The sequence below is a fragment of the Sarcophilus harrisii genome, chromosome 1, assembly GCF_902635505.1.
Source record: "Sarcophilus harrisii chromosome 1, mSarHar1.11, whole genome shotgun sequence".
NCBI classification, from domain to species: domain Eukaryota; kingdom Metazoa; phylum Chordata; class Mammalia; order Dasyuromorphia; family Dasyuridae; genus Sarcophilus; species Sarcophilus harrisii.
The window spans coordinates 429390342-429534520 of record NC_045426.1 but is presented as its reverse complement, the minus strand read 5'-3'; the positions used below and the strand labels follow the sequence as shown (position 1 = coordinate 429534520).

Genomic DNA, 144179 nt, shown 5'->3' with positions numbered 1-144179 from the left:
AGGTTTTATATATATATATATATATATATATATATATATATATATATATATATATATATATATATATATGCCTACCTAGCAAAGATGACAAAAAAGGAACAATTGGTAGACAGGCTGATGAAATTTAAAAAAAAACAAAAAACAAAAACAGACACACTGATAAATTCCTGGTGGAGTTGTGAATTATTCCTGGAATTTTAAGTCATTAAAGTCACTAAATCTTGCATATCCTTTGTTCCAGCAATAGCACTATTAGACATATGCTCCAAAGAGTTCAAAGACATATGGAAAGGATCCACATATACAAAAATATAAACTACCTCTTTATATTTATAGCAGCAAAGAACAGGAAACAAATAGGATGTCCATAAATTAGGGAATGCTTGAATAAATTTAGATATATAAATATACTGGATATTATTATGACATAAGAAACAACAGTTTCAGAGAAATTGGCAAGACTTGTATGAACTGATGTAAGGTGAAGTAAAAGAAAAATTTATGGAATGAGTACAACATTGCAAAGCTAAACAACTTTAAAAGGCTTAGGAATTCTAATCAATGCAATTAGCCATAACTAAGAGGATAAAGATGAAGCACACTGCCCATTTCTGACAGAGAGATGATGGACTTAAGGGTACAGAATGAGACACACATTTTTAGATATGATAATAAATGTGGGAATTTGTTTTGCTTGATTATGCTTGTCACTAAAAACAAAACAAACCTTAAAGCATGTATAATTATTAGCTGTTTGCCTTATTATATGTGTGGTACCAAAGCATCTCAAACCAAACCTTTTTTAAGTTCTAAGCTGGCCTAACCTAGGACTTTACAAAAAATTCAGACTTTTGACAACCACCTGACTCCAGACTTGGTCTCTGCAGTGCCTCCATGATAAGGGATAACCTAGAGGCTGTTTTGTACAATAGGTCCCTCTGCCAAAATCAAGACTAGCCACTAGTATCAATGTAACCTCCATAAAGTTCAAGAGTAATTGTTCCAACCTCCAAAACAACTTAGTTAAACCATTATTTTGTCACAACCTGGATGTGAATCTCTTTCCACAGTTTTCAGTTTGCAAAATGCCTATGCAGCTGTTAAAGATAAAGACAAAACATAACAACTAAGCCAGATTGCAAACTGTTGAAACTACTCTAGCCAGATCTCAAATTATGCATGAATTTCCACCCTTTTTGTTTTAACTGTTATCCTTTTCCTAGAATGCTCAATTTCTAGTAATTGCAGAGTTCAAAATATTTCTAATATTTGTACACACAACTTTTATAAATTTGGGAGATTTTATATGAGAAGGGAAATTATATTTTCCCATAATAGCCAATCTATTTACCCAATCACTCACTACCTTGGCTGAATGAGTTGGCCAGATGGCATCCTACTAAGATTCACTTCCCAGCTGCAGTTATACTGTCCACATCTGGTTCCTCCTTAAGTTTTCCTAGCATTACCTTGTTGAGTAGAATACTGTGATTCTTTGGTTTGGCCACACGATGGAGTAATTCCTTCATGAAACAGCATCAAGAACATCAAATTGACCACCTACTTTTAGAAATTTGATTGTTATTTTTTTTTGAGACTAGATTATTTGTAGTTTAGTTTTGACTAATTAACCAAACTGAATCATATTTAGAAGGATCTTTTTCTGAAATTATACCTATACTAAATATTGCCAAAGAACTGAAAAAACTAACAAATGAAAAAAGGATATCACAATATGAAATGTTCACATCTGAATATCATGTCCTCTAATCTGGTTGTTAAAATTCTCAGCACTGGAACTGACTTTTCAGATTCCTATACACTGAATAATGGCATTCCAAATTTTACTAGAAAAATATTCAGAAACAGGAATTGAATTTTCCTTTGAATATATAAGACTAAAAATCAGAAGACTTTTGGGTTCCTTCAATTAGTCGATCAACAAGTATTTATTAAGCCCCTACTATGTGCCAGACTTGAACCTTAGTTTCTCCATTTTTTAAAAAAGGGACAATAATCTTCCACTATACCCCTAACTCACAGGGATTTTGTGAAAGGACTACTTTATAACATGTTAAGAGATATTAATAATTAGTGTCCAGCCATTCTGGAAGGCAATTTGTGAGCTCTGCCCAAAAAGTTACCAAACATTGTATATATCTCTGACCCAGTTATACCACTACTAAGTCTAATCCCAAACAAATAAAAGAGGGAAGAGAATTAAATGCGTAAAAATATTTATGGCAATTCTTGCTATTAGCCCGAAACTGGAAACTAAGAGTGTATCTTCCTATTAGTGAATGGCTAAATAAATTGTTGTATATGAATGTAATGGAATATCATAGGGTCATAAGAAATTATTAAATGGACAATTTCAAAAGACCTCGGGAAGATTTTTATGAACTAGTACAGAATGAAGCAAATAGAACCAGAAGGATAATTTATATAGGGATAACAGCATTTTAGATAAAAGAAACTTGAAAGACTTTAAAATTCTAATCAATGCAATGATAAATGACAAATAAAACAAATAAAGATGAAAAATGTGACGTACCTCCTGACAGAAGTGAGGAATTTACAATTCAGAAAGAAGTATACCTTTTTCTACATGGTTAATATGTGAAATTCTTTTTCTGGGACATGTAAATATGTATTGAGAATTTTTTTTTAATTTGCTTAAGGTAAGGGGAAGACATTTTGACTTTTTTACTTTTTTAAAACTTGGAAAAAATAAAAAACAAAAATATAAAATAATATAAACTTATATCCATAATTTTTTGTTTCATTTTTCAAATTTTTTTCCATTTTTAAACTGTGAAATGTTTGCCCCAATCTTATATGAATATATTTCTATACTTATATAGAATATACTTCTATTTGGAAAAATACTTTTTCCAAAACCATTTATTCTCAAATTATTTTTTGTGTGCAATTTTTCCAACAAACAAGGATGAATTAATTATTTTGGAGTTGTCCCATTGATTTCTCCCGGGTGATGAGTTTCATACATGAGAATACCCCTAAAATGGACTGATAATTTTTAACTCCTCAAAAGACAGGGTCTTGTTTCAGGAGTTCCTATTTTACTTGCCTATTAAATCAATTAATCAATTAATATGCATTTATTAAATGCTAATTGTGTGCACTAGTACATCTACTAAGTACAGGGATACAAAGACAAAATTAAACAGTGCCTGCTCTCAATAAGTTTACATTTTATCAAATAAATCTTTATCCAGGATTGAGATACTTTTTTCAATGTGATCCCAGAATCAAGCCTCTTAGAGAAAGAAAAGAATCTAGTTTTTAAAAAAAGAAAGAGGTTTCTTGAGCAGCATCAGCCCCATGATTATAATGCAAGTAATCCTAAATTCAAGAATTCACAAATCCAACCTTCTATGTAAAGAATGGGAATTTCCTGACCAACATACTTATTAGAAAAATAAGACAAAAATTATAATAAGAAATAAGGAGCAGCTGGGTGACACAGTCAAAATACATTCATTATGGGAGAGTCCAAAACATAGGGTGACATGCATTTATGTAAAGATGAGAGCCACAAGATTGGAAGAATTGGGCAATTGCTACTATTACTCATTTATATGTTTTCTACATTTTTCAGCTCATCTGATTCCATTATATTTTATACTTTTCTATGGAATGAAATTACCTATCTTTTATCCAATAGTTGTATATATTACTTTAGGTATTTTTATGGGATATTTATACTTTAGATAATTTTATAGATATACCTTTAAACCACTGTTGTGGAAACTTAGACATAAAACATATTCCAAAATTCCCTAAAATAAATTCTGGTCAAGGCCAAAAGTGATCTTTTAAAATTGTCCTCAGGACACATAAGCCCAAGGCCAAAGGTTACATATAAATGTAGAAACTGAGTCTATGAGAATTTAAGTGATTTAACCATAGCCACAAAGCCAGTAAGTGTTAGAGCTAGCTCTATAGAGCAATAGAGTCCTATTCTCTTTTCATTGGCTATATTAAGGAATATTGACCAGTTAGTTGATAAGTGCTGAACACATAAGAAATAACATCATGCTGACTTCTCATGCGGTAAATGTATATGTTTGATGCCTTCCTATTCCATTTCTGAGGTGAATAATGCTGATAGTGGAAGATAGTGGGTGGCTTATGAGTCTTAAATAAGATTTCTAGAGAAATATAAATTGTCTTCTTTTTCTCCAAATAAATTTTTCTTTAGCAAGCAAAAATATTACTAATCATTTCACTATTTTTTTTGAAATAGGCATTTGCAGCATCTTACGTATGTAAATACACAGATATACACACCCACACCCACATTGTCCTAGAACTTGGGAAACCTTACTTGCTCTGAACCTCAGTTTCCTAATCTTTAACTGAATGCAACTCAGCAACATTTATTAAGGCCATATTAAAAAACAAACAAACAAAAAAAAAAAAACACTTCTAAGCATGATTCCTTTGCTCTCAGGAAATTTACAATTTAATGTGAGATATAAGACATGAGTGAATATTTGTAGCTACCAGAAAGGGACAGACTCAACGCTGGACAGCTTCAGAGAAGGGACTAAGAAGAAGGGACCTAAGGAGAAGAAGGAATTGGAGAAAGAAGATAATCTGAGCTGGACCTTAAAGCTAGAATAATATTTCAATAAACAGAAAAGAATAGTGCAAATAAGGAAAGACATTGAAAAGTGATAGCAGAGCTTCAGACTGGGTTACAGTCCACTGTGGTTAGAACATGGAGTAAAGACAAGGAAATACTTGGGGCAGGGAAGGAGGGGAGGAAAGGATTGACCCATTTTATGGAAGTACTTTAAGTCTTTGTTGAGGACTTTGAAACTGGAAAGCAGTGTGACATAGCAGATAGAAAGCTGGCCTCAAAGCCAGAAAGAACTCAGGTTCAAGTCTCACTTCTGATACAGTTTGGCTGTGAGACCTTAGACAAGTCACTTAAGTCAGTATCTCAGACAAAAACCTATAAGAGGTAGAGAAGACAACTTGCCTTGGTAGAGGAAGTTTCCTCACTTGGGAATTCCTTATACCAATGAGATCAGTGATCTAATCTCTTATCTCCTATTCTTGTAAACAGTATAGAATCTAAAAAGTTTCTGAGCATATATTCTTGATCTAAGGTACTTTTGTTATGCCAAGTTCCCTTTTAATATGGTGACCCAGTTTCTCCAATTGTCCTATTTAGTTATTCTGCCTCAGGTTATAACCTTTCCCTCTTAATGTTTGAGCTAAAGGTTTTTATAGACATTCCTTCTTAATGTTTGACAAGATAAAGGATTATCCATTTTAGATGTCATTAGAATATCAGTAACCTCCCTCCTTTAGGTTATCCCCACCGAGATTCGGTGCTAAACTCTTTGAGATGATAGTCTTGTCTAGCCCTGGGATCAGCCATGGATCCATTTTCTCTCCATTTAAAAAACTATTGAATTGGTCTCTAATCTCTGCCTTGCTCAGTTTCTTTGGCATTACACTTTTTCCTTTCATTTCTTTCCAAATATAAAAATTCCATATTCATTTGTGAGGACTTAAAAAATAGGAATATTTTTATTTTTTGTTTAATTTTGTTTGTATTTTTTTTCCTCCCATTTACCTAATATCGATGGCGGTATATGAAGGAGGAAAAAAGTCATAAAAGGACATCCCAAGTATCCTTCCATCTCAAGGAAAAAGCTTCTTCAGAAAGAGAAACCAAGATGGAGGGCAGAAGCTCATAGATTTGGGTGCAATGTCTATGACAGAAGAATCTAATATTGCAATTTATCATCAGATCTCATTCCATATTGGTGAAAGGTACATGACAAAGAAGAAGTATCAGGACTTCAATTCTCATGATCCTTAAGGCCCAGAAAGCATCACTCAGTGGAAGAAAATCCCTGGACTACATTTCCCAGAAGGTTGTCACAGAGTGGTGATGTCTCCAGGTGAGTACTCAGGTGGGAATGTCTATTAGGAAGCAGGAAGTAAGGAGGGGGAGGCGGAGGAAAGAAGCAATATAGAAAGTATTCCTTGGGAGCAGATGTTGTAAATTGTGTCCCAGGCTGCAGCCAAAGACTAACAGAATGGGAAAGGGAGGGCTACCATGTCACCCTTGAGCCTAAAAATACCAGTCGAACCCTTATAATTCCTCAGCTGAGCAAAAAAGCTTCTTTTGCAGCTCTTCTGCACGTTCCAAGAGGCTTCTGACAATCCCTTTGAGATATCTGGAGAAGACTTGAACTCTTAAGTTTCCATTACCAGGCTGTGAATTCAGAAGTGACTGCAACTTCCCTTAATATGCTGGGTAACTGAGAATGTCGGGATGGTGTAATAGGAGGGGAGATTATGTAATAACCTCTGTGGAGCTTATAAGGGCCTTAAGAATTTTGATTTGGATCTAAAAGATGTCATCTAAACCAGAAAGGTCCAACAGACTGACCTGAAACACTTTCAAGTGAGGACCCAAATGGAATAAAACATAATTAAGACATATTAACAAAATACATAAAAATGGGATAAAATATAAATAATGATAATATGCAGTTTTCTAAGTCAATATGCTATCCACAGGGATCTTTAGATATGGCTTGCGGGGGAGGGGGTTTGACTTTTAAGTCAATTCCCTCGTTTTACAAATAAGAAAACATACCCAGATAGGTTGCCCAATTTCACATGAATATTAAATGGTAGAGACAATATTCAAACCCAGATCCTCCTATTTCAAATCTATTTTTCTTTCTAGTGTGCCACGGTTCTACTACTTGATTCTCACTTGAAATTTCACTTCTTTTTTTTTTTTTTTAAAATAATAGTAGCTTTTTATTTTTCAAAATACATGCAAAAAATAGTTTTCAATATCCACCCTTGCAAAACCTTGTGTTCCAATTTTTTCTCCTTCCCCCCACCTTTGTCTTCTTTCCCTAGAGAGCAAGTAATTGATTATAGGTTAAACACATGCAATCCTTCTAAATGTAATTCCATATTCATCATGCTGTGCAAGAAAAATTATATCAAAAGGGGAAAAAAACATGAGAAAGAGAAAAAAAACAATCAAACAACAACAACAAAGGTGAAAATATTATGTTCTGATCCACATTCAGTCTCCAGTTTTCTCTTTGGATGCAAATAGTTCTTTGTTGAAAAGACCCAAATTCATCACAGCTGATCATCATGTAATCTTTTTGTTGTGTACCATGTTCTCTTGATTCTACTCACTTCACTCAGTATCAGTTCATTTAAGTCTTTCCAGGCTTTTCTGAAATCAGCTTCTTCATTGTTTCTTATAAAATAATAACTTTCTATTACATTTATATACCATAACTTTTTCAGCCATTCCCAACTAATGGAAATCCACTCAATTTTCAGTTCCTTGCCACTACAAAAAGAGCTGCTATAACCATTTTTTGCAAGATTATTATCTTTTTTGGGATATATAGATCCAGTAGACATGGTTCAATCAGAGGGTATGCACAGTTTGATAGCCCTTAGGGTATAGTTCCAAATTGCTCTCCAGAATGATTGGATCCATTCACAACTTTACCAACAATGTATTGATTTTCTTACATCCCCTCTAATATTTATCATTATCTTTTCTTGTCATCTTAGCCAATCTGAGAAGTATGAAGTAGTGCCTCAGAGTTGTTTTAATTTGCATTTCTCTAATCAATAGTGATTTCCAGCATTTTTTCATTTAATATATGGCTTTAATTTCTTCATGTGAAAATTGTCTATTCATATCCTTTGACCATTTATCTATTGGGGAATGGCTTGTATTCTTATAAATTTTAGTCAATTCTGTATGTATTTTAGAAATGAGGTCTTTTCAGAATCCTTGAATATAAAATTTTTTCCCCAGTTTTCTGCTTCCCTTCTAATTTTGGCTGCATTGGGTTTGTTTGTGCAAAAAAAAATTTTGATATAATCAAAACTATCCACTTTACATTTCATAATGTTCTCTAGTTCTTCTTTGGCCATAAATTCCTTCCTTTTCCACAGATCTGAGAGGTAGACTATTCTTTGTTCTCCTAATTTGCTTATAGTATCATCTTTTATGTCTAAATCATGAACCCATTTCAACCTTATCTTGGTATATGATGGTAGGTGTTGGTCAGTGCCTAGTTTCTGCCATACTATTTTCCAGTTTTCCCAGCAATTTTTGTCAAATAATGAGGAGTCTTTGGGTTTATCAAAAATTATATTTTGGGTTTATTCTAGTCAATAACTATTGTCTTGTGAACCTAACCTATTCCATTGATCCACTACTCTATTTTTTACCCAGTACCAAATGATCTTGATGACTGCTGCTTTAAAATGTAATTTTAGGCCTGGTACAGCTAGGCCACGTTCTTTTGTATTTTTTCCATTAATTTCTTAGAAATTCTTGACCTTTTGTTCTTCCAAATTAATTTTATTATGTTTTCTAACTCTATAAAGTAATTTCTTAGTAGTTTGATTGGTATGGCAACTGAATAGGTATATTCATTTAGGTAGAATTGTCATTTTTATTACTTGGCCTATCCATGAGTACTTGATATTCTTCCAATTGTTTGGATCTTACTGTATTTGTGTGAAAAGTATTTTGTAACTGTGTTCATATAATTCCTAGCTTTGTCTTGGCAGGTAGGCTCTTAAATATTTTAGATTATCTACAGTTATTTTAAATAGGATCCTCTTTCTATCTCTTACTGCTGGATTTTGTTGGTAATATATGGAAATGCCAATGATTTATGTGGATTTATTTTATATTCTGCAACTTGGCCAAAGTTGTTAAATGTTTCTGATAATTTTTAGGGGATTCACCACTTCTTCTATTAAAAGTAATTATTTTTCCTAATGAAATTATGGGGTTTTATTTATCAAGTGTTATACAGATGTCAGCTTAAATCATGACTTGCATAATTTATTACCCCAAACAGTACATCTTCAACCTGTCTCTCAAGTCATTCTCTCATCTCTCATACCTAGTCCTAAAAAGTATTTTCATACTGCCAAGGTCCACATCTTGCTCCCAAGCTTGATTTGAAGCCACCATAGACATATACCTGAGGCTATTTCCAGATGTTCTTAAACATCCCCTCACTCCAATGCATGCCCCACTTCCTGCCCCAGAATTCCAATCTCTTGCTTCCCCTTTCAACCATATTTTCAATTAAAAGAAAGAAAAAATCTTCTGTTGCAACATCTGTGTCTTTCTTCCTTTCTCAGCCCACAGTGCCTCAAATTTCTGACACAGGAGTATATGTGAAAGTAACAAAAGGTGCAGACTCATAGCTAATTTTAGTTTAAGGCTGTGGTTTTTATGGGTCAATTTTGGACAATAGTCTTGAGATCTTTTTTTTTTTTTTTTTTCACATCAGCTAAAAGAACTACTTCTTTTCCACCAAATGGCCACTTGCTGAGCAGTTACTCTCACTAGAAAAAGTATCTAGAGGTCTGAGGAAGTAGGGTTATACTTATAAATGAGAGTACAGAACCCCCAAATTTAACATAACATTTGTTACAATAGGAAAGAAAAAACCTAACAAATATTGCTTATTAACTGGTCACTATGATTATGTCACCATCAAAAAGCATTGAAGAGATCCAGTTCCCCAGAGATGTATTTCCAATATGGGGGTGCAAAACAGCTCAGTGAAAAGAATGCCAGGTAAAAATGTATTTGCACTTAAACATACTTTCCATGGCATCTAATAAATACCATTTTCTATAGTATTTTACTTCCCTTACATAGAATTGCTATGTGAATACTCATGTGGTACCTTTTCTACAATTTGCTGATTTACTAGTCCTGCTACTTTAAGTCACTTAATATTACTATGGCTCAGTTAATATCACTCCTACTCATCACTCACTCAATTCCACCTCATCTATAAAATGGTAATAATATACAATCTATCTCATGTTCTTCTCATATCCAGTACTTTCCAACTCTTTATGACTCCACTTGTTTATTGTAATTCTGGGCAAGTCACTTAATCCTTTTTGACTTAGTTTCTTCAGATGAGCTGGAGAAGGAAATGGCAAATCACTCCAGTATCTTTGCCAAGAAAATCCCAAAAGGGATCACAAAAAGTTAGATAACACTAACTAACAACTTCTGCATCCAAATTCAGTGTTCTTTTCCTCTATAATACATGATTCCTGAGATTTTTCATTAAAAAGCTTTTCATTGAAGGCTGAAGTTTACCCACTGTGAAAGTCTAAGACTGAAGTATAATCTGTAATGCAAGAATTTCAGACAAGAAAACATTTGAAATGGCTACCCAAAGCACTCTGAAAGTAAAAACTGAGAATACATGAACAATTGAACAATCTTACTAAATAGTTTCTATTTGGGGCTATCAGTATTGTAATGCTAAATTCTGAGTAGGTAGAATTATTCTAAAAAATGCATAATCCCTACTTTCTACTGGATTTCCCTTTTTTTTTAAAGCAAATTTTCTCAGTGTCTTTCTTTTACGTGAGTCTTATTGAGTGCTTATTGAAAACACTTTTTACTTATTTAATTTAATTATTAACTTGTATCATTCCTGCTCTATTGCCGTTTCTGGACTACATGAAAGGAAAGCAAAAGCAAAATTCACATTCCAGCACCAACTCACACCCTGATAAGGATTTTAAAACTGAGCCAAACCTTCAGGGATGTACTCCTAAGATAAATTTTCCCATTGTCTTACAGTGTTTTCTAGAGTAAGGATAGGTTTGTTTCTATGAAAGCTAAATGTGGCAGGAATTATATAATATAGGTTTATTTAAAGATAGGCAGTGGAGCTGTTCTTTCTATAACTATGACTTTATACATAGCTAGACCTATTTTGTGAGTGCATTGGATTCTGACTTAGTATAACTTCTGGCATTGAACTTGATAATGGGACATCATGATTCATTTCCAGACCTCTCTTGGAGTCCTAGAATCTGATTAGTACCAGAGCTCTGCAATCTATTACCGTACTAATCAGAAACATATGTAGGTATAAATAATCAAGGGGCAGCCCAATGGCTGGATAGATTGCCAGATCTGGAATCAAGAAGACATCTTCCTGAGTTCAAATCTGACCTCAGACTAGCTGTGAGATCTTGGGACAAATCACTTAACCCTCTTTGCCTCAGTTTCCTCATCTATAAAATGTCTGAAAAAGGAAATGGTCAACCACTCTAGTATCTTTGAAAATCCCAAATGAGGTCACAAAGAATTGGACATGACAAAAATCACGCTCAGAAAATCACAAATGTGTTGTGTTCTAAAAGCTCATTTGAAACAAATCTTCCCACAGAAACAATTTTTTAAGTGATGGTGTTAAATATCAAGGCTAGTCAGAGTTGAAAATTTCAGAATTGAAAAGGACCTTACTAATTATCTAGTCCAACCCTTTTCATTTTAACATAGAATACTGGGACCCAAAGATTGACACTAACTTGTTCAAGATCATGCAGCTAGTAAGTGACAAAGCAGTGACTTGAAATAATAGAGAGTTGCAATTGGAATTTACCTAATTGCAACTCTCTATTATGTATACTGCACTGCATCCTCACAAGTCTATTTAATGAATAGCTAAAATAGTAAATATTTTCAATAAAAAACCATAATTTGCAATATTATCAATTAAAACAAAAACAGTGAATAAAATAGTAAATAGGTTGTTTCAATTGATCTTGAATGCTTTTTCTTGAAGGAATATTGGCTTACTTAAAAGGATAAAGAGAGTCTTCTGTAGAAATTCTGAAAGGAATTTCTAAGCATTTTCAAAGGTTTTATAGATTAATAATACTAGTATTTTATTATGCCTATTTCTACATAAAGATGAAATCAACTATTTTTAAATAGCAATAAAACTCAGGACCATTCAACCTTCAATTTTTAATAATTAAAGTGAAAGTATATATCATTTCTGTTGTTGTCGTTGTTGATCCTCCTTTCCTTCTGGAAGAGGACCAATGACATCAGGAAGGTGATGTCTTGACTTGAAAGTGAATTGTATTTATGAGAGACAGAGCGGTACAAAATTATCAGCCTTACGCTTTCCTCCAAAGTCATCAGAGTTCAGTGATAAGACATAGAGCAAGATCACATTCTTTCTGCTAACAAATTGTAAACCACAAAAATGGAAATAAACATATTACCAGTCACAATTCATATAATACTTGTTTTTTCCTAATTTTTTTTTATGACAAAGCTTTAGTTTGGAAATGATGTGAGCATCAAAACAAATATATCAATAGAAAAAACATTGTTTTGAATTGGGATGGAAGTCTAGAATAAAAGGAGGGTGTACCTTAAATTCTCCTTCCTCCCTCCCATTTAATCACAAAAGTCAGCTGGAAGGTAGCAGTAGCTCAGCCTTGCCTGGATTCGTGCCTTAATGGTTCCAGATTAAGTATTAATCTATGGCTCGCAATTGGATTAGAGGGTTTCCATTTTTACCAGAGAAAAAAGTGAAGATATGTTCCTTTCCCTGTTTCCAGTCAAAGAGTATGATTCTGTAGACCACATATTGTCTTAAAACATTATCTATGCCTTACTGTATTTTTATTTATTTGGCTAAACATTTCCCAATTACAGTTTTACTGACTTGAGCGCAATGGAGAGTATTATAGCTTTCAAAGTATTTGACACTTCTGGCCTATACAAGCTCTTAGGTCTTTTCTAGTTCTAAATCTATGATCCTTTTATCTCCTACCTGCATAATTCAAGTAAACTGACTCTACCCCATGCCCCAAACCTAGATCACACTCTTTTCTCAACTGACTTTCAGATTCCTTATTTTCCTTCAAATCTTACCTCAAGTGCTGCTTCCTTTATGTAGCTTTCCCTGAGTCTTTCAGCTGTTAATTCTCCTGCTCAAAAATTCCTAAAACATTTAATATTCCTTTCTCTTCCTTTATCCCACCTCCTTATGTTATATTCATTCAGGCAGCTAAAAGTGGCAAAAGGAATAGTGTCAAGCTTGGAGTCAGGGAATCCTTAGTTCAAATGTGATCTCAGGTGCTTACTAGCTAGGTGACTTTAGGCAAGTCTTTTAACCTGTATTTGCCTTAGTTTTCTCATTTGTAAAAGGAATATAATAAAAGTACCTTACTCTCAGAGTTGTGATAAGAAACAAATGAGATAATAATTATAAAATGCTCAGCAACAGTATCTGGCACATAGTAAGAGCTATATAAATGTTAACTAGCTTCATCATTATTATATTCAGATGGGTAAGCATCAGCCCCCTCGTAGAACTCTAAGCGTCCTGACAGCAGAGTATATTTCATTTGACTGTGTCCACAGCACATAGCATAATATATGCACATAGTAAATGTTTGCTGAATTAAGACACAGGAATGGAGAGTGAAGGGTTACCTATCCCTCACTTCCCACACCTTAATAGCAACTCCAGTACAAAACTTGTCTTTCCTCCTTGTTAGAGCTAATTTCTCTTGGAATTTAACCTACCAGTCAATGGTATACTCTCACCTCATGGTGTCTTCCTTCTTGTTATAGCTAACTCTTTTTAGGGTGCAAAATTTCTGTTAAGGTTGACTTGTCAGTCAACGGTGTAATCCTCACTAACTCCTTTCTGGAATTAATCTTCTTGTGGATTTAGCAGACTAATAAATCTTTGCCCTGTGATTTGAAAACATAAAAATAAAATGAGTTACTTAAAACAGAATTAGGATCATAGGATTTAAGAACCAAGAGGCACATGTGCAAAAATATTTGCGTCAGTTCTTTTTTGTAGTAGCAAGGAATTGGAAATTGAATGGATGTCCATCCCCATCTGTTGGACAATGGCTAAATAAGTTAAGGTATATGGAGGTAATAGAATATTATTGTTCTGTAAGAAATGCAGCACAGGCTGATTTCTGAAAAGCCGGAAAGATTTACATGAACTGATGGTGAGTGAAATGAGCAGAACCAGGAGAACATAATAATACAGTAACAAGATTATGTGAAGATCAACAGTGATGGATTTAGTTCTTCTCAACAATGTGATGATCCAGAAGGATTACAATAGATTTGGAATGGAAAATTCCAGTCACACCCAGAGAGAGAACTATAGAGACTGAATGTGGATCAAAACATAGTATATTCACCTTGTTTGTTTGTTTGTTTTTCTTTCCTGTGTTTTTTTTTTTTCTTTTAGTCTGATCTGTCTCATGCAACACAACAAAAATGGAAATATGTTTAAAGCATGTAGTACTTTCTTTACAATGACAAACTACAGCTTGCATATGGATTAATATGAACAAAATTATCAGATGGGAACAAGCAAAACTGGGTTGTTGGATAATTCTGCAGATTCTTATAGAGGAATGTTGCCAGTGAGAAACAAACAAGTTTTTCTTTTGAGAACTTGTGAGTCACTTTCTTTTTATGAGTAGCACGGCCAGGCTGTTAAGATTCCTTACCCTTGGCTCTAGGTCTTTGCTTACCAAAGATCTGATCATTGGGTCATTTGTGTGTGTTCAGGTAAAAATATCTCTACTCTTTTTACAAGTTTTTCTAGTCTCTAACCTTTTGCACTCTTTTCATTCAGTAACAACAAAAGCTCATTAAAAAGATATTTTTCAACAGTTTTGGTTGGTTGGTTTTTGCTGTATTGATGTGTTAATGATCAGTTTTGCTGACTTTCTCTTTCTTTTATCTCTTTTTTAAAAATCTTTGTTATAAATAATGGCTCTCTCCCTGGGACACTCCCAACAGAATTAGAGATTGCTTTATATTTAATCCAGTGAACAAGACACTCCTTGCCATCCAGTGAATAAGACATTCCATGGTTTAGGACATTTTCTCTCACCATCCCCCATGCCTAAAATGTTGTCCTCATCTTTGCTTCTGTGGCTTCCTTTAGATCACAACTAATATCAAACTTTCTACATAAAGCCTTTCCCTATTGTTTTTATTTGTGCCTTCTGATTATTATTTCCTATTTATCCTGTATATAGAATATATATGTTAGTCTGTTTTTTCCCATAAAACTATAAGCTCCTTGAGAATAGAGGACTGTCTTGTCTTTCTTTGTATCCCTAGGGCTTAACATAGTACCTGGCATATAATATGTAATCAATAAAAGCTAATTGACTAACTGACATGGTCATTATAGCAAGATCTCATCCTGGTAAATCTAATTTATAATGTCAGACTTCTGGTTGCTTCTTTTATTTTAGCGCCTAAAAAGCTATTTCAAATATGGGCTTTTAAAAAATGGATACTTTGGGTCTTCAAGAGCTCCTGGGTTCCCTCATTTGGAGCTGGTAACACTGTGGAAGATGCTCCTTGTAGCTTATTATTCAGTCGTTTCAGTCATATCCAACCCTTCATGACCGGCATTTGGGATTTTCTTGGCAAGTATAGTGGAGTGGTTTGCCATTTCCTTCTCTGGCTCATTTCACAGATGTGGAATGAGGCAAATAGGGTTAAAAGACTCACTCAGGGTCACACAATAGTAAGTGAATAAAGCCACATTTGATCTCAGGAAGAGAAATCTTCCTGACTTGAAGCTATTAACATGCTTTTAAGAGAACCTAGGAGAATAAAATACAATCTCTGACCTACCTTAACAGAAATTATGGACTTTGACAGAGATATTCAGATAGTGTAGAACTGAAGTGAAGGACTAGGTGCTTCATGCTTTAAGGATCAGTTTCATAGTAGTAGTTATAAGTAGTTATTTTATGTTTAAACCTTTATCAATGCATATTTGTGAATCTTTCACATTTGAAGCATTTCTTTGGTATGAAGGAAATAAATAATTGCCCTGTACCTGATCTACACTGTACATTGAGTACTTTTCTAGTTCCTTTTGGGGGACAGCAGAGATATGATGCAAACCCAAATTTTAAGTAACTTTTCTTGGGGCTCATGTAGGAGTACAGGGTGAAAACAAAGATCCTTACCTGCTGGTGTGCTGGAGCCACTTCATACTGGCTAAAGAAATGACTGTTAAATTTTCAACATGAGCTTCCACATTTCAGAAACCAGCAAATGCCAAAAATCAAAGTGTAATTTATTGTTTTGTTGATTGTATAGGTTTAATATAATTATAGAAAAATGTTAATAATTCAGATTAAATTTAAAGGAGGGTCATGCATACATTTTTTCCAGAGAACCAATTATTAAATATGAACCAGCACACCCTTGTAATGTTCCTCTTTGGAGAGAATCAAATATTTGTAAAGCACTTAGCAACGTCTAGAACATTGTAAGAATTTATAAAATGTGTAGTTCTCTTTTCCTCCCTTTAGTGGCCACCCTTTAGACTAAACTGTTTAATTATACAGACATCTTGATATGTGAGAAGAGTTTCAATCCAGTAAGAAGCCCTGGATTAAATTCCAGATCTTTTACTTACTATCTATATAGATTCAAGGAAATCACTTAATGTCTCTGAGCCTTTTATCTCATCTATAAAATGAGAGAATTTAGATAGATGGTTGATTTTTAGGTCCCTTGCAACTAACTGCTATGAATCTATGAATGGAATTTCAAAGCATCTTCACAATATGTCAGAGTCATCTTTTTATCTTTATTCAGTCAGCTCCTACCCTGGTTCAGGATTAATCCTCTCCTAACTAAAAGTCACCCATTTGGTCTCTCAGTTTCCAATGCCTTTTCCCTCCAATCTATCTTCTATGTTGCTTCCAAATTAAAATTCCTAAAAAAAAATTCCGTGATTAAAAATCTTTTGTGGCCTCAAGGTTAAAGTACAAATTTCTCTGTCTGGATTCCTCCAGAAAGTACAAATTCTTCCAGAAACTGATTCTCATCTATCTTTCCAGACTTGTTAATTATTATTTACTTCACACATTCCATATTTTAGCCAAATTAGTATTAACTGTTTCTTGAACTCCATAATCTCTCTTCAAGTTTTTGTGCAGATTATCAAATGCCTGGAATACACTTCCTCCATATCTCTGTTCCTTAAAATCCCAAGATTTTTTTCCAAGGTTCAATTCAGATGCTTCCTCCTATTTGAAATCTTTCTTGAAGTGCTTCCTTTCCAAGTGTTGATTTATTTCTCTACAGGAAGAGAAGCTAAAGTAATGAATAAAATTTTGCCACTTGGGGTCCGTGGATAGATCTCAGAATATCAATTTTCCCAATGAATGGGAAAAATTATTTTCACTAACTTCTAATTGAAATTTAGTGTTTTCTTTGGTTATGAATACAGTCAATAAAACATTGAGAATGGGTCCATAGGTTTCATCAGACTGTCAAAGGGGTCTCTGATACACAAAATGTCATGATCCCCTGCACAAGAAGAATGACTCTCTTTACTCCAAATTATTAAAGAAAATTAAGTCATTCTTAAAGAAATGGCAATGGGGATTCAATGATTAAGGAAAAGTGGAATTGAGGTAGAGGAGAACAGATTTGACACTTGTCAGGAATCTGGAGAATGGAAGACTGTCATACAGAGTAGTAAGAGAAGAAAAGGACAGTTATTACAACAATAATGACATCAGTAAAAGGAGAGATAGCTACTTGGAACTTAAAAAAAGAACGGCTCTTTCTGAAGAGAACAAATCTGGATGTTCTGAGGAAGACTAGCTCTTGTGAAGCAATGTGGTAGAGTGGAAAGGACCCTGAGCTCTGGATTTAGAAGCCATAAAAGAAAAGTTGAGTTCAAATCCTTGCTCTGCTACTTATGGCCTCTGTGATTTTGGTTAAATTATTTAATTCTCTTGGCCTCATCTATAAAATGAGGAGGTTTAACAAGGCAACTTCTTTTTTTAAAAAAATTTTTTATTATAGCTTTTTATTTACAAGATATATGCATGAGTAATTTTTTCAGCATTGACAGTTGCAAATTCTTTTGTTCCAACTTTTTCCCTCCTTCCCCCTATCTCTTCCTCCAGATGGCAGGTTGACCAATACATGTTAAATATGTTAAAGTATAAGTTAAATACAATATATGTATACATGTCCCAATAGTTATTTTGCTGTACAAAAAGAATCGGACTTTGAAATAGTGTACAATTAGCCTGTGAAGGAAATCAAAAATGCAGGTGGACAAAAATAGAGGGATCGGGAATTCTATGTAGTGGTTCAAAGTCATCTCCCAGAGTTCTTTCCCTGGGTGTAGCTGGTTCAGTTTATTACTGCTCTATTAAAACTGATTTGGTTCATCTCATTGTTGAAGAGGGCCTCGTCCATCAGAATTGATCATCATATAGTATTGTTGTTGAAGTATATAATGATCTCTTGACCCTGCTCGTTTCACTCAGCATCAGTTCGTGTAAGTCTCTCCAGGCCTTTCTGAAATCATCCTGTTGGTCATTTCTTACAGAACAATAATATTCCATAATATTCATATACCACAATTTATTCAGCCGTTCCCCAATTGATGGGCATCCACGCAGTTTCCAGTTTCTGGCTACTACAAAGAGGGCTGCCACAAACATTCGTGCACATACAGGTCCCTTTCCCTTCTTTAAAATCTCTTTGGGATGTAAGCCCAGTAGTAACAAGGCAACTTCTAAAGTCCCTCCAGTTCAAAATCTATGATCTCACAAAGAATAAACCTCCTTTATCAATGAGAGAGTTATTGCTATCATATGAAAAAACCTCCAATACAATTAGAGAAAGAACAGATAAGCATTGATGATTAGTGATTCCATGCTCAGCTGTGCTCAGCACATGCTCTGTATCTATTGAGATAATCATATGATTTTTGTTAGTTTGTTTACTGATATAGTCAATTATGCTAATAGTTTTCCTAACATTGAATCAACCCTGCATTCCTGGTATAAATCCTACTTGGTCATAGTGTATTATCTTGGGGATGACTTTCTGTAAACTCTTGGCGAATATTTTATTTAAAATTTTTGCATCAGTATTCATTAGGGAAATTGGTCTATAACTTTCTTTCTCTGTTTTCATCCTACCTGGTTTAGGTATCAGTACCATGTGTCATAAAAGGAATTTGGTAGGAATCCTTCTTTCCTTATTTTTTCCAATAGTTTATATAATATTGGAGTTAATTGTTCTTTAAATGTTTGGTAGAATTCACATGTAAATCCATCTGGCCCTGGAAAGTTTTTCTTAGTTGATTACTAGCTTGTTCTATTTCTTTTTCTAAAATGGGACTATTCAAATAATTTATTTCCTCTTCTGTTAACCTAGGCAATCTATACTTTTGTAGATATACTTCCATTTCTCTTAGATTATCAAATTTATTGACATATAATTGGGCAAAATAACTCATAATTATTGCTCTAATTTCTTCTTTACTGGTTCTCCTTTTTCATTTTTGAGATTAACAATTTGATTTTCTTCTTTCCTTTTTCTAATCAAATTAACTAAAGGTTTTTGGTTTTTTCACAAAACCAACTCTTAGTTTTATTTATTACTTCAATAGTTTTCTTACTTTCAATTTTTTTAATCCCCCCTTTTATTTTCAGAATTTCAAATTTGGTATTTAATTGAGGGTTTTTAATTTGTTCTTTTTGTCACTCCAAAACCTCTTTAGAGGCTTAAGCTGCTGTTGGTTTGAGAGAGGTCACAGAAAGCCGGTTCTGCTCTCCACCATCTTGGCTCCACCTTTAATTTATTTTCTAGCATTCTTGAAGCATACTGGAAATCATCTGCCAGAAAAAAATGCAAATTTTGTTTCTCTTTTACATATGCTTATTCTCTTCTTTGTCTTGACCTATTGCTATTTACATCAAAGAGAATTAATGTCATTGTGTATCTTTGTCTCATCCCTGATTTTACTTAAGATTACAGCTTATCTCCATTATAGATAATAATATAGTTCTTGGTTTTAGATATATACTTTTTATCATTTAAGGAAAGGTTCATTTATTCTCATGTTTTCTAGTGATTTTTTTTTCTTTTATAATAGAAGTAGGTATTGCATTTTGTCATAAATCTTTTCTGCACATATTAATATAATCATATTTTTGTTGTTTTTGTTATTAATATAGTTAATTAAGGTTATGGCCTTCCTAATATTAAACTAGATTTGAATTCCTGGTATAAACCCAGGCTAGTCATAATGTATAATCTTTATGATTTAGGATACCTTCTTTTGCTATATTTGCAAATAATTTATATAATATTGGAATTAATTTTTCCTTAAATGTTTGATAGAATTCCTTTGTGAATCTATCTGATCCTGAAGTTATTTTTTATTTCATTTCTGGTTTATTCAATTTATTTTCCTAAAATTGTGTTCTTTAAATTTTCTAATTTTTGTTCTATTGTTCTATTTGTTCTATTTAAGCTGGCATTTAATTGGGCAAAATATTTTCCAATAAGTATCTTATTCATTTGTTGAAAGTTATTCATAAATTTTTAAGTTTATAATTTGGCTTTTCTCTTTTTAAAATCAAATTAACTAACGATTTGTTTTATTGGTTTATTTTTATAAATCCTTTTAATAATTTAACTTTTATTATCTTAAACTTTGTTAATCTTTCAGGATTTTTATTTGTTTAATTGGATTTAAATTTTTTCTGATTTTCTAGTATTTTTGTTGCCCTGTTTTCTTTTTGTGTTACTTACAAGTATGTAGAGATGTAAATTTTCCTGTAAGGACTGCTTTGGCAATAATGAAAAACTTTTGCTACGTTGTCTCATTGTTGACATCTTTTTTTTATCTTATTTTTTTAATAATAGTTTTTTATTCTCAAAATACATGCAAAGATAGTTTTCAATATCCACCCTTCCAAAGCCTTGTGTACCAAATATTTATCTTTCCCATCCCTCACCCCACCTTCCATAGATAGCAAGTAATCCAATATAAGTTAAATATGCAATTCTTCTAGACATATTTCCAAAAATTATAGTGCTGCATAAGAAAAATCAGATCAAAATTGGGGGAAAACAAACAGGTAAAAATAAGATTCTTTGGGAATTCCAAGGAGAAGGGTACTCTAAGCAAAAGGTTCAGAATGAACAAATGCAAATAGTTAGAAAAGTGAGAGGCAGGTCCGAGAATGTTTAATACTCTAATGTAGCTGAGATTTTCTAGTTTCTATAAAGACTTTCCTACATTAAGCTTTTCCTTATTTTCTTAATTTCTAATGCTTCTTCTAAAGTTGCACTATATATTGTTTGAGAATAGAATACACTTTTATTTGTGCTTGTAGTCTACTCTGTTAAGATGTAAATTTTTTGGGGAAAGGCTAATGGTTTGTTTCTATCTTTTTATCCCTTCACACAGCTGATAATTAAATGTTTGTTGATTGTTTGACTAATCTAGCGGCTATATACAGAACAGATCATAGAAGAAAATGACTGGAAATAGGGAGATATTAGAAAATTATTTAAACAGACAAGTCAGAATTAGTGAGAACTAATCATACAGTGAGTATGGAAAGAGAGCTATAGAAGTGAGAGAGATTTCTGAAACATAATGGACAATTCTCATCCATTGATTGGAAATAGGAGGTGAGGTTGAAGAGATTCTGAATATATATATTTATATTATAATAAATAGAGAGGTTGGGTTTTTAAGAGGAAAATGCCAAACTGAACTTGGAATACTTGCTACAGTTAAGGACAAATTAGGGCTATGTCTATAAAGATCTGTGGTATAAATTCCTATGTTTCTTTGTGAAGTAACTCTCATGTGTTAATAAGCCAGTGCTATTCTCCAACCTTTCATCCTCAAGGAAAAAAAAATGTAGAGAGCTTTTTGTTGATAGACTGATAAACATAGATATTTTCCCAGATAATCTGACTCATCCAACCACAGATTTGGTCATTCAACATATATTTATTGAATATGTATATATGAACATAGTAGATTCAAGATACTCTCCAAGGCTCTATGAGGGATAGATAAAAACCATATCTCTTTCTTCAAGGATCCCCAATCTACCAAGGGAGATAAAAAATAATTATAGTATTAGACAATACTAATCAGACAATAATTATAGTATTATAGACAATTAGACAATAGTAATAGTATTAGACAATTATTTGACTATAATAGATAATATTAGACAATTATACTTTAGATAATAATTAGACAATTACTATAGAATAGACAATAATAATAGTATGAGATTAGAAATGTCCCATGATTAGAAAAAATGGGGAAAGTCAAGATAACAAATTTAGATTTGAGTGTCATCTATGTAGAGTCTTAAGTGAAGCTTTAGTGAATCTGAACTAAGGTGGTAGTTGCATGAGTATAGAAAAAGGAATTGGATACAAAAGATGTTATATAAAGAAACATTTAAGAACAATAAGCATCTGGTAAGATATATGGAGTCAGGGAGAATAAGGAGTTAAAATGACATTAAGTTTGCAAACTAGAAATCTAGAAGATGGTGCTGGCTTTTACACAAATTGGAAAGTTTGGGTAAATGGTGTGGTAGGAAAGAAGAATAGTACTTTGCATATGTTTAGTTTGAAGTATCTCCGGACATCAAGTTTGAATTCTTTTATAAGCAGTTGTTAAAGGGACCAAAACTCAGGGGATATAAGATACTGGGGCTAGATATTTAAATCTAGGAGCAATGGAGCAGATAAGCATTAGGACTATGGTAGAAAACACCAGTGTGATGTCATAGAAATCAAGCTCCAAGGGGCACAACAAAAAAAGTTAAGGAGGTTAAGACAGGAGAAAAGACTAAAGATTTGATGACTTAAAAGTCACTGATGAATTGTGAAAGATTCCAAGGTATTAGAAGGTAGAATTACAGAATAGTCTTTTGAGCATCTGAGCTATGAAAGAAAAACATTCAAAAGAATAACAAAAACCAAAAGCCTTACCAGTGATTTCTTGCATTGCTTTGTAAAAGGCAGTGAATTTCTTTGAACATGAGTTTTCTCATCTATTAAAAAGGGATTCAAATGAATGCAATGTAACCAGCATTCATTAAGCATATTTCATATACCAGTGCTCTCCTAAGGGACTAGGGATAACAGAGGTGGGGGAAAAACAGTCTGCTCTCTTATGGCAAAGGGCCCTGATATCCTTCTCTCACACCAGCAGCTGCCAACTAGTTAATTACTTTTAATGGGCAACTAAACTTAAGAGCCCTGGCACATGCAATGCTCCCCCCCCTCCCCCCCCCCATACCATCAGCCCTGATTTAAGCTTGGCTCCCAGTCATCATCCCAATTCTTATGGAAATGAGCCTCTCAAAGGCAACTGTCTTTGAGATTGCTTAAGTATCTCCTGAAAAGGACACAGAAAAGACATTTCTTATCACAAGAGTTCCTGGATTGTCAAATACTTCAGCCACAAAAAGAGATGGTGTTTTATGAGTGGAAATGACACTATTTTAATCTGCATTGCAGCTGAAGAACTGCTGCGTCTTTCCACCTGACCTGCAATTGAATTTTTCTATGTGGTTTCTCCCCTTAGAATATAAACTTCATAAGATCAGGGACTCTTAGTTTTTCCAGCACTTAGAAGTTCATTCATTGTATGTAGTAAGCTCAATGTTTTTTCATTCATTCATTAACTCATAGAATTTACATTGTACTGAAAAGAGCTCAAATGATTGTGAAATCTGAATAACTAACATTTATATAATGCTTTAAAGATCAAAAAAGATTTTATATAAACTATATAATTTGATCCTCACAACAACCCTGTAAAGTCCTATAACTATTAGTATTCCTATTTAAAAGATGAAACTTGAGAATATTAAGTTACTATTTCTAGTCATATGAAAAGATGCTCCAAGTCATTATTATTCAGAGAAATGCAAATTAAGACAACTCTAAGATACCACTACACACCTGTCAGATTGGCTAAGATGACAGGAAAAAATAATGATGATTGTTGGAGGGGATGCGGGAAAACTGGGACATTGATGCATTGTTGATGGAGTTGTGAACGAATCCCACCATTCTGGAGAGTAGTTTGGAACTATGCTCAAAAAGTTATCAAACTGTGCATACCCTTTGATCCAGCAGTGTTACTACTGGGCTTATATCCCAAAGAGATTATAAAGAAGGGAAAGGGACCTGTATGTGCATGAATGTTTGTGGCAGCCCTTTTTGTAGTGGCTAAAAACTGGAAACTGAATGGATGTCCATCAGTTGGAGAATGGCTGAATAAATTGTGGTATATGAATATTATGGAATATTATTGTTTTGTAAGAAATGAGCAGCAGGATGATTTCAGAAAGGCCTGGAGAGACTTACTGAACTGATGCTGAGTGAAATGAGCAGGACCAGGAGATCATTATATACTTCAACAACAGTACTATATGATGATCAATTCTGATGGGCCTGGCCATCCTCAGCAACGAGATCAACCAAATCATTTCTAATGGAGCAGTAATGAACTGAACCAGCTATGCCCAGAAAAAGAACTCTGGGAGATGACTAAAAACCATTACATTGAATTCCCAGTCCCTATATTTATGCCCACCTGCATTTTTGATTTCCTTCATAAGCTAATTGTACAATATTTCAGAGTCTGATTCTTTTTGTACAGCAAAATAACGTTTTGGTCATGTATACTTATTGTGTATCTAATTTATATTTTAATGTATTTAACATCTACTGGTCATCCTGCCATCTGGGGGAGGGGGTGGGGGGGGTAAGAGGTGAAAAATTGGAACAAGAGGTTTGGCAATTGTTAATGCTGTAAAGTTACCCATGCATATATCCTGTAAATCAAAGGCTATTAAATAAAAATAAAAAAGAGAATATTAAGTTACTTACCCATAGTGCTACAACTAATACAAAGCAGGTTTTAAATCGAGATCCCTTATGACTCTAGGTAGAGCAGTCTTTTAATTATGCTAAATTGGTATTAGACACATTCAAAGTATTATAATCTTCTTTACTCTCGGGACACCTCATGTTCATTCTTGTCAGTTTTATCACGTGAGTAATGATTTTTTATCAGTGAGTAATGATTATTTTGGTTAATAGTGACTTCTAGAAGCACAAATATTGATTCTTGTAACTGATGAAAATTAAAGGAAAATAAGAAATCTAACTACCCCAAACACTATTATTTGGACCTAAGAGGCAGTATAGTATAATGGGGAACAGTCAGAAAGAACTGGGTTCAAATCCTGCCTCTGACAACATACTAGCAATAAACAAAATTGCTACTTTAAGACAATAGGAATGAAATCACAGGCAATGACAAAACCCCAAAACTCCTCTGCGGGTACACTCATCCTAGTACCTCCAGCTTTCTACGTGTCACGCCCTTCTCTCCAAGGCTGTGACTCCGTAATAAGCAGCTTAAATGACTCAGGTACGATAAGCTGTCAGATAAAAATAACCACAATTGTTTCTGCGTCCAGGGAAAAATGAACCCTAATCGAAATCCTATGCAAAGAGCCATTTTATTCTACTTTTGAAAACGTACTAAGCGCCAACAAGCGTGCATTCATTAAGTACCTACTGAGTACAGTAGGCAAAATACTCAGGAGGGAGAGAGTAAAGAAGGAGGAGCCGAGGAGCCGGGGACCCGGGGGCCGGCTCCTCCCTCCCGCTAGTCATCTGAGCGCGCGTGCGCTCTCGCCCCGCCCCTACCGGACCTAAGAGAGAACCAGACTCAGCCCCGCCTCCTGAACCGGGCCAGGCATTCCCATGCTGGCGTGGGTTGTTAACGTCACGACGCACTGCGGGTGACGTAGAAGGAAGTGCCTCTTGAATGGGGCGGGACAGTAACTCTATTGGGAAGGGAGTTGAGTTTGAGGAAGTAGTAAGGAAGGTTGGGGGGAGGGGTCCCGTGGGACCCTTGGAAGCAGCCGGAGAAGGACCGGAAGACGTACCGTCTTCCCGGGAGCTGAGAGCCACTGTCCGGCCTCTGCACCGCTGCAACCCGAGCCTGCCACACCTGACGTCGTTGTGGCTTCTCGCCTTCCACCCTTCTCCCCTGGCCGTGGGCTCCTCCCGCCGCCATGACATCTGCCAATCTCCAGGTACTGAGACCATCACCCCCGCCGCCTCGGCCCTCAGGGGGCGCGAGGTCACGAGGTCACGAGGCAGGGTGGGGGAGGGCAGAAGGGAACCGGGGAAGACTGGAAAGGGGCCGGGCATTTGCCTGGAATCGGGGCTGGGAGGGGCAAAAGGGATTGGCTAGGGCGGTTGTTGGGGCTCTGCGGGGAAGCCTCTCTTCCCGCACCTGCTGTCATTGTGCGAGGCGCCCGGGGCTCTCTGCTGCCCCGACCCTTGTAGGCCAGAAAGTCACCTAAGCTCCGGGGCCTGAGCTAAGCCCAAGAATACACCGGAAGGATAATAATAATAGCAATAATAAAACCTACTTCTTCCCTCAGGGAGTTTATAATCTAGTATGCTTAAAGGAGCCCGGTCCTCCTTTGGGACTGGGGGTGGGTCAGGCCGTCAGCCACTGGGGACTTTGTTTTTCCGATGGAAACTAAGGCCGATAGTTGTGACTCTCCCAAAGCCCCACAACTGAGATTGCAAAGGCAAGATCAAAAGACACGTCCTTCGACTCCCCAGCCGTGTGAGGGTTCCTTCCACCCCAACCCCGCCCTCCCTTGGATGCTGCTAACCGGAACTGCCCCAGATGTTGGGGATGAAAGGAAGGAGCAGACGGGGGGAGGGGAGAGAAACTTCTCAGGTTTGATCCTGATAGCAGAAGGTCCGGTATGAAAAAGCGTTGTCAATTTGGGGTCTGGTGTGGGCAGATAAATGTCACTGGCTTTTGACCCTTCCTCTTCAAGTAGACTAGCCCCCCTCAGGTGATTTAGATCCAGTTTCCCTAGGACTCTTACCAGGACTGACTTTTGGCGTCTTATGGATACATGTGACATAGCCTGGTTTATTGTGATGTGTGTATATAACTGGACAGGAACCAGACAGACCTTTTAGAGTAGAGAATCATTCTTGCCATTACCTCTTCATCCCCTGCAATTCCATTCTTTAGCTTATATTTACCTGCATAAATGCAAAGGTTTATTAGTGTTACTAGTACTGGACTCTTGTCTGGCCTATATTTATGGTATTCCCAAAGAAGAAAATGAGAAATGAGAAAAAATAGAAATTTCATTCAAGCACAAGGAAGTTTGCATAAGTTTGACTAAAGCATCTGCAGTTTTTTCCTTTGGACTGCTGCTTGATTTTGAGTTGTTTGAAAACCAATTTTTTTTTTTTTTTTAATTTAATAGCCTTTTATTTACAGGATATATACATGGGTAACTTTACAGCATTAACAATTGCCAAACCTCTTGTTCCAATTTTTCACCTCTTACCCCCCCACCCCCTCCCCTAAATGGCAGGATGACCAGTAGATGTTAAATATATTAAAATATAACTTAGATACACAATAAGTATACATGACCAAAACATTATTTTGCTGTACAAAAAGAATCAGACTCTGAATTATTGTACAATTAGCTTGTGAAGGAAATCAAAAATGCAGGTGTGCATAAATATAGGGATTGGGAATTCAATGTAATGGGAAAACCAATTTTAACAGTATCACACACTGTGTCTAACATTTAGCCTAAAAAATCTTTTAAGTATTCTACATAAATATGAGTCTACATAAAGTTTCTGGTCCACATTAGGTTTTTTTGTTTGTTTAGTTTGTTTTTATTATTAACACTGGAAACAATTTTGTATAGAGTGTTGGAGTCGGAGAGATGTAAGATCACATCTCACTTCTGATATTATTTAGGCATGTCTCATTTCTCTAAGCCTCTAAGACATGTTTCATTATTTAAAATGAAGGAAATAAAATCTTATAAATAACTTTCCTGACAGTGAAAAGAACCTTGAAGTGGGATTTATGGAGACCTGGATCTGAGTGTTTCTGATGCAATTCATTTCCTATGTAATTCCAGACAAATCGGTTCACCTGTCAAGGTCTGAGTCTGGGTATTTGTGAAATGAAAAGATTGGACCAGATGATCTATAAGATCCTGTCCATCTTTGAAATTCTCTGATTCTGCTATAATGTATCGCAGAAAATGTTTGGATTTTTATGGATATTCTAAGAGGTCATGGAAAAATTGGTATTTCAGACCTCAAAAAAAGTCTGGTTTGATCCCTTCATTTCACAAATATCCAGACTTAGGCCCAGAGAGTGATGTCACATAACTACTAATTAGTTATTCTGAATATTTACAGTTATTGAGGGAATAGGATCTAGTTTCGTTAACAGTAAAGAAAATAAAACAGAAGAATATTATTCAATCACAGATGGTGGTTATTGAAGTGTTCATTTAGGTTTTTTACAGTAGGTATGAAAATGCTGTGGGTTTTTTTTTCCTATTTATCTTATTTTTTTCTTTCTCACAATATTTGAATTCATACTGTTTTTATGGAGTTTGGTTTTATTACATTAATTCTTGGTTGTTGTACTTTACATTGAACAGTATTTTTTTTTTTTTTTTTTTGTATTTTTTTGGAACTTTTCTTTTTCTGTTGAAATTTAAGATACTGGGTGATTTTAAATAGAATCCAAGATTTGTTTATTGAATTAAACGTGTGTGTCTGTGTGTGTATGCGTGTATTTGTGTATGTCTGTATAAATTTCTGATAGATGTGAGATAATTATTATATTGGGATGGTATTTGTGGGAATTTGTTACAAATTTTGTTTGACTGTATTAAAACAGATTTTAGAAAATATGAATGAAATTTTGTTTTAAGATTATTTTCCCTTTTTATGGAAGATTTTCCAAATTAATTTGTTTAAATTGTTTACATTATAATCACCCTACTTTGTTTTTCATTGCATTGTTGTATGTGTCTTCTTGCAGAAAGCAATAGACCTTGCTAACAAAGCAGCACAAGAAGATAAAGCAGGGAACTATGAAGAAGCCCTCCATCTATATCAAAATGCTGTACAGTATTTTATCCATGTAGTTAAATGTAAGATTTCACCAGTTAATCGTTTTTCTTCTTTAATTTTTCTTAAAAACAAAAAAAGATAATTTTTCAGGGATCCTCTATTTCATCATTATAATATTCTCTCCATACATATCACTTTCCCTCTTTGCTTTTATAGATAAAATTCAGGCATTGCTATACCCAGATTATTCATGTTTTGTCATTCTTTTTACTTAGAAATCTTCACTAACTCTTGCCTATTAGGTAAGGTTTAAATTTCTCTGCCTGGCATCAGCAGGGTTCCATTCCAACATTACTCTACCTTTTCAGACTTATCTCTTCTTCCAGTTAAATGACTACTCATTGGCTTTGCCCTGTAATATTAATTTTAGCTTACATAAAGCAATTTAAAGTTGGTAAAGAAACTCTTCAGCATAAATTATCTTAATTTATTCTAATAGTAATCTTGAAAATACATATTCTGTAGTTAGTGTTTTCTTTATTTTACAGATAAGGAAATTGATGAAGTAATTTACTTATAATCATGTGGCTCTTAATTGTTAGGATTGGTCTTTGGACCCAGGCCATTCTTGATTTTTACCTCATAGCCCTCAATTTACCCAGTGCATACCTTTGTTTGTACCGGTTCTCATGCTTGGATTCTTCCCTACCCTTTTTTTGTTCCTCATTTTATTCCTATCCAGATATAACACTTTGTTTTTTATATGCAATTCTATATTACAGTTGTTTTTATTTTGAAGTATGTTGTCATATCCCTCTTTCATGCAAGTAGGGATTGTATTTTATCTAAACTTTGAATATCTTCAAGCCCAGTTTAATGCTCTGTATGTTTTATAATTGAATAGAAAATTTTATCACTTGAGCCAATATTGAGTACTCAAATAGCTAACAAATGCATTAAAATATATTTGATGTGTAAATGGTAGTGCTTTTAAATTTAATGGAACAGGTGTATATAATTTTTGAAAATTAAGCTGCTAACTCAGATGAGTTTTTTATATGAATTTTAAAAATTTTTCAAAGAATATTTGGAAATATGGCATGTATATATTAAGAAGAAATATCCTTCAAAAACAGGTGAAAGAATAATTTTGGAAATTAAGAATTACTGGTAAATTCCAATTATTTGTAAATCCAACAAATGAGCATTTGTATTATATAAACTTTTTAAATCCAGTTTTATTTTTTTTTTTGGGGGGGGGGGCTTGCTGAGGCAGTTGGGATTAAGTGACTTGCCGAGGGTCACACAGTCAGGAAGTGTTAAGTGTCTGAGATCAGATTTAAACTCGGGTCCTCCTGACTTCATGGGTGGCATTCTTAACTCCAGTTTTGAGTTTGAGTTACAAAATTGATATATATGAAAGATTAATTTTAATGTGTACTATTTTTTCAGGAAATTTTATTTCTGTCCAGTTTAATGTACAATATTTCTATCATTCATATTTCAGAATTATACTGATACTTTTTTGTAAAGATGATAGGTGTGAGATTTATATTTTATGCTTATGAAGTAATTGTTTGCTATAGTTAATATTTCTTAATTTCCATTTTTCTTATGGTTTTATTGGGAACAGGAAACTCTTGATCATCTGCTCTAAATGGAGAAAAGGTGTATCTTAAATAGACACTAGATAATTAAACTTAGACTCTTAGTTTTTATATACATATTTGTATGTATTCATACACAAACTCACAAGGAATTAAATACTACATTATTGTCCTGTTCTCATTATTTTTTTAAGGGAAAAGACTTTAGTATGATTTTTTTTTTCATCAACTGAGGAAGAGATAATCTCTCATCCCCAAAATATTATTTTTGTAATTTAAAAATCACCAATTGTTTGGGTAGCTTGGATACAATGTTATCTCCAATGTACTAAAATAAAAGGTCTTTGTCACATTGGGCAGATCCTTATGGAAAATCATGAACAAAAATCACAAAGTGGAAAAAAATATTTACAAGGATTGACATGGAGAATATATCCACACCATTGAAATCCAGGATTCTTCAAAATGTTAGAGCAGTAAAACACAGCTAAATGTTCAATTAATCTGCTACTTAAGTAATTAATGAGGAATCTCTCTCTTTCTCTCTCTCTCTCTCTCTCTCTCTCTCTCTCTTTTTAATTAGATGAAGCACAAGGTGACAAAGCAAAGCAAAGTATCAGGGCAAAGTGTACAGAATATCTTGATAGAGCCGAGAAACTAAAAGAATACCTGAAAAAGAAAGAGAAAGCCCCCCAGAAGCCAGTGAAAGAGGGACAATCCAGCCCAACTGATGAGAAGGGGTATGTTTTAAGTGCAGCATTGAAATCTTCTGAATTCAGTGTTCAAGATAAAAATTATTTGTTTAAAGGCATGAAAATCTTAGATGATGATATATTAAAATCTTCCCTAAATTAACTGGAGGAAAGGAATGGTGTCTCCTACAAAACAGTCTCTTGGTTGTCATGTTTAATAGTAGTTGTCCTGGGACCAGTTTTCTCTATTATTCATCATTAGAGGATTTTTAAAAGACTAAGTTCACTGTGAGAAAATTATCTCTGTCCTTTATCTTTTAGTTGTTAAGTTCTAATTTAAAAGATCAGTATTAATACCTTTAGCCCATATTTCATTATTTCTTTTCATTAGTATGGTTATTACATATCAACTTTCAACAAAATTGTAGATCATGGCATTATTATGCTGAGTGGTGTATATTACATTACTTATATTTGAACTCTTAAATTGTAAATAAATAAATTGCTGCCAGACCCATCGTCACAATTTTAAGGAGGGGAAAGAATTCATAGAATTTTAAAATTTGTATGCTTACTAGATTTTAAGCTTTGGATTATGAACTCCTTGAGAATACTGATTTTTCTTTCTTTAAAAAAAAATTATTCATTTTACAAGCATTTCCATTACATAGTAGAATAAAATAAAAAAAAAAAGATTTGCACATGAATCTGTTAATCTACTATGTATAACTTTCTATTCCTTCTAAATATATAATAAAGTTGTTATGTAACTTTTTTTCCTCTACTTCCCCTACTGTAGAGAAAGCTACCATTACACACACACACACACACACACATGTTACATCTTTTCTCTGGATACAGATATATACTATCATTTTTCATCATTATTTTATCCCTTGAATATATCATTATGCTTTTTACAGTTGGAGTTTTTAATTGAATTTTTAAAAACTGATTTTTCTATTAGTTTCAAATTTTGCATTATATAAATGTAAAAAGCCTTTTTTTTTTATAAAGTGGTTTATAGCATATATAAATTTCTTGTTGTAAAAGTTAAAAATCTTTAAAAGTTTTAAAGTCTTAAAAGTGTGTTGTTAAATAAATTGGAGTTCGCAAACAACTACAAAAAAACACAAGAAGAAACATATTATTCTGGTTTCTTTGCCCTCTTAAATAAAAAAGAAATTAGGCATCTTTTATGAACTAAGAATTAACCATTATTCTTTATATTTAAGCTATAAAAGTCAAACAACAGTATTTTTAAATCCTTGAAACATTTTCAGAGATTGTCTTTGGTCTGAAAGATATTACCAAATGACCATCCTTTTATTAATAATATGCTGACCTTATTAATAAAATTTAAATTACCCCCAAAATCCAAAACAAACAAGAAACATTTTCAGAGAAATGATTAAAGACTTTCCTGATATTTTCCAACTGTAAAATAAATTATATTCTTGTTTTAATATGTTTTGATAACTTTATAAAAAACAAAATTATTTTCTGAGTCCATACTGAATTAGTGAAGTTAAGGTAAAAAGGACAACAAAGTTTGTTGTCTAATAAGTCATATGTGAAAAACAATTAACTAGAATTTGAAGCACTAGATTATGGTTTCTTATGTCTTTTTTTCCCCCCCATTCAAGACACATCATTTGATACATGCAATGGTTTTGATATTTTGATTCTTATTATTCTTATCTATTAACCCAAATGACAAACTCTTACCAACATTTAATGAATAGCATATTTTAAAATTTGTAAATATCTGAAGTTTGAGTTTTCATCCTTATTATTCATATTTATCTTATTTTATATTCAGAGTGTCAGTGGATGATCATTTTAATATATTTAATTCTTTTTATTAGAAATGACAGTGATGGGGATGGAGAATCAGATGACCCAGAAAAAAAGAAACTACAGAATCAACTTCAAGGTTGCTTTAGAATTCCCCTTAAATTTGTTGTTTTAAAAATAAATTGGTAGTTAACTTGCAAATTTAAATGATATATATTTGAATAAGATTCAAGAACCAAAGCTCCTTAAATATTAATGAAATTGATGTTAAGTAATCTGCAGTTGTTTTGATTTAGAACATTTAAAAAGGAGCATTTCTCTCTGACAAATGTTGATAGAGATTTTCACATAACAGTAATTGCTTTTTTGTTTCCCCATTAAATGATAAGTTTTCAGTAGTTTTCTTTATTTTCTGCCTTGATTCTGTGTTAGCTAAACTGAAAATCATCCGAGATCTGTAACTGTGAATGATGCAAAACTCAGTCAGGTAGATTAGCTATACATATACATGTATCTGTATATATGTATATGTATATACACACACACACGTTAAATATATTACTGCTGTATGACTGTTGTATACCTAATAATTATAAATGAAAGATTATGAGTCTTATTATTTTAGCAGACCACTAAAAGGAATAGATAAATTAATTGGGCAAAATGAACAAGAAACTCTTAAGTGCTTTTTACATATGCTCTATTTTTACATATTTTTATTACATAATATTACATATTTTTACATATGCCCTATGCTCTGAGGATACAAGTTAAAAAACCAAACATAGTCTTTGCTCTCAAAGATCTTACATTCTCACAGATATAGGCAATACATATAGGCGATTTCTGCCTTAAGTCAGGTGGGAAAGTGCAATGGTAGAACAAATTAGAAATAACTTTATTCTGATTATTTCCATAGCTTCTTTTGTTGCAGCCTTATTTTTAACCTCTACCTGCTTACCTCCATATAATTTGCAAGTGGTTTATCACTTTATAAAGTACCCACAAATATTTTTGTCATTAACCCATTTCATCTTACCCTCTACTTACATAAAAATCTTGACATTTGACAAATCTTTTCAAAAAGATTAAGTGATTTTATGAGTCACACAGCTAGTTACTTGCAGAACCAGGACTCAAATGTAGGTCTCCTGATTCTGAGTCCATTGTTTTACTAATTTTTTTTTTTTTTTTTTAGTAATAAAACATTTTCCATTTCTTTGTTTTATGATAATTATTTTCCATGCAGTAGACATCTACAAAAACTTGATGTCTTTACTTTAGGAAGAAATGAAACTCCATTTTCTTTTTTATTTTTTTTTTTAATACCTTACTAATTAATATATTCTAGTTTAATTTTAAATTAAACAAGATCTTCTTAATTTGATTTGTAACGTTATTCCTATTTTAGGTGCCATTGTTATAGAACGACCAAACGTAAAATGGAGTGATGTTGCTGGGCTTGAAGGAGCCAAAGAAGCTCTTAAAGAAGCTGTGATATTGCCCATTAAGTTTCCACATCTTTTTACAGGTGAGTTCACTGGCCCATTTGTGTGAATCAAATAAATGGTAGCATGTTGTCCATTAAAGATCAGCCTAGTGAGTCTTTGTGCTACAAAACTATTTGAGGGGTGTCTGGTTAGCTTAAGAAATTCCCTTTAGGAATTTCTTCTTCTTAGGAATAGATTTCATCCTTAACGGTGATGCATCTATTTAGGGTGAGAAACAGGAGAATATTTTTGCAGATCATAATATAATATATGGCTCTTAGTAACAAACTAAGAGTAACAAACAAACTTAGTAAAACAAGTGATTTATTTTTCCAATAGTAATAATGAGTTTTCAAATAACTCCATTCCAATAATGACCAAAAACATTGATTTGCAAGTCTAAAAGTGAAAGAGTTGTTCTATGTGCTTAGCTAATTATTTTGTGTAGGAACCAAATCGATGACTTTGACAACACTAATTGACTGAACTTAAAATGCTGACATGATGCTGCTCCTATATAAAAAATGAGCATTCAGTGGATGCTGTCACTAATAGGAAGACCATATGCTAGCATGGCACTGATTTTCTTTCATTGATGTTTGTAAGAATATTTAGTATTTTGTAAAACATGAGAAAACTTCTCATAGAAATGCTTGGGGGGGGCGGGTAGACTTATATGAACATTGTATTAGAATAATTTTTAGGACTTGAAAATATAATTCGTTTTTATATTTACTCATCTTGTGACTAATGTGAATTAGTGAAGCATTAATTAGGTATTTTAAAAATAATATTACTTTCAGGTGCTATACAAACATTAACAAACTAATGGCTAATAAAGTGTTGTTAAGAAGGAATCCTACCAGGACTATTTCAGTAAAAAGAAATAACTTAAAATTTTGAATTTTATTCTTTGAATTTTTGGAAGGGATACTACTTATTATAGAAACAGTTGTCTGCTAAATAGATCAAGGTTTTCAGTCCTTCCTTTGATTATTTTACACCCTTAATTTGTTCAGCAAATCCTTTTACTTTTTTCTTTCTTTTTTAAATTATAAATTTTTAAAACTAAAGAAATATTAAAAAAAAAAATGGAGATTTCCAATTCCAATCCTAAAATCCAAGCTCTATATTTAAATGAGGAAAATAGTTTAGACGTGTTAACATAATAAAAGAATATATATTTTGCTGCCAAAGCATAGGATTTAGGGTTGGAAGAAATTATATAGGATTCTCTTTTCTAGTCTTCTCATGTTATAGCTTAAGAAATAACTTGAGTCTTTTGACTTCAAATTCAACATTCTTTTTACTATTTTTTTACTCTCTTTTGGAAATTTATAAAGTCCTCTTGTGTTAGCTGGTTTAAAAAAATTGATGATAATTGCTTTATATTGTTTTCTATATCTTTATATTTGACATTTTTTACAGCATAATATTACCTCTCTATACATTATAATTTAACCATTCCTTGGTTATTGGGAATGTTTTCTAGTTTTTTTTAAACATTAAAGATTAAGCAGTAATAAATATTGTTGTGCAAACAGTTCTTCTTTTCCTTTTATTGATATCTTAAGCACATAATCCCAGAAAAAAGATTACTTTGTCAAAAGATATGATCAATATTCTAATTTATTGCATATTTCCAAATTATTTTCTGAAAGATTGCCAGTCCTACCAACCATGCAAAGGGGCCTTACATATCCCTGTTAAAATGTCACTTTATCGGTTTTTTTCTATTTTTGCTTCTTGGTAGCTATAAAGTAGTATCTTAAAATATTTTTATCATTAATTATTACTGAAAATAAACAATTTTCATGGAGTTAATAATTTTTTTTTTCATTCTTTAAAAATGTTGGTGTCTTTTGACAATTTCTCATTTGAGAAGTTATTGATGAAAGAATATTTCTCTCGTGTTTTGTATACCTATATTCATGCAAATAAGCACATACAAACATTTAAATATATTTATACATAGACATATTTATTTTAAAATTTAATCTTTGTTTTCATACTCTTTATCAGATTTATTTACCACAAATATTTCCCCATTTTTTCTTATATTTTAAAAACTTTTATCTTTTTCATATAAGATCTTTTTGATCTTTATACAATTATACATGTTATTTGTAATAATTACTTAATTTATTTGAGAATTTTCCCTTTTCCACAACTGAGATAAATTCTTTTAATTTTCATGATTTTAGCATAGTTAGTTAATTGATCCAGTTACTGCAGTGTATTATATGTGTCTCTGAACCCATTTTTTGCTATATAGCTTTCCAGCTTTCCTCATTTTTGCAAATCTTTTACATAAATAATCATTATTGAAGCTTTGATCTTTATTATTTGTGTTTTAAATACTCCTTTAACTCAGAAAAGCAAATTGATAATCTCATAAATTGACAGTTTTCACTTAAGTAATGAAGCAGACATGAACAAAAAATTAATTTGATAGCTTTTCCACTGAGTGGTTAATCTCAGTTTAAAGTCTACTTCTTAATTTTCCCTTTCCCTCAAAATGATATTTACTATAATTTTGTATTAAATAATAAACCTACCTCTAGCTATACATATAGCCTTCTTAAAAACCAGAGTTAATCAGAACCACTTGGAATTGAGACCATAGAAATATATTTTTCATCCAAATATTTTTCCCTTAGAAGGGATATCTCCCTATGACACGTTAGGAAAATGTGTTACATTTGATATTTGGTCAGAAAGTGATTCACTAAAAAATTTAAAGTCAGAATAATATCCATCTATAGAATGGTGATAAAAGGAATAAAAAAGTGTCCACCATATAGTTCAAAATCCTATCTATGTAAGACTGGTATGACTCAAAAGTGGTTTTTTGTTGTTGTTTTTTTTAGTATGAAAATGAATCCCATAGGCATAAACTGTCAGAATTTACATGTAGGATAATAAATCTGGTTTTAAACCTGAATCAAAATTAGTCATTTGGAAATTCCCATTTTTAACTTCTTTTCTACTCTAAACTTTAGGTAAAAGAACCCCTTGGAGGGGCATCCTTCTTTTTGGGCCACCTGGAACAGGGAAATCCTACTTGGCCAAAGCAGTTGCTACGGAAGCCAACAACTCAACATTTTTTTCCATATCTTCTTCTGATCTTGTCTCCAAGTGGCTAGGTGAAAGTGAAAAGTAAGTTATCAATTAGAGTTTATTTATCAAGACATATTCCTTCTTAAGTGTCAAGGATTATCTAATAACAATCATTGTTATGAAATGACATTCCTACAAGTGTTCAAAAGTTAAGTCATGGTTTTGCTAATTGCTTTTTGGAATATTTACTTGTATTATGTTTAGTAAATAAGATAATTAGTAATGGTTGTAGAAGCACAAACCTTTGAAAGGGAGAACATTTAGGTAATAAGTTTATTTAAGTTCCATGCGCTCACTAATAAGGACCTGTCTACAGAGAAGTAGAACAACCTAATAGTACCCAGTCTTAGGTGGTTCTTCTAAACTCCAACTTCTTGGCAGAAAACAAACTAGGAGTAGAATACTGCTTTATTTAATATAAATGCTAGCTACATATTATTAGTGCTATGATAATTATTCATATTAATGAAAGTGCTTGATGAAAGCCAAATACAGTCAATCGTACCCTACATAACATTACCTTGATTAATGCCATTAATCTATTATAGGTAAAATGTAATTGTAGTGACACAAAACCCACTGTAAAATGATTCATTTGATCAGCCATTTATAACTTTGTCCTTATAAACATGTATTCTCTAATGCTTCCCTCAACATCATCTTTTAATGAAACTAGTTAACAGTATCAGCTAGGCTTTAGATGGACATGGATTGAGCAGTTTTTCATCTTCTCCAGATTGTGGTTACCTCTTTGAGAAGACTTTCCAACCTGTTACCTTCCTTCACTGGTTTCAAAGAGGAATATCTGTTCACAATTTTGAATCGTCTAGATTTGGTAGCATCTGAGGATTAGTTGGAGGAACTGGGTTTGTTTCATCTGAAGAAAAAATGATTCAAAGAAAACAGTGCTCAGTGCATTACCTGACATAATACTAGGCACATTACCCAGTAAATTCATATTAAGATAGTTTTCTTCATGTATTCAAGGGACTGTCATGTGAAAGAAGAATTAGATGTGTTCTCTTGGCCCCAGCAGGAAGAACCAGGAAATATCTAAGATTGCAATGTAGACTTGGTATCAGAACTGGACAAACATATGGGTATATTATAGGAGGGATTCCTTTTTTTGCATGGGTTGAATTAAATATTTACTAAGGTCCCTTCCAATTCCCAAATTATGTGATAGTAAAGTCGATACACTACTAGAGGAACTGAATCATATCGTTACATTTTTGCAATGGCTAGATTAGCATTTATTATTAGGATATTTATTAACTAAATTAGTATTTATTAAATTAAACTAAATTGTTACCATAATAGATTAGATAGCATTGATTAAGTGCTTATAATATGACAGGCTTAGTGCTAAGTGCTACAAGCAAACAAAATAGTACCTTTCTTTGTAAAGCAGAATAGGTGGGACAGATATGCCTGGTAAGACTGATGTTAGGGAGGAGAAAAGAAAGTTAGGAGAATGGCATCAAGATTGCAGGGGAGCATTGCTGGGGCCCACCTGAGATAATAGTTCACTAGAAAATGGAGCCTCAGGACATAGATTTTTCCAGGGTGGCAAAATAACCACCAAAGAGGAAGGGAAAAGGGCTAGAGCATAGAAATCTGGAATAAAACCAGAAATGAAACAAGAAGACAAAAAGGAAGTTGCAGCTAAATGGTCCACAGATTCTTTTTGGAAAATTCATGAAAGAGATTGTTTTTATCCTCTGTTTTTTATATCATCCTCTATAGCTATTCTCCATCATGCTGCCTCTTCTATGTGATAGCCCTTTAACGCAACCCCCCCTAAATTAAAGCTATATGTTGAACCACCCATATTGAAATGAGCAAGCAACCTGAAGAAAAAAACAGCAGAATTGAAACAGAACCAAAAAAAAGGAAAAGAAAAGCAGTGAAAACTTGGCGGCAGCAAAAAGAGCAAAAGAACTAGAAGAAGCAAAGGGGGGAAAAGTAGTTCCCTGATAACTAACTGTATGATCCTTGTCTTTTCTCCTCCATGCTTTGCCCTAAGAAAACCTCCACTTTTTTACCTGAGCACTGCATAAGGGAAGGAAGTAGATTTGAGATGTGCTTCCAGCCCTCTATATAAGGGAGTAACGCATGCTATCCCCACTCCTGAAACAGATATTATAATGGCTAAATCTGCTTCTTTGAAACTTTTATTTAGTCAATCTATGTCTGTTCTCTAGAGCCAGGGAGAGACTTGATAGCTAGTACTTGATAGTTTGATATTTGATAGTTATCATGTGCTCATTACATTTCTGCTTCAGGCTAAACATCCCCAGTTCTTTGTACAGTCATCTTACTACACTAGCATGAGGCCCTTCTCCATTTTTTGTTGTTATCCTCTAACCATTTTGCAACCTATTGGTCTAAAAAAAATGGAGTACCCAGAACCAAACACATGTTCCAGATATGGTATGATCAGAACAAATGCAATAAGACAATCTTGCATTGTTCTGAATCTTCTACCTCTCTTTTACTGGAAGCTGAAATTGCAGTAGTTAATTTGGCTCCCTGTCTGTATGGAGATTGGCTCTTTTTGGTTACAGTTTTAAGCAGTAGATTTAGAGGCGTCACTTCCTTGTTACTGTGAGTTTTTACTTTTATTTAACTCTTATTTAAGCAGAGAATTATGATATTTTAATTGATACTGATATAATACCTTGTTCTTAGCCTTGTGAAATTGAACTTTTATTCTCATATCTAGAATTTTAGTTAATCCTTTTGAATTGCATCCTATTAAATCCAGTCCAAGATTCTAGTCTGTGAAAATATTTTTGGATTCTGTAATCTATCATGTTATATGTCCTTTCCAACTTAGTGTCATCTGTACACTTGATAAGCTTGTACCTTTGTTCAAATCATTGATAAAAATGTCAAACAGCACAAGACCAAGGATACTTGAGTACTCTGCTGAAATTGATTCATTAATAAAATAGTTAGGGGTGAGATCACTTAATCAATTCTGAGTTCATGAATCCAAATCTACTCAAGCCAAATATATTAGTATAATATAACTCTCTTTACTATTCCAAAAACAGTATTCTAAGTATTTATGATGATATTTTTGAGACACTAATATATGTCCTCAAGTGCCTTCTGAATAATCTAAGATTAAATTATAGTTTTTAATATTAAAGATATTCTATTCTAATTTTTTTTTGAATTAGCAGTTCATATATGCCATGTATATATAGAATCCCACAGTTAGAGAGGACTTCAGAAGTTATTTAAGATCCATAGTTAGAGGGCTTTAGAGAAGTTGAAATTTGAAAGAAAGATACTTTCTTTTATACCTGAAAAGAAAGTTTTTTTATTTCATGCTTCATCCTTGAAGATCTTTAGTAATGGGGAAATTACTATTTCCTGGGATAGCCCATTCCAGTGTTAGGTATTACTAACTGTTAGAAGATTTTTTTCCCCCATATATTGAACCAGTATGGTGTCAGTGAGCTAAACAGAACACCCTGTTTCCCCATCTGCATAAATGGAAATTGGCTACTTTGGGTTGTGAACTTAAACAGTAGATTTAGAAATCTGTCATCTGCTTGTTACTGTCGTTTTCCACTCTTATTTAACTCATTTAACTAGAGAATTATGAAATGTCAATTGTTGCTGATTTAATACCCAGAAAGATATTCCTGGATAGTTTAAGACCAAACTTATTTTGTAAAATCTATAAAGTTCAAGTGAAACCATATTTATAGGTGTGAGATTTATTAGAAATTATAGCATTTGTTACTCCTAATAGTACTTACTGTAATAGGTCCTTTCTTTTGGTGCTGTTAGTTATTTCTCTGTATCCTCAAAATTTTTAATATTCCATAAGATAGAACAGAAAGAAGCTGTGTGGAAAATGTGAGGCTTATTATTTCAGTTTAGTAAATGTAGAAACTTAGGCCATCTACAAGAAAGCTCCCTTCCTCTGCCTATTTTTTTTTTTTTTTTTAATAAATGTTGTTCTCTGTTCTATCGATATTTTGCCTTTTGCTTCTCCAAACCTGTAGATAGTCCCTGCATATAGACATTGGAATAAGGCCTAAAATGATGATCTAATTCATTTCCTCACCTTTTTGGTGAGGAATATCCTTCATCCAATTCAGGTTGGCAACTTCTGTGCAGTTTTTAGCATTAGTATCTTTTCACACTAAGAAGTTCATTGACTTGCCCAAGATCATGCAGCCAGTGTGTGTTAGGTGGAACTTGAATCTGTGTCTTCCTTACTCGATGTTGGCTTTCTGTCCAACACAGCACTCTGCACAGAAGGGGCACCCAAACTGTTTTCAAATGGCTAAATGAATGTCATTGGGAATGCTATGGAAGGTTGATCCAACTTTTTGTAAGAGCAGAACATTTTGCCAGCTATGATGAGTAGACATCTGCAGTCTCTGCTAATGGAGAGGCTGAGGCTGCTGAATAACTTGAGGTATTAAATATGAAAGTGACATTAGATTTGCTTAGTCAAGGCAATAAGTAAATATTTGCTGTGTGCCAGACATTGTAGAGAATACAAATATATACAAAGAAACACATAAAAAGAAACTGGAAAGTAGAGGTGCGGGTATGCAGCACGATCTGAAGAGGAGTGAAGACAGAAGTATTTCCAATGCTACTATGCTTTAAAAATACTTAAATATATTTTCTAGTCAGACAGGCAAACTTATCAGACATTTAATACTTTGACATGAGCAAAACCTGTTTTGATTTCTGTAGACTTTAAAAAGTCATAGTGGAAAAAGAACTTAGGCTATATGCTGCAGATATCTTGCTATAATAAAATATTCAAAAAGTCTAAAATTGTAAAACAAGTTAGAGGCTAATTCTTTACAAGGTAATCTGCTCAGCATTTCTTACAAATCCTGTGCAGCTTATTAGAAGCATTGCAATACAAAAACTTAACATTAGGTTAAACTTAAAACTACCATAACTCAAAATTCAATCAAAGTAAACAATAAAATGTCTTTGTTATTATATAAACCAATGATGAAGTGTGATCTGATTTACACAAAATTTTCTGAGAAAATATTTGTGTAAAGTAAGATGCTTTTTATTTTTTTCTGTGAGTATATGTATGTCTGTATACTCAAATACTGTAATTTAAAAGCCTTTTCTTTGCTATGTAGATTACTAAATTGGTATAAGAAAAATGGCTATTCCTCTCCTTTAATTTCCCTAGGTCCTATTCCTCTTGTTTACAAAAAAGAAAGAAAGAAAAAAGAAAAACAAGCCTTTGGCATAGAGATTTTGCCCAAGATGATTTTTATAACATTTGTAAACAATATATTCTTATGGTTTTAAAAGCAATTTGTAATAAATGAAAGAAAAAAAATAATAAATGAGAACCTGAGTTGCACTTTAGCCTGCCATAAAAATAGATTAACTTTTATTTGCAGATAATTAGTTTAATTTTGTCTTTAGGGAGCTTTTTGAAGATTAGGTGAAATTTAGCCATCATCCCCATCTCTGTTATTTAAAATGTAGATGAAAATAGTCCCAAGGAACATTGCATATACTGTCAGACTTGGCAGGTGTGTGAGTTTTGCTTAACTTTTTTTTTCTTTCTTTCATTGTACACTTAAGAGATGGTTAACTGAGGAAAGAATATATTGAGAAAAAGTTAGATGAGATGAAAAAATATCAACAAAGATAAATTAACAAATCACCCTGGCTTATTTTAGGTTTTAAAATGCAAAGTATAACTAGATTGAATCATTTAACAAACATGCCAGAACTTATCTATAGAAGTAAACAAGTATTGTCCTCACCACAGTATTCACTTCGGGAAAGTATATATTTAATCTAAAAATGCTACTATGAATCAAAATTTTTTTCAAACTTTCTAAGACTATGAATTAGATATGAATTGCTAGTCTACATTGTTGGGAGGAAGTTTGCCCCCTCAAATTCCCTATGGCCAGTGAACTTGCATTTCAAGACCCATCCACTTTCACCTTAAAAAATAAAGTCAGATATGAGGGGATAAGTACTTCATTTTTGATTAGCAATAGAAATTCAAAGCAGTGAATTAATGGGGATATTTTCTTGTTCCTTTTCTTGAAAAAGGATTGTAAACTAAAAATAATTTCTCTTTAAAATAAAGAGTTCCATTTACCATTATTATATGTTTTTTAAATATTACTCCCGTTAACATAAAATTGAATTGAAAATATTTGTTTATTTTCAGGTTAGTTAAGAATTTATTTCAGCTTGCTAGAGAAAACAAGCCTTCCATCATCTTCATTGATGAAGTTGATTCTTTGTGTGGCTCTAGAAGTGAAAATGAAAGTGAAGCTGCCCGGCGAATTAAAACAGAATTCCTAGTTCAAATGCAAGGTAGGATTACTCATCTAAATAATGCAGTAGTAAGATTATTAATTGGTTTGTGATATACTGTGAACATAGTAAAAGATGAGATCTTTCAAAATATGTAGTATTTTATTATAAATATATGTTATAAATATTAAATTGCCCACAGCTTTCTGAAAGATGGAAAGATTCAAGTTAAGGACTATTTGCACTACCATTTTAGTAATGGCATGTTCTAGTAAAAATAATTTCGTTAATGATCCAGCCATTCTGGAAAGCAATCTGGAACTATGCCCAAAAGGTTATAAAGATGCATATACTCTTTGACCCAGCAGTACCATTATTGGGTCTGTATCCCAAGGAAATTATAAAGGACAGAAAAGAACCCACATGTGCAATAATGTTTGTAGTGGCTCTTTTTATGATAGCAAAGAGTTGGAAAATGAGTAGATGCCCATCTATTGGGGAATGGCTGAACAGGTTGTGGTATATGAAGGTAATGGAATATTTTTGTTCTATTAAAAAATTGATGAACAGGCTGATTTTAGAAAAGCCTGGGAAGATTTATATGAACTGATTGATGCTGAATGAAACAGGCAGAACCAAGAATTCATTGTACACAATAACAGCTGCTTATGTGATATCAACTGTGAAATATTCAGTTCTTTGTGATCCAAAGTAATCCCAATAGACTTTGGACAGAAAATACCTTCTGCAATCAGAAAAAGAACTTAGGACACTGAATGTAAATCAATACATGCTATACTCACTTCTTTTTTCTGTTTTTTTTTTTTTTTTTAATCTCTCCCATGGTTTTTCCCTTTTGTTCTGATTTTTCTCTCCCAATATGATTCATAAAGTAATGTGTATTAAAAATAAATAAATTTACTAGAAGAAAAATAATTTCATTTCAGCAATTAAACTAATCAGAGAAGTTATATGGAAAAGAAAGTTGACATAAGAGCCTTATAAATCATCTACACAATACTGTTTTCTTGGCATAACATTTGCTTACATAGAGGTATGATTTAGGGGAATAGTAAGATAAGAAGTTACTGAATGTAGTCTTTATTTTGGTGCAGGGGTTGGTGTGGATAATGATGGAATTTTGGTACTGGGAGCTACAAATATACCCTGGGTTCTGGATTCTGCTATCAGGCGAAGGTACTGTAATCATCCTACTTTTTCACTAAAGATGCAGCCACTGTATAATAATATCCCTTTCTTTGTAATGAGAAACTGAATATTAAATTAATATATATTGAAGGGCTATAGTTCTTGCATGCTCATTTGAGTTTTCATTTATTGGAAATTTTCATTGCTTAATATATTACTAGTATTAAAATTAATTATTAATTGTTTATTAAAAGTGTTTTTGCCTCACTTTGAATCTCTAGTGCTTAGCACAATGTCTGACATGTAGTACATGTTTGTTAACTGATTGACAAGTCACACATATCATAATAGTTTTACAAATTCACCTAAATTGGCATTTTGGTTTTTGTCATGTGCTTTTCTAGAATTGTCTTTTCTTATATTTTTTACAAGAACAGTAGGAGGCAACTTTGTTAGTTTCCAAATTGGAAAAAAAAAGTTATTTCTTTATCTTTTAAATTGGACCACGAGTCTAAAGGCTTGGGAGGAAAATATATAATGTCACTTTCTCTTTCACTTGATAATATTTCTGCCTTTGTATTCCATTGCCCAGTGTAGATCTACATTTTCTTTGCATTCATCTCATTCATTAAGCAGGAAACCCAGCAAAAGTAGATAAATATAAGGTATATTTGAAAAGCACAATTTAATTCTCAATATTCATTTAAGATCAATGGAATGATTTTGAACTTCACAAGTTTTTTTTTTTTTTTAATAGGATTTTATTTTTCCAAATATGTGCAAAGATAGTTTTCAACATTCACCTTTGCAAAATCTTGTGTTCCAAAATTTTCTCCCTCCTTTTCCCTTCTCCAAGACAATAAACAATCCAATATAGGCTAAACATGTTCAGTTCTTCTAAACATATTTCCACAATTTTCAGATGATGATATTAAAATCATATATTGTCATATGAAAAATGCTCTAAATCATTATTGATCAAAGAAGTGCAAATTAAAATAACGCTAAGGTACCACCTCACACCTCTAAGACTGACTAAGATGACAGGACAAGATAATGATAAATGTTGGAGGGAATGTAGGAAAACTGAAGCACTAATACATTGTTGATAGAGTTGTGAAATGATTCAACCATTCTGGATAGCAATCTGGAACTATGTCCAAAGGGCTATAAAACTGTGCATATCCTTTGACCCAGTAGTGCCATTACTGGGTCTGTTTCCCAAGGAAATTATAAAGGACAGAAAAGGATCCACGTGCAAAAATGTTTGTAGAGCTCTTTTTGTGGTAGCAAAGAATTGGAAATTGAGTGGATGCCCATCCATTAGGGAGTGGCTGAACAAGTTGTGGTATATGAAAATAATGGAATATTATTATTCTATAAAAAATGATGATGAACAAGCTGATTTTAGAAAGGCCAGGAAAGACTTACATGAACAATCATGTTGAATGAAACAAGCAGAACCAGGAATTCATTGTATACAATAACAACTGTTTATGCAATGATCAACTGTGAAAGGCCCAGTTCTTAGTGATTCAGTGATCCAAAGCAATCCCTGTAGACTTTGCACAGAAAATACCTTCTGCAATCAGAAAAAGAACTTAGGAGATTGAATGTAAATCAACACATGCTATGTTCACTTATTTTTTCTGTTTTGTTTTGTTTTTTGATCTCTCCCATGGTTTTTCCCTTTTGCTCTGATTTTTCTCTCCCAACATGATTCATAAAGTAATATGTATAAAAAATAAATTTACTAGAAAAAAATTTTTAAAAATAAACTTCAGTGCTCAGTCAAAAAAAATAAACATTTCCATATTCTTCATGCTGTACAAGAAAAATCAGATGGGGGAGGGGGTGTTGGCACGAATAGGAAATGAGAGAAAAAAAATCAAACAAACCACAATGAAAAACTGGTGAAAAATACTATACTTGATCCACATTGAAAAGAGCCAAGTCCATCTCAATTGATCATCACACAATCTTGTGTTACTGTGTACTTTGTGCTCACTTCACTTAATAATAGTTCATATCTATCTGTTCAGATTTGGAATTTGTTTTTACTATTTTGAATGGTAGTTTGAATTTGCTCTTTTGACATGTAGTATGACTTCTTTGTTGATATGTAGGTGGCCAAGGAGGGAATTACATATAATTATAATATATATTACATATATTTATAATTCATATAATTATATGTATGTAGTCATAATTCAAAGGAGAGAAGGTAAACTGTTTTATGACACATCATGGTGAAAACAGAGGACATTTTAGTCATCAGATGATTAATTATTCTTTTTTAAAGATTGTTTCATTGACATATTCTGCAAAGAAAAATGAAAGATTCCAATAAAAAGACCTAACTACCAGATTCAGCATATTTAAAAGTTTATTTAGACAAACCTTGTTTATGTAATTAAGATTATCACTTGCCTAGCTTTTTATTCCTGTTTTGTAAATAAGTATATTTTGTGTTCCTTCTCATATTTTCCAGATTTGAGAAACGTATTTATATTCCTTTACCTGAAGATCATGCCAGGACAGCAATGTTTAAATTACATTTGGGGACTACACACAACAGCCTATCAGAAGCAGACTTCCGAGAACTGGGGAAAAAGACAGATGGCTATTCAGGAGCTGACATCAGTATCATTGTACGAGATGCACTGATGCAACCTGTGAGGAAAGTTCAGTCAGCTACTCATTTCAAAAGAGTGAGTCAATTAGAGCACTCTAAATATTATATAATGTTATTATTGTTTTTCTCATTTTTTCCTTCTTTTTTCTTAATATTGCATTTTAAGTTCCAAACTGCTTCCCTCCCCACCCTGCACTAGAGAAGACCATCATTTCTCTCTCTCTCTCAACACACACAGCTTCTTTCCTGAAGCTGAATAGCCTCTTCCTTCATAGGTCCTTTGTAGTTGATTTGCATGTATATATAATGCCCAATAGCTTAATCATTCCTAGTTATTTAAGCAATATTACTATTTATACAATATTCTCTACTCAGTTTTTTAAATGAGTAGAGATTTTTTTCTAAAATCAACCTACTTAACATTTCTTACAATACAATAATATTCTATCACAATCATATACCACAGTTTATTCAGCTATTTCCCAATTAATGGGCATCCTCTCACTTTGCCACCATAAAGAGAGCTACTGTAAATATTTTAGAACCTATTGGTTGTTTTCCTTTTTTTTCTGATCATATTTAGTTAACAGACTTAATAGTTGTATTGCTGGGTCAAAGGCATAAACAATTTTATAACTCTTTGGGCGTAATTTCAGATTGCTTTCCAAAATGATTGGGCTGGTCGCAGTTCTACCAACAATGTATTGGTGTCCAATTTTTCCACATCTCCCCAACATTGGTCATTTTTCTCTTCTATCATTTTAATCAATTTGACAAGTATGAGATTGTATTTCAGATGTTTTATTTTGCATTTCTTTAATCAGTAATGACTTAGAGCATTTTTTTCATAACTATATATAACTTTGATTCCTTCTTCCAAAAACTGCCTGTTCATATCTTTTGATCATTTATCAATTGGAGAATGATTTATTACATAAACTTGACAAAGATCTCTGTGTATTTTTGATGAGACCTTTATCTGAAAATGTGTCGAAAATTTTTTCCCATTTTTCTGCTTTCCTTCTAATATTGGCTACATGGGTTTTATTTTATAAAAACTCTAATTTCATGTAGTCAAAATTAGCCATTTTATATCTCTCTGTTCTCTGTTTCTTGTTTATTCATAAATTCTTCTATTCATAAGTCTGATAAATAACAAGTTCCATGTTCTTATAATTTATTTCTCTTTCTTTATATCTAGATCATGTTTCCATTTTTACCTTATCTTGATAAATGGTATAAAATATTGATTTTTGCAACATTTCTGCCAGGCTGCTTTCCAGTTTTTCCAACAATTTTTACTAGATAATAAATTATCCCCAAAGCATAAATTTTTAGATTTTTGGAACACAGAGTTATTATAGTTATTTATTATGCACATCTATCTTATTCCACTGCTTTACTATTACTATTTTTGTTAGCCAGTACCAGGTAGTTTTGGTAATTATTGCCTTATAATACACTTCACAATTTGGTACTGTTAAACCTCCTTTCTTTACATTTTTTTTCCATTAATTCCTTTAATATTCTTGCCCCATTTTTTGCTAATTATTTTTTCCAACCTCAAAATAATTTTTGATAATTTAATTGTAATGACAGTGAATAAATAGTTAGATAGAATTGTCATTTTTATTATATTGTCTTGGCCCACCTATAAACAATTAATATTTCTCCAATTATTTAAATCTGGTTTTGTTTGCATAAAAAGTGTTTTATAATTATATATTTCATATAGTTTCTGGATTTCTCTTGGCAGGTATATTCCTATTTATTTTATGCTGACATGGTTTCAACTTATTTCACAGATTGGTATCTGTGTGTCATTTTTATATGATAGTATTGTGAACTTTTCCCTGAGCTGGTTTTTTCCCCCATTTTGGATTAAATTGCAATTTCCAATGCAAATAATTTTCACACTCTTAGAAAATAAGTTTTCCAATGGTCAGTAAACATTTGTTGCTAGCCCATCCACCATGTGCCAGGCACTATGCTAAATGCTTGGAGAAAGAAAAGTTAAAGATAGTCTGCTCTCAAAGAGCTCATGGTTTAATGGGAAACAACATGCAAAATACATGTACAAACAAGTTGTATAGAAGATAAAAAACACATAGTAGAAGTAGAGGGAACTGGGAAAAGCTTCCTATAGAAAGTGAGATTTTTAGCTGGGAGCAGAGGAAAGTCAGGAAATGAAAATGAAGAAGAAGAGCCTTCCAGGCTTTAGGAACAACTAGGAATAGAGGGTGTTATTTAAGGAACAACCTGTGAGGCCACTGTCATTGGATGGGTAGAGTATATGGAAAAATGTGTGAGATATAAGAAAGACAGGAGAGAAGTAGGGAATGGAGGAACTAAATTATGAAGGATTTTGAAAGCCAAATACAGGATATTTGGTCTTAGAGATGAAAGGGAGCCATTGGAATTTATTGAGTAGGGGACATGGCATGGTCAAATCTATACTTTATTTAAGATAATTTTTGATAGTTTTAACTAGGAATTTTTAAAAATGGTTACATATTTCTAAAAATTATTTTCATTTTCTGAAATTACTTTTTAAATAATTGCAATGTTTGTAATTATAATTTACACTGATAGATTTTTCTAAGTTAAAACTTAGTAAAATCATCTGTATAAATGAAGTGCAAAAAGTATAAAGTGTTTCTAGTTTAAATTATCAGTTATTTTTAAATCCTAATAATTTCTTTTAAACTGATAGCGTAGTATTAAAACTGTTACTAGTTTTTCCTTTAGCCTTGTTATTTAAAACAAGACCAAAACTCAAGAATTGCTTGGGCACATGGGCCATGGTAGGATGAGACCTTGCTTGTGCTGGACTTTATGGGTTATCAAGGTTTTTCCTCTGTGCTAGCACTTTATATTTGATGCTGACTACTCCCTTAAAATGCCTGACTTTGGGAAAGCCACTTGCCCTCTCTGGTTCTCACTTTTCTCACCTATAAAAGGAAAACTGGTGAATAAGATGATCTTTTGTAAACTTCTTTTAGCCCTAAGTCTTATGAGTCAATGTAATTTCAAGTTCAATGCTACCCTTCCCTTGAACCTGACCTCCACATTAGTGTTGGAACTAGTAGGATGTAATACCAACTTGATCCTGGTCAGAATTTGTAATGGAGCAAATCCAGAGGAGAATTTATACTCTTTTTATGTAAGCAGGGCTTCTTTAACTTTTTGGGCCCCTTTTTACCTGAGAATTTTTTACATGATCATGGATATACTCTATGTATACAAAATTAAGTGTACAAATCAAACATTTACTGACAATAAATCATAATATCATAATAACAACTTGCTAAAGCAACTGCAGGCATTGATGAGCTGAAAGCAAAGTATAGCAACCTCTCACTGTTTGAGTTCTAAAAGTTGTCCTGTGAATGATATTATAAATATACAAATGGCACTTGACAGAAAAAAAGCTTCCCTGCCCATGCCCTATGCAGGGGTCCTCAAACTATGGCCCGCGGGCCAGTTGCAGTAGCTGAGGAAGTTTATTCCCCTCACCCAGGGCTATGAAGTTTCTTTATTTAAAGGCCCACAAAACAAAGTTTTTGTTTTTACTATAGTCCGGCCCTCCAACGGTCTGAGGGACAGTGAACTGGCCCCCTATTTAAAAAGTTTGAGGATCCCTGCCCTATGGAGTCATGACCCAGAGTTTAAGAAACTAGGCTCTAGAGTGTGAGACAGTTTATGTACCATAGCAATACCGTTTTTTATAATAGTGGACAGTCTAAATAACACTAAAGAAACTTGTGGTGGCTATGAATAGATTGTGGCAAATTACCATTGATGACTTGTTTGCAAAAAGTGGTGTGAAAAAAGTCCCAAATGTATGATCAGAAAAGGAAATCAACTAGTCATGAGAAAGTAACAAGTGAACATTCTGAGTGTTAACCTGATTCTCTCAATGCTAAAGGGCCCAGGGGAAGAATTACAATTGAATAGGACTGCTATGAAGGATGTACCAGGTAACTTCGACAAGAATCACTGAGGATGAGAAGGGTAGATGTGTTGTCATCTGTACTGTTGAAGAGTTGCATCAATGAACCCAGGATTTATTGATGCAAAAAAAAAAAAAAAAAATCATAGAAGGCAAATAGTTCATAAGGATGAATTTTACTTATTTTTCACAGACAAAAGATTTTCTTCATTTTCTTAACATATTTTGTAGCTATAATCTGAAATGTCATTTATTTCTCATTTCACTAAACTTGTTATCTTTTTTAAGATTAGAGGTCCTTCGCCCACTAATCCTAATGTCATAGTAGAAGATTTACTTACTCCATGCTCTCCGGGTGATCCTGGTGCCATTGAAATGACATGGATGGATGTCTCTGGAGATAAACTTTTGGAGCCAGCTGTTTCCATGGTTTGAATTTTTTTTTTTAAGTTTGGTTATTTATATTCATAAATTTGGGAATCGTTTTAAATATTTTGCAAGTAATATTTCAGAATTAGAGGTAACACAATGTAACAGAATACAGGACTGGGAGTCAGAAAGACAGCTTCTTTTACATCCTGCTATAACTATTAGTTATACTGATTGAGGATACCTATATTAACCAAAGCACTTTATGTTACTGAGCTTCTGTTTGCTGATCTATTAAATAAAGGAGGGTCATAATTTAGATAGATGAAATCTAAAGTGTCTTCCAACTCTAAATCTTTGATCCTGTGATGATCATAGGATTGATAAAACAAGGAATAATTATTAAATTAACAAAAGTCGTATATATCACTGTTTTAAATTGTATTTCTTAATTTAAGTAAAACTAATATTTATTAGGAATTAATATTCTGAATATAATCTACACATGATAGTTCATTCATATGTTTATGGAGATATATATCTACTTCCATTTATATATGTTTGGATAAAGCATTAGAAGAAATCTGAATAAGATTTTTTTTAAAGATAAGTTTTTTTTTTTAATTTCAGTCACATTTTATTTTTTCAATTACATGTGAAGATAGTTTCAGCAGTAATTTTTATAAGATTTTGAGTTCAAATTTTTTTTCTTCCTCTCTTGCCCCTCCCCCGATAGCAAACAATCTGATAGTGTTTATACATGTACAATCATCTTAAACATATTCCCATATTAGTTATGTTGTGAAAGAAAAATCAGAACAAAGGGGGAAAACCACAAGAGAAAAAAATAAGCCCAAATAAAATGTGAAAATAGTATGCTTCAAACCACATTCAATCTCCCTATTTCTCTTTCTGGATGAGAATGGCATTTTCTATCCTATGCGTATTATAATTGTCTTAAATCACTGTATCACTGAAAAGAGCTAAGTCTATCAGAGTTGATCAATCCATAGTCTTGTTATTACATATACAATGTTCTCCTACTTTCGTTCCCTTCACTCAATATGAGTTCATGTTAAGTCTTTCTAGGCTTTTCTGAAATCAGCCTGCTAATCATTTCTTATAAAACAATATTCCATTACATCCGAACTTGAGTTCTTAGTTTTATAGACTTAAGATATACAGGAGATTTGTCTAGAATATAAAGTTATAATGACTTCAGATAATATCCTAGGAGATTTTTTTTTTAATGTAATGTTTTCTTATTTGGTATTTTCTTCTCAAAGAGAAGTTCATCCTTTGAAGTATATTGGTTTTTTCATTCAAGTATATAACATTATTGAGTAAATCAAAATTTTGACTCCTAAATTTTTAGTAAATTACTTGGTTAATAAAAATGCCTGTGGTTCATCTTATATAGCTCAGTGATGGTTTTTTTCCTCTTTTTTTTTTTCTCTCAACAGCCTGACATGTTACGGTCATTAGCTAGCACAAAGCCAACTGTTAATGAGCATGACTTGCTGAAATTAAAGAAGTTTACGGAAGATTTTGGTCAAGAAGGCTAATCCAAAGACAAACAGAAAAAAATTGACCATACTTTTTTTCTTTTATAGGCATTCTTGCCTCTTTGGGGATGGCATTTAAATATCTGTGGACTTTAAAAAATGTTGTTTTTTTTTTTTTAATTCCTTCTCCACAAGAGAATGAAGATCTCTTTTGAAAGTTCCTTTAGTTTTATGTTCTTTTTCTTCCAATTTGTATTATCTCCTGTTTAACCAAAAAAAAAAAAAAAAAAGTAAGATGGTGTATGGGGAAATTAGTGGCGTACTGAGTGGTAAATAGCTCTTACATTACATTTTTTTCTATACCTGCCATAAAATACTGTCACATAGACTTGAAGTTAAATGAACTGTGACATGTGCTTTGGAGAAGAGATCTTCTTAAACATCATTTTTATTATCTAAGTCAATTGATTTTCCTACAAAAATTATTTTAAAAAATTAAAATTTTGTGGAAAGAAAGATCACTGCAAAAAGCAAGGAACATTGTAATCTGGTTTTAAAGATTTTTAATTATGTGATAACCAGTACTCATATTGAACACTGACAGGTTTTGTACTGGTTTTTTCCTCCATGTTTATTTAAATATTGCCTTAAAAAAGCAGTAAGCTTTTGTTTTTAACTTTACTAGTTGATAGGAACCTTTCACTGTGCAATCTTGGAAAACTTAAGAGACTTGACATCATCTTACTCTGGAGAAGAAACTTCTCTATCTCAGTGTCCTTTTTTATAGCAAGAATTGACCAAAACAGATTTTCAATATATTTGTAATTTTGGAATACCATGTCATGAAATACTGTTATGGAAAGTTTTAAAGTAATGGAATGATCAGGCTTTCATTTGTGAGTGATGACATCCATAAATACACATACACACTGCCTCCATATGTGTGTGTTGTATTTGTATATGTATATGCACATATAAAAATTATATATACATGTGTGTATAATTTTCTTTCCAGTGATTAGAGTGGTAGAATTCTGGTCACTTAGGTTTGTGAGTAATTTGCCCTAGCCATACTCCCCATTTTATACATATCAGTGTGATACTTTATCAAAGTTTTGGAAGTGGGCTGATGTTATCAGATTATTAAATATAAAAGTAACATTTGGTTATTTCTAATAACCATTGAAGTATGGATTTTAAGACCATAAGATAAAACACTAGCATCAGCATTAAGTGTGCCTTCTAAGTTTCTTTGGCTGTGATTTTTTTAAAAGATTGAATTATCTAGAACGCATTACATTCCATAATTATTACAAAATTCTACCTTAGAAATGCTTTAGAACAATTTAAAAATATTTGCACATTTCAAATATGCATTGTGGTTGTCTTTTGGGTTTTTCTTTTATGTACAGATTTTTGTGTGCTTTTTAGAAATCCTAGATTTGATGAAATATGCTGTTCTTACATGAAGTCATATGATACACTATCAGCTGTATTCTTTGTCTATTTTGGAGCTTCCAAGAAAATGAACCCAAATCCTTTACAATAAGGAATTCTATAAAAATTATTCATTAAAGTGATGTACATATAAACAATTTAAACAAATTTTTTTTTTAATCGTTGCTTTTGTACTGTGATTGGGAGTTGTCTTAGCAGATAGCCTAAAACTGGGATGGGGAGAGAGAGAGACAATTGTGCATAAGATACATATTTTTAATGCTCACAGTCTCAAACTATGGCATATTACTACAATTACATAGTTAACAGAAAATTTTTACTGTAATTAGAATTTGTGATAATTTGCTTTGAATATGAGTGCCCCAAATTGATACCATATAAGTATACTGACAAAAATAAGTGTGGGGCTTACTATTGTACTTCTAAGGGCCTTACTTTCAAGCCTCACCTGCTTCATTATAAAGATTTATGATTCTAACAATTATCCTAAAATCATATTAGTGTCATGACTATTGTGGAAAAATAGACCAGCAAATATAATAGACCAACGTTTCCATGACAAAATTTTAAAAGGGAATGTGACTTAACCGACAACCTGAATGAATACTTTACAGGTTGGAATTTAGCCCAAGTTGCTGTTGGCACAAAACATGGGGAAAGTCTATATTCCAGTAATAGGCTATATTGGCTCAGGAATCAGATGGACTTGGTTTATAATTTCTGCTCTAACACAATTTCAGTCTTTCCAACTCTGTAAAATGGAGGGAGTGAATAAAAAGGTTTCCAAAGTCCTTTCCCGGTCTAATCATCTTTGGACCTGAGATCTAGTTTCCATTTAACTGCTTTCAGTGATCCATTCTTTATGACCTTGGATAAGTGATATAGGCCTCTTGTAAAGCCTCCATAAAAGAAGGGAGGAATAGGTTTTTGTTCCAGTGTTCTCAAAGTAATTTATTTTCTTTAAGGATGTCACTTCACCCTAGCCCTCAGTAATTAGACTTCTTAAATGACAATTGTAAAGCCCACTTCCACTTAATTAAATGTTTTAACTAAAATATTGCAGGAAAGAGAGTGCTAAGCCTGAAGTCAGAAAGATTCTTCTCTGAATTCCTATCTGACCTCAAGGACTAACAGTGACCCTTGGCAAGTCACTTAATTCTGTTTGCCTCAGTTTCCTATCTAAAATGAGCAGGAGAAAGAAATGGCAAACACTCCAGTATCTTTGCCAAGTAAACCCCAAATGAGTTCACAAGGAATCGGACTGAGAACCATAAGATTAATTAGGAAACTACCAAATTATGCAAATTGGGGGAGGAGGGGAAATTTTCAATCAGTAGCTTGGAGTTTTTGTTTCCTCTTCATCATTTAGTTGTATCTGCTTTATCCCCCAAAGCTTTGGATGCCTTAACATTATTGTCTGCCTTGGGCATGGTTTTTGTTATTTGCTGTAGGTATAAAAATTCTTACGGCTAGAGAAGAACTAAAGCAACAGGAAAAAAGCTAGAATATGGGCTTTTACTGAGGCAAATAAGCATTTGTCAAGAAGCTACATGTACTCATTGGAGTAATGATGGAGGACTAGATGTTTTCTTTAATTCCTATGACCTCTCAAAACTCTCCAAAACAAATTATGCACCAAAGGTAAAGCACCTAAAGTTGTCTTCATGTCCTAGGATGCCCAGAATATAAAAGATTTGGTTTGGTTTGGTTTTTAAAGCAAACAAACCACAAATTGATACTCACATATCCTGAACTCAACATCCTTTTCCTAACTCCCATGCTGCTAGCAACAAGGCTGTATGAAGAGAACCAAAGACCTGACACAGGCTTTTATCAAAACCAGCCCTCCACTCCAGGCCACACGCTTCCTTCTACAGAAGTTTGCTCTGAGACAACCAATGTTCAACAGTGACAATAACAAAAGCCTGAACCTGTAAGGGCCACAACAGCCAGTGTGTCAGCCGACCTCCTGGGAGTACCAGTGGCTGCTCTGAACTGCTGGTGCCAGCTTGCTGGATACTGAGGACTGGGGACAGAGGAGCAGGGATCATTCTGTGCATTGATTCACTGACCCTGAAAGAATGTGCCCAGCAACCAGCTGAGGCCATTTTGGTCCAGCAGTGTCACTTGGGACAGAACAGGCCACTGAACTATGAATTGCCCAATGTGGAAAGAGACATTTTGAGATTCATTGTCCAAAGAATTTCCAGTCAAAGGAGGAAAAGGAAATTAGAGTAAAAAAGTAAGGAGCTAAAGAGACCAATTAACTTAAGATTTCAGGAAGAAAAAATCCCAAAAGTTCTTGAATATAAGTAGATAAATCAACAGGGAAGACAACAGAAGGACAATGAAGTCTCTAGCTCAAACTCAGACTCTTAATAAATACTGCAAATAAAGTACCCCATGGAATTTGAGGAGAATATGCAACTTCAAATAGTTCAGAAGAAATTATGAGCCTGCATAGCAAAATAGAAAAAAAAAAATGAATCTGCAATGGCAAATCTTATCAAAGAAACAAAAGAACAATGGAAGTAAAGAACAACCTAGAAGAAAAGTAAAAAGCTAACCAAAACAAAATATACTCACTACACATGCAAAAGATACTGATCTTGAAGACAGGATGATTGACGTAACCTAAAAATCATAGGTCTCCCAAAGAACATGACGAAAAACCATAGTCCAAGAGATTAGACATCACAGTGCAAGAAAGAATGTGAGAACTACCCAGAAATTCTAAAAGCAGAAAATTCAGTATTAATAGAATTCATAGGTGCTGTAATTTATAGGACATATGGTGGTTAAATTTAATAATTCATTTCAGAAAACAAGTTCTTTTTTTAAGAAAAAAAGAAATTGAGATAGCATGACTGTTCTTCACCCACCAGAAAATGCTGAAGGGAATGGAATAATGTGTTCTAAAAAGCACTGGGCTCAAAATATGGCCCAGGGTGACCTACCCTTGCAAATCTGATTTTTATCCATGAATGGGGAAAAAAAAAAAATTCAATAAAGACATTTGAAACATTGTTAGAAAGTCAGAATTGAAGAGAATATTTTCTGAACACTTCAGGCAACAGAAGTGCAGGATAAGTGAATAAATGCAACAATCAAGACAGTAACAGGGAGAGCAGAGAGACTAGTAAAAGACTTGGTATTCTTGTACACAAGGAGACGAGTGAAGGCAGAAGAATAGTGGAGATCAGTGAAGAGATGGACCTGGGGCATTAGGAAGAATCTGGAGATATCCTGCTTGCAGGTAAATCAAGGGTTTTTGTGGAATTACAATACAAAATAGGAGGATACATGAAAAGGAAGAAAGGGAGCAGAGGAATAAAAAAGAACACCTGTGTCCAGCTGAAAACAAAGGATAACAACAAGAAAACTTTATCAGCAAGAGTAGAGCCTTCAGGGGAATGAGTGACAAAGGGAGAAAGGCTTGAAAGGATGGAGGCCTTGCTTTGTGGTAGGAAAGCATTCATTCCACTAATAAAAGGTCCTACAGATGAAGATGTATTCTATATAGGGAGATGAGAACCTGGCATAGGGTGAGCTCTGGTGTGCTTGAAAAGTCTACTTTTCTTCCCTTGAGACAAGGAAGGTTAGAACTCCTGAGAGAAACTACCACCTAGAGTGGAAGGACCTGGACCCACAGAGAAGATTTTGAAGTCAGTCAGTAAAGAGGGGAAAAGCAACCAGGAGAAGCTATTATTAGTGGTGGGTTGCATATTCAGTGATGTGAGGAAGTGGGGAGTTATCATGAGTTATTTCTTTCTGACACCTGTAATAATTGGTATTATTCTGGGAGTGAGGAACGATGGAAAAGTGGGGCAAGCGGTAGGCAGAAACTGCCTAGAATGGAGAAACACTTCAAAAGTTGTGATTGCATAAAAAATACAAAGGAAAGACCAGATAATTATAGAGACCATAAATATGTAGAATAAGGATATAGAGTAGACAGAAAAGATAGAGAATTGAAAAGAATGCAAGAAATCATTTCTGGAAAAAGGTGTCCAAAAAAAAAATTTTTTTTTTAAACTAATAAATAGGATTAGTTTTATGGGAAGAGGGGAAGGAAGAATCCAATTGGCTAAGGGAAGAACAAGGTGGGGAAGAATTCTATAATCAGATGAATGCCAGAAAGAAAAAGGAACTGATAAAACCCCAAAGGAAAGGGGTAACAAAATGAAGGGAGCAGGAGTTCAGAGGAAGAGAGCCAATTTTAATAAAAACCATCAGGGGAAAAAAAAGGTAAAGGAAGAAACAGTGTTAAATTTATAGCAGAAGAAGCAGAAAATAATTTAAAAACTTATTAGAGATAAGTGAAGAAAAATATAAATCTTATTCACAATTTTAAAGTGAATGGATTAAATTATCCAACAAAATGAAAAAGTCATAGATTAGAAAAGGTAACAAAATTCTACTATGCTTTCAAGAAACATATACATAACAAAGACACCCAAAACAATAAAAACTAGGGATGAGAAAGTTTACTATGAATCAAGTAAATAAAAAAATCATTCTATATAATAAAGTAAAAACAAGCATTCAAAAAATAAACTGGGTTAAACTAGGGAACTGTATTATGGAAGGAACTGTAGACAATAAATCAATACCAGTAAGAAGTGTATATGTTTCAAATGGCCTGGTATTCAAATTAATACAGGAAATAACTAAGCTTCATGAAGACATAGTAACAATAGTGACAGAAACTTCAATATTCCTCATTCAGTATTAGATTAGTCCAATAGGAAGATAAAAGGGAAATGAACTGAACAAATTGCTGGAAACAAGTGTAGAGACGGCATTCTCTAAATGGAATGGCAAGAGAATATATACATATATATCAACACCATATGGAAGTTTGACAAAAATTAACTATTAGAACACATAATAATGTAAAAAGGCAAAAAAGATCTAATACATCCTTTACAAACCATAATGCATCAAGACAGTAACTGATTGTGAGTCCACCAAAAAAAAAAAAAGACTCAAATGGAGACAACAATTAAATCTCAAATAATGAATGGATCAGAGGTCAAATTGTAAAAACTAACTATGTAAAAGAAAATTATAATGATAAAACAACATATCGAAATTTCTGGGATACTGCTAAAGTGTTCTCAGTCCAACAAATATACAGTAATAAAACAAAACAAGTAAACCAAAAATATTAACAAAATTGATAAACTTATCTAATCTGATTAAATGAGAGAATAATCAAATGAACATAATAAATGAACTATATAAGATCATAAGAAAAAATGAAAAAACTAAAAGAAAAATTAGAACATATTACAATTATATGTATTCACAAAACTGAAAACACAAAAGAAAACCTTTAAAATATAAAATACTTAAAACTATCAGAAGACTAGAGATTTTTTTTAAAAAGCCTCAGAAAAGGAAAGAGATCTAGCTGTAAATGAAGTACAAAAGAAAAAAAAACCAAAAACTTGTGTTCCTGATAGGTGAATTCTATCAAAACTTAAGAGAATAATTAATATCCATATTCCACAAATTGTTGTCAAATTGAGAAAAACACCCTAGCAGAATTCTTTTATGAGATAGTCCAAATACTTAAACCATGGAAAGAGAAAACCTAGAGGGAAAACTATAGGCCAATATCACTAATGAATATTGACTCAAAAATTTTTAATAAAATCCTGTCAGATTACAATAATTTCGCCAAGAAATCATTCATTATGACCAAGAGAGATTTATACCAGGGGTAGAAGGCTGTTTCAACATTAAGGAAATAATCAACATAATTTTTTTAAAAATCAAACAACATGATCACCTCAATAGATATAGAAAAAGACTTTAACAGGCCTCATTTCTCAAATATATAGGAAACAGTCAAATTTAAAAAATTAAAGTTATTTCTCAATTGAAAAATGATCAAAAGAAAAACACTATCCCCAAAAGGCTATAAAATCATGCATATCCTAAACAATACCAATCCTAGGCATGTATCCCAAAAGAGATGGACGAAAGAAAGAGAGAGAGAGGAAGGAAGGAAGGAAGAAGGAAGAAAGAAAGAAAAAAAGAAAGAAACCTACATCTACAAAAGTATTTTTGGTAGTTCTTTTCTCAGGACAAAGAATTGGAAATTGAGGTGATGCCCATCAATTGGAGAATGGATGAATAAATTGTGGTATCTGAATATGATGAAATACTATTTTTCTCTAAGAAATTAGCAGGATGATCTCAGAAAAACATGGAAAGTCCTCCATGAGTCCATCCAAAATGAAATATACTCTGTAGAAAGTAATAGCAATGTTGTGGGATGATTCATCTGTGAATGACTTTGCTATTTTCAGCAGTACAATGATCCAAGACTACTCTCTGAAGGACTTATAATAAAAAATGCTAGCCATATCCAGAGAAAGAAGTGATTGTGTCTGAAAACAGATTGAAGCGTACTTTTTAATTTATTGTTTTATTGAGAGTTGTTTTTGGTTTGTTTTTTTTTGGGGGGGGGGTTCTTTTGAAACATGACCTTATGGAAATATTTTTATTATTTCACCTGTGCCTCCTCAATGTGTGTTGGGGGGGGTTGGGGGGTGGGGGAGAGGAAGGGAAAAAATCTGGAACTCAAAGTTTATAAAAAAACAAATGTAAAGAATTGTTTTACATTTAAATTGGGAAAAATAAAATATTAAAAAAAGAAAAAGCCTTTGAAAAAAGTACAATACTTATTCTTTATTTCAAAAAAAAAAATGTAGGCATAGGGGAATTTAAAAATATTATTAAAAACCATCTATCTAAAATCAAATATCATGCAATGGGGATGCACTAGAACCTTTCCCAAAAAATATGGAAGTAAGGTGAGGATGTTCTTTCCCCTTTATATAATACTGGAAATCCTAGCAATACCAAAGCAAAAAATAAATAAATAAAAATCAAAGGCTTCAAGATAGGTGAAAAGAGAAACTATCACTATTTGCAAATGGTATACTTCAGGGGAAAATAGAGAATCAACAAATATACTAATTGAGACAGTTAATAGCTTTAACAAAGTTGTAGGCTATAAAATCTGCAAAAATCAATAGCATTTCTATATAATAACAAAACAAGAAGTAATAATAGAAAGGGAAACTCCATCTCAAATAACTACAAAATGCATAAACTAGAGAGCTACCCACCAACGCACACAAAGACTTGTATAGATTCAATCACAAGGAAAGAAATTAAGAACTTGCATAGCTAGAGAAATATTCAGTGCTTTTGATTAGGTATATCAGTATAATGAATGATAAGACTACCAAAATAGCTTATACTTTTAATACTATACCATCAAATTACCAAGGAGATATTTTTATGGAACCTAATTAAATAATAACTTACTTTAGATAAGCTAAAAATCTAGACAATTGAGGGGAGATAATAAAAATAAGTAGATGTGAAGGGGAAATAGCACTACCAAACCTTAAACTATATTATAAAGCAGCAGTCATCAAAACCTCCTGGTACAAATTTACAGAAATAAATCTTTGGAACAGACTAGACATAAAGAATCAGAAATGGAAACAACTCAATAACCTAGTATTTAATAAAATTATCGAATTATAAATTACCTAGAGAAAACTCCCTTATATTGATAAAAACTTATGGAAAAACTGGAAAGCAGTTTGATGGAAATTAGGCTTAGATCAATACATTATACCACATTTCTCAATACATTCTAAATAAAAAAAATCTTTACATCAAAATAGGCATTCTCTCACAAATAAGCAATGAAAGAATATTGACATAGTTTTCCAAAGAATTTAAAAATATTCATAACTATATGAAAGAATGCTCAAAATCACTAATAGTAAAAGAAATGCATAAAAGAAGTCTGAAAGAGATTTTACAATGAAAGGGAAATGAGAAGAAAGGGGAGGGAAGCACACAAATCTTACTTTGATCAGAATTGACTCAAAAAATAATAATATACACACTCAGTTGGGCGTGAAAATCTATTTTACCATTCAGGAAAATAGGAAGAAAAGGCATAAGTGAACAGACTGAGGAGAATTGATAAAAGGGAGGGCAGTTTGGGGGAGGTAAAAGTCAGAAACAAAACACTGGAAAATGGACAGGGTAAAAGGAGAGATAAATGGGGGGTGGGGAAGAATGAAAGGAAATACATAGTTGGTAATAATTACTGTGGGTGGAAATTTTTCACATGAGTTTCTATGATAAAGACTTTATTTCTCAAACAGAAAAGTGAGTCAAATTGATAGAAATTAATAAATGGTCAAAGGTTTCTTTGGTCTTTCTTTTTTTTTTTTTTCATAGAATGATTTACTTTGAAATGTGTTTTACCTGACTACATATATATACCTTATGTCAAATTGCTTGTTTTCTCAAAACAGGGGATGGGGTGGGGAAATGAATGGAGAAAGAGAATTTGGAATTCAAATTAAAAATTTGAAGGAAAAAATGTTAATATTGTTTTTACATGTAACTTGGGGGGAATAAAATATTCAATAAAATTTAAAAAATAAAATAAAATTGAGTAGGGAGAGGTAAAATGGAGCAAATTATCTCATACAAATGAGGTATAAATGGAAGAACTGTTAGAGTGAAGGGGAGGATGGGATGAAGACAAATAATGCAAGATCTTTATGCTCATCAGAACTGGGTTAAAGAAGGAATAGCATATACATCTTGTAGGATATAAAATTTTCTTACCTTACAAAGAAATAAGAAGGCAAGATGATAGGGGGGAAAAAGGGAATCTTAGAAGGCTGTGTGGATTAGAGAGGCAGTGGTCAGAAGTAAATTAGACTTCATAGGAGACAGAGCAAAGAGAGAGAGAGAGAAAGATAAACAGTGAGAAAGAATAAACTGGAGGGAAATACACAAAGATTATAACTTTGAATGTGAATGGAATAAACTCACTCAACTAGAAACAGAAAGTAGAATAGATCAAAAATCAGAACAGGACAATATGTTGTTTAACAAGAAATGCATTTTAAAAAGAGACACATATAAATTACAAAATAAAGAACTGAAGTAAAATTTATGCTTCAGCTGATAATAAAATAAGTAGCAGGAATAGAAAGCAGAATCTGTTCAGTCATTTTTTCAGTTGTGTCTGACTCTTTGTAACCCAATTTGAGGTTTCAGTGTCAAAGATACTGGGGTAGTTTGCTATTTCTTTCTCTAGCTCATTTTATAAATGAGGAAAACTGAAACAGGGTTAAGGGATTTGCCCAGGATCACATAGCTAGTAAGTATCTGAGGCCAGATTTGAACTCAGGAAGAGGAGTCTTCCTGACTTAAAGCGCAGTAATCTATCCACTTTACCACTTAGAACAAATTAAAGCCAAAACAGATTTAAAGGAGAAAAGCAAGGAAGTTATTATTTGTATGTATTAAATTTGTATGTATTAAAAGATCTCATGGATAATGATGTAATATTAATACTAAGCATATATGCATCATATGCTGTAGCATCCAAATTTTTGAAGGAAAAGGTTAATGAATCATGGGCAGAAATAGCAAAATTATAATAGTGGGGAGAGGTATTTAACCTTTTCCTCTTAGAAAAATTCATATCTAATCACAAAAATAAATACAAAAGAAATCTAGGAGATTAGATATGATAGACATCTGGAGATAATTGAATGGGAATAAAAGGAATATATCTTTTCTCAGTGGCATACAGTACCTTTTCAAAAATTGATGATATAATAGAGCATAAAAATTTTATAGTTAAAAGCAGAAAATTTGAAATATTAAATGCATCCTTTTCAGATGGATAATGCAACAAATATTACACTTAATGAAGGACCATAGTGACACAGATTAAAAATTAATTGCAGACTAAATAACTTAATCTTAAAGAATAAGTGGTTTAAAGAACAAGTCATAGACTCAATAACTATTTATGTTAAAGTGAATGATATATCCAAACTTATGGGTTGCAACAAAAGCAGTAATCAAAAGAAAATGTATATCTTTAAAATGTTACATCCATAAAAGAGAAATAGCATGTTAATGAATGAGGTATGCAATTTTAAAAATACTAGAAAAAAATTAAAAATCCATAATTAAGCACTAAATTGAAAATCTTAAAAATTAAAAGTGAGATTAATAAAATTGAATGTAAGAAAACCATTTAATTAAAAAAAGTAGGAGGTAAATATATAAAAAAACAATAAAATGGATAAACCATTGGCTAATATGACTTTTTTAAAAGAGAAGAAACCAAAGCACTAGTATCAAAAATGAAAAGGGTGAATAAACTACCAGTGAAGATGAAATTAAAGCAATTATAAGGTGTTATTTTGCTCAATTGCATAATAATAAATTTAACACTTAAGTGAAATAGAATATTTACAAAAATATAAATTGCTCAGATTAACAGAAAAGTAAATAGAATATCTAAACTATTTTAGAAAAAAGAAATTGAATAGGCCATAAATAAAATTCCTTTTAAAAAGCATCAAGTGAATTCTATCAAACATTTAAATATAATTCCAATATTAAGTAAATTATCTGGAATAATAAACAAAGAAGGAGTCCTACCAAACTCTTTATATAAAACACATGGTGCTGATATCTAAACCAGGAAGACCAAAAATTGATTTTAAAAATTATAGGCCAATTTCATTAATGAATATTGATGCAAAAATTCTAAATACTAGCTAGGAGACTATATATAACAATATATTAAAAATATAAAACAAAGATTATACATTGTACCTAAAAGGGATGTGCTAAGAATGCAGAGCTGACTCAATATAAAGAAAGTCAATAACAATTGATTGTATCAATAAAAAAGCAATAAAAATAAAAACTTTTGACAAAATACTATACTCATTCTTATGAAAAATACTTGAAAGCATAAGCATAAATGAATTTTTTTTCTTAAAATGATAAGAAACATTTACCTAATCAGCATTTCTCTATACTCTGTAAGAAGATAGTAAAAGACATTTTATTTTAAATCACCATAAAAAAATGAACATACATGAAAGTACACCTGCCAAGACTAACCTAGGAACTATATGAACATACTTACAAAATAATTTTTCTACAAATAAATTTAAATAATTGGAGAAATATTAATTGCATGAGTAGGCCAAGATAATATAATAAAAATGACAATTCTACCTAAATTAATCTACTTACTGAAGCACCTTCAGAAGCTGTATCAAGTGGACAATCATCTGCATACAAAAACGATGTCTCAAAATTAGATTACCAAAAAAATTATTTAATTGATTTTAATTAAATTAGCAAAATTTATTTGGAAGAACAAAAAGTCAAGAATATCAAAAGAACTAATAAAAAAATATGTAAAGGAAGGAGATTTAACAGTACCAGATCTTAAACTGTATTATAAAGCAGTAATTAATCAAAACTATCTGGTACTGGCTAAGAAATAGAATGGTGGATCTGTGGAATATTGGGAATCTTGGAAAGTAGTCTGGCAGAACCTAGGTACGACCAATATTTTGTACCATTTACTAAGATCAAATTGGATATATGACCTAGACATAAAAAGAGGTATAATAAGTAAATTCAAGGAACGTGGACATATTGGTTGTTGTCCTTCATTCTCAAAGAGAGCCAAATTGACATCACTATGATAGAATCAAATTACAATGTTCATGGCTATGGTTGGTCAGACCAATATAAGTTTGAAATTCTCTACCAAAGGCCAGGCACATATGATCCATATGAATGTTTTGGATGGATTCCTTAATTTTGTACATCTCATGTTTCTTTTGAGCTACTTCAATTCTGCTTTGCTCATAGAACACAGCAACTTTTCTGATGAGGGCACACCATACTGGATGATCCTGTGCCAGTGTCCCCCATGTTATGCCATCAATTCTAAAGTTCCTAAGAGAGCTCTTGAGAGTGTCCTTGTATCACTTTTTCTGACTACACATGAGCACTTGCCCAATGTGAGTTCTCAGTCTTTTTGGCAAGTATACATTTGTTATTCTAACAATGTGGCCAGTCCAACAGAGTTGTGCTCTCTGCAATACTTTGACAGTTGAGTTCAAGAAAGGACTTAATATCTTCTCTTGTCAGATGACCTTCAGAATCTTCCTAAGACAATTCAAATGGAAATGATTCCGTTTTCTAGCATAGTGCTAGAAGACTGTTCATGTTTCACAGACATTCAACAATGAAATCAGCACATTGACTCTGTAGTCCTTCAGTAATGAATCTAATACTTTTCCTATCCCATACTTTCCTTTGGAATCTCTCAAACACTGAGTTAGCTTTGGCAATGAATGTGTCAACCTCATTATCAGTGTGTACATTGCTGGAAAGTATACTACCATGGTAAGTAAATTTATCCACAGCATATAAAACTTATCCATTTGCTGTAACTAATGGTTCCATATATAGATGGTGTGGTGCTGATTGATGGAGTACCTGTATTTTCTTGGTGCTAATTGTTAGGCTGAAATTAGCACAAGTAGCAGAGAATCAATCCATACTTTGTTGCATCTCACCTTCAGAAGCTGCATCAAGTGGACAATCATCTGCATACAAAAATGATGTCTCAATACTTCCTCCACTTTATTTTTGTTTGTAGCCTTTTCAAGTTGAAAATTTTACCATCAGTGTGGTAACTGATCTTCATGCCACGTTCGTCCTCATTGAACATGTTTGACAACAATACTGAAGATATCATGCTAAAAATCATGGGAGCAAGTACACAGCCTTCTTTCACTCTACTGGTGACTGGGAAAGTGCAAGAGCATCATTTATTATCCAGAACCCAGGCAAGCATGCCATCATGAAGCTGACATACAATACTGGTGAACTTTTCCAGGCAACCAAATATTTATATAATTTTCTGTAAGCTCTCATAACTAACAGTATCAGAGCCTTTGGTCAGACCTACAGATGTTGTATATGGACCTCTGTTCTGCTCTTGGCATTGTTCCTGGAGTTGTCAGGCAGCAAATACCATACCGACTGTTCCTTAGCCCCTTCTGAAGCTACACTGGCTCTCAGGTAGATGACATCTTCCAGGTGAAGGATCAGTCTATTAAAGAGGACTCTGATGAATAAAGAAGAGATAGAACATTATGAAATGTAAAATGGATAAATCTTAATTACATTAAATTAAAAACTTTTGTACAAATAAAATCAATGTAGCTAAGATTAGAAGAAAAGCAAAAATTTGGGAGCAATTTTTATAGACAGTTTCTTGGGTGAAAAATCTCATACTTCAAATATATAGATAACTTTGTCAAATTTATAAGAATATAAGTCATCCCCCAACTGATAAACAGTCAAAGGCTATGATTGGGTAATTTTTGGAAGAAGGAATCAAAGTTATATAGGGTCGTATAAAAATGCTCTACATTATTGCTGATTAGAAAAGTGCAAATTAAAATAACTTTGAGATGCCATCTCATGCCTATAAGATTTGCTAAAATGATAGAAGGAAATGACAAATATTAGAGGATATGTGGAAAAATTGGGATACATTACTAGTATAACTATGTACTGAACCAACCATTTTCAAGAGCAATCTGAAATTATGCTCAAAGAGTTATAAAATTATCTATATCCTCTGACCCAGAAATACTACTATTAGGTCTATTTCCCAAGGAAAAAAAGGAAAAGAACCTATAGATTCTATTATATAGATAAATAGATATAGATATATACATAGATATTCCTTATCCTTTGTAGTATCAGAGAATTGGAAATTGAGGGATGCCTATCAATTAGGGAATGACTGAATAAGTTGTGTTATATGATTGGACTGTGATTATGTGTTATATGGTTGTGCTATGCACTTGGCAAAGTATCAGAGATGTACTTTGCTATAAGAAATGGTGTGCTCAGTGTAAGAACAAGGAAAAAAATTGTATGAAATAATGTGGAGTAAAACAAGCAGAACCAAGAAAACATTGTATACAATAATAGCAACATTGTTCAAAGAATAACTGAATGATGAAACTATTCTAATAGAATATTCAAATCAGTTATAAAGGCTCTGTGAAGAAAGATGATATTCAGCTTTAGAGAAAATTAATATATGGAAGTATATATATTATATGATTTTTTCATATATGTGGGGTATGCATATGCATGTCTATTTACACACACATCATGTCAAATATTGAACTTCTCATGTAGGGGTAGGAAAAGAGGTAGAAACAGCTTGAAACTCAAAAAGTACTAAATAAATAAATAAATGCTTTTTTAAAAGAGTAGGTATAACAAAATTAGTTCAAATTTTTAAAAAAAAGTTCAAACAGAGTTCAAAGGGGACTCAAATGAGGAGATATGAGAAAATACCCTGAAAGTGCCCATGTGAGGAGGGAAGTCCACAGTTGTTACACATTGCACATGTCAGATTTTTCCGATATAGCAATCAGTTGTAATGATGTTTTTTCCTCTCTAAATAATTCTATTTGTTATATGGGATGACTTTCTAGGAGTCAGGGGGGATTAAGTGAGAAACTTAGAATAATATGATGATGATGAAAGAAAGAGACGTTATATATAAAAAGTAAGGAAAAAAGAGGGAGAAAAATCCATGTGCTAGGCACTGGGGGGATATAAAGACCAAAAATACAATCCCTATTCTCAAAGAGCTTACAATTCTCTCAAGAAAAAAATATATTTATATAAGTATATGTACAATAAATACAAGGGAAGAAAGGAAGGAAGGAAAAAAGAAAGGAAGGGAGGAATGAAGGAAGGAAAGGAAGGGAGGAATGAAGGAAGGAAAGGAAGGAAGGAAGGATGGAAGGAAAGAAGGAAGAATGGAAGGAAGGAAGGAAGGAAGGAAGAATGGAAGGAAGGAAGAAAGGAAGAATGGAAGGAAGGAAGGAAAGAAGGAAGAAAGGAAAGAAGGATGAGTTCATCAAAAAAGATTGAGAAAGAACATTCAGAAGGTAGAGGAAGTGAATACCTAGATAGGAAAGATTATTTAGGAAAAGGTAATCAAAAGTGCCAAAGGCTATATACCAGATCAAGAAGGAAAAGGATTAAGAAAAGGTCTTTTGATTTGGCAATAAAGAGAGTGTTGATGATTGGAGAGAGTAGGTTCAGTTGAATGATGAGATTCAAAGCCAGATTACATAGTTTAGAACTGAGCTCTTACTCAGTTCTAAGAAATGGAGATATCTAGGGTAGACAGCCCTTAAAAGTTTTAGCTGAGAGGGGAAGAAGAAATACCAGAAGATAGCAGAAATGGTTGAATCAAGTGAGGGTTTCTTAAGTTTGGAAAAAACAATCATATTTGTAAGTAGCAGGGAAGAAGTCAAGATATAGGAGAAATTAAAGATTATATGTGATATATATATCATCCCACAGAGAGTGGGAATGTTAATAGAGGCAATCTCCTGAAGAACGTCATCTGTTTGGGTGGGACAAAGTAAAAGAGGAAATAGTAGCACAAGATGTCTGAGTGTTGTAAGTAAAGAAGAAAGGAAGAAGAGGCAGCTTTCAGCAAATTCCCCCATTAAAAAAAAAAGTACTAAAAAAATGAGGTCATTAGCTTAGAGGTTTAGGAGAGTGCTGCAGAGGTGTTGAGGAGTGACGAAAAGGTTTGAAATAACCATTTTGGTGATTTAGATGCAAATCATTTAGGAAAGTATTAAAAGATTTCTTCATTTCAATGAAGCTCCAGCTGAGATTAAGTAAAATAAATTTGTAGTGAACCCAATCAGAACAGTTTCATAAATTTATCTCTGGCTCTGATGAGTAATTCATGAATAAAAGTTAAAAAGGATAGTGGGAGGAATTCAAGGTTTGCACTTGGCAAGGTATCAGAGAATGCCAAGTTGGCAAAGGATTCAAATGGTAAAAGATAATGTAGGAAGAAACTGATTTACCAAGAGGTCAAGATAGGGAAGGTAGAGGAGTATAGTCAATGTAAAGGTGAAAGCCTGAGAAAGAACTGAGGACTGTGTAGAAAAATTGGGAGGTTGTAATAGGGATAAAGTACAAAATCAGAGGTTACAAGATAGATGAAAGAGGGAATGATTAAAAAAAAAAACTTATACAAGAAAGTGTCAAACTCAAATAGAAAAATGCCACTAAGTCATACAAAAGGATCTCTTTGAGGTGCACAGTAACATATTAACATTATCTATGTTTATAGTTCTATTGGACTGCAAGGTAGTGTAGTATATACATGGACCTGGAGTAAAAAGTCTCATCCTCATGAATTCAAATCTAGTCTCAGCTACTTTTAATTGTGTGACCCTGGAAAAGTGACTTAACTCTGTTTACCTCAGTTTCTTCATCTGTAAAATGAACTGAAGGAAGAAATGGCAAACCACTCCAGTATCTTTGCCAAGAAAACCCCAAATGGAGTCATAAAAACTAAATATGTCTGAAACAACCAAACAATAACATGTTACCTAGTATTTTTGTTTGTCTTATTAAATATTTCAATTTGTAGAATATATCCTGATTTGGGGCCCACTTAAAAGGTCTTCAGGCTACAATGTCATGTTTGACACCTAGGCTACAAAGGAATAAATTACTGACAGGAATGTTGCCCTTTCTCAGCCTAAACATCTTTTGGTAGCATAATCTCTATTCTCTTCATTATAGTTTAGTTGCCCTCTTCTGCACATGATTCTGTTTTCTAGTGTATTTTCTAAACTGTAGCACGTAGAACTATTCATAATAATCCCATTGTTGTTTGGTTCTCTCCTCATATTGCACATCATACTCTCAACTGTTGTAGTTCAGGTGTTTCTCTTTGCGGCCTCATTCAGAGTTTTCTTGGCAAACAGTGCTTAGTCTTTACCTGCGTTTGCACTCTATCCACTGTACCTGATAGCTATCCAATACTTCTCAATACCATATGATCTCAGTACAATTAGTATCTTATAAAGACTCATACTGAACTGAGTCTTTCTACATGGATTCTTAGCCATATCTCTTCCCCCATATTTTGAATAAGATCTTTTTGTAATTTGACTCTTTCATCTGATAATATACCTTTCTTATTACATGAGGAAATAAACAAGCACTAAGAACTTCGCTGATTAGTTTTGGGAAAAACAAATGAAAAAAACAGATTCAGAAACCTTTCATCCCATATGCCTTCTTAGAGCACAATCCACTTCTGATTTTAGCTATAGCTAGGGAAAGAGTGGTAGAGATAATCTTATAAATCATTGACATATCCTCTCCTGAAGTGGTATTTAATCTTATCATGCAAGCCTCATATTGTCCTGCAGGGAACCTTGGGTTCTTAAGAGTCATACTAACAGAAAACAGTCTAGAAAGTCCTGCCAAAAAAAACAGTAGTACATTGTAAACAGTAAGAGCAACACTGTACAATTGTCTATTATAGATTTAGCTTTTCTCAAAAATATAGTAATCCAAGACAATTCCAATAAAGTTGGGATGAAAAATGCTATCCATAGCCAAAAAGAACTAAGGAGTTTGAATGCAAATAAAAAATATACTATTTTAACTTTTAAAAAATTGTTGGGTTTTTTTTTTTTTGCTTTTTTCTCTCATGATTTTTTTCTTTTGTTCTGATTATTCTTTCACAACAAGACTAATATGGAAATATGTTTAACATGATTGTATGTGATCTACAATCTATATCATACTGCTTGCTGTCTTGGGGAAGGAATTAGTAAGAAAGGAAGGGAGGGAGAAAATTTTGGAGCTTAAAATCTTACCAAAATGAATGTTGAAAACTATCTTTACATGTAATTGAGAAGAAATACTATTAAATGAAAGCTTTGTCATGTAAAAAAGAAAGACTTTTAATATTTCAGAAACTCATCACTGAAAGGCCAACCAATAGTGGCAAGGCACTCCATCTCTAAAAAATATTCATTAGCTATTTTTCGTGCCTGGAATGCTTTCCTTCCTTGTGTCCACTTCATGATTTCCCAGGATTCCAATAAGTCCTAGCTAAAATTCCATCTTCTACAAGAAGTCCTTCCAAATCTCTCTTAATTCTAATGCTGCTGCTTTGTTGACTATTTCCTCTTTATCCTATCTATAGCTTATTTGAACACAACTGTTTGCATGTTATCTCTTCTATAAAATTGTGGGAATTCAATGAGAACAGGGATTGTTATTTTTATGTCTTTGAAACTTTAGTACTTAGCACAGTAGGTGCTTAATAAATGTTTATTGATTGATGGGGGAAGGGAGGGCATAGCTACCCACAAAAAATGATTTATTCACGTGCGGAAGAGTTGTCTGACTCTATAAAGAGAAGGCCCATTCCAAGGAAGTCATTAACCCTCCAGAGTATCATAGTAATTTTTACACCATTACTTGATTACAAACATGGTGCATGGCAAAGTTTGAGATCACTCTTTTGGGCTATGTTGATGTGGTTTGGTTTTGTCTTTCACATTACACTACTGACTAATGTTAAACTTACCAAAAAAAAAACCCCAAAATTTTTTTCCCACACAAACTATTGTCTAACTATGCTTCTCTCATCTTGTTCTTCAGAAGTTCAGAAGAAGTTATACAGGTAGGAAGTGTTAGAGGTAGGATTTGAATCCAGATCCCAAGTACAGGATTTTACATTAAGCAGAGGCACAAAAAGATTAAGTGATTTGCTGAAGGTTACTTAGGTAGTAAATGGCAGAACTGAGATTTAAACCAATGTTCTCTGACTCCCAAATTGAGTCCTCTCCTTTCTTTTCATTTAAACCCATACCAATAGTCTATTTAGGTAGACAAGTTTTGGTTCACCCCATCATACTCTCCTTAATAAAGAAAAGTTACATATTTAAGTGATTAGCCTTGTCCTGACTCAGATTTAAAATTCTAGAGTTATATCGCCATATAGCATGTAAACTATAGATTTGAGTCATTAGCTAAATAATGGAGGTTGTAAAATATTTTCTCATTTACTTATCTTGATATTTTGAGTGAAAATAAGTTTTTTTTCCTAAATCATTTTAATTATAGTTTCATTTCTTACACATTTGTTCTGTAGACACCATGCTTGTAGGCCAGGATATGACCATCAGGATGGAGTCACCATCTCTCTCATCTCAATCCTAAGCCTTAAACCTCTTTTGAATGTTCTTGTATAAAATTCAATAAATAAATTCAAGAAATATATTAACCCAAATTTCAAGCCACCAGGAAGTATAAAAGAGGGATCTTCTGGGGTTTGGATCCAGTCAGCCCAGTTTTGAGAACTTGATGAGAAGTCTTTGGAAACCAGCCCAATAATAGTTGAGACAAGGACTCATCTAGTAGCAATGCTGCATTTGGATGTTAGGGACTATGATAAGTAGAAATGCACCAGTTACAGAATGCCCATGCATGTTCCAAAGGTACTTCCATCATTTCATAATTCTCTTAAGAAGACTCACTATAGAGGTAGTTAGATGGCACAGTGGATAAAATGCCAGGCCTAGCATAAGGAAGGCATCTTCCTGCATTCAAATATAGCTTCATATTTCCTGTGTGACTCAGTTTCCTCATCTGTAAAATGAGCTGGAAAAGGAAATGGCAAACCACTTCAATATCTTCGCCAAGAAAACCCCAAATGGGGTTACAAATGAACAGTCAAACAGAAATGAACAACAGACTCTTGATTCTGCTCATTTAGTTCTTCATCACTTCATTTTACCCAGGATTCTTTGGAATCATCTCTTTTGTTATTTCTGAAGTAATATTTATTAAAATCCATATACCACATTTGACAGTCAATTAGTAAACTAATATTTATTAAGTAATTCCTATTTTCAATGCAGTGTCCTAAGTGCCATAAATACCAAAAAAGGCAAAGTTCCTGTTCACAAGGAGCTTACAGTCTAATGAGGGAGAGAAAATGGAAACAATTATTTCAAAACAAGATACATACAGGATAAATTTGGGGTAACCTCAGAGGGTGCATAATAAAATTGAAGAAGAATGGGGGAAAAAAAGCTTCTTGTAGAAAGTATTACTTCAGCTGAGAGAATCGATGGAATCAAAAGAAACTTGAAGCAAAGATCAGGGAGAACATTCCAGATATAGGGGATAGAAAATGAAAATCCTGGGAGATGGAATGTCATGTGTCATATACAGCAAGAAAGCCAGTGTCATTGAATCACAGAATATATAGGGTGACTAAGATGTAAGAAGTCTTTTTTTTTTTTTTTTTTGGTAATTTTTTATTGACAGACTCCATGCCAGGGTAATTTTTTTACATTATCCCTTGCACTCACTTCTGTTCCGATTTTTCCCTCCCACCCTCCACCCCCTCCCCTAGATGGCAAGCAGTCCTATATATGTTGAATATGTCCTAGTATATCCTAGATACAATGTATGTGTGCAGATCCAAACAGTTTTCTTGTTGCTCAGGGAGAATTGGATTCAGAAGGTAAAAATAACCTGGGAAGAAAAACAAAAATGCAAACAGTTTACATTCATTTCCCAGTGTTCTTTCTTTGGGTGTAGCTGCTTCTGTCCATCATTGATCAATTGAAACTGAATTAGGTCTCTTTGTCAAAGAAATCTGCTTCCATCAGATTACATCTTCATACAGTATCGTTGTTGACGTATATAATGATCTCTTGGTTCTGCTCATTTCACTTAGCATCAGTTCATGTAATTCTCTGTATTCATCCTGCTGGTCATTTCTTACAGAACAATAATATTCCATAATCTTCATATACCACAATTTACCCAACCATTCTCCAATTGATGGGCATCCACTCAGTTTCCAGCTTCCAGCCATTACAAACAGGGCTGCCACAAACATTCTGGCACATACTGGTCCCTTTCCCTTCTTTAGTATCTCCTTGGAGTATAAGCCCAGTAGAAACATTGCTGGATCAAAGGGTATGCACAGTTTGATAACTTTGTGGGCATAATTCCAGATTGCTCTCCAGAATGGTTGGATTCGTTCACAACTCCACCAACAATGTATCAGTGTCCCAGTTTTCCCGCATCCCCTCCAACAATCATCATTATTTTTTCCTGTCATCTTAGCCAATCTGCCAGGTGTGTAGTGGTATCTCAGAGTTGTCTTAATTTGCATTTCTCCGATTAATAATGATTTGGAACACTCTTTCATATGAGTGGTAATAATTTCAATTTCATCATCTGAAAATTGTCTGTTCATATCCTTTGACCATTTATCAATTGGAGAATGGCTTGGTTTCTTATAAATTAGAATCAGTTCTCTATATATTTTGGAAATAAGGCCTTTATCAGAACCTTTAACTGTGAAGATGTTGTCCCAGTTTGTTGCTTCCCTTCTAATGTTGTTTACATTAGTTTTGTTTGTACAGAAGCTTTTTAATTTGATGTAATCAAAATTTTCTATTTTGTGATCAATAATGGTCTCTAGTTCGTCTTTAGTCACAAATTTCTTCCTTCTCCACAGGTCTGAGAGATAAACTATCCTATGTTCCTCCAATTTGTTTATAATCTCATTCTTTATGTCTAAATCATGGACCCATTTTGATCTTATCTTGGTATACGGTGTTAAGTGTGGGTCCATGGATGTAAGAAGTCTTGAAAGGTTGAGTGGGGGCCTTCTCAGGGAATTTAGCCACAATAGGGAAGAGAGGTAGAGGATGATAGCTAGCGGGGATGGATGGAACAAGTGAGTTTTTGAGGATGGAAAATACAGTGTGTTTGTAGGCAGTAGGAAGCAGTCAGTAGATATGAAACTGAAGGTTAATGAGAGAATAGGAATGATAAAGGAGCAATCTATTTTAAAAGATGGGATAAAATTGGGTCACTTTTATATACAAAAAAGTTTACTTTTGCATGGAGAAGGGCCATGAAATAGACTAAAAAAGGGACAGTGGTAAAAGGTCTTTCAGTGATGTGAGAGGAGCAGGAAGATAGGCGATCAAGTTTCTTTCTCAAGAGTCCTGCCAAGGAGAATAGTTTATTCACCCCCTCTAGCTTGACGATTTTTACTCAGGAACTGGCTGGGTTTCCAAAGCAAAAACAGGTCATTAATAAAGGAAACTTATTATTCAATGCACAGTAAGAGTGGCTTTCCCTTCCTCCTTGCATTATAACAGATAACTGCAAACACATTCTTATAATCTCAGAAAAGAGTTAAACAAAGGACAGGGCCATGACTCACTAGAATTCCTTACAAGAATATTTTTGGAGGATCGACATGTTGAAATCCCTCTCATGAGTATAGATATTGGGCAGGAGAGAAAGACAGTGAGCCAGGCATAAAACTATAGAGGAAGAAAGGAGAGTGTCCTTGAGGCTTAGAGCTATCAAAATCCTTATCAGATGATAAATATGGATTAAATGAACTTCAAAGGAGGAAAAATTACTTAGTGAAGATGGGAGAATGATAATCTAAAAGTGGGAATAGGGAGCAAAGAGTAATTCAACTCTCCTACTTTGATCAAATGTCAAATATGAGTGAAATGGAACTGGAATAGGTAACCAGAAACCAGATCTCAGTGAGTTAAAAAAGACATCAGGACCAAGAAAAAGTTTAAGATCAAATTCAGTTTTTCTCCATAGAGCAGATATTCCAGAGAGGGCAATGGAAGGATTGGGTAGTTTTCAAATTGGAGATGGGGGAGAGGCAATTGTGTTGAAGAGGATAGGAATAATAGGATAGTCAGTGGGAGATGGACTAGGGCATAAACACTGATAACCCCCAGGGGTTCAGAATTCCTGGGTTAGAGCGAGTATTATGGAATAGAAATGTGTTAACCATTCAAGAAAACGTTGAAATAAATTATAATTGTTCACAGGGGTTCATCCTTAGAAAGAGTTGTCCTAGGACATCAGGCCACTTTATGTGCTTGGAAGTGGCATAGAAGTAGGGCAAGATAAATCCTTTAGAACTGTGGGGTAAAGAAGTTGTTTGCCTGGGATAAACTTGTTCAGCCATTACCCAGTTGTTTTAGTTCTTTTGTTTTCTAGTTCTTTGTTTTCCTTTTTCCTCCCTTTATAATCTCCTATAAGATCTGGTGTTTTGTTCATGACTATTCCCTCCCAAGCATTAACTGCCCTCTTACCCCACTGTCTTTTATTTGTCTGTTGAGTTTGATGTATTTCTACACCTGTGCATGTAGTTGGTCATGCACTACTGTGCATGTGCTTGTATATTTGATTTTTGTCCATTTCATATAAGAATAAGATCCATCTGATGTTCACTCCTCCAACACCTTCTTCCATGTTTGTTAATTATTTTCAGGTACTACAGTTTTGAGAAATAGCAAAATCCACTTCCTTCTCCCTCCTTTCTACATTAACATATTCCCTATGGAATAGACCCCATTAAGTGCCTTTGTTACTTCCAGTGTGGGCATTTGACCACAGGGAACAGACAAATAGGATGCAGAAAGTTTGGGTTGTGCTAAAGTGTTTCAAAATCTGGGGTCCCACAAGAGCCTTGTTGGTTTCAAAGTTTTGATGAGTCCCCAAACCAATGGTTGAAGAGGAACAGCCTCCCTGTCCCCCAGGAAATAACCATTGCCTTATATTATAAAATACCCATCACAAGCTACCTCCACTGACCAACCAGTTTGATGATGCCATTTGGTTTTGTATGCTTTTATGAGAATTTAATTTGGCCTCTTGGTAGTTCTTATCAAACCTGCAATCTTACTATACCTATATCCTCCTTTCTCCTTTGTAAGTCTTGGAACAGAATCAATCAATTTACTCCTCTAGGATCTCTGTATTCTTTTAATTCCTTTATTATTCTTTAGCAACATTAAAATTCTAAAGGAGCACATTTCTTTTCTCTATATCAGAATGTTAGCACTACATCATCATAAAGTTTCTTCCAGTTACTCAAATAAATTTGCTTTCCTAGGTTTCTCTGTACTCTTGTGTTTGTATTTCAAAGTACCTACGCAACTCTAATCTTTTCTTTTTCTTCAGAAATGCTTGTTTACTATTGCATTAAAGATCTGTTTTCCCTCTGTCATGATAGAAATACTGAGAGAAAATGTTCTGAGCACAATCCATTTATTAGTAAGGATAGTGATTGCCAATAAATAGGATCAATGGCTTCTCTCAATGACCAAGTGAAGAATCACAGGATCGTTTATTGTGATTAATAGGATGACAGAGCAAAATCTCCAGCAACATAGAGGTATTGTCTTCTCATTGGATAGACATTTCAAGTAAGAAGTGGGGTAAGTGTTATCTTGGCTCTTCATATCACTGGGAGATGAGATCAGTTCTCAGATGATATAAGTAATCTTCAGGTGATTACTCTTCAAGTGATGGAAGTCACTGTTCTTCAATCATTTGTTCAGTTTTGTCCTACACTTAATGATCTCATTTTTTTTTTTTTTTGGTTAGTTTTAGTTTTTGTTTTTTGCAAAGATATTGGAATGTTTTGTCATTTCCTTCTCCACCTCATTTTATTGATGAGGAAACAGACATCAGGGTTAAATGATTTGGCTAGGGTCCCACAGCTAGTAAATGTCTGAGGCCAGATTTGAATTTAAGATGAGTCTTTTTGACTCCAAGTCTGGCATTCTATCCACTGTACCACCTAGCTGTTCTTATGAGAGATGCAACAACAGTTTTAATTTGACAAGACTGATTTTTAGTAAAATGGTTTAGATAGATGAGATTTACCTTTAGATTATTCAGGTTTCTCTGGAAACTAGGTGATGGATCAAATTACAAGTTTAAGTCACAATGTAAGGCTGTAGTTCCAAATTATAAGAGTAAAATTGTGACCTAATCGACCTAAAGTTACCTGAGTAAACTTTCAAGAATAAAGAACATCAAGAGGAAATGTTAAATCTAGCTTGATAAGTCTTGATAAAATAGAATAAAAAATCAGTTTTTAATTTCAATCTCTTGTAGGATCATACAAAACTTTGTAGGATATAACCTATGTATTGTCTTCTGGAATATTGTATTCAAAGATTACTTTGTTTTAGTAGAAGCTGCCAGGTCTTAAGCAATTATTTGGTGCTTCCTTTGCTTTTTTAATGGATGCTTGCAATATTTTTTCTTTGATATAAGAAACTTCCAATTTTGACTGACATTCCTAGAATCTTTTTTTGGCAATCTTTCCATCTTTATCCATTGGTTCTAATACATGTGGAAAGTTTCAATTATTATTTCTTGAAATATAGTGCCCAATCTTTTTTTTTTTTTTTTTAAATCATGGTTATCAGGGAGTCCAGATCAAATCATCTTCTCCTTGACCTACTTTCTGAGTCATTTGTTTCTGATACCAGGTCATGCCTTTTCTTCTATATTTTCACCTCACTCTTGATTTTGTTTTTAATATTTCTTGCTCTCTTGTGGAATCACTAATTTTTGCTTGGGCTATTTCTAGTGTCAAGATTTTAGGAGATACTCAGCAAACAAGCTGTGCTCTGAGTTTGTGCTTACTCTTTGGATATTTGGCAAAATCACATAATTATTGTGTTGCTTTAACCAGAACTATGTGTTTTCTGATCTCAGACAAGCACTAAACAAATACATGCTGGTCACGAAGTTCTGCTATGAATCAAACTTCTCATTGATGCTGTTACCTCTTATTGTCAGGGCTACAGCTCACTGCATAGGTGTTTGGTATAAGTATTAAGATCTTGTACACTTCTATGGGTCTGCCCCCACTAGGCATGGGCCTGCATGTGTATTTTGTGGAAGTCCTTGCCCTCACTTTGAAATTAAAGTTCTGTTTGATTCCTGACTCTCCCTGTCTCTAGCTTGCTCTGTTCGTCTCAGGCCATCCACCCGTTAGAGGCCAGTTTGGTCTAGTTGACACTAGTTTTTAGGGAGTCAATTTCTTGAAGTTTTTCCCACTTTTTCTTGCAAACTCTGTATTTTCTTCAATTTTTTCATCCAGAGATTTATTTCATTTTTTTGTCTCTTTCTCCATTTCTTTTAAGTAATCCTTGTGGAAATCCATTTTTCTTTGGACTCTCTGCTGATAGTTCTTATTTAAATTCCAGAAAATGGAACTGAAAAATTTATTCCTGCGTAGATTACAATACCGACCTGGGATCTCCTTGAAACAAGGAACTCTGGAATGAGAATTGCCTACAGAGCAATAAAGAGATTAAGTAACTGTCATGAGTCAGAGGCTGGACTTGAACCCTAGTTCGCTAGACTTAGATAGAGGTCATTCTTTACTCCATGATGTTTCTGATTAAAAGATATATATATTTTAAATAAAGGACTAGATTCTAATCCCATTCATTTTGATAGCATTTCTGGTATAAAACATTAAAAGGAAGAGATCAAAACTTTTGGTGCTATTTACTTTATTTTACGAATTAGGGATTTAGTGTATGATGCTGATTCCCCAGCAAAAAGTGGAAAGGCCTCCTCCATGGGTAAGGGTAATTCCTGCAGAAATGGGACCTTTGGTGTTACTACTGGGTTTATATTCCAAAGAGATTATAAAGAAGGGAAAGGGACCTGTATGTGCACGAATGTTTGTGGCAGCCCTGTTTGTAGTGGCTAGAAACTGGAAACTGAATGGATGTCCATCAGTTGGAGAATGGCTGAATAAATTATGGTATATGAATATTATGGAATATTATTGTTCTGTAAGAAATGACCAACAGGATGATTTCAGAAAGGCCTGGAGAGACTTACATGAACTGATGCTGAGTGAAATGAGCAGGACCAGGAGATCATTATATACTTCAACAACGATACTATATGACGACCAGTTCTGATGAACCTGGCCATCCTCAGCAATGAGATCAACCAAATCATTTCCAATGGAACAGTAATGAACTGAACCAGCTACGCCCAGAGAAAGAACTCTGGGAGATGACTAAAAACCATTACATTGAATTCCCAATCCCTATATTTAGGCCCACCTGCATTTTTGATTTCCTTCACAAGCTCATTGTACAATAATTCAGAGTCTGATTCTTTTTCTACAGCAAAATAATGTTTTGGTCATGTGTACTTATTGTGTATCTAAGTTATATTTTAATATATTTAACATCTACTGGTCATCCTGCCATCTGGGGGAGGGGGTGGGGGGGTAAGAGGTGAAAAATTGGAACAAGAGGTTTGGCAATTGTTAATGCTGTAAAGTTACCCATGTATATATCCTGTAAATAAAAGGCTATTAAATAAAATAAAAAAAAAAGAAATGGGACCTTTGGGACTCGGGCCCCCGAGGGCTCGGACCTCCCCAGCAAGGACAGGGCCACAGCAATAATTGGGACCCTCCCCAGTGCTGCAATAACTGGGTTATTCTGAATAAGTGTACTATTTACTCAATTATGAAGCAAATATCGAAGATCCAACAAAGGAAAGCCTCCCACAGGAGAAGACACAGAAGCCGGCGCCCAGATCTCGAGGCTGCTGCGGCCAGCCCGGGATTGAGCTCTGCAGGCGGCGGCGGCGGCGGCGGCGCGGGAGCCTCGGGGCTGCGATGTCCTCCAGGGGCCGCTCTCCCTCTCAGCTCCACGCCGGGAAGCCCCCGCCCGAGCCCTGGCCGCGCCTCCTGCCCGGGCTCCTCCTCTTCCCGTCCTACTCCCATCCCCGCCAGCCTCGGAGGCTAACCCAAACACTCCCGGTTCCTGCCGTAGGCGCCCGGCTCTGCCCTCGCCGGCCCCGCGGGTCCCGTGTCCGGCCCTTCCCTGTGCCCCCGCAGCCCGAGCTCCCTCTCCTCCGCACCCCTCCAGCGCCCCCCAGCACAGCCGCCGGCCCCCAGAGTCCACGGCTGCTGCCAGAGCGATGCTGCTGCTGGCGGCCGCCTTCATCGTAGCGTTCGTGCTGCTGCTCTACATGGTCTCTCCGCTCATCAGTCCTAAGCCCCTCGCCCTGCCCGGGGCCCATGTAGTGGTGAGTGGACCGAGTCCCGCCCGGGGACGGGACGGGGCTGGGGGAGAGGGGGATGTCCTGGCCCGCGGGGCTGAGACCTGCCTCCTGTTGCTGCTTTCTCTCGCCGGCTTCCTCGCCTCGCTGCTTCTTGCTAATCTCCCGCTCCTTCGCCCACGGCCGCGGTGGCTCCTGCTGCTAATTCTCCGGCGCAGCAATTCTTTCCTCGCTCTCGACTAATCCTCTGGCTTTCCTTCCCCGCCCCCTTCCCTCGGGTTTTCTCCCTCCCTTCCCAATTACCAAGCGTTCTCCAGGTGCCCCGAGGTAGCCTCCCCCACCCCCATCTGTTGCATCCCCGAAGACCTTTTGTGACCGCATCAGAAAAGCCCCGAAAGAGAGAAGGGGCACCCTGGCTCCCGTTTGGGGGGCATCATCCTCATCCTTCCGGGTGCGCCAGTATCTGCTGCCAGGCCCTGGCAGGGATGCAAAGGAGGGCCATTTGGAAGGTCACCTGACGCAGTCAGCCCTCTTAGGCTGTGCGAGGCTGGTGAAGGACCGGGAGATTTGGTTTGCACCCTCCCTCACCTGAAACAGACCAGAGAGTGATACGCTACCCAATAGGTTCTTTTCTTCTATCTGTACCGTACACCTAGAGCACGTCTATTCAATTAACCACTGGCAGGAGGAGGGGCCGTTATGAGGAGGAGCTGGGGTATGGTAGGAGAGACCCGAGAAGGATGGCCAGGGAAACCTTAAAGGGGATTGTCTCTCTGGAGATAATGCCATAATACCTTGTCTTTTTTAGGATACTTTTAACTCCAAGTGCTTGGTAGACAGTGTCATCCTTGAAGCAACTAGGGGAAGAGATATTTTTATCCTCTGTTTTACTGATGAGTCAGCTAAAGCACAGAGAGATGTGGAACAATTTCACCAAAGACATGCAATGGACAGCTGGGTCTGTAACTCATCTCTTTTGACATTTGGGCCAGGGCTTTGTCCTTTACACTCCAGCAGGCCTGCTCTGAAGAAGAGGCCTGGGAAAAGCCCGATTAGCTAACTAATGTGTGTTCAATTGAGAAGAATCTCGAAGCCTGATCACAGAAGGCAGGGCTGAGTGAGGTAGCTGGGATCCATGGACCTTCTCTTGTAACCCAAGCAGTAGGTATCTTGGAAGTGACTCACCATAGCTTGTTCCTGGGGGAAAAATCCTCCCCAAACACCACTGAGGTGCCTGTGCTGGCTACGGTTGCTTCTTTTCAACCCCTTTCTCCTACATAATATATTCCCCGTTGTCCTCACCCGTATTCTCCTATTTTTGTGCACCAAAAGTGTCTTTGGGTATGGAATATGTTTATGATTTTGGCTTTTTCCAAAAAAAGGTTAAATGTCATCCAGATGGCCCTTTAGAAATGAAGGGGAGGGTTGTTTGTTTATTTGTTTTGTTTTACCTTTATTTGGTGGACTTAACATTCTCACCTTTATTAAGATTATATCACTTTACATCTCTATGGCATTTTATAGGTCCTTGACATCTATTTCCTCATTTAAATTGCATAACAGCCTGTGACAGTTTGAAAGAGGGCGAATAAAGAGAGAAGAACCTGAATGTGAATAAAGAGGGTGATGAGGGAGAATTTAGGAGAAAGACTGGAAATAGTAATATCTTCAAATTATCCAGATAAGCAAGTGACTTCCCTTGGCCATTTGAAACCTGTGTCCTTGTACTGGAAAATTATTATAAAACACTACTTTTGTCTATATTTGTAATTAGGGCAAGAGTTAGTGAGAGGCAAAATTCATTTTTTTACATGTTTTCTCATAAAACTCCATTTATTTTCAACCAGTGCTGTGTTTAGAAAGGAAAATAAAAGGATACAAATAACTCAAAAGATTCAAAATTCTGACCATTTAGCTTTTAAAGAAGACATGCTTTAGAGGCAAGTTTTAAAAAGTTGTATTCTCTTTTAAGTTATTCCACTTTTAATCAATCCATCAACTCAGTATTATTTCCTCCAAATTACAACCTATCCTTGACTTTTCATCTTAATGAGTTTTTATCTGATTCCTTCCACAAATCTTCTCTAGACTATCTGTTATGAGGCAGAGACACTGGGCTTGCAAGCCAGAAGACACCTAGATTAAAATCCCTTCTCTCATACTTACTTAACCTTAACCTCTCTGGACCCAATCAACTTTCCAAAGTAGAGGGAGTTTACATGTGGGCACCAACGAAATCACCAGCTTCAATTCCCGCCCCCGCCCCCCCCCCCCCACTCCCTGCAAAGTGCTTACTTTATAGAGTTGTAGCAAATGAAATATAATGTGTATACAGTATTTTGCAAGCCTTAAAATAATGGTAAATGTCAGCTATTTTTGTTTATCATAGTTTAGTATTTTCAAGAACTTTTCATTGCCCAGACATCTTTATATAACTCTAGATGGTCATTGGAGAATTACTGTGACCGATGAACTAACTATTCACAATCTCAGTCAGGCCTGCTGTCAGAAAACATATGGTATGTCACTGGTTCTATTCTCAAAGCTTTTCTTCTTTGGAAGGGTTTCTAGGGACAGGTAGGTGGAGCAGTGGATAGAATGATAGGCCTCAAATCAGGAGGACCAAGTTCAAATCCATCCTCAGACATTTACTAGCTGTGTGATCCTGGTCAAGCCACTTCATCCTCTTTCTTCATTGGTCAAATGATTTGAAAAAGGAAATGGCAAACTACTCCAATATTTTTGCCAAGAAAATTCCAAATGGGTTCATGAAGAGTTGGACACGACTGGACAACAAGGGCCTTCTAGAGTTTGTGCTTTGCTGACGTAGCCTTCCAAAACTTAGGATTCACTCCAGATCTGTGATCCACTAAAGAACATCAATAGAGGCTATATACTAAGTTAGAAAAGTTAACACTGTTTCTTGTTTTTAGTAATTTAAGGAACTTCAGCTTAAAATTGTCTGGACTGTAGCCCACACATTAGGCAATATATTCTCTGATATTTGCTGTGAAAGAAATAGAGAAATGTCTTATTTGTAACCATTCCATATTATAAATCTATGGAGTTTGAGAATGCTGGGAAAATAATACAAGAATGTAAAAAACAATGCACATGCTAATTCACCTGAGATTACTATCAATTTGTAAGACTGTCTTAGGTAAGAAACTGAAAGCAAAATTGCCCCTATGAGATTTTCTGGAAAGGGACAAAACAGGAAAAGATTAGTATTAGATTCTTGCATTCATGGTAGTATTCATCATAATTATTTACTTAGCCATTCCCATAATAGTCCTTATTACTCTTTTTTTTTCTCATTTTAAAAATGGTAAAATTGAGGCACAAGAGGGACTGTCAGATTTGTTTAAAGACATACCAATTAATCATAGCCTGCAAATGTTAGGAAACTTTTACTGCTCCCTCCTAGGAAAGAATTAGAAAATAAGAGGTGTGATTCCAATCTCTGAAAGACATTCCCACCAACCATACTTTTCATCAGAATTTTTTTTCCTCTAGACATTGAATGTGAGAGCTCAAAGGTTCCTTAGAAACCTTGTCTCTTTGTCTCTCTTTTAACAGGATCCAGTCGACCAACCAGCCTTTCTAATTGCCCTTAATAAAAAGCAAAAATTGGGCAGAAAAGAATGAGTAACCTTTTAAAATCTTACAATTGAATATAATGGTAAGGGAGAGATTTTTTTAAAAGTAGGTTAAAATGTTGCTTTTAACTGTCTGTCACCTGTACTCAGTGCAACTAAAGCTGACATCATCTTTTTTTCTTTCAATTCAGGAAATAAATAGTATAATTGCAAATTTTTTAATCCAGTGTGAAACGTTTCCCCTTTAACTTATAAATTTAAAGCAACATAGTCAAGGATATATTTTTTAAAATGAGGCTTTTGTTTGTATGTAACCTTGACTTCTGAATGTACCCCTCTCCATTTCCTTTCCAGCAAGAATTAAATTTATAGGAATGCCATATGAATCAGCACATGTATATTATTATTATTATTATTTTTATATTTTAAAATCATTTCCAAAGGGAAAAAGCAGTTCAGGAATCTAATAGCATGTACAGTGTTGTATACCCATACTCTGCCCCTCACCTCTGCAGAGAAGAGAGGGAGGTACATTTTTAAAATTTCTTTTCAAGACCCATATGGATTATGGCAATTACATAGCATTTAGTTTCCCTTTTTTGGTTCTCCACTTTTACTTAATTACACCCGGGGCAAAGTGGATAAAATTCCTGGCCTGGAGTCTGGAAGATAGATCTTCTCAGTTCAAAGCTAGCCTCAGGCACCTATTGTTTGTATGACCATGAGTAAATCACTTCACCCTGCTTGCTTCACTTTCCTCATCTGTTAAAATAAGCTGGAGGAGGAAATGACAAATCTCTCCCAGATCTTTGCCAAGAAAATCCCAAATGTAGTCTAGAAGAATGAACAATACTCTGAATGACCCAATAACTACAATATTGTTTTCCTGGTTCTGTTTACTTCTCACTTCACCTGTAAAACTGACTCTGTAAGTATCTATCTTGAATTAGATTTGTGTTAAGAGAGAGTTAATCTGGATTCTGAGATTGCTTGGAGTCATTTTTGAACCCGCCCACTCTGATGGTGCAGTTCTACCTTACTTAATAGAGAACACTAACTGGGATTTGTTGAAGACCTTAGTTTAAAAAAGTCAGGGTCTCCCTAGATGCAATGGGATAGAATGTATTGCATCTAGAGCCATCTCCAGTCATCCTGATCTATGTCTGACCACTGGACCCTGACCGCTCTGGAGGGGAAAGTGAGGCAATTGTCCCTGCATAGCCCTCCCTCACTTAAGTCTAATTCACTTGCATATCATGGCATTACCTCCCTGATGTCATAGGCAATCTTCAAGAATGAAGGACAAATAACAACTCTATTTAATGGAGAACGCTATACTCATAGAAAACAAACTTTACATTTGTATGATGCTTTACCGTTTTCAAAGTTCTTCCCCATATCTTTTCATTTTGAGCCTTGCCATACTTGTGAGGCAGTAACTGGAGCTGTAATACTAGTTTGGTGAAAATAAAGGGCTTTTTACAATCGGAGGATTTGAGTTCAAATCCTAGTTCTAAAAATTATTGAGCATCCTTCAAAGAGCTTTTATTTATGAGTCTTATCTATCAATATATACCATGTTAGAAATGAAAATTTATTATTTTGAAAATAGTTTTGACCTCTTGAATGAGTCTCAGGGAACCCAAGGGGTTCCCAGACTCTGCTTTGAAAACTCCTGATTTATTGAATCTTATAGCATAATGCAAAGAAATCTGAACTTCTTAAGGACTCAGGAACCTGCGATTCCAATTACTTCTTCACTAATTAGCTGTATGAATTTGTAAAATAAACTGCTTCTTGGGGCATCTAAAGTGATGCAGTGGGTAGAATACCAGACTAGGAGTGAGGAGAATTTGGGTTCAAATCTGGTCTCGGACACTTCCTAGCTGTGTGACCCTGGACAAGTCAATTACCTTGTTTGCCTCAGTTTTTTCATCTATAAAATGAGTGGAAAAGGAAATAGCAAACCACTCTCATATCTTTGCCAAAAACCCCAAAGGGATTGTGAAGAGTTGGACATGACTGAGTGACAGATGTTGCTTCCCTGAATCTCAATATATTTTTATCTGTAAAATGGAAGGATTAGATAAGGTGTCTCTTTCATGTCTCTTCTAATTCTCATATCTCATGAGTTAAACTAGGGGAAAATAGTATTAAAATTTTTGCACTTAATATTTCTTTCAGAAATGACTTTACCCAAATTTATATGATTCTAATTTGTCATCTAATGCAAAAGACCATATTCAAGAGGATGGACTTCTTTCCAGTGAACACCCAGTATTTGTGACTAAGGGTGCTTTTACCTTTCCAAAAAGCATTTGCTGCTATAAATTGGGTATAAATGGGAAAACATCTCTGGAAGATGTTTGTTAAGAACCAGCCTAAATGAAGGGGCAGGTCATTTTTCTGAGAGCCTCCACAGCTGTGAATCATAACACTTGAAGGAGTTTCAAAGCAGTCTTTGCTGACACAGATGTTCCTTGTGGATTGGGAATGAAATAAATTGCAGGCAGAGGGAAGAGGAGAGAGATCAGATAATGCAAATGCTTCTCAGGCTCCTTGTATCATCATCTTCCTCTCACATGAAGAGATCCATTCTAGAAGTCTGAGGTAGCACTCCAGCAGCCACTGGCAGGTGGCTCCCGGATCACAACAATAGTCTGGTAGCCTCTCAGCTTACCAGCCCTGAGTTGCCATTTGTCCATTCTACCTTCTTAACTAGGTTCTATTTGGTATCTCTCCTAGCCATTTCAAAAGTGTTTTCTTCCTGTTCTGGTTGAACTACAAATGTTAATTGTCCTATATCTCTTCCCTTCTTGGTCCCTTGGTCCCTTTCATATTTCAACTTTGCAAACTTCTGAAGCATAAACTGTGTGTTGTAAATAGGGCACAATGCTTGGCACTCGGGAGATGATAATAAATGAGCAATATGAAGGGGAGTGGCTATTCAGGTTTATGAAGCTTTTTCCCCACATCAGCCTTTTGAGATACTGGTAGTACAAGCATGATTATAGTCATTTCATAGATGAAGAAACTGAAAATGAGAAAGAGAAAGAAATGGAGTAACTTGTTCAGGATCATAGATAAATGGCAGAGTAGGATTTGAACCAAATATCCCAAGTCCAAGTTCATTTCTTTTCCTACTTCATCATTAATGCCTCTCTAAGGGCTAAAAAAAAAAAAAAAAAAAAAAACAAACAAAAAACAGATACTTCACAATCTCTGCCTATATGGAGTTTTATAGATAATTATAACAACACATATTATAGGAAAAGTATGCCAAAGACTTACCAAACAAAGTTCTGTGTGAAATATGAGAGGGAAAACTGTATAGAGATAGCATTTGGCATTGATTTAAAGTAAAACTTCTTAAACTATGGGCCATGATCCCATGTGGATCATGTAACTGAATATGGAGGACAGGAAATTATGATTTATTATCAAAAATGTTTGATTTGTATACCTATCTTATGTGCCTCAGTATTTGGGGTCACATAATTTCTCAGGCAAAAGGGGTTGCAAATGGAAAAAAGTTTAAAAAGCCTTGATTTAAAGGATTAGTAGGAGATTTAGGATAGGTAGAGATGGAGCAGGAGGACGTTCCAGCTCTAGGGAAAAACATGAGCAAAAGTATGGAGGTAGGGAAGCCCATACTTCTTTTGCATAAACCATTTTGTTTGGAACAGAGAGTTCATGGATCAGTCAACTTAACAACATGAGTTCCAAATGTTCTGTTTCCCTGAGACAGTGATCAACTTGTTAAAAGTTATAACTGTTCAAAAATAAAGCATAGTACCATGCTATGGAAGAAGATACAGATGCGAAGAAAAAAATAAGAAATACAAAAGGTGAAAAATCATATGCTTCAATCTATTTTCAGACTCCATCAATTCTTTCTCTGGAGATAGTATTTTTCATCATGAGTCCTTTGGAATTTTTTGGTATCATTGTATTGGTGAGAAGTCATTTACAGTTGATCAGCCATCATACAGTATTCCTGTTACTTTGTATGATGTTCTGGTTCTGCTTATTTCATTGTGCATCTATTCTATATAAGTCTTTGCTATTTTTTCTGAAATCCACCTGTTCAGTATTTCTTATAGTACAGTAATATTCCATTATAATCATATACTACTTGTTCAGTCATTCTTCAATTGATGGACACCCAATTTCTATTTCTTTGCCACTACAAAAAAAGAGCTAATATAAATAATAGGTCATAAATTCCTTCTCTCTCTGCCTTTTTAAAAATCTCTTGAAAATACAGACCTAGTAATGGCATTCCTGGATCAAAGGGCATGCCCAGTTTGATAGCCTTTTGGGCTTAGTTCCAAATTTTTTTCAGAATGGTTGGATCAGTTCACATTTCCACCACCAGTGCATTAGTGTCCCAATTTTTCCACATCCTCTTCAACATTTATAATTTTTCCTTTTCTATCCTGTTAGCCAATTTGATAGGTATGAGGTTATCTTAGTGTTTCAACAAACATTTATTAAATACTTCCTATATATCAGACACTGTATTAAGGGCTAAGATACAAAGAAAAAAGCAAAAATAGCCCCTGACTTGAAGAGCCTTATGTTATAATGGGGAGGCAATGTGTGTGACTGTGCCTCTGTGTGTGTGTGTGTGTGTGTGTATACACATATATACACTCACATATAAAGAAATATGTCTGTATATAAAAGATACATACAAAGTAGATTCAAAGTAACTTTAAGCATTAAGAGCTGTTGTTGTTCATCCTTCATTCCTGAAGAGGACCAATGACACCCTAAGTGTGATGACTTGCATGTAGACTGATATTAGTGGGATAGAGCTGTGTGAAGTCTTCTGCCTCATTATCTCCTCCAGAGTCTGTAAAGCAGAGGTCTAGATGACTGATGATGACACAGGATGCAGTGTGCATCTTTGTTGACCAATTAGTAGAACTGGAAAAGGTCTCCTTCAGAAGGTTTTATTGGAACTGACTCTTGAAGCAAAAGCTAGAGGTGGAGTAATAAGCATTCTAGGCAGAAAAGAGCAGGTTCAAAGGCTGATGGAAGAGGAGCTTCATGTATCGGGGACAAGTTGACCAATATGGCTGGACTTTAGTGTATGTGGAGGGGAGAAAACTGGAAGAAGACTGAAGAAAACTAGTTGTGAAGAGCTTTAAAGCCCAAATACAAGGTATCACAACAAGAGAGGTAATAGAGAACCAGTAAAGTTTATTGAGGAGTATGGGTGGAGATGAGTAATTTTGACACTTAGACCAGTACTTCAGGAAAGTCATTTTGGCAGTTGTGTGGGGGTAGTTTGCAATAGGGAAAGACTTGTAGAAGGGAAATCAGTCAGGAGACTATTGCAATCATGTAGGTAAGAGATGAAGAGGAGCCTCACCTTCAGTAGAGGCAGTGTGAATGGAAAGAAGTAGGTGCATTGAAGTAGCACTGGGCATGGAAGCAAGAAGACCTGAGTTCAAATGTATCCTCAGACACTTAATGTTCACTTAACTTTAGACCTGTCAATTCACCTTTGTCTCAGTCCCCTCTAGTGTAAAATAAGAATAATTGTGGAACCTACATCCCAAGGTGTTTTTGAGGATCTAATGAGATAATAACTGTGAAGTGCTTAATACAGTGTTTGGCACAGAGTATAGGCTATATAAATTTTAGTTATTATTATTATGTTTTGTGGGATCATGACAGTCAGAGACAACTGAAAAACAACTGAAAATCAGTAGGAAAGAGAATTTCTCTTCCTTTAGGCAAATCACTTCATCCCTCTGCAAAGCAGTTCCTCATCTGTAAACTGAGGGATTAAATTAGATGGTATTGAAGATCTCTTCTCCCTCCAGAATAATTACCCCCATTTTACTTCACATACTCAATATTGCTGACAAATTGGCCTATTGAATATTTTCTGAAATCAACATGGTATTTTTCATCTTCATGCCTTTTTCAAGGGTCGTATCTCCATATGGGATGTAGTCTGTCTTCATTTCCAAGTTCCTTCATTTAAAACAGCTTAGCGTCTATGTCCAGAACCTTTCCTGATCTCTTCTTTTTCCCCTTTGGAATTATCTTACTTTTGTCTGTGCTTTATGTTGCAGTCTCCCAGTAGAAAGTGGTAACTTCCTTGAGAGTAAGAACTGTCTGTTTTTTGTCCTTGTATCTTCAGTACTCTGGAGGGGAGACTTACATATAGTAAACACAATGAATAATCAGTGAATTGAATTGAATGACCCTGATGTCTCACTCAACCTTCAGACCAATATCTCTAACTAAATATTCAACTGGTACTTTAAAGTTGATTTACCCAAAGTTGATCTTATTTTCTCCCCAAATCTACTCTTCCTTTACTATTTGTTAATAGTATTATCCCAGACAAATGGATGGATATTATTATTTACCCAGTCCTTTTGATGTACCTGGACATTTACTCCAACATATGTCTGAAACTTTAGTTGTATAACAGAGGATACAGTAATAGCTTTGATTTTTTTTCCAACTCATCTCATATTTTCTTAATTACTGAATTCTGTCAATTGTACATAATATCTTTCACATTCATTTCTTTTGTTCTATTCATACTACTCCTGCTCTGGCCTATTGGAATGCTTTATAATATCTGCACTCTTCTCTCAAGTGCCTTCCCCATTTCCTCAGTCATCGCTCTATTTTCAGACATATTATGTGTCGATTTGTATTACTCTCTGCTCAAAACCCCTCTACTGGCTACCAAGAAAAATTCATATTCATTTCTGATTGGTGAGTTCCTTCTGGAACTGCCTTTTTAAGAAACTATCCAGACCAGCAATGTTTGGTTTTTCATTCTTTTCTGGACTCCACCATGCCATTGTGATTGTCTTTCTCTATCACTTCTGGCTCCTCTAAAATGATCCAGCAGTCTTCTGATCAGGGAAGATCATTCTATCCCTGTAGCCCTTCATCTGATTGGTCAATTCCTTTTCTAACCAAGGAAGGCTCATGCCTTCATTCCTGTCTGGGTTCTGCTTCTACTTTGTGGACTTTTTTCTTCATCATGTCTCAATGAAAGCAGATCCCATAGAGCAGAATTGTAAAATATCTTTCTCTTCACCACTTTTTACCTTTTTTTCCTGTATTTTCTTCTCTTATTAGGATATAAGCTCTTCAAGGGTAGAGATTTGTTTTTGTTTTGACTTATGCTTGTAATCTTAGTACTAAGTACAGTAAATGCTTAACAAATTGACTTCTTCCAACCCTGCCTCAGAAGTCCAAGTAATTAGAATGAACATTTATCAAGTGCCTACTGTTCTAGATGTTGGGAATTCAAAAGACAAAAGGGAATTCAAAGAAAGAGGGAAAGAGTTTCTACCTTCAAGGAGCTTGTATTCCAACAGGGAGAAACAATGTGTAAATATTTAGATATCTTCAAAATAGATAGTAGGGAGCAATCCAGGACCCCCCTAACTTCTAAGCCTTGTCTCAAACTATTCTGTCAAAAAAGCCTACTTATAAGCCCCCTATCCTCCCCAACATTCCTGGCTTTGTGCCTTTGCTCATACTATATATAGGATGCCTCACTCTACTTTCTGTTGTTATTTTTTAAATGTTTTATCTTTTCTTTAAAGTTCAGCTTAATATAATGAAGTCTATCCTGACTTCTACAAGTTAGTAATAGATTTTTTTCCCATTTAGATCTCCCGTTATATTATGTTTTGACTTCTCCAATGCATCTTTCATATATAAGTTTGTGTATGTCTCCTATTCTGCTAGATTATAAGTTCCCTGAGAATGAAGGAATATACCTTATTGTGTCTTCCTGGTGTTTAGCATAGTGGTCTGGGACATTGATACTTAGTATTCTTAATTGAATTGAATTGGACTAGTTCTGAGTTCTAACAGTGATCTTTTAATTAAAACTACCTGATATTTCCAATTTAACCAAATGACATACTTCTCATTGTAGGTATTTTAGGGAATATAATGGGGAAAGAGAGAGAGAGCTATACAAGATACTGTGTCATTCGGGGTAGTCGGTTGAACAATAATAATGATAATATCTAATATTTATAATAATGCAACAATAGCTAGCATTTTTGTAGCTCTTCAGGGTTTGCAAAGTGCTTTTCAAATATATCCCTCTCTGATGCTCACAACAGCCCTGTGAGAAAGATGCTGTTATAATCCCCATTTTATAGATGAGGAAACTAAAGCAGAGAGATTAGTAACAGGTTAAGTGACTTGCCAAAGCCACACTCCTGATGAGCATCTGAGGCCAGATTTAAACTCAGGACTTCCTTACTCAAGGCACATCTCCCTATCCACTGTGTCACCTAGATATTGAAAAAAGTGGGGGTGTTTAGCTAGGAAACTGATTGTCAACAGGATAGCTGTCTTAAGTACTTGAAAGATTGTCATGTGAAAAAGGGATTCTTTTGTCTGGCCTCAAAAGGCAGACTTAGGAACCGTAGGTTATAGAGAAATAGAATTTGACTCTTTTTAAAGAAATCCAGTGCTGGGTAGGGGACAACCACTGCCTTGGGAGGTAGGGAAAAAGACCTTAATCACTGGAGAAACTAGACAGCTTTGGAACTGTCCCTTCTAGTTTTGAGATTTTATGGCTTTGGCATAATAGGACTGGGGGAAAACCACACTTAGATTGGGCCCTGAGGCAGAACAAATTTGATTGTTAGATTTATAAAGTATCTTCCATGGACAGGACTTAAGGATAAATAATTGCAAGTGATCTTGCAATTTGATTCTGTCATGGATCAAGTTTCAAGAACAGCTCAATGTTTATCCTTTACAGTGTTGCTCTGTTACATCTGTTTAGTGTTATACAATCTGTAAATTACTTTCAAATACATTTGATGTGACATAGATAAGGCACATTTTAATAGATCCATGTTGCCTAATGTATCTTTGTTTTTGTTTTTTTAATCTTTGATAAATATCTATCTTAAGTAATCTTTCCCTCAAAGGAAGTAAAAAAAAGTTGATATTTTATTGCATTTATTTGATTTTGTTTGTTTTTAGGTTACTGGAGGTTCCAGTGGCATTGGAAAATGTATTGCAATTGAGTGTTATAAGCAAGGAGCATTCATAACCCTGGTTGCAAGAGATGAGGTAAAATTCATTTATTATTTTAAACTTAGTGATTCACTCACAAGTTTTACAGGGTGAACCATGATTTACTTCTGCTAAAAATGGCATTTATATCCACAAGTGTGGTCTGCTCTTGGACTACCAATGATCTTAACATGGTTGGTGGGATTGCTTATATTTTGAATGTTTATAGGATGAGAGCCAAAAATAATTTTGTTATGACATGAATTAATAATTTTAATAGGGTCCCATAACTTATAATTGGCAGAGCCTGGACCAAAATAACTCGTCTATCTTTTTTCTTGCTGTTTTTGGCATCCCATACATGCTACTTGTATATCCATATAGAATATGAGAGTTATAGATTGTATTAAATCTCACTCTGATATCCTCAAATCAGTTGTGTATATAGTCAGATCATTGAATGGTTAGAGCTAAGATCATAATTAGTTGAAAACAAAAATAAAATATAATAGTGGAAAAAAAAGATGAGAGGGTACAATTGAAACAACTTAACCTAGAATTATTTAAGCAAAGAATTGACAATCAAATGTGAACTGATCAGTGGAATTGACACTGACAGCGATTATGTTTTTATTAAAAAATTTAATCAATGTAAATTAATTGCCATAATTAGGAGATCAAAAATACCTGCTTAGATGTCTTAGCAAACTTCTGTATTACTTCTCAATCACAGAGAGATCACTGTTAATTGCAACATTCATTTGTAAATTTATTTACAAATTAATTTGCAAACTCATTGGCAAAATCTCATGAAGAAGGAATTATCCTTCATTAGACAATTATAAGTATTATCCCCAAAGCAGAGAGAAATAAAACAAGTTAAAAACAACAACACCTTGGCAAGATATCTAACCAAGCAAGTCATTTGAAGTGTTTTTAAGGATAAAAATGAAGGGAATACACCAAATAAGAAAAATTGAGAAATTTGTAAAAGTCATGATAACAAAATGTTTTCTCAGTCAGAGACAATGGACCCTAATGTTACAATTCTGCTGTGTTACATGGAAGAGATAGAAATGGTACTAAAAATAACAAAGATGAGAGAAATAATCAGATTTAACTAAGCATCTACAAGAGGAAATCCATGCTGGAAATGATACAGTTGTGACCATGTTAAAGGACTAATATCCAATGAACTAGGAGATTACAAAAGGGATGGGAGGAAAATCTTGTTTCTTATTAATATTGGAAAAGAAGATTGAAAGAGAGCTTTAATAAATTTTCTACCTGTATGTGCATCAACAGAAAATCTTTTAGTCACGTATGTAGGAACTGAGTACATCTTATCAGTATGGAATAAGCTGGCTTCTGCAAATGTTACTCAATATCTTTGCTTATGTCACAGATCTAGAGATTATAAGATCCTATGTGCCTATTATTTGTTGATAGAAAACTATCCCATAGTATGTTCCCTAATTGTGAGTGTACTAAAGAGTTCTGTCCTGTGTCTTCTTTTCTCTATATTTTCTCGATAACCTCTTCAGCTATCATGGTGTTAACTGTTATGTTTATGTAGATAACTCTTTTCTTTCTCTCATACACACAAACTAAACATAGAAAGTATAAATGTATATAATCATATCATTTTATAAATGATATGTGAATATGTACACAGATGTAAATATGTGAATATATGCACATATATACATAAACATATAAGACAATGTATAACATAAAATAAAGATATAAAGAAAGGGAATAAGTATATAATGTCTACTCTTTGGCAGGCAGTGTACTAAACACTTTACAAATATTAACTCTGTGAGATAGATAGATACCAAGGCAGAGGTCAAATGACTTGGCCAGGGTTATATAAGTAGTTAATGTCAGAAGTCGACTTTTTGCTTAGGTCCTCTTGTCTCTAGACCCAGTACTTTTAACTATTTTGCCACCTAATTACCCCAGTTTTTCCTCAGAACTTACAATCGTTTACTGATCAAACATAGTAACATCCGTTTACTGGATGTTTCAAATTGGACCTCCCAAAGATCTAAAGCTCAACCTGTAGGAGATTGAACTTATCATTCCCCTGATTTTGCTCCCATGACTTGGCTGCCTTTTCCCTTCACCCTTTTTCCCATTGATGGGTTCTTCCTGGAATCTCCATTTTGAGGAATGGTCTAATCTATCCATCCTTCATTGTCTGAATTTCCCCTAAGCTTCAGGTACTTTTTTTCTTCCCCATGAAATCTTCTTCCATTAGTTGGTTCTTTTAAGAACCTCCGTTTTGAGGAAGGAATCTGCCTTCTCTCGACTTTGCCATTATTCCCTCCACACAGTTACATCTTCTCCCTCTCATTTATCCCTATTGCTTGGAGATATCACATCTGACGAGTAGTAAGTGCTTAACATTGACTTGACTTGACTTTTCCCACAGACCCTTCCCTTTTCTGAACTTCCCTACTGGTCAAATGCCCTTCCATGCTTTTGATCTTACAGATTCACACTCTTGATATTGTCCTAACAATGGAACATATGGAATATATTTGACTTAACTTATTCCACCATTTATGATTGTTCCTCAAGGACTGTCATTTCCAAACCCTACTTAACTTTATGAATAGTTAAAATATATATAAATGGAATATATGGAAATGAATATACATCAAAAACCAAAAAAGTGAATTTAAGATCATACAGAACTCAAATGAAGAGATGTGAGAGGACACACCTACAACCCACTCCTTCACAAAGCTGGAAGGCCCACAGGTGTTACACATTGCATATATTTTCAGATATTTTTCAGTATTTATATATATATGAAATATCAGTTGTACTGTTTTTTCCCCCACTCTAAAAATACCATTTGTTATATGGGATGACTTTCTGGGAGGGAGTAGGAATGTCTAGGAGATATACTTGGGGATAACTATGATGAAATAAGAAACAGAAAATATTAGTAAAAATTTAATTTTTAAAAATTTAAATTTTAAAACATTTGTTTCCTCTCTTCCTTTCTTTCCTTCCTATCTTTCTCCTTCCATCCTTTTTTCCCTCTCTCCTTCCTTCCTTCCTTCCTTCCTTCCATGTTATCTTGTACTTAATTATATTTATTATATTTCTATTTCATTTTATATTGATGCTGTACATATTTACCCCCCATCAGAATGTGAATGGGGATTGTTTCATTCTTTGTAACTGTAACCCCTGGGCCTAGCATGGTATCTAGTAAACAAAAGGAATTTAATGAACATTTGTTGATTGATTGATAGAAGAAAATGCCACTTTACAGGCTCTTTTCCAACAAAATATCTCCTATCCATCAAAATCATTTGAGATTACTCAAGAGATGTAACAGAAATAACAGAAATTAATAAACAGTAGGCAAGGCATAAAGTAGGGAGGTATATGCTTGCCAGTAATGCTCATCTTTGTGATAGAAGAAATCCAGTTCAGTGTCCAAGCTGAAGAGGGAATTTCTATGAACGTGGCCATATTCCAAAGCTTCTGTTTTCAGGCATTGTTCATCTTTTGTTCTTGAAGTAGACCAATGACATCAAGAAGTTGATGTCTTGACTTGCAAGTCAGTTTTATTTAAGTGAGACAAAACTGTGCACAATCATCAGCCTCACTCTGTCCTCCAGAGCCTTTGGGGTCCAGTGGCAATACGTCAAGATGACTGATTTTTAGGTAACTTTGATTGAATCAAGTTTTAGAGAGAGTTTGATCTGCCCATCCTTACAGAAAAGGTTAACTGGATTAAAAAAATGTCTATTTCCCAGAGTACAACATATATATATTTGAATGGCAAACCTATAGGGGGCTGTGTGTGTGAGAGAAAAACAGACAGACAATACAGTTCAACAGGAAGAAGAAGGATGCTTTGGATTGCCTTTCAGGAAATTACAAAACTTTTTTATTGACCCCAAAACTTCCCACAAAAACATACATTTTAAAATACTGTATTACTATACGGCATTTAGGCATGTAATATAATAGTCTATGAAGAAGTAAAAGTGAATCTTATACAGGGGCAGTGGTGAACTCATGGAAGGCACGAGCAAGTAGTACTTTACAACCGGTGTAAAAAAAGCTGTCAGTTTTCAAAGAATCATATGGAATTTGATAAGTTATGTGAAAGATCAAAGATTGACAAATTCATGGAGTACTCCACTATTACCCTATGTTAGGAGACAGTGAGGAAATCCTGTAGTACTTTGCCTTGGTTGATGCCCTGGAGTGTGAACTTATGGGAGGAGAGAGGCAAGAGTCACACAAGATTGCCAGCTATGTAAAGGTTGTGATCTGCATCATGGAAGGAATTTTTCAAAACTACTAGTTCCCAGATCCATTTGAGTTTGAGAGTATTCTCATTATCTATAATGGCTTTTTCACCAATTGATCTGTAACCATAAAATAATATTTTACAAAGTCAATTTGAAAAGAGATATATGAATTTCATATTATTTGCCTTCAGGATACCTAAAGTTAAAATATATGGTTTCCATTACATTGAACTCCCAATCCCTATATTTATGCCCACCTGCATTTTTGATTTCCTTCACAAGCTAATTGTACAATATTTCAGAGTCTGATTCTTTTTGTACAGCAAAATAACGGTTTGGTCATGTATACTTATTGTGTATCTAATTTATATTTTAATATATTTAACATCTACTGGTCATCCTGCCATCTGGGGGAGGGGATAGGGGGTAAGAGGTGAAAAATTGGAACAAGAGGTTTGGCAATTATTAATGCTGTAAAGTTACCCATGCATATAACCTGTAAATAAAAGGCTATTAAATAAAAATAAATAAATAAAATAAAATAAAATAAAATATATGGTTTCTTTATATTGCAAAGTTATAAGAGTATACTTCTTTTGTGATAGGAAATGATAAGATTGGTCCAACCATTATGGAAAGTAGTATCAAATAATGCTAAAAAATGATTAAATATTGATACCATTTGGCCTAGAGATTTTTCTGAGAACATCAAAAGATCCAAAGTAAAGTTCAAAATATAGAATTATAAGTTTATAACCATAGTAATTTGAGCAGTGCAAAGTGACAATATGTTTGCATTTGTGTCTTTACATAATGAAATAGGACTGATTTAACTATTCATATGCAAGATGTTCACTTATCATTTAATACTGTAATTCAAACTTTTAAAAAAATCTTATTTTTCTTATTTACGCTCTCATACAGGAGTAAGTTTAATTAATTGATGCCTATAGACAAGAGAATTTACACTTCCTATAGATATAGCCAGCGAGATATCATTAATTGGTTCCATGAAAAAATTGGGGTCAGGAAGTAGGGTTTGGAAATGACAGTCCTTGAGCAACAATCATAAATGGGGGAATAAATTAAGTCAAAGTTTCTTAAATTGTATATCATGACTCCATATAGGATTGTATAACTCAATGTAGGGGTTGTGAAATTATGATTTATTATCAGTAAATGTTTTATTTGTATACCTATTTTATATACCTGGGATCATGTAAAAATTTCTTGTGTGAAAAGAGGTTGCGAGTACAAAAAGTTTGAGAAGCCTTGGGGTTAAATGATATTATGTTGAAATTCCAGATTATTTTAGAGATTCTTGGTTATAATGTGCTAGTTATGATATTGTTAAGAGTTTTGGTGAGGGCTATATTGTACTTTTCTAAGTTTTTTCCTACTGCTTAATAAATGTTTATATTATGAGTTACTTCCTCTCTCACTAAGAAATAAAATAAATCACCCAAACTAATTGCTTTCCATTAATTTCAGAACAAGTTGCTCCAGGCAAAGAAAGAAATTGAAAAACACTCTATTAATGATAAACAGGTAAATCACTTTCCTATACCCATTTTATGTACTAATCAAGCTATTCTAAGGTAAAAGTATGGCTTCAGCTACCAACACATACCTAAAAGTTTATAGAATTTTTCTAATTAAAATGCCTGTTAGACTGTTTTAAAAGTGGCTGAAATTTTTTTTTTAGTTGCTTTGGAACTGAAATCATTAACAGAAAACACATATAGACAGAAACATAGATTTAGATAACGATTTCAGACAGTAAAGACATTTTTCTAAGCAAGCTCAGTTGAATGAATGACCACAGAAACTCCTAAGGGGCAGGTGGCAAGAAATGCCTTCTTTTTACTGTATATCTTGGTTATATCCGTGCTTGTATAGGAGGAATTTTAGAATTTAGAATGCCTGTCTAAATAGGCTGACCCTTGGGAGTTGGCTTCTAAAAACTTTGAAGGTATAATTTTTTTTCCCCCAAGGTGAGGTTGAACTTTAAGTTTTCAGAAAAAAAAAAGTTAAGATAGAAGTCTTTTGGTGCTTAGTGAATTCCTTTTCTAGGTACCATCCTATATATACCTGCTTTGCTCTAGCTAGTGATCTTCCCTCCTTTCTTTTTTTCTTTTTTTCTCTTTCCTTATTAAACTTCATCATGCACTGTGCTGTGTCTAGTACCTTCCTCCATTCAGGTCCTGAGTATAATGCAGTGAAATACTGAAACAGATGCTCTATTTCATGGGTCACCATCTGGTTTATTCAGACTCTCTTATGGCTTCGTGTGCAAGCACTTGAGCAGAATATGACTCTTTTGGCACGCAAGTAGTCAAAAAACTTTGGGTCCTTTCCACTTCTTCAGCCATATCATATGGCCTTTGTGACCAAGATGGGGATGGGTTGGTTAGAAGTTGCTTTGGAGAGGATATATGCCAGCAGATATAGGTATATCTCCTGCTCCAACATGCCTTCCCCATCTATCCCTATGTTCTTTGTTAGGGGCTACTAAAGCACTTGTCCCCCTTATTAGTTGAAAGACTTCAAATGAGAAATAAGAATATCTCTTTATTAATTAGTGTAAGCTTTTTGAGGGAAGGGATCATTTTATTTTTGTCTTTGTATTCCCAGCACTTGGCACAGTGCCTGGCAGATGGACATTTAATAAATGCTTATTGATTACCACAGGCTTAGGTGGTAGTTGCCTGGGGTCACTAGAAAGTTAAGTGACTAGTTTTTATTCATATAAGCCAGCCAGGTCTTCCTCACTTAAAAGCCACTTTTTTTTTTTATCCATTTTTGGACTTTCCTTTTTGCTTTGCACAGAGTAAGTCTTAGTAAATGTTTCTTGTTGGATCAGTAGGTCCAAGGGAGGACTCCTATTAGGAATCCTGACATATACAATGAGAACTTTTCCCCCCAGTATATTTTTATTTCATTACATTTTTCTCAATACGTAGAAAATATAATATTCACTTAAAAATGGGTTCCAAATTCCTTTCCTCCCTTTCCCCATCTCCTCTCCTTGAGATGGCAAAAAATTTGATATAGCTTATGTTATGTAAAACCTTTTCCTATTAGCCATGTTGCAAAAGAAAATACAATCATTACCCGCCCCCCCCCCCAAAGAATAAAGTAGAAATAGTATACTCCAATTTACATTCAGTCTCCATCAGTTCTTTTTCTGATGATGGATAGCATTTTTTTCATCATAAGTCCTTCAGAATTGTCTTAGATCATTGTATCGATCAGAACAGCTAAATCATAAGATGAGAACTTGATTTGCTTTTAGTATATGAAAATGATCTGGGACTCTCATCCTAGATCATGAAACTTTTATAGCCCCAGTGACTTCACCCTTGACCAGACTTCCTTCTTTCCTAATTCAAATTGTTTTGGAACTAAGATGCTTGTGGGTTGGGGTGACATGCTACTTACCTAACTCTTGGTTCCTCTGAATTTGATGTTTAGCATCTGATTTGAAACCATAGCTTCTTGATCAAAGAGCAATCATTGACAGATATAATATTGCTAAGGTTTTTAATATTTTGAATACATTGTTTTCTGCTTGTTTTTCCTGGAAGCGAAATAAATGTTCTGTTAGCTCACTTCAAATACATGCCCATTCTCGCATTTGGAAACCTTCTTGAACTTGATTATTGAAAAATTGTCTCTTTTTTCCCCAAATATGTTTAAAGGTAATTTTCCACATTAATTTTCATAAGATTTTGAGATTAAATTTTTTTCTCCTCCTAATCCCTCTCCCTAAGATAGCAAGCAATCTGATATAGATCATATATATGCAATCATATAAACATATTCCACATTAAGAACTTGACTCTTTTCAAAGTAAAGCTACTTAGAAATAGATTGGCAGGCACTTAAATGTGTTTTACAACTTTATTATTTTATTAGGTTGTGCTCTGTATATCAGTCGATGTATCTCAAGATTATGGACAAGTGGAAAATGTCATTAAACAAGTAAGAGTTTTGGTCTATTGGGTCGGGATATCAGCATTTTTTTTTTTTACATTTATTATTTCATTAGCTGGGCTAAATGAAAGAATTTGTTAGTATTTGAAATGATTTTCTTGCATTTTTAAGAGTTTAACATCTTTTATTAACCAAGACACCTGCAGCGATGACCTTTTTTCTAGGCACAAGAGAAGCTGGGCCCTGTTGACATGCTTGTAAACTGTGCTGGGACATCAGTTTCAGGAAAATTTGAAGATCTTGAAATAAATTATTTTGAGGTAAGTAAGAATGCTTTTCCTTTAATAATTAAATATGTGAAATGCACTCTAATGCTGCTAGTTGAAAACAGTAGGCACTTTCTTGAAACCTTTAAAATTAGGGATAATGGAATGGTAAATGCCTGCTCTTAGAACTATCTCAACTTTTTTTTTTAATTTTTATTTTGTGGAAGCAAATGGAGTTGTGACTTGCCTAAAGTGATGTAGCTACTCAAGTCACTCGACTGAGGCTGGATTTGAACTCAGTTGCTCCTGATTCCAAGGCTAGTGCTCTATCTACCATGTTACCTACCTACTCTTATCACAACTTATGTGTAGGACTATCATCACTGAAGCACTTGTAGAGTTTCACTTTAGCCCAAAAAAGAAATGCCTTAAGTTTTATATTCTCTAAAGCACAATTTTTAACCTGATAATTGTTTTTTTTTTTCTTAATGTATTATTGAAATTTCCATTACAGTCTAAACAGTGATCTCTTCCTCCTTTGAGATATGTTACATTTTCTTGTTTTAGCTAAGAAAACCTAAAACACCCAGAATCCAGTTCTATTAATTTGATATTAGTAGTAAAATCTCCTAGACTTTCATCCAAATTATTTCATTAAACCAAAGTTCATTTTGGGTTCTACCAGTTTTCCTATTTAGTCAAATCACCAAGTTGTAAAACTAATAGTCAAAGATGAGATTATAAGAGAAAGGAGGTAAACTGACTGGAAATGGCCAATTTAAGAAATTGGAGGATTTAAGCCAATTTTAGAAAGAAGAGATTGGCTAAGCTGTTTGGGACAAAGGGAAAAAAGCAACTTTAAAAATTATTCCATTACTAAGATTCTGTATTCCTGGGAGGGAATGTGCACATTTACATGGGCTAGAGAAAATTAATATATGTGTTTAGTGGAAGTATGCACAATAATAATAGATCACATTTGGCTAACACTTTAAAGTTTTACAAATCATTTTACATTTTAAAATTTGAGATTTAAAATTAAATTAAATTTTTATTTTAAATTTTACAATTTTTTCAACAGCCTTGTGATAGAAGCATTATACGCATGTGTTTTTGTATACATTTATGATTAAGAGTAAGATGATTGAGGAAATAAATTATGTAAAGTAAATGGGGTTGAGGAAATAATTGAATTTCCATTGAACAGTTTCCCATTGAAAATTAAATTTTTATCAACATCTTTTTTGTTCTTTATAGGGTAAGTGGAAAATAGGCCTGGACACTAGCTTTTCTGTCCCGGTTTCCAAGACTAGTGAGAGGGCCCATTTGGAGTTGACCCAGCCTCTCTTTTGGGCCCTATGGCCTTTTTAGCTCCTGAATCTTCCCACAGATGGGTTCTTTTTTTCCCCCAAAAAAATCATGCCCATAATGTGGAAAAGAGGCTTATAGTCTGGGGCCTCTGATCCTTGAAGCTTAACTTGTTCCTTTTAATGTCCCTTCCAGACATTTCCTAGAAAGGAATATGCCATTCTCTGGTATAATGAACTTCAAATGTGGATTTATTATGAATATGTAAAATACAAATATCATATTGGATTCATCTCTAAATTAAATGGTTTATTTCTATTTAGTTTAATAAATTCTACTTCAACTATTTTTACATAGCAAATTGCATATGTGGTATAACATTTTTTGATTGATTTTCAAATGAAAACTAAAGGTTATTTCTAAATTTCCGCAGATTGATGAGATTTATGTAAAAGTAAACTATATTCTTGATTCATATGCAGAATCCTGGCTATCTTTCTTTGGAGGACAAATCCAGTGTTGGGATTTATAATGAATATATTTTTCTTGTCAAAACACTTCTCTTTAAAAAAAAAAAAAGAGAGAGAGAGAGAGACACCACCTACTTTTGTTTGCAACACACCTAAGTTTATCAGAAGAAAGCTTGTTTGGCCAGTTTTTACTGGCATAAATAACTTCAGTTGCCAGAATAAGGCTCATGTTATAATTGTAGTGTCGCTTGTAATTCTTCAGTTGAGTTTCTTAGTAGAGGCAGCTAATATATATACTTTTAGTAATAATCTAATTGTTCTTTCTTCCTCCGGTTTTTCCCCTTTTCCCCAGTTATCCAAATTGATTTTCTTAAAACATGGATCTCCCTTAGTCTTTCTTCTGCTCAGGAAGCATCAATGACTTCCACATTTAGGATGAAATGCAAATTCCCTCTTTGGTTTTCAAAACCTCCTATACTATCTTTCCTAGACTTTTTCTGTATTACCCTCTTGGCAAATTATCCTTGAAAATTCAGTTTCTTTATCTTCCATCACCAGGCCTTTGCACAAATGTCCCCCAATATTCCCTCTCCTCCCCTCTGTGGCTTAGACTCCTTATTAAATCTCAGCCCTGTTACAGCAGCTTCCTGTGCAAAGCCTTCCCTGAAGACTCCCTGCACACTGGGGAATACACCTACTATTATACCCATTTTACAGATGAGGCAGTTGAGAAGAGAATTAATTTGCCAGAGGTTCTACAACTAACAAGTATCAGAGCCAGGATTAGACCATGTTAGTGTGCAGCTAGATGGTGCAGTGGTTAGAACGAGTTCAAATGTGACCTTTGTCATTTATTAGCTGTGTGATCCCAGGCAAGTTGATTTGACTTTTGTGTTCTCATATCCTATAGCTAAAGTGAAGCTACTGTCCTGAAGCTGCTTTTTCTCTCCTCTCCTCTCCTTTCCCTTTTCTCTCCTCTCCTCTCCTCTCCTTTCCCTTCTCCTCTTCTTTCCTCTTTTTTCTCTCTTCTCTTCTCTTCTCTTCTCTTCTCTTCTCTTCTCTTCTCTTCAATCTTCCAAAAGACTAAAAGCTCTTTGAGGGCAGGGATTCCTTCACTTTTGCTATTGGATCCCATGCACCTAGTACAATATCCTGCATGTGGTAGGTATTTAATGAACACTAATTGAATTGTTAAGTGTTAAGTGCCTTAAAAGTTGAAAATTTTCAAATAATACTTGTGATCTTTTTCCCCCTTAGAGATTAATGAATATAAATTATTTGGGCAGTGTATACCCCAGCCGTGCAGTGATAACCACCATGAAAGAAAGAAGGATGGGCAGGATTGTTTTTGTATCCTCCCAGGCTGGACAATTAGGGTTATTTGGCTTTACTGCGTACTCATCATCTAAGTTTGCTCTTCGAGGATTAGCTGAAGCTCTGCAAATGGAGGTAAATTTTTTTTTAACTTCTTTGTTTTATCTTTACTCTGAACACACTAATACACTCACCATTTTCTCCCAATTACATGTGAAAAAAATTTTTAAACATTTTTTTTTCAGTTTTGAGTTCCAAATTCTATCCCTCTTTCCTCCTTCCTCTCTCCCCTCCTTGAGACAGTAAGCAAATATAGGTTATACACTCAGATAAAAGAAAAGAGATGAAAGAAGGTGAAAAATAGTATGCTTCAATAGTAGTCTTTTAGGATTACCTTAAATAGTCCAACAGCTTATGACATGTAAAGTTCATAGTATGGGGTTGAGAGGCACTTTGGCAGAGTAGCTGTAGATCTGCTTTTAGTGTCAAGAAAATCTGGATTCAAGTCTTGCTTTCCACACATATTGGCTGCAACAATGAGAATTGGAGTTGCCTGATCTGCAATAGAAGAGCATTTCCATGTACTTACTGTGTACTATACATTGTTCTGGGTGCTGGGAACAAGAAGTGGTAGGGAAACACATCCCTGCCTACAACATGCTTACATTCTAACAAGGGGAGGCTACAGGTTCATCTATCATAGATCTACAAGAGACATACAGTAGACAGGAGATGATTAGAGTGGAAACCATTAGTAGGAGACCAGGAAAGGTCTACCTGTAGAAAGTAGCTCTGGAATCTTGTCCTGAAGAGTAGCAAGGATTCCAAGAGGTCGAAGTGAAGAAGGAGAAACTAGGTGATTTCTAAATATTTTTCCAAATCCTTATTTTTATGCTTCTTTCTGGTTGTTATTAGACTCGATTGGGGGAATCCAAAAGTATAGTCAGAAAGATAGGAGAAGTAGGAGAGAGCAGTGTCCCAGAGGCCATGGAAGCAGAGAAAATATAGCTTGGGTGAGGGAGAAGTTTTGGGTAATGGAGTCAAAAGAGAAGTCAGGGAAATGATGATTGTGAAAATATTACAGTTATCTTTGAGAAAGTAGTTTCTGTGGAGTGGTAAGTCAGAAGCTAGATTGTATGGGTTGGAAAAAAGAGTGGGTATTCATGATGCCAGAGGAACTGTGATGATTGATGCATGAATCATCAAGAGTAATGAGTCACAGACAGAAAATGGAATCAAAATGTTTGGACTCCTATGGGCCAAAGAACATATTAATAAATGAAGGAGAAAAAAAGAACATGTAAAAAGCTTATTGATAATAGCATCTTTGTGACTGATATATAATTTTGGAAATTATATACTTATAAATTACCTTTTTTGCTTAAGAATATTTGTTATAAGGGTTTTGGGTTTTTTCTGTTTTTTTTTTCAACTGGGGTTGGGGGACTAGGTGGGAAATAAAGAAAATAAATGAACACACAAAAAATGACAGTGTGATGAGGCAGTGGATGCACTGAGTGTTTCTAGAAATAGGCTATGAGAAGAAAGGACATTAGTATGAGAAGAAGGAGGTAAATGAAGGATTGAAAAAAAAATATATATGTATTTATTCATTTTGAACTTAAATACAAAAAACAAAAACATTTCCATGTGTATAGCACAATATTAAAAAGAAGACTCATATAAAACCATGAATTTTCATTTTACATTATTTATTTAAAAAAAAACTATACAATAAATATTAGACATCATTTTCAAAGCTACATTGCTTTTCTGTGCTTCCTTCTAAGTTTTTGTTCTTTGCTGTGTACTTTTAATTTTTTTCCTCTGTGCCTCTCTATCCACCCTAGAAAAGGCTACCATTAGACACTAATATATACATATATATATATATATATATATATATATGTTTGTGTGTGTGTGTACATGTGTGTGTAAAACTATACTATGAATATCACTGTTACATATATGTGTAAAACCATACTCTCTTTCTTTCTCTCGCCTTCTTTTTCTCTCTCTTCCTCTCTCTCTCTCTTTATGTGTGTGCATGCATATATATGTGTGTGTGTATATATATATATATATATAAATATGTAAAACTATATATATATAAATATGTAAAACACTATATCATATATATTGCTATTTATCAGTTCTTTCTCTGAATGTGAATAGTATCTTCCTTTGTAGGTACTTTGTAGTTGAACATTTATAATATTCAAAATGACTTAAATTGTTTGTCTTATTGCTATTACTACCATTTATAATACAATAATGAATAATATTGGTGATAATGGGCATCCTTGTTTCATTCCTGATCTTATTGGGAAGGTTTCTAGCTTATCCCCATTACAAATAATGCTTGCTACTGGGTTTAGATTAGATGCTTCTGTTTTCAAGTGTTGTTGTTTGTTTTGTTTTTTTTTTAATAAAAATGAGTATTGTATTTTATAAATAAGGAATGAGTATTGTATTTTTCTACATCTATTGATATAGTCATATGATTTTTGTTAATTATGTTGTTGATCAAATATGTTAATAGTTTTCTTTATATTAAACCATTCCTGGATTTTTTAAAAATGAAGAGAGCAAGACATGTTTATAGTTCAGAAAAGGAACCTAAAGCTAGGGAGAAATTGAAGGTTACAGGAAATGATTGCTGGAATAAAGATCCAAGGAACCTGTACAGGAAAAATAGTCTTTTCAAAGGAAAAGGATGTCTTTTACTCAGAACCTGGAGTATAGAAAGCAGATGGAACTACAGAGAGCTATGAGATGTAGAAAGAGAGGAGCTGACATGATGAATTCACAGATGAACTTGATTATTTTTCTTAGAAAAATAGAAAAGGCAGTTCTGAGAGAGAGTGGAGTGGGGCTAATATGAGGAACTTGAAAAGAAAACTTTTGAAATATTAGTCAAGGTAGTCTAGAAAGAATAGAAGGATTAGTATGTAGGAATGAATGTTCATTTGAGATTAGATCATTTGAGTACAGTGGACCTATTTCATCCCTACTGTGTGACTTTCCTCATCATTGTTCAACAGTTAGGAAATATAAGCAGGGAAGAAGGAAGTTGGAGGTGGGCTAAAAAGATGGTAAACTTTTCTTAAGAAAAGAAGAGTAATTCTAGGAGCCTGTACATCATAGCAAGAAAGATCTAGGTGAGATAGATGAATGGAGAGTGAGAAGAGGGGAATGATTGCTGAATTATTGCAAGAGAAGGAAGATTTAGAAGTTGTCATGTGGAGCCTAAGGGCATGAGAAAAGTAGAAATCCCTGTTGTAGAGAAGATGGCCAGGGATAGATCTCAGGACCAGATTTCCCTGATCCCCAGAAGGTAGAACCAATATGATGCAATGGACCTAGAATCAGGAAGAACTGAGTTCAGATCCAATCTTAGACACTTATTAGTTATTATATCCCTGAGCAAAATTCTTAACTTTGTCTGCTTCAGTTTCCACATCTGTAAAATGGGAATAATAGCACCTATCTATCAGGGTTTTTGTAAGGATCAAATGAAATAGTATTTGTATATTACTTTGCAAACCTTAAATCACTATTAAATGCTAACCATTATTATAGAAGGATATGAGATGAATATATCTAGGATGAAAGATTTTGTTAAAGATAAAGAGGATTTTAGAGGATATAATAGAGAAGAAAAACAGAAAAAGACGAGAGAGCAGGAAGAGGTGGAGTTTAGCTGAATTAGGTAGGTGCTGTGACAAGGATAGGGATGCAACTGGGATAACTGAAATAAGGAACATTATGTACTCTGATACCTTCATCTTAGTTCATGTGGGCCCCGAAGATGTTAATTAGCAAAGAAAAAAACTGATCTCATAGTCATTTAGCTGAAGGAGGTCCAGAGAGCATCCTAGATCCATTCAACCCATACTAGGATTTCATATCACCCTTTAAATAATCAGGCCTTGCAAAGTGAAGTGAGCAGAACCGAGGGAATATTGTACAGAGTAACAGCAATATGTTCAACTATAAATGACATAGCTATTCTTAGCAGCACAATGATCCAAAAACAATTCCAAAGGTCTCACAATAATAAATGCTATCTACCTCCAGAGAAAGAACTGAGAGTCTGATCTAAGTGTATAATTTTTTCACTGTGTGTGTGTGTTGTGTGTTTTTCCTTTTGTTCTTTTTCTTCTTTCACAATATGACAAATATAGAAATATGTTTTGCATGATTGCACATATATAATATATCAAATTGCTTACCCTCATAGGAAGGAGGAAAATAAAAGAGATAGGAAGACAATTTGGAACTCTTTTAAAAAAAAAAAAACAAATGTTAAAAATTGTCTTTATCTGTAACTGAGAAAAATAAAATATGATATAAAAAATAAAATTAAAGTAGCCAATATTAGTTAATTTAGAATAGCAAGTGATTCCAAACAAATGCCGATTCACAGTTAATTTGAATTGTGAGATTCTCTCAAAACTGTGATTGAATTATTTGAATTGTCTGTTTTGTTTAGAGTTCTGTTTCAAATAAATGAAGCCTGGCAGTATTTCTTGAATTTCTAATACTTCTGATAGTCCAACCCATTGGAAACTGTACAATAACCTCATTTTAAGAAATGATGCTTTTGGTTTTGATCTAAACCTTTTTTGTATTTCATTTCCTAATTTTCCTAGTATGAGTACATAATTGTGACATTATTCAGCTTTAGATTTATGATACATTGTCCAAGGTCATGGCTTGGAAAGAAAAGCTAAATCGTGTGGTCTATATCCTAGGGAGACTACTCTGGGAGGAAAGTTCTTTTCAGTTGGACTTGTTTTGATCATTTTTTCTGGGACAAATGTGGAAGAAAAGGAGCACCATTATAGGTCATCACCTTGGAAAGAAGTTGAAATGAATAGGGTACTTTCTCATCACTCTCTCTACTTGGCCCAAGTCCAGAACTAGTTATGACTGTAAACTGGTCCTTAAAACTGCAGAGCCTATTGATGTTGAGTGAATGAGCTCCACTTGTCAAGGGAAAATTTATGAGTGAATTTTTTGCTAAGATTTTATAGTTGTGTTGTGTTTTCTCTCCTGATGATTAATGTCATATTAGCCTTGCTTGAGCTGGAACCAAACTGAAGAGATTGTTTTTTTCTTTCTCTCTTCCCCTGGGTAACTAGCTTTTGCAGGATTCAAACTTGCTATACAGGACCTTCTACCCACAGGTGACTCCTGCATTTTCTTCCAGAGGTTTTTAGCATGTGATCTGTGGGAGAAAGGAGGGCTGGTGATAAAAGCAAACCCTGAGATATTCTCTGAGGCTATTGAAGATATGTTAATTTTTAGCTTTGAGTTTTTAGCCTCCCATGAGATTAAAGATGTCATCTCATTGGGAGGTAGACAACTGCTTCTTGACCTTTTAAGTGTTTGAAATCTAAACCTGCCAATTCCATCAAATTAAAATTCTGGCAGATTGACTTAGGTGAAACTTATCATGGTCTATTAAAAGAGTTCAGAATCAGGGAAATAGAGAGGGTATTCAGGAGTTAGACTGAATTAGAGTGTCTTTACTAATCATCCCTGCCTGTTTTCCCACTTATCTTGCATATATTTGTATGAATACTTCTGCCTCCCTTGATAGATTATAAGTAACTTTAAGAAAAGGACTGTTTCATTTTTGTCTTTGTATCACCTGTGACTGGCCCATAGCAGGCACTTAAATAAATATTCCTTGATTAATGCTATTTTATGAAGAATATACCTTATTTTCCCATTGTTTTAAGACATTAGAATAGAATTCTGAGAAGTGCCCTGGAATGGATGATATGAAGTAGGGTAACAAGAGTAAAGATTTGGCTTCCAAGATAGGAGATGATATCTAGATATGAAAACACAGAAATAAAAGAGGGCTTTTACTTCAGGATAAAAAATAAGGGAGGGAGCTGCAGTGGAAGGCTGCAAACTATTCTTGTTCATATTTGGGAGTTCATTCAGGAAGTTATTCCAGATTAGGAATGGCAATTTGCAAGGGTGCTGGATGCTTATGATAGAGGTGAAGAACTTAAAATGAGAGGTGAGGCTTAAAATGAGAGCTACACCCCAAATGGAAGAAATTCTTGGAGTATTATTTGTTGTGAGGAAAAGGAGGGAAAAGGACTGGCAGGAATCTGTTGAGTGTCTATGGCGAATTAAGCTAATCATTTATAAAGCATTATAGAACATAATGATAAAAGATGCTAAAAGTTGTTATTATACAAACACTGAAAAGTAATTGAAAAGGAGGCAAGGCTACAAAGAGAATGATATAAGCCGCAGCTAAACCAGAACATCTCCAGAACTTTTGTAGATGAAACTTGAGGGAGAACAACAAACTGGTGTGAAAGAGAATTGGTTTGCCAGGATTCCTATTTTCATCTGTTCTCATTGAGATAAGAGTAGAACCACCACGGTTCCCAACATATTGTGTGAAGAAATGATAATGACACAACAATAAAGTCAAGGTGATTGCCTAGACTTGACTTAATATATGCTGGAAGTAAGTGACACACTTTTAAAGACGCTTGATTTAAATATATCTCATAGACTCCAAAGCAATTAAAAAAACAAAACAAAACAAAACAAAACATCATGAAGATGCTTTTACTAAGTACAAAGTTTTGAGAATATATCAACAACTGCCATTTCATATGCTTGCTTCCTTATCTTTTTAAAATGATTGAGAAAGAATTATGCATACAGTGAGTCTGTCTTTGATAAGAACATTAGAAGGGAACAAAATAATTTTTGTAGATGATTTTTTTTTTTATAGCAAACCATATCTTTACAATCATAAAACTCACCAAAAAGTTTGTGAAATATACAACTCTGCTTTATTTGTTATTATGATTTGATTTCACAGAAGAAAATGCTGTTTTTAAATGATCTCATTCAAACAAAGCTGTTTCCCATGAACAGATTTAAAATAAGACAAGATTCTATCACATATAACAGTGGATGTGACTTTAATGACTCACTGAGTATAATCATCAATTAAAGCAAGAAAACAGGAAAACACTTAAAGTATTTATCCGTGTCATGGATGAATCCATATCTTATGTAGAATTTATAAACAGTAGGATACCCTCCTTTGCTTTTATTCAAATAAAATTTTGCTAATTGTGCTATTGCACAAACTCCAGAACACTTTAGTGTTTCATCAACGAAATCTATAATTTTCTGGAAAAGATTGATTTAGCTGTCTACTAGGGGCAGACAAAGTAGATGACCAATGCACATTGCTTAGATTATGAGAAGTGACTGAACACACAATGGAATCAGTGAATTTATCAGTATGCATCACCTGCATAGGAATTGCAGCTAGATCATGCATTAGGCCCAGAACCGAGTAGGAAGAGATTAGGCCAGTTGACATCTATTTAGATAAATGTCCACCTTCAAACGGCCATCTCTTTAACACAGTGTTTCTACCATCTCTAAGGTGTACCTGTGGTGTTTTCATTTTCATGTGGAGCTGACCCTAAATTCTTGAAGGATACACCAGTAGGCTGCAAACTCTGAGAGGTGCCACCATTTGGGCCCAGGATCAGACTCTAAATCTTGTCATCCAAGCACCAGCATACCTTCATTTGATGAGCTTAACTGTCCAGGTGGCCACAAGGCATGGCTGTGTTGACTTTAGAACTCTTTAAAAATCATTCATTGAAAGAAGTGTTAATCTATGCTGGTAGAAGGAGCACTTCTCCTTCTACCATTGATGAATCCTGAGCTCTAGTAGTATTGAAGCAATCCACTGATGTGGCCTGGTGTAGCTGTAAATCATGAAACAGCATTTTCCCAAAGGAATTAAATATTCAGGTGTCCCAGAAGTGGCTAAATAAACAGGCCGTGACATTTCCAATGATGACAATTTGTTAAGTATATTGTAAAAGCAGTTTTTTTTTTTTTTTTTAAAGATACAGCTTGGATTAGATGGTGTCTGAGGTCTCTTCCTCCCCTGAGCTTTTGTGTTTCATTGTTAAAGGAAATTGTGTAATATATTATATCTAGGATATACTATAACATATTTAACATGTATAAGACTGCCTACCATCTAAGGGACGGGGTGGAAGGAGGGAGGAGAAAAGTCGGAACAAAAGTGAGTGCAAGGGATAATGCCGTAAAAAAATTACCCAGGCAAATGTTCTGTCAATAAAAAGTTATTTTTTAAAAAAAGGAAATTGTGTAAAAGATGTCATCAAGGACATATAGGCTGGTAAGGGAAGTAGGCTGTTCAAATAGAGAGAATGAGATAAGTGGGCAGTATAAGTGCTAAATTTCATAATTTCAAGATATTAAAAGAACTAGAGTAAAGTCTAGTATGTTAGGTAGTTCTTCTGCATTGGCTTTATGGAAAAACATGGGGAAGAATTCCACAAAATGAAAAAACAATGAGGGATTTTGATCTGTCTTGGTGAAGGACTATGCTCTCAATGAAGAGATTACAGTGTGGTACCCTAGAATATTGTGATCTGAAAGAGCAAGTCACTGTTAGGGTAAAGATACTAGGATATATGAGGTTCCGAAGGAAATACCCAAGTAGGGGGTTGTCTCTGAGAAGCAGGATGAACTGTAAATTTTAGAATTGGAGAGAACTTTACATACTTTCAAACTTGGTTCCCCCTTCTCCAACTACCACTATCTTTTTAAACAGATAAATTAACTCGGGCCCAGAGTAAGGGATGGTTTTTTGGCTTGACTTCTTGGTCCTTTATCTTTTCTTTTAAAGTCTCTAGTTCTGCTCCCTTAATTTTTAACTCTTTTTTTTTTTTTTTTTTGACTGAGGCAATTGGGATTAAGTGACTTGTCCAGGGTCACACAGCTAGGAAGTGTTAAGTGTCTGAGGCCAGATTTGAATTCAGGTCCTCCTTATTTCAGGGCTGGTGCTATATCCATTACACCAACTAGCTGCTCCCTTAACTCATTTCTTAGGAAATATATAAAATTTTCTTTTACTTTCTAGTTTTTTTTTTAGTTCTTTTTAAAAATGAATTTTTATTGATATCTTTTTTCTTTGTATCACTTGGATTTCCCCTTGTACAGAAGTACAAGTATATATATATATATATATATATATATATATATCAACAAGGGGCATCTGGGGAATGTGTGTCTAACCTGTTATGATAACAATAATAAAAACATTAACAATAACAATATTTGACAGTTATTTAGTGCTTTAAAGATTTACAAAAAAATTTTAGTTCTGTTATCTCATTTGATTCTAACTACAATTCTTTGAAGTAGTTGCTATTAGTATACCCACTTTACAGATGAAAATTGAAGCTTCAGAGACTAAGTTACTTGTTCATGAACTGCCTTCAATCTATGTTTCCATAATCCTATACTTCTGTGGTTGATTTTTCAAAAGTTCTTAATGTAACCAGTGGGATTCGCGCTGCAAGCACAGCAGCTGCTCAGGGAAAATCCGACTGCTGACTTGAAGATGTTTTAACCTATTCTAATTATGACCTGAGCCAGTTTGCCCTTCTTAAACAACCTAGTGACTCTCTGCTTCTGGTGATTTACCTTATTGCTGTTGGATTAGTTTGGCTAACTGATCAGTTTAACACCTTGTAGCTCAGAACGCTCCAGCTTGAACAATTTGCCAGTTCGAGACCTCCCTAATAATGGAAATAATAGGCATGTAGCACCTAGTTCAGATTTCTTTTTTACTACACGGGCTTTTCCCTAAGCAGTGAAGGCTAGGACATAATTACTTCATTCTCCATTTTTTTTACATAGTAAAATGAAGTTAAAATGATAATTAGTAGCAGATTTTTAGGAAAAAACTAGTCAAGAGAAACCAGCATATTGCCTGAGGGGGGAAAAATGAGTCTATTTGGTCTTAGTGAAAGGAGAAATGAGATTGGAAAGAATATGATTTTATGAATGTATCAGAGCCTTTATTTTGTGCATGTATTGAGTGTTCATGTTGAATATGCATGGATGAATCACCTTCTCCATCTTTTGATTCTTCCTTGAATAGAGATGAGAATCATGGGCTTCAGGGATGTTTTGGCAAAAGATGTTTTTTCTGTACTTTGGGGCTCTTTTTTTCTATTTTAAAAAGGTTGGAGTGAGAATACCAAATGATGACTGGTTTGTATGCTCCTTTCCAGAATGAACCTCTCAGAGAAAATGGTATCTTGGTTCAGCAGTGCCATTTCTTAAATGAGCAAACTTTGAATATCATTTGAGAATGATCATATTTATTTGTATTTACATATAGCATATGAAAATCGGCATATAATTTGGAAAACTGTATTCTGTGTATTCTGTTTATTTATAAATGTTGTCTTTTAAAATGCAGGTGAAGCCATATAATATCTATATAACCATTGCGTATCCACCAGATACAGACACCCCAGGTTTTGCAGAAGAAAAGAAAACAAAGGTAATATTTATCATTATTTACTTTTATGTGTGCCTTTTGATGTTGTCTTCTAATGCTTCAGATTCCTTGTTTTTCTGACAGGTAGATGGTACAGTGGATAGAATTTGGGACCCAGAGTCAGGAAGAACCTGATTTTAATTCAGCTTCAGATACTTCTTAGCCATATACCTCTGGGCAAGTTACATGAACTGTTTTAGATCTGTCTTTCCATAATCCTATACTTATATGGGTGATTAAAAAAAAAACCAATAACAATCTTAGTGAATTAGATTTTATCTTGTTTTAATTGCTAGTGATGAAGAAGCAAAAAAAAAATTATGTCTCAATCAATTAATTTAAAAAACATTAAAAATATAGCAGAAAACAAAAAGAAATTCAGTAAGGAATACAAGGAACCATTTTGTTAACTACCTTGTAGCAGAAGTTCATGATTTCATATTATTTTTCTTTTTTTGTTCTTTCTGTAGTGAAATATTTTGTGTTTGTTGAAAAAACTGCCTTTTCCCCTAGTTTCAGATGAAGGCCCTCCAATTCTCATAATCAACTAAGATCTTAACCATGGGGTTGTCTTTGTCTACTCTCCCCTTCCCCCAACAAAATCCAATTAATTGCTACATCTTGTCAATTCTACTTCTATAATATCTTTTCCACTTCAGTTTTTCTGCTTTTCAACATGTCATCCACATAGCTGCTAAAATAATCTTCCTAAGGCCTGACCATGTCATTCTTACACTCAAAAGTTTTCAGGATAAACTACAAACTCCTCAAGCTGATATTTCAAAATGATTCCTGTACATTTTTCTAGATTCCTTCCCACCGTTTCCTTTCATGCACTCTCCTTTCCTGCCAAACAGGACTGCTAGTCATTCCCTGAAGTTGACTTTCCCTCTCCTTCGTTCATGCATTTGTACAAGGAGTCCTTCTTCCCTGGAAGGCAGCCTCTCCTCCTTTGGGCCTCTTGAGATCTTTGTTTTCCAGATTCAGTTCAGGTGTCACCTCCTCCCTGACTACTTACCTGATCTCCTCCAATCTTAAATACGCTTTTCTTTCTTGAATTACTTTGTATTTAATTATTTGGGTCCATGTTACATCCCTCCTATAATAGGCTGTGAGGGCAGAGATTGTTTTGGTTCTGGTTTTTTATCTCTGACATCTAGCAAAGTGCCTTGCACAAATAGAGATATATTAAATATTTGTTGAATCAAATAAAGTATTTGTTTGCTTAGAACCTTCTTGAGGGACAATCTACCTCTCCTTCACTCTTTGCTACTTTTGACACTGTTGTGACACCTGATTCTTGAAAATTTTTTCCCTCTTGTTCGAGTTGCTCCTTCACTGTCTGCTCGAATAGTTCCTCTTCCTTTTCCTACCCTTAAATGTCTTTATTCCCCAGATTTCACAGCTCTGTTCTTTTCTTTCTCTCCAGCTCTCCTTTGGTAATTTTATTTGCTTTGGTGGCTTCCTCTGCTGCTCCCATGCCTATATTTCAGTCTCGTCCTTTCACATGTCCCTTCTTCTGATTTCCATGAAGTCTTTCCAGGTACCCTTTAGCCAGAAGTAAGCTCTCCCTCCCTGATTTCTCATGCTACTCACATTTTTATATAGTTCTTATTTCATTTTCACATTTTATCTTGTAGTTGTGTGTCATAGATTACATTTCCTCTACTATATTGTAAGCTCCTTTAGAGCAGGGACTGTATCTTATTCCTCTTGTAGACCAGTGAAACATGGGACATACCTGCACTTGATACTCTGTGATAATGGACCAATTACTTACCTTCTCTGTGGTAGACCTCAGTTTTCCCAGTCTGTAAAAAGGAGATAATAACACACTGCCTTCCTCACTGGCTTGTTGTGAGGGAAGCACTTTGAAAATTGTAAATTTCTTTTTTACTACTTTATATACTCACATTTTTTGACTGAATGAATATATTACCATTATTGCCATGAATATTGGAGAGTATGTGTGTGTGTGTGTGTGTGTGTGTGTATATATATGTGTGTGTGTGTGTGTGTGTGTGTGTGTGTATTTATATCTGTATATATAAAATATTATACATATAATATAATATACACAATATACATGCATATATGTGTGTGTGTGTGTGTGTGTATGTATGTACCACAAAGTCAGTATTAGTTTTGTAATTTCAATGCCTGGGTCATTTGAGAACTGATGTAATTGGCTACCATAACAATATCAATAGTATATCAGAGGAGGGACTTGAAGCACAAGTCATTCTGACTCCAAAACTGGCTAGCTCTTTACCTTCCATACCTCAGGTTTTTAATCTATTTTTCCATCATGAACTCCTTTAGAAATCCAGTAGAGCCTATAAACTCCTCTTTTGAATAATGTTTTAAAAATCATAAAACAAAATACAAAATATGACAAAGGAAATCAATTATATTCTCTCCATTTTTTTTTTTAACTTACAGACTTAAATCTTTCCATTGATTTCCTTCTCCTTTGGGAGCTAATAGGGCCCAGGTTAAGAGGTCCTGTTCTAGAGTGTCCTTGAACCTGAATTTTGATCAATTCACCCATAATTAGGCTAGAGCACTAGGCCTGAAGTCAGAAAATTCATCTTCTCAAGTTAAAATCCACCCTCAGGCACTTATTAGCTGTGTGACCCTGGGCAAATCACTTAACCTTATTTGCCTTAGTTTCCTCATTTGTAAAATGAGCTGGAAACGGAAATGACAAACCATTCTAGTATCTCTGCCAAGAAAATCCCAAATGGGGTCATAAAGAGTCACACATGAATGAAATGATTGAGCAATAGCAGCAGCAGCAACAACAACAATAACAACAACAACAACAACAACAACAACACACACACACGAATAGTACATTTGACTAGAACTAACAGCATGGTACCTGATGACTCCAATTTATTTTTTAGTATTTCATGAGAAAGGACACAAAAAAAGTCTTCCCCCACCACTTTGCCTCAGCCACATAGAGAATTTCCAAATTTCTTACATGAACCTCAGTCATCAAAATAAGACATACTAATGTGTTATTTTATAATTTTTAAAGGTTATTGCTCTATTTTATTGATGTTTTATTTTTTTTTTTTCATTACAGTCATGTAATTACTCTCATTCTCTGAGAGGTCTTTTGCAATAAAGTAAGAGGCAAGTTAAACTAATGATGGGGAGACCTCATCTGAAAATTCATGTTACTTACTTTTCACATCTGTAACTCACCTGATCTTTCTTTTTTTTTTTTTTTAATAAAAAATTAGCTAATATGTAATTTTCCCTCTTTCTCCCACCTCAAAAAAAAAAAGAAAAGAAAATTTACAATATGCAAAGCATGAATATTTAAAATCTCAAGCAAGACATAATATTTGCATGGTTATATGCAAAAATATTGTGTCTCATTCTGTACTTTAAATCAGTCATCTCTCTATAATAGATAGCAGCAATAATATAAAATAATACAAAGTCATATCCTGAGAGAGTGAGAGCAATGAGGACTAAGGGGATTAGGAGAGGGCTTGGGCAAGAAGGGAAAGTAAGTCTTAGAGGAGGTTAAGGATTCTAAGGGACAAAGAGGAAGGGGAACTTGCCTCCAGGCATGCAGGACCAAGGAACAGTAATAATGTCATGCCTGAGTGAAAGCTAACTATATAACTGCATTTCTTCTAACCTTTTTACCTAATAAAAACTTAATGTGTCATTAGAAAGGATCATAGTTGCCTGAACAAGTTTTCATACTTCACTTTAAGGTTAGGTTTTGGATGTATTCTTTCCCTTCAGTTTACAGATTGTCCAAAGTTCTTTATATTTCTTGAAACTTTTATTAGGAATCCCAGATAGTCCATTTTTCTTTAAATGCCACAATTCTTTTGTGAATGGGATGAAAATATTCTGTTCTATTTTGAATCCTCTTATTCTCTTGTGGAATAGGCTATTTTTGATGGTTCTAAAGTATCCCCCATTCCTACCCTATGTCTTATAATGAAAAAACAAACAAACAAGAAAACAAGCACTTGAGTCAAAACACCCAGACTCTGTTCATACAGACGTTTACTAATTAGATCATTACTTAGCCTTCCTGAGTCTAAGGAGGAACAAAAATAATAATATATTTAATTTCTACTTAATCTGGTGGTTGTATAAAAATAAAAATCCAATCAGTGTCTGATGAGATTAGAAAGTTGCAGTGCTATTTTTTAAGGAAAAAATATTTTGGGGTATAATAATAATTTGTATTTTGTAGTTTTGTGGTTTAAAAAAGTAAAAATTGTGAGAAAGATCCTTAAAGCATCCTCTTGAATTTGGCAGTGAGAATATTGTCATTTCAGTTTCATAGAAGAGAAAACTGGGGTCCAGATAATTAAAGCTGATTATGATTAAAAAAAAAACTAGTAGGTATCAGAGCCAAGATTCCACCTCTGTTAATTTTTTTCTTACATACCATATTACTTCTGAAGTCTTTAGTACTTTAGATTATGAAATTCATGCTGCTTTTCTTGCTGTTTTATAAGAATCCTTAATAAGTCTTAAGGTCTTCAGAAGAAAAGTGGTACTTAATATGCCATGGTCTTGGCAATTGTAAGATATATTTATAGTTTAGAAACTTTTCTCTGTCCCCCCTCTCCACTCTTCCCCCCTCTTTCTCTCATCTCTTTCATTTTATGCACCATTTAAATTTAATCCAGATGTCTTATCTTAGGGTAGAACAGATTAATCTGTTTTTAGAGAAGCTCTTCTAAGCAGATTTATTACATGAGTAAATAGACTTTTGTTTCTGGAGTGGGGATAATAATCCATGATAGTTTCATTTTTACTCAGGCTCCAGGATAAATTTTTAAATGTGCTTTCTTTTCCCCAGCAAAATGTTGCACAGGCTGCTGTGGATAAGGAACTCTTGATTGGTCCATTGGGCCTTTGGGGAGGTACCATACTAGTGTGTGCTAGCATTCTGGTTAACTAATTCCATAGCCATTTGGGTCTAGTAGAGAATTAGTTAGCTAACTCTATGGCCACTAGTTTTGCTAGAGAACTAGTTAACTCCATAATTAGGATGTACTAGAACCAGTCAGCTAAAATTGGTGCATCCCCTGAAGAGCCAGCATTTGAATTTTTAAATTTTTTTTATTATAGCTTTTTATTTACAACATATATGCATGGGTAATTTTTCAGCATTGACAATTGCAAAACCTTTTGTTCCAATTTTTTCCCTCCTTCCCCCCAGGCCCTCCCCCAGATGGCAGGTTGACCAACACATGTTAAATATGTTAAAGTATAAGTTAAATACAATATATGTATACCAGCATTTGAATTTTAATCTACATCCTCAGGAATTGTTACCTAAGTCCTATGACTTGGCTTTTTTCTTTAAAAAATTTTCATAAAATGCATTGTTGTTAAATTATGCAGTTATCTTCAGTAATAAAATACAGCTGCTTTTGAGAGTTTGGCACAGCATGATTTAGTGTTATGTGTGCCATAAGGCTTGTGTTGGGCATTTCTGTTCCAAATGCCCTTATTCTTATACATATTCTCATCAGAGTGATTCTGATGGCAGAAATAATGGCATTCCAAGCATATATAGTTTTAGAGTTGTTTGTTTTGGGGTGGGTTGTCTCACACAAACATCTTATCTTGGTAAATGACCTTGGCCACAATTTAGCACCATCTTTCAGGAATAGGCTAGACAAGATAACCTCTGAAGGTCTCTTTCAATTCTGATAACCTAACAATCCTTGGAAAAAAGAACGTTTGAACGTGGGAGCTCTAAGTCAAGAGGGTACTAAAAATAAAGCTTTAGGGTTTACAAATGCTATCTCATTTGATCCTTACAACAATCCTGTAAAGTAGATGATGTTATTATCTCCATTTTACAAGTGCTATTATTATCCCCTTTTTACATTTATAAAATATTTTAAGGTTTGTAAAGAACTTATGGACTCATTTGATAGTACAATTTTGAGATAGATATTATTATTCCCATTTTATAGATTATGAAACTGAGGCACAAAGCAGCTAAATGACTTGTTTATAGTCAAAGTCTTTGTTTATTCAGGTCCAAAGCTCTATACCCCATTGACTTGCCTGAGGTTGGATTTTAATTAAGATTTTCCTGACTCCCAAGTCTAGTTTTTTTACCACATGTACACCCAAGTAAATATATTAAATTGTTAAATGAATTAAAAAGAATGCTGATTGGAAAATGGACTCCTTATGGATAAATTGTATTTACATAGGACTTTGGATTTGGCAAAGAGATTTATGTATGTCATCTCATTGTAGACAGTTCCAAAAGCTGAAATTTTTATTAGGTTGTCTATTCATTTGTTTACCACTGGAATAGGATAAATAACAATTTCCTATGGACTGATAAGAGATTCATAAGAAATCTTTCCCCTAGTTTCTTAAGATCTCACTAAGATTCCTTGGATTATTACTGAACTGACTCTTTGCTAAAGTCTTCAGTTAATTGGGCCCAACAAGCTGTATCCAAGTCTTTTCATGTGTAAGGATGATCAAAACATTAGCATTCATCTTCAAATAAAACTTTTCTAAGCCACAAAGTCTAATCTATGCTCTGTCCAAGGTACTATATATCAGTTGACAGCTGGAGGTGAGGGTCCAGAGAGAGACAGTTTCTATATATGCACAAATATATATATATTTTTCTTCCTCTAAGAAGAGAAAATAGGTGCTCTATAAAACTGGACATCACTTTACTTCATCCTACTCCCTGGGTTGAATTTTACAATCACTATGAAGGAATAGGCATTCATAAATTTCAGACATTTTCCTGAATAAGAACTTAATAAAAATGAGAACCTTAAAGTACTTAGAAAAAGTAATGTCAGCTTTTAATTTAATTAGCATTGTAATGATATTGACACATATACTTTCTTCTTCCTAAGCCTTTAGAGACTCAACTTATTTCAGAGACCTCATCACTTTGCAAACCAGAACAGGTGGCAAAACAAATTGTCAAAGATGCCACGGTAAGTAAAATCTCTATTTTTTTCTTTTCCTTGGGTTGGCAACACCACATGCTTAGATTTATATCCCAAGTTTATTTCAAAACATACATAATAATTTTATGTAGTTTTTAATGAAGATGATTTAACTTATGAAGGGAATAGAATTCATAATATTTAATGTCAGATGCCATTTTTTCTCTCTTGAATAATTACTAACAGAATTATAAACCCGGTGTTACTTTACATCAAAAACCAGCTTACCAGTATAGTTTTTAGAGAATCCAAGATCATTAAAAAGAGTATAATATAATTTGAAACACAAAAAGAGTTTGAGTTGTTAAAAATCATACACACTATAGATGTCATATGCTATGTATCTGCTTTTTTTAAAAGCAATTTTTTTATTCAGAGGTTTACTGTTCTATTTAACTCATAGAGAGTCTAATGTCTCTTTCTTCCTGCAATTATCCATTACCATTTTCCTGAATGTTAACTAATAATAATAAGATACAATGGATTTTCAGGGTATCTCATAATTTCTTTTTGGCAGATGGGTTTTTCTAAAGCAGCAGTGTTAGTTCACTATAAGAGAGGGCTTATAGTGATATATTCTAGTCAAATTATCTTGGACTTGAATTTACCAGAAGAATCAAGACAGTGAAATTAATCAGAAAATATTTTTTAGAATTATATTGAATTGAAGCTGAAAGAACCTTAGAGGTCATCTAACTCAACCCCATTTTACAGGAAAGGAAACTAAGGCTTGAAGAGGCTAAATGATTTGTCCAAGGAGCAAAGCCAGCTGGGACTTGAAGCCATGTCCCTTATCTTCAAATCCAGAATTCTTTGTAATGCACCATTCAATAAGCATTTATTAAGTATCTACTCAGTGCCAGGCAGTATAGTAGGTGATAGATCTATAATTCAAAAAGAAATAATCTCTGCCTTTAAAGAGTTATATTCTACTTGGGAAGACAGCTTATACACAAATAAATGCAAATTCTAAAAATGCAAAGTAATTTCATGGGAGCATCAACAACTGATCTAGTCGGTAAAAGTCTTTTAAAGAAGGTGACCTTTGAGATGAACCTTGAAGAGAGCTAGGAATCCTAAGAGCTAGAAGTGAGGATTTCAGAACTAACATTTCAGAAATAAGAACCAGTCAGCTTGCTCAAATATAAGGCCTGGGAAATAGCGTTCAATGAAGGAAGAACAAATAGACTGTTTTAACTAGAATGTAGAAGAGGGGAAGTATTAAAATCAGTCTGCAAAGGCTGTTTTGAACCAGGTTGTCAGGGGCCTCAAGTACCAAACAAAACAGTTTTCGTTTTATCCTAGAGGCAAAAGGGAACCACTGAAGTTTTTTGAGCAGGGCAGTGACAAAGATCAACATGAGCTCTAACAATAGCAAATTGGCAATCGTGTGGAAAATAGATTGTAGAGGAGAGATATATGAGACAGAGAGAAAAATTAGTAAACTATTGCAATAATTCATGTAAGAGATGGATGAAGGCTTGAACTATGGTGAAGGCTGCATGAGTGGAAAAATGGGGCTGAATATAAAAGATATTGGAATAGTAGAATTAACAAGATTTTATAGATTGGAAATGGTGTGTGTAGGAGGGGTTATGTGAATGTTGGGAGGGAAAGTGAAGAGTTATGGAGGATACTGAAGCAAACTTAGATGCCTATAAGGGAAGAGATGTCTTTGGCTAAATAGGAAAGTCAATAAGATGGATGGATTTAGAAGGAAAGATAATGAGTTCTCTTTTAAACATGGCAAGTTTGAGATGTCTATGGGATTATTCAAGTAAATGTCCAACAGGCAGTTGATGAAGTGGAACTGGAACATAGGAAAAAGGAGAAGATTGTATATGTAGATTTGGAAATTATTCTCATAGATATGAATAGTGGAACCAAGGGTGGCTAATGAGATCACCAAGAATATAGCTATAGAGAGAAGAGAAGGCCCAGGTAGACCCTTGGGATATTCCCACACAGAGAAGGCAGGCCATGGATGATGAAGAGAAGGCAGACCACTGTGGATGATGAAGCCTGTAAAGAAAGAACTGGTTAGAAAGGAGAGAACTAGAGAGAGCAGTGTCATGAGACCTGAAGGACACTAGAATATTCAGGAGAAGGGATTCCTTAACATTGCAGAGAGATCAAGAAGGATAACCACTGCTAAAACTTATAACTATTTCTTATCTAAGAAAGGGACTATTTATTTTAAGTTCAGAGCTAATGGTCCTAATGTTTTAAAGTGATCCTAAATGGTTCTCAGCACTTGGACACTGTCCACAGAGCCAGCCAAAGACTTATTTGTACAAAGACATACATATCCATACCTTAGCTTGCCTAAAGAAGTAGATGTCAGTAAATGGGAATTCAGAGTTTTTTTGTTCTTTAGCCAACATCAGCATGAATTTGACGAGGGGAGTGAGCAGGAAGTGTCTTGCTGCTTTTGCCATTAACTACTCCTTCTTTTCTTATTTTCCAGCAAGGAAATTTTAATAGTTCCATTGGCTCAGATGGCTACATGCTGTCATCACTGACCTGTGGAATGTCACCAGTAACTTCTATTACAGAAGGTCTTCAGCAGGTAAGTTTTGGATAGGTCAGTATGTGAAGAAGGCATTTCATTTTTAAGCCAAGGGTCGAGGAAAGCATTAATAACTATATGAAGGATTCTTATTAGAATGATCAGTTCTTTTCTGTTTCTACCAGGGAAGCAAAGAAGAAATAGTTTTAAATTATAATATGACAGCATTAGATGGGGAAAGTTTACTGCTAATAAACATTATAAGACTCTGTGGAATGGGTTATCTGAGGCCATGGTATTCCTTCTCTGAAGGTCCTTTAAAAAGTGAAGGGGAGTTTCCATCCATTTGAAATGACTGAGCTGAGTCTGTTCCACAAGGGATATGGACTTTAGGACTGGGAGTGTGGAAGGATAGACTACTTGATTTCAGATTATTCAGCAGCAGCTAGGTGGTACTATAGTGCACAAAGTGACAGACCTGAAGCCAGGAAGGCTCCTGAATTCAAATCCAGCTTCAAACACTTATATTACCCTGGGCAAGTCACTTAACTCTGTTTGCCTCAGTTTCCTCATCTGTAAAATGAGCTGGAGAAGGAAATGGTAAACCATTTCAATATCTTTGCCAAGAAAACCTCAAATGGAATCACAAAGAAGCAGATGTACCTGAAAATAATTAAACAACAAAATATATGGAATATTCAGCTCTATGTTATATACCTTCAGGGATTCAATTCCTTAAAAGCAGGAACTATTTTGTTTTTATATTTGGTCCTAGGGAGAGGAAGAGGGAAGAACTAAAGAGGGCAGAATTAGAAAGACATGAAAATGCAGGTTAATTTGTATTGGAAAAACAGAAGAAATTGGCTTAACTGTGGCTCAGTTTGAACAGAAAAAATAATTTTTGAATTCGTTAATGAGGAATGACAAGTGTCTGGAAAATCCAGCAGTTTGGTGTCATAGTGGATAAGAGCATTGGACTCGGGAGTCAGGAAGACCTGAGTTCACATTCAACATCAGACACTTATTATATGACACAGGACAGGTCATTTAACTTCTCTAGACCTCCGTTTTCCCCCCTCTGTAAAATGGGGATAATAATATAATGACACTCCCCTCCGAGAGTTATTGCAAGGATCAAATGAGATAACATATGTATAGTACTTTATAAAATCTAAACTATATGTAAATGCTAGCTATTATTATTGTTGTTAAAATCAGGAAGGAGATGGGACTTGATCCTCATAGGCAACAGCAAACTTCTACCATAGATTCTTATAAGTTGTGCATTTATGGTAAATGTAGTATTGTTAGAAACTGGCAACAATGTGAAGGTTGTATTGTTTTAGTCATTGACCAGAGACAGGAAAATCAATTAGGAAAGCTGGACACAGTGATAACATTAAAGATGGAGAGGAAAGAAAGAAGGAAGGGAAGAAGGAAAGAAAGAAGAAAGAAAGGGCTTAGTAAGGACCTTCTATATGTTACCTGTGCTAAGCACTTTACATATATTATTTCAGGTAGGTGCTATTTTGACAGTAGTAATAATAGTTACTAATCTGAGGCCACATTTGAATACAGGTCTTCTTGATTGCAGGCCCAGTGCTCTATCTGTTGTGCCACTGAACCAAAATCCCCCCAAATCCAAGCAGTATTTTATAAGATTGGGTGTAGCAATAAAGAAACGAGCCTTTAATACCCCAGTACTTCATTTAGTCTCTCTACCAATTGACAAGCCTTTATTAAGTTCCTCCTAAGTGTTAGACTTCAGGGATACAGAGACAGAAACATTTCATCCCTTGAAGGAACATATTCTTTATCAACATGTACATATATAAGTATGTAAAAATAAATGCAAGGTAATTTTGGAACAAAAGCACTCACAACTTGAGAGGATTAGGGAAGGCCTAGTGTAGAAGGTGATCCTCAAAACTGAGTTTTTAAGGAAAGAAAGGATTCTAATAGACGGTTAAGGAGGGAATACAATTCAGGCATGAAGAACAAACCAGTATAGAAGCATAAAAATATAGGTGATATATAATGGGTGAGGAATAGTAGGCAGATCAGCTGAGCTCAGATAGAGAATTTATTAAGTTCTCACCATGTTTCAGGTACTGTGCGGTAAGTTCTTGCCCTCACATAGTCTACATTCTAATTGGACAGGGAGGAGGGAGACAGCAAAGGGAGATGTGCAAAGCAAAGGGGGCATGGTGAGGGGATGACCTGTGGAACCTTTGTAAGTTTTTTTGTTTTGTTGGAGGCTGTAATGTTCTTTGTTGGGTTTTCTAGGGGTCTCTGGGGCAGCCTTCCTTTCAGCAGAGCAATCACCATGAGAACAGCCAGGTGTTAAAGTCCAGATTCTTTATTATCTCCTTGCCTGGGGCTGGACAGCTTTTTGGAGAACCTTTCAGACTTGCCTTTGTCTCAGTGGGGCAAATGCAGGCCAGCCACCAGAAGCCTGACTGAAGGTGGAACTGAATCTCTGTCTCCTTGCCTCTGAGAGCTTCTAGTGCGCTTGTTTTCTGTGGCTCTCAGTCCCTGCTTATATGCTTCACACTGAATATAAACCAATTATTATATCACTAAGAAACCATTATTTGTTGTAAGACTAAATCATTCATACTGAACTTAGAGAAGTATTAATCACCATGCTAAACTAGATAACCATTGTCTCATCAATTCCACTTAATACCTTGTAAGAATCCTCGTTTCAAGTTGAGTTCTGGCCCATAACATCTCCTGCTTTCTTTTGTTTTAGAATATAATGTGGTCACTCTCCCTGACTTCTCAAAGAGGTGAGAACCCCAAAAGGAGGTGATCACGCCCTCCCTGATATCTCAGGAAGGGAGATGAAAATACCAAAGGAAATGGGAAATCAAATCAGATTAGCGGGTTTCTGAAGGGTCTCACTTGAAATAGGTATACATAAATCCATTAACATGGGAGGTATTACACATAATTACATAAATTACATAAGCACATGGTAACACAGGCTAGTAGTGATGTGACAACATGAATCAACATGAGGAATTACCCATGTCCATAAGTCCTAGAAATAGTCCAAAAGGAATGTATTGTCCATTACTCATATGTAGGGAATCCAATGATTCCTGCAGATTTTGAAGTCCTGTAACAGCTTAATAACAATTTTTCATCTCAGTGAATCCAATGATTCTTGCAGATTTTGAAGTCCTATATCAGTCTTATCATGTCTCAGGGAATCCAATGATTCCTGAGGGTTTTCAAATCCTACAACAATCTTATCATATCTCAGGGAATACAATGACTCCTGCTGGTTTTGAAGTTCTACACCTGTCTCATTATCAGCCGTGCTCTTTCAGTGTCAGATGTTTCTTAGGTCTTCTTTGTTTTGAGGTTTTTCTCTTTTTCTGTCTCTCTCCAGGTGCTCATTGGCACCCATCTGATTCCTTCTTCATCTGTAGAGATACAAGCAAACCCTTTCTCCCAAGCAGTTAACCTACCTGGTCCCTTCCATTCACCACTTTCTAGATTTCTCCTCATCATCTGGCAATTACATTGGAGCTACTTGCATTGGACACTGCCCTTCTGTCAGGTTAAAAAGCTTATATTCTCTCCTATTGCAATCCCTTTCTCCCATCTGATTGCTTCTCTGCTGATTGATCATATCAGTCTTGAACTTCTAAAGACTCTCTGGGTGTTACCTCAGCTGCCATCAAGCCCCACCTGTCTTTTGTATGAGGTTTTGGAGGAGGGCCCTACCTCTTATTTCCCTGGGTCAATCTACATTCTGAGGCCCAGCAGAAACCTCAGTTGTATTTTGGACATAGGGTTTTGAGTCTTATTCTCTCACCCTGTCCTCTCACTTTATCTCTTTGCCTACATTGAGCTTTAAGATGTCCTATTTTTCCACATTGAAAACATCGATGATTTTCTCTAGAAGTCCCTTGCCAAGAGGGACCCTGTCTTCCCATGTTCATCATAGTCTGGGTATAATAGGCACTTGTGCCCAGTGTGGCACAGAGTCTTATGATCTCTAAAGGAGCAGCTTTGTATATTCCCCATATAATTCTTCTACAAACCTCATTAGCATTTTCCTTAGCCAGTTGTCTGATCATTATTGCTGTAGCTGCATTTTCTATAATTTCCTAAAGCCAGTTATAGTAAGTTATATGTATAAAGTGTTTCTTTAGAAATTGAGTAAGGTCCATTATCACTGGAGTAGTCACATAGTTGCTCTCCTACTAATTTCCACTCGTCTGGATCTAATTCTTTTTCCTTAAAGAACCAAGGAGATGTGTACTCTACCGTTTCTAAAAGTTCAATGCTCTACTCCCAAGTTACAATCGAACTTTGGTTTCTCATAAGTTTAACCAAGCTTTCAACATATTTTCCTTGAATTGGAAAAGAAGGCTGTTTTCTAAATATCTGTCCCATTTTAGCTTGAAGCACTAGTTTAGTCCTTAAAGTTTCCTTCTTGTCTTATTTTTGTAATTTCTGGGTCACAGATTTAGGTCCTTGGTCCCACGTTCAGATTCCAAAATATAATGTTCTTTGTTCAGTTTTCTGGAGGGTCTCTAGGGCAGCTTTCCTTTCAGCAGAGCAATCACCACGAGAACAGCCAGGTGTTAAAGTCCAGATTCTTTATTATCTCCTTCCTGGGGCTGGACAGCTTTCTGGAGAGCCTTTCACACAGGCCTTGTTCTCAGTGGGGAAATGCAGGAGTCCGGGCCAGCCACTAGGAACCTGACTGAAGATAGAAATGAATCTCTGTCTTCTTGGCTTCTAGTGCGCTTGTTTTCTGTGACTCTCAGTCCCTGCTTATATGTTCCACACTGAATATAAACCAATCATTATAGCTCTAGGAAGCCATTACTTGTTGTAAGATTAAATCAATCATACTGAATTTAGAGAACTATTAAGCACCATGCTAAACTAAATAACCATTGTATCATCAATTCCACTGAGTTAGCACCTTGTAAAAATCCTTGTTTCAAGTTCAGAGTTCTGGCCCATAACAGGAGGTAGTCAGGGTTAAGTGACTTGCTTAGTAAGTAAGTTCAAATCTGAGGCCAGATTTGAACTCTGGTTCTCCAAACTTCAAAATGTGCCAACTAATTGCCACAGCTCCTTGTTAAGACAAAAGATCATTGTCAAAAATGGACAGTCTAGAGGTGGAATCTGTAATTTGGGTAAAAGGGAAGTAAGATCAATGACCAGAGAGCAGTTATTGTGGTAAAGATATTGCAATAATCCAGGCAAGAGGTGATAAAGACCTGAATTAGAATAGTGATTTTGGGTGTAGAGATAAAGGGAAGGATGAGAGCGATATAATAGGAGAAATCACAATATTTGGAAACTAGATATACAGAGTGTGGGAGAATGAGGAATAGTATATTTCTGAGGAATGTACCCAGGAGATGGTAGTGCCTTTAGCAGACACAGGAAAGTTCAGAAGAGGGCTCTATTTTGGGGAAAGATAATTAGTTCTTAGTTGGACATGATGCATTTAAGATGCCTATTGGAAATCCACTTTGAAATGTAAAATAGGCAGGAGACTGAAGTTCAGGAGAGAGATTAGAGCCGAGTATAGAGATCCACATGTCATCTACATTGATCTGATAATTAAAGTCATTGGAGCTCATGAGGTCATCAACTGACCATAGAAAGACAGAATAGAAAAGGGTCCAGCATAGTCTTGGTGTTTATCCAGAGTTAGAGGGCATAGATGGGCAGCCAGCAAAAGTGACTAGAAAGGACTTATCCCATTGGAAAGGGGACCAAGAGAATTTCGTGAAAACTCAGAGAATGCAGTAGGAAAAGAAGGTAGTCAATCAGGTCAAATATAACAATGATTTGAGAAGGATGAGGATTGAGTAAAAGTCATCAGATTTGGCAATTATGAGTAACTTTGGAGAGAATGGTTTCAGTTGAGTGATGAGGTTAGAAGCTACACTACAAATTATTGAGGGGAAAGAAAATAGAGAAAGGATAGAAAGTTATGAGATCCTATCTTTGGGGAATGGTAGGTTCTAATGAGCGGAATTTTTAAGGAGCAGAAAGGAACTAATATATACAGAGCCTGAAGATCAGAAAGAGGGGGGTGTGGAGAGAGGTACAGTCTGCTGGAGAAAATAGGAAAGGATGGAATTAAGGGTACATGGGGGAGGGGTTGGTCTTGGGAAGGAGAAGGGCCAAACTCTTCCTCAATAATGGAAAAGCAGAGACTGGGAAATGCTATCCAGGGTTGGGTATATAGAGAAAGGGGAGAAGGAAGTTCATCCTGAATAGTCTCCAGTTTTTCAGCTGAAAAAGTGGTTGTAGAGATGGGCAGAAGATAATATAAGAAATTTGAGGCTAAGTTTAGAAAGCTTTTCTGGGAAACAGAATGGAGAATAAATTAGATAGGTTCAAAAGAATTTTTTTTTTACTTTAGTGCCAGATCAGTTGAGGTTAAATAACATAAATTTGTAGTACATTTAGTTCAACTGGGTGAATCTGTTAAGGTAGCCTATGATAGGAGTGGAAAAGGAAAATGATTGGAATAATCCAGGGTTAGAGTTTGGCCAGGTATAAGCATCCATGGAATAAGGGGGTACAGAATTTAAGAATGGAGAGTGTGATATTGAACTAATTATCACTGGGGTCAAAAGTGGAAATGGAAGAAAATGACATTAGATTAGAGATGTTGACCCGGGAGAAAGATGGAAGGATAAGAAGTTCCCATTAAAAATAAAGAATAATTTTAGGAATTAAACAAGAAAGAGATAAATAGGATGCTAGGAGATTATGATCTGGAAATAAAGAAATTTTTGGAATTTTATCATCATCATAGCTAGTATTAACATAGCACTTTAAGGTTTGCAAAACAAATATATCATTTAATCTTTACAAATACACTATTAAGTAATACTATTGTTATTTCTATTTTGCAATGCTACAATCTTTTAAAAATACTTAAGCAAAATTTTTGGCCAAACACACATGCTTATGTATTAGGCATTTAATGCTTAAATATGAGCTGAGCCATCACCAGTTGTCTTTACTTATGTCTTGTCAATGGACTGCAATGACAGGAGGAGTGAGAGAGGCTGATGACTTTGCACAGTTCTGTCTCACTTCAATCCAATTCACTCACAAGTCAAGACATCACACATCACATTGTGCTATCATTGATCTTCTCTCAGAATGAAGGAAGAACAAAAACAATCACACAGAGAAGGAAACCAAGGCTTTAAGCAGTTAAAGGACTGGCTCAGGACTGCACAGTAGTATCTGATCATCCTGATTCCAGCTTCAGTGCCCTGTCCACAGTGCTACCTAACTACTTTATCCTAGTGGAATACCCACAAGGCTGAAGACTGTGACCTTCCTTATGTAGAGCTAAGATGGAGTGGGGAGGGAGGGCACAAGAGTTGAGGAGATGGGAGAGTTGGGGAATTAGAGAATATGAGTAGATATCAGCATGTTAAGATTCCCTGGTAAACAAGCAAGAGTTATATTAGAGAAGGAAATAATGGAATACTGAATTCCTTGAGAAAGAAGGTACCTATGAGCTCAGCTTACTGCCTCTAAGATTTAAATTGGGTAATAAATCTTGAAAGAGTGAACCTCAGAGGAGGAGAGATGACAAATATATTTCCTCTTTTTATAGTTTATGGGAATGTTGTTTTTACCAATTGAAATTCTCAGTAGAACTTTCTTTGATCTAAAGTAAACTAGAAATATGCCCGAGAAAATCACCCAGTCCAATGTAAGGATGCCCTTAAAGGCATTTTTGAAATGAGGTATTGAATGAGCTGAAGACTCTCAGTCACTTTCCTTGTACCCAATCTCTACCCTCACTCCCACTTTCTCTTTCAGATAGTTACCATGGGTCTTTTTCGTACCATTGCTTTATTCTACCTTGGAAGTTTCGATAGCATCATCCGACGATGTATGATCCAGAGGGCAAAGTCTGAAACTGTGGACAAAACGGCTTGATCATGATTCTGAAAAACAGAGAATGGTTTTTCAACAATTTGGACAACTTGCTGCCAACTGGGATCTGACCTATAGACTCTTGTGCAAGTGGGTGGGATGCATGTTTGAAAAGCTCTTTCTTCTTCAGGAACCTGGATGAGAGCAAGAAGACAATACAATTCTGGGAAATATTAATACTATGCAAATATAAGGATAAAGACTTACTGATTCTCTGGGTTCTGAGGTAGAGAGATGATGGTGTGGGAAATGACAGACTGCAAGAAATGGGAAGAAATAGGACTTTGGACTGGATTACTTGCTGGTAATTCAGAATAACAACATTTATTTCTTTTTTCTTATTCCTTCCCCATTCCCCTACTCCTGGTGGTGATAGAGACCAAAAATGAATTTTGTGGCATATAAAGTCATGAAGATTTTTTTTTAATTGTTTAGGTCTCAACTAATTTCTAGGATGGTTTTCAAAACTCAGCTTCCTTGATTCCTGACGATTTTTTCCTATTGTCAGTAGGTTTAAATACCTATCTTTGTCACTTTTACAATATAGCCATCATGCTTCTATTTGCTCCTGATGAGAAAATGTTAAATGCAGCACTATCTCTTGATGATCCCAAATGGAAGCAAATCGTGCGATATAAGCACAGCTAAAAAATGGGAAACAGAGGAGCTGGGGAAAGGGGGTGAGCAGGGTAGTGCCACAAGGCATAACTTAAAAAGACAAATATTTCATAGAGAGAGTTTAAAAAAATTCCTCTCCAAGTTAGAATGCTTGGGAAATTTCCCTCTACTAACCTATGGTGAAAAGGCAGTCTTCTAAAATGTTTTTTTGAGGAAAAAAATAAAATTTTAGAAATATCATTGTTTACAATATCTTAAATAGCCATAACCTGAAATTCATATGTTCCATTTTATCCTATTCATTTCCTTTTCTCTTCACTTTTACCTAAGATATTTACTGTAATAGTTACATAAAAAACAAATTAAATTTAATAGAGAATTTGTATTGATTAAAACAAGTTTAGGATTCATCCAGTGGCATATATTTAACTTTCATAAAGGGTGAAGATTGAATAGATAAAATTTGTTCCTTAGGGTACCATTCATTGATTGAGAAGAGGCCCATGATTTGCCATATATCTGTCCAAACTAAACAAAATGCCACACTTTTCTAAAAATTGATTTGGACAACCCACACTTTCCTGAGAGAACCTTACCTTTGCACCATATGTTAATGATGCTTACATAACCTACCTTAGCCATGCTTTTTTAAAGCTGTTATCTCCAAGAACCCCCTTGCTTCCCGGAATGCTGTTTCCAATGAGCAGGACCATTGTTTATTTAATGGACTTCCATAGTAAGTGCCTATGATGAGCTTTAGCAAATGCTGCTTGTTTCATACTGGCCATTATTAGCTCTTCTCAGTTGGAGGGCTCTTGTCTGCATTTTCATCCTAAAGTCCTCTCCTAGGTGCATTTGTGTAGTGAGGCCATTTGGATTCACTTTTATGGAAATAGGCCTCTTCTTGTGGTCACATAGAAAGGATTTTGTAAAATAAAAAAAATAATTAAAAAAATAAAAACCCATATATATGTATATGTATATAGATATACATATATACTTGTAGCAAAACTGAGGAGGGGATTAAATATATTACTTTTTGATCTTTGGAACTTCTTGATTTTATTTTAAAATAAAATGGTGTTGAATGCCTTTAATTCATAATAGCTTGATATAGATTGCTTGCAATGACTTCATAATGTTAAGTGAGAATAATACTTTCTAAGTCATGGCATCCAGGGTAGTCTAGAGATATGACTTATAGATCAAGCAAAGTTATACGGGACAGAAGATCTGCTGAAGTGATATTTTAAAGGAAATATCAGGCTTCTTTGTTACATATGTATTCCTTATAATAGACAGTTGTATCATTAAAAGGGTCTGACTTCAACCAAAGCATGAGGATTTTTTAAAGGCTATAGCTCTATCTTTTTCCTAGTTGGCTCAGGTAGGCAAAAGTCTATCATAACATTGATTAACCTTTTTCTTCCAAGTTTCCTGAGCCAGATTTTTTTGATAGTGTCTATCTGTTTAGAGCTCCCCTTCCTTCAGATATTTCATTTTATGCCTGCAAATACACTAAATTGTGCCCATGATAAAAGTCATTCAGTTATAGTTATACTGAAAAGCTGGTCTTTCCTCTCAGATGATCTGTAATAGTTTATTACAAGAATTTCAGTTCTGTAGTCCTTAGCTCTGAGTGGTTTGAGTTGAATTGATTTATTATAATAAATATATATTTATTTTTAAAACTTTTCATTGCATTTAGTCTTAAGAGTTCTATGTGAGGTTTAGAGAACCATTTATTTTGGAGAGAGATATAAAATACTCCTGATTTTTAAAGGAAAAATGCGTATTTTCCATTTTTTTGTCCAGTTTAATGATTTGCACAGTTGATAGAAGAAGAAAATCTAAAATAATCTATTATTTAGAACATGGCAGGCTGACATCCTAATGACAGTAATTCTTACATGTTTACTACAGATTCTATCTTTGGTTATACTCAGTATATCACTGACAGTTTCTGCATAAGCCTTTCAAGAATATTTTCCAGTAGGTTAGATGGCAAAAGTTGTTTTTTGTTTGTCCATCATTCTGATGAGGAGATGCTATGGCATACAAATGAATTAGATTTAAATGAGGGAGGGCTGTGCAAAGTCACTAGCCTTACTTTCCCTTCCAGAGCTATTTGGCTCTAATCACAAGATATAGATCAGGATTGTTGGAGATAGCCCTGGATGGTGAGAGATCTTGGCCTTTTAAAAACTAAGGTCTTTAATAAGTCTCAGTTTGACTGAGGCATTTGATGACAAAAGTTTTATTTTGGTGAAGTTACAAGGACAGAAAAAGTAGATTGTGTGTGTCTACCAGACAAAATAGATACTAAATTAACTTCCCCCTCCCCCCCAATTATTGTCTGAACTACAGATTTAATCAGTTTGTTGCATCGTGTTCTCAGTAAAACAATGATGTCCATTTGTGACTAACTTTCAAAATTTCTATTTTTTTTTTTTTTTTTTTTTACAGTCTGATGCATTGTATCTTTCCCATTCCTCTATCATTCCCAGGAGGCATTACATTTAATGTATACACTAATCATAATGTAACTCCAATCATCCTAAATCTCCCTGTTCATAACTGTAGAATGAAGCAGTAACAATAGATTTGATATTTTATTAAGTCTAAAAAGAAGGGAATGGCTAGCTATATTTTTCTGGATGTGAAAATTCTACACACTTTTAAACTGATAAGGGTGTATTTACATGGCTGTTTTGATACATATGAGAACTTAGGCTTGCTGCTTCATGAGCATTTGTGCCAGAAATGTAAACTAATTTTCATATCTTGTATTTCTCAGAAACAAAAAATAAATGGGGAATGAGGTTTACAGATTTGAGGGTTTATTTTTATGCATATGGTGCTTTCTTTAAATACTTGAGCACAATAAAAATGTTTGTGCTATCAAACCTTTTGCATTCCAAGCACTTGAAGAGTATGGCATTTTTTTTATAAGCTCACAATATGGTTGCAGTAAATGTTTCATACATTTATATCTTTTCCCTCTCAAGAAAATAGGATGTTAGACTAGAAGTTAGAAAAATCTGAGTTCATGTGTGTTCGATGCATGATGCTGAACAAATCTTACAGACTATTTAGTCTTTCAGGATGGGGGTAATAATTTGAGTTCACTTTTCTAAAATATATTAAAGTTTATATAAATGTATTAGAGTATTTGTATGTATTGCCCTAAGGAAGATAGGGTAAGAATGTTTATGCCTGTTTTTACAGAGGACTAAGTTGAGAATCAGAGGTTAAGTGATTTGACCAAGCTCACACAACTGGTTAGTAGAAGAGAACTAGGACTTGAATCTAAGGCTTCCACTACACTAGCTTAAATTACATCTCAGGATTGTTGTGAGAATCAAATGCACAAGAAAACGCAAAACATGAGGTAAATGTATAGTACTATTATTTTCTAGCCTGTATTTTTATAGCTCTTTTATTAGAAGTTCAAGTGGGAAAGTGGAAAGAAAAATTTTCAATTTCAATTCAGAATCCAATGATTTGGAATTTAAATGCAAAAAAAAAAAAAATGTCCTGCCCACACATAAATGGTGCTCAACCTCTCACTGCCAAATTGTTCCATCCTTATTTGACTACAATCAGCAACAGGTTATAAATATACAATAAATCTATATACACACACATACACACATTGTGTATGTGTGTGTGTGTGTGTGTGTGTGTGTGTATGTGTGTATGTGTGTGTGTGTGTGTGTGTGTGTATAGAGCCCTGAGGAACTGAGGTAGTGAAACAGTTCACAAAGATAGGATGTCATGCATTTGGGAAACTACCAAGCCTGAGGAAAGAGCACAGCATGGAGCTGGAGCTATATCTGACCTGTCAAAAATCATTTGGGGCAAAGACCTAGATTGGTGGTAAATTCAATCTCCCTGTGAAATCATGATTAGAGAGAAGGGCATCAAGAAGTGAGTGATTAGGAAGGAAATAATTATGAAAAAATTAACTGAAGCTACCAAAGATTTCTGGAAGGAGAAATCTCAGACCTTGAACATAAATAAGTAAACAAATAAATCAAAAGAAAAAAACTATAACAGTAGGAAATATGGTATCTACGTGTAATAAACAAATTCAGGCATCAATGAATAAATACTGTAAAACAAAGGAAAATAATGCAACACTTGAAGAGATGTAGTACCCTGTTGAATGTGAGGAGAACATTGAACCACAATAGGCTGATCCTGATTTAAAAGAGAAAAAAATTATGAGAGCTAGATTTATGTCCTACTTTATAAAAACAGAAGAATAAAAAAATCAATAGCAAGGGCAAGCCTCAGCAAAGAAACAAAAGAACAATAGATTGGGAAATCAAATTACACACAAGTGAAAGACAACTTAGAAGAGAAGGGAAAAAATATTAACAGAGAATGTACTCCTGATACAAGCAAAATATACTGATCTCAAAGGTAGAATGTGTAGAATCCGCCCAAGGCTTCCAGAAGAACATGACAGGAAAAAAAATCCTAATGCTATAAATAAGAAAATAATAGAAGCATTATTTAGAATTTCTTAACATAGAAAATGAAATTCCAATTGAAAGAGTTCATAGATAGCCTCTAGGATTAAAAAAAAAAACCTTTAAGGCTGAAAACTCCAAAATACATAGTGGCTAAATATAATAATTCATTTTAGAAACAACAAATTCAGCAAGCCATCAGGTAGAAGATCTCTAAATTCAAAAAAGAAAAGACATTTAAATAACACAAGACTGTTCAGCATCCACTGGAAAAATGGTGAAGGGAATGGAATAAGGTGTTCTGAAGAGCAATGGTGTTTTAGGGATAGGCCAGAATGACTCATCCTGCAAATTCAGGCTTAGCCATATAGGAGAGAAAATGGGTGATCAACAACAAAAAAAAAATATTTTGAAGCATTTAAAAATGATAATCAGAACTGAAGAGATTATTTGATTCTCAAACATATGAAACTACAGAAATGCAAAAGGAGTGAATAAATGCAGCAGGCAAGGACAATAATAGCAACAAAGTAACAACAAAGACATCTAAAAAAACCTCTCTAGATATACAAAAGGTGACTGTGAAAAACAGAAATCTGGTGGCTCTAACAGGGAAGAAGTAGACACAGGGTCTATCGTGGACAGATGCTGATCACTGCCTACAGGTGAATGATGCTTTTGTGGGACTATATTACAACATGGAAGGGTATATAAAAAAAAGAGAAGAAAAATGGAGTGTGTGATGTACTGGCGTCTACTCAATGATTATCCATGAAGGGAAGATGACCTCTGTGGTCTTAGGAAAAGAAGAACTGTGAAGAGTAGGGTAGAAAGACTGAAAAGGAGAAAGAAAGGAGCCTGACTTTTGAGGTAGAAAGAGGTTCTCTGATGAATGTTCCTTTGAGTAAAGAGAGTTGATGAAAGAGATGTGGACTCTACACTGGGTGAAGCCTGGGAGAGTTGGTGCTTAAAAGTTTATTTGTCCTGGGAGGAAGTTGGAATGTTTGGGAGGCAGCTGGAGAAGCAGAAGAACGTGGGCATAAGGAGGAGATTTCCAGGCAAATTCAGCAAAAAGTAAAAGGTCAACAAGAGAAATATAGACCAATTGTGAGGAAGGAGCCCTGCCATGGGATAATGTCCTTTCTAATACTTGTATTTCTTGGCATTGCATTGGTAGTAAGACCCAATGGAAAAAGGGAATCCATAGAGTAGTTTCCTGGATACTAGCAATAGAACAAACCCCTAAAGGTGAGAGAATTGAGATTGGAATAGCAAGAGGTTAATTGTGGGAATGAGTAAACCACACTGACTCTATCTTGTGACTCAGCTCTGGAGCAAGCTCAATTCCCTTTCTATTCAATTATGGATCTAATCCAATTCTGTGTTTTGGGAATATATTATTCAAGTTTGGGAATTGGAAGGAAACCTTATTTTACTGTTTGAACCTATCCCCAATGTGGCTGGGATACCTCTAGCTGCTGTTTGAAGACCTTTTACCAAGGATCTAGTTTATGCCAATTAGAAGCTCAGATCCAAAGATTGATGAGTAACCCATATGTCTTAACTAAAAACTAGCCCTATATTGATCCATCAGGTTTTTAAAAATTTCCTTTGATTTTTAACAGACACTTAAGGGGAGTAGGATACTTTTTTCTTTCTGAATTCAGGAATTATATATGTTCACTCTCCTCTTCCCAATTTAGAAAGTCCCTAATCTTTGGAAAGCAGATAGTGGTTCCTTTTAATTAATTATTTGATTTTTTTGTTTGATGATTGTTTTTGAATATATTAAAGTCTATCTCCTCCCATATTTGGAGTCCAACCCAAGCTGAGAAAGTCTGGTCCTGGTTTGTGGAGCAATTGGCATGCATTCCTTAATAAATCAAAATGCTCCAAAATTCGAACTTATTTCCACAATCATTTCAGCTTTCACCCACCACAGAGGGGAGAGCCCAGAGTTGATACCTTAGGAACACTGCTGCATGAAGAATACAGATAAAAGAGAAAGACCAGATAATTATAGGGGTCACAAATCAGAGAATGAGGGGCTAGGGTAAACAGAAAGACAAAGTGGATAATAAAGAGAATGAGAGAAATCCTTTTTAGGAAAGGACATAACAATGACATTTTTTAAATTATCAAATAGTATTAGCTGAAGGTAAAAAGAATAAAAAGACACATATTTGACTAACAGGAAAAAAAGAGAGGTGGAAGGGGCAGCTAGATAGTACAGTGAATAGAGCATCAGCCTTGCACTCAGGAGGACCTGAGTTAAAATCTGCCCTCAGACACTTAACACTTACAAGCTGTGTGACCCTGAGCAAATCACAACTCCAGTTGCCTCACAAAAAAAGAAAAAAGAAAGAAAGAAAAGAAAAAAGAGGGGGAAGGAATATATAGTTAGATTATATCAGGAGAGAAAAAAGAACAAGTTAATTAAATCATAAAGTGAAAGGATAACAAATGTGAAGAGGGAACCAGAGGTGAAGGAAAGAGACCCAGTCAAAACAGGACCATCTTAAAAAATTATGAAATAAAATTTTAAAAATTTTATAGTAAAGAAACTAAATACCTACTATATTTATAGCATGAAGGAGGAACATTTTAACTTGGAAAAAAATACAAATTTCTTATATAGAGGAAAACATAAACCTAATTTTTATAACTTTAAATGTAAATGAATTCAATAATCCAATAAAATTAAAAAGAGTAATAGATTATATAAGAAAATAAAATTTTACAATCTGCAGCTTACAAGAAACATTTTAAAAGCAAAAGACATACACAAAATGAAACTGAAGGGATAGAAAAAAATGTATATATCAAGTAAAGTTTTAAAAAAGCAAGAGTTTTCACCATGCTGCCAAAGCAAAAACAAACATTAAATAACTAAAAAGAGATAATCAAGGAAATTATATTATGCTGAAAGGAAACATAAACCACAAAACAATATCGGAAATAATTGTATATGTTCAAAATATCTTAGCATCCAAATTCTTTTTTTTTTTTTTTATTTTTTATTTTTTTAGCATCCAAATTCTTAAAGGAAACATTATCTGAGCTTCAAGAAAATATAGACAAACACAAAAGTGATAGGAAATTTCAATATTCCTCTATCAGTTTTGGATAAATCTAATTGAAAGATAAATAGTAGAGAAAATGTGGAACTGAACAAATTGCTGGAGAAATGGGTTAAAAATATATGGCATCTTCTAAATGTGATAGCAAAAGAACTTTACTATTTTTGCTAACTTTACATATTTTTTTACCTAATTTTACATATTTATTTACATCATGTGGAGTTTTTACATTGACCATGTACTAGGACACAGAAACCTTATAAACAAATGTAGCGGTAGAAATAATTAATCTTTTATATACCATAATGCAATAAAAGTAGAAATTGGTTCAGGGACTACAGACAAAAAACACAGACACAGATAGAGACAACAATGAAATCTTAAATGATGAGTGAATCAAAAAACAAATAATAAAAACAATAAAAGGAAATGATAATGATGAAAAAATATAACTAAATTTCTGTGATGCAGTTATATCAGTCTTCAGGGAAAAAATAATTTCCCTACAATCATATATTTAACAAAATAGAAAAAGAAGATTAATGAAGTGAATGTGCACTTAAAAGTTAGAAAATCAATGAATAAACCTAAAAATAAGTTAAAAAGAAGAGATATTAAAAATTAGAATAACATTCATTAGAAATAAAAACTTTATAGAAATAATAAATAAAACTAAAAACTAATTCTTTAAAAAAGACTAAAAAAATTGAAGAACCTTTAGCTAATTTGATTAAAAAGAAGAGCACAAAATTAACAAAATAACAAAATAAGGTGAAGCCACAGCAAAACCAGAAAAAATAAAAATCAAACTTATTGTGCAGTTATATGCCAAAGAAACTGAGAAAACAAAAATAAAATACCTTCAAAAATTAAAAAATACAATTACTAAGACATTTTTCTTCATAAGCATTGTTTCCTTTTCATCTTAATAATTATTTCTTTTTAACAACTTGGTCAATATCTTGTATTTTAATATTACTTTTATTTCCCAATATGTTCCTCTTTTCCGCCCCATGAGAAATGCATTCCTAACAAAGACTAAAAAAGAAAGAGGGAAAAATTTTCAGCCAAAAACCCCCTTGATATATTTGTCAATTCCAATGGTACTGCTATTTTCCATGTCCATAGTCCCCTACTTATTCAAAGAAAGGGAGTTTCATTTTAATAATCAAAACCTACATGTCATAGTTTTGTCTAAAATAATGGGCTTGGACTTGAAGATGGCAAAGCTAAAATTAACTTTCAATTTCACCCCTCTCCCTCCCCTTGCTTTTTAACTTTTTCCCTTTTTCTTTCCAGTCTTTTTGTCTTTCTTTCCAGTCTTTGTGATATTCTCACAAAAGTCTCAGAAGAAGAAACTTAGACTTTCTTGGCTGGACTTCTGAGTATTTCTTTACCCTCTTATTGGGCAGAAAAAAAAAAGAACTAAAACATAATAACCTCTTATCCAAAGTTGTGAGCATCCTGGCGTCTTTAAGTAACAGCTTGAGAATTCCCATATAATCTGGAAT

At 34.3% G+C, this 144179-nt stretch overlaps 2 protein-coding genes across 3 annotated transcripts; both read left to right on the top strand.

The window, feature by feature from the left end:
• Window positions 1-25556: 25556 nt before the first annotated feature.
• On the top strand, window positions 25557-54889 carry VPS4B (vacuolar protein sorting 4 homolog B). Of its 2 annotated transcripts, XM_003759650.4 has the most exons (11): window positions 25574-25842; window positions 28650-28761; window positions 30872-31028; window positions 32849-32916; window positions 34189-34308; window positions 37270-37426; window positions 43590-43738; window positions 44794-44875; window positions 47319-47538; window positions 51703-51843; window positions 53247-54889. In XM_003759650.4, the coding sequence occupies exons 1-11, from the start codon at window positions 25822-25824 to the stop codon at window positions 53346-53348; spliced, it is 1329 nt and encodes a 442-aa protein (XP_003759698.1). In that variant the 5' UTR covers window positions 25574-25821; the 3' UTR covers window positions 53349-54889. The 2 variants fall into 2 exon arrangements, with proteins under 2 accessions (XP_031802039.1, XP_003759698.1); XM_031946179.1 differs by lacking the exon at window positions 28650-28761 and having other exon boundaries at window positions 25557-25842.
• Window positions 54890-82123: 27234 nt separating this feature from the next.
• KDSR (3-ketodihydrosphingosine reductase) lies at window positions 82124-137937 on the top strand. Its single transcript, XM_031946178.1, has 10 exons — window positions 82124-82451; window positions 95027-95116; window positions 100837-100893; window positions 103264-103329; window positions 103506-103601; window positions 106583-106774; window positions 116955-117038; window positions 123932-124015; window positions 126495-126596; window positions 134376-137937. Exons 1-10 carry the CDS (start codon window positions 82344-82346, stop codon window positions 134493-134495), a joined length of 999 nt encoding a protein of 332 aa, XP_031802038.1. The 5' UTR covers window positions 82124-82343; the 3' UTR covers window positions 134496-137937.
• The last annotated feature ends 6242 nt before the right edge of the window (window positions 137938-144179 follow it).

Bases quoted from the DNA above. Each gene is read 5' to 3' on its own strand.
- VPS4B (XM_031946179.1), top strand. From the start codon at position 25,572: ATGGGGCGGGACAGTAACTCTATTGGGAAGGGAGTTGAGTTTGAGGAA. The intron at 34,309-37,269 runs GTGAGTTCACTG...TCTAAACTTTAG, and splicing joins GTTTCCACATCTTTTTACAG to GTAAAAGAACCCCTTGGAGG. The intron at 51,844-53,246 runs GTTTGAATTTTT...TTCTCTCAACAG, and splicing joins TGGAGCCAGCTGTTTCCATG to CCTGACATGTTACGGTCATT.
- KDSR (XM_031946178.1), top strand. From the start codon at position 82,344: ATGCTGCTGCTGGCGGCCGCCTTCATCGTAGCGTTCGTGCTGCTGCTC. The intron at 95,117-100,836 runs GTAAAATTCATT...CATTAATTTCAG, and splicing joins CCCTGGTTGCAAGAGATGAG to AACAAGTTGCTCCAGGCAAA. The intron at 124,016-126,494 runs GTAAGTAAAATC...CTTATTTTCCAG, and splicing joins AAATTGTCAAAGATGCCACG to CAAGGAAATTTTAATAGTTC.